Source organism: Mytilus californianus, unplaced genomic scaffold (genome assembly GCF_021869535.1).
Source record: "Mytilus californianus isolate M0D057914Y unplaced genomic scaffold, xbMytCali1.0.p SCAF_11, whole genome shotgun sequence".
NCBI classification, from domain to species: Eukaryota; Metazoa; Mollusca; class Bivalvia; order Mytilida; family Mytilidae; genus Mytilus; species Mytilus californianus.
The window spans coordinates 14,452,838-14,597,016 of record NW_026262593.1 but is presented as its reverse complement, the minus strand read 5'-3'; the positions used below and the strand labels follow the sequence as shown (position 1 = coordinate 14,597,016).

Sequence of the window (144,179 nt, the reverse complement as noted above, 5' to 3'; positions counted from 1 at the left end):
TCAAGTACATGTTTTAAGATTTTACTTGTTTGTCTGTTATTGATATAAAGCATTGTTTTACTGGTATAACATTCATTTTGATACACATGTGACATCATATTTTGCAACAATTTCATTGTAAAAGAGTTCCATGTATTACAGATCGTTCAAAATGTTTGTTTATTTAGTCGATATTGACAAATAAAATATTCTAAAAATACGTGTCTGTCTATTGTAGAGGACTGTCTCCTATTAGAAAAGTTTTAAAAAATAATAGTATGTCACGGTGTTTGGAAAACTTTCTGCATAAATTATACGGACACTGGTCACATACGAATAAGATTTTATCCAGAAACTTGCATTTGAAGTCTCAAAATCTGTGACAGTTTTAAAGGATGGGTGTTTGATAAAAAAACACAGTACTGGTTCTGCTTGGTCGGTGTCTACCTACTAGTATTCAGTCTTTAGTTAAAACAAAATCGCTCTTAAAAACAACACAAAAAATCCACTTCTACTTACTTCGATTGTCTTTTTCCTCGCTTCGATGCCTCAACCCCGTGACATTTATTACCAACACTCCGCATATGGTGTTCAACACGGTGTATATGAATCCAGCTTTCAACCCGGATCAAGTATAGAGTTGTTTGAATAATAGAAATACTGACAGTCATATTGGTAAAAAAATAAATGATAGTTTGAATCACGAATACAGTCGTGTTTGGCCTCAAATTAATAACTTATTGATAAAGAAAACTCGAGATAATTTAACGTGGTGTATTTTAGTATAGATATATCCGTTTCGTATTGTATTCAACAAAAGGAAGATATATCATTTGTTACGATTTTTCAGATTGGAAAATACGTGATACAAGCATTTATAAGAATTCGTATTCATGAGTTTAAACATCCCAGTGGTTTTATAAGATATTTATCTATAAATATACTGTTCAACATAGGGTACCAAACAAATTTAGTCTTTATTTTTATATTCGTTCAAAGGTTTACAATACAATAGTAAGTCGGTGAATATTTTTCAAGGTTATTTTTAGTTTCAAGGTTGATTCTAATAACTGCAATTTAACGTACACTTTGGGTCGTTGAACGTGTACTTTATAAAACAAGCCTCTGTTTCTGACAAGCTGTTCTAATTGTTTTTGCATAAATTTGTTTTTTGTGCGGACTTTACATTTTCCAACAACTATACACTGATCTAGTTATCAAAGTCTTATACCAAAGTATTGCTGCAGTAGAAAGGAAGCTTGAAGCATGAAACAATCGATGAATAAAGAAGGAGCGTTCGTTCGTTCGTCCGTTCGTCCGTCCGAAACAATTTCATAATATCCAAAATATGAATTTCTACGAAACTTTCATATAATCTTTATTGCGTTATGTAATTATACATCTCCTATTTTGCTATTTGATCAGAATGATTTCCTTTGGTGTCCATATCAAAACATGGACTTTGCTCTTTGATTTTATACTGGGTGACCATCCCCTATCCGCAGTTCATCCTGAACTAAAGAATGGATTTCGATCAAAATTTTTTGGATTCTTCTGGTGTTTTGAATTTCAAAAAAAATGGACTTATAAAAATAAGAAGATGTGGTATGATTGTCAATGAGACAACTCTCCACAAGACACCAAATGACACAGAAATAAACAACTATAGGTCACCGTACGTAATTAGCACTTTAATATTATAGAGGGATAAAAAAAGTATTATTTAAACCAAATTTTAACGGATTCCTCACGACATTATGCAATTGTGCACTTCCTATTTCATTTTTTGATCAGATGTATCTCGAGAGTTTCCCCTACAAAACATGGACTTGGTACTTATGATTTTGGTTGTCCCTTTGGTATTTTCTGCCTCTTTGTTTTCCTATCATAATTATTAAAAAACACTATCCACCACACCTATTAAATCAGTAAGTGTATTTCAATCAACATTTCACGGATTCTGAATGACATAATGCCATTGTGCACGTCCTATTAAAATTTGTATTCGAATGATGTCTGAGGTTTCCTATACAAAAGGATAGACTTTGCTTTTTCATATTATGATTAATAGATCCCCATCTGCAACTCATTATAGAAAAATGAAAGAATTTTAATCAAACTTTTACATTTTTTTCATTACAAAACGCCATTGTGTACCTCTATTTTCTTTTTCGTTTTGATGTTCTTGTCCGTCTTAGCTTCTGTTGTTTTTAAATGTGGTAAAATTACTTTATTTAAATGCATAAAGTATGTAAAAGGTTCATATTCTGTATCATCACGAGCTTTTCAAATCATTCATTGTTTTTCCCAATATATTTAAAATGGATGATATGTTATATGAAGATAATCATTCACATAAATTTTCCCTTCATTTATATTGTTTCCTGTCAAAAGTGTATTTTTTAAGACACGAACAATGTTTCAATTTAAAGTTTTAAAGATACAGTAATGTAATGTTTGGATTTGAATGTTCTTAGATATAGAATTTACGATTAAGGATATAGTACATTTCGTATATAAAATACGATTGAAAGATATGTTGGTATCATCTTAAAACAAATATAACTTTATAAATTGTATGCGACCGGGGTGGTTTTCCAGATTTACCTTCATCACGAAAGATCAAAGCCACATGATTAAAAGGCAAGGATGTATTGAAACACGTGACGATCTATATGACCATTTTTTAATTCATAAACTGACAATTGAAGAAAGTTTCGTTATAAATCCTATTAGTACCGAAGCACAGGCTATCTTACACTATCTAGACCTAAATGAATTTGGAAATTATTACTGAAGGTGCAACAGCATAACTTGATCGTACGTTTCGGATGAATGTACTATCACGCAGATTTATGATTTTAAACTTTAGAAACAAGATGTAAATGAGATAAGTATTTAGTAGAAGCCATATACATGATATCAAACATCCCAATTGTTTTAGCAATATATCTATTTATCATATATTTAGTACTAAATACAGCAATTTTGTATATCTAATAAAGGTTCTTCTTGCCAGTATATATCCCCTACCCTGTATCACATATCCCGTATCGCATAACTAAACCTGTATAGCATACCCCGTATCGCATAGCTAAACCCGTATCGCATACCTGGCGTGACGTCATATATCGAATGACGTCAAAGTTTGACATATGACGCGCAGTTGCTCTATTTCATGGCATAATACGAAATGTAACCTCATTTAGTTTGAATTTCTGAAAAAAACTTGCTTAAGAAAAATGGGTCATTTATGACACTGATTCAGACTTAAAAATTTTATTTTGGAAAATGATCCCAATAACCATTCTCTCTCCACTAGTTTTTTTGTGCTTAGAGGTACTTATATCATTACAATCGAAGGTGGGTCCACAAAAAGAGGAGTCTCATCATCCCAAATTGTAAAATTAGTGACATGATTTTTTTCATATATTATGAACGAAATTATAATTATCTAGGTGAAAAGGAAGAGGAACGTTCACTGCATATCCCTCAAAATAACAACTGATAATACTTCTTTCGGATTTTCTGTGATACCTTTGTAAATGAATACAAAAATGTATTTGAAACCAGAATATTTATTTTTCATGTCGGATAGCACAAGATTATTCATTTTTTATCTAAATATTCGACCTTCGGCCCTTGGGACTGATATTGGTTTCTCGTGGTGATACAGCATGCGATACGGATTGTGTCATGTATTATTCTATATATAGTCCATTTTTCAAAATTCGGTAACATATAGCTATCTTTCCTACCATACCTTATCATTTCTATGTAAATAAAAAAACATATACCTCACATTACAGAGTCAAAGTTTTTGTTCATGAAGTGTTTTGGGCCAATGTTGTGATTAATCTATTTTTATTAACATAAACTCATGGTCGTAGAACATGTTCTTAATGTAACATGCGATATGCAAGCTGTCTTATGTAAATACTGTTGTTTTGAATAAATCGGTGAACAACAAATGTTTTCAACAACTGCATAATGATTTGAATTCTCATATACAAAAGTATTGAAGGAATAGAAAGCAAACATGAAACATGCTGCATTTTTGTTTAGTCTTATGATAATGGGTAAGTTAATTAACATTAGGTTGAACCAAATATATTGAAAAAAAACACAACATCCTTATATTAAAAGCCTTTTTCTGAAGAAAAGATTGTCATATATATGAAATCTATGATGCTGTATAACTTTAGACGACAAAATTGCTATAACGTTTCATCAATTAAAACTAAATTGATCCAGACTTATATTGTGGTAGCAATCAGAGGGTTGAATGCAAATGTACATACCATCTTTGACAGTCACTTTAAATGTATTTAACGTTTAAACTGATTTATAACAAAACTTTCTAAAATTGTCCGTTTATAAATTTTAGCTAAATTAATCCAGACTTGTATTGTGTTAGCAATCAGAGGGTTGAATACAAATGTACATACCATCTTTGACAGTCATTTTAAATGTATTCAACGTAAATTATAAAGTAACTAAGGTTTCAACCCCAGGCAAAGTTGGCCTTAGATAGATTTGGCTATATTGTTTAGGCCGTTTTTGATTATATAACTCTACAACTGTTTTTCATATATCATTGGATTGCAAATATTAGCTTTGAGCGTTCCTGGTGGAGGTAAATCCAGAAAAGTGCTTCGGACGAATGAAATTTATAACGTGTTGTTTTCATTTTTTAAACTGGGTTCCATTAAAAGTACATTTTTCTACCATTGCGGACCGTTTTTGGCATCAATTTGATTTCTTATTATATTTTAGTTTGTTGGTGCTGTGTGTTGTTTTGTCATAGATAATCAAAATTTGATGTATCTAGATGAGACGTTTTTTAAACTTAGGTCGATTTACAGTTGATCATTTTGTTTAGACACTTGCTTTTTTCGAGGTCCGTTAAATGACCATGATATGTCTTGTAAATGTGTGTCCGTGGGTTGATATCGTATTGACATTTATCAAACTTCTCATTTTATTCATATGTTTAGAGCTCATTGCATCATCCATCGTTTTTCCCCAATACACTTAACTAAAGCACACGCGTTATACGAAGGTAAGCATTCGCATAGATTTTTTATTCATTTATATTCTTTCTGGTCAATTACAAGTTTTTAAGATATAGTTTCTTCTGTCTAGATAACAAAATAAATTTATCAAAAACAATTAGGATGTTTTATATCATGTATATGGCTTCTACTAAATACTTAAAATGGTTGGTGATTTGTGTGATTCTTAATCTAAACAAACATATAATGATGACTAGATATTTCTCGTGTTATTGTTGTCGTTGGGTTGCGGTCTCATAAACGTTCCCTACATCTCATTTCATAGATACTTAACCAATAATTTGAAAATACATTTGAATTTTCCGTTGTTTTTTTCTTATTGTGATTAAAGCAGCTTTTAATTTAATTTGACGCGTAAAGTCATATTGCAATAACTTTTTTCTAGTTTACATTTTCACTAGATCTACTATGTATATCAATATACTGTAATCTGTATATTAACTCAAAAGGAAATAAATTATTAGGCTGCAAAAAACGTTTGATAACAAAATTATTTAATCATTCTGTATATTTCTGACGGTTATTAAAAGATCAAATTTATAGAAGAAAAGGACTTATTTGTGTTTTGCTTGTGCGTTACATTTAGATAATAAACCTTGTAATTAAAAACATGAAAATAATTGTTTTACAGGCATAGCAGGCTACACGACATATTCACATTCTAAAACAAAAGAACATGGTAAGTCAAAAAGTTTAATCATTTTTAATATTCGTTTGTTAAAATTATTTACATCGTCAAATAAAAAGCATCGATTCAAAAGAATTATTTCCTTTTTATAGATAACTTTCAATTTAAAATGTACACTGGCCGAGACTATTTAATGCAACGTATTTGCGCTTTAATTTGCCTCACCAAAATAACTAAAAATGTTTGTCAGGTATTTCATTATGTATGAAATCTCTTGTTTGATGTAGCAGGAACACAGAGTCTAAAAGCCATACATCAAAACAAAATATTTATTCCAATTAACGTACTAGAGTGAAAATAATGAGTAACATGATTTCAAACTTTTTTATTTTCAATACGAATTTTACTATAATCGTTCAGACCCCCTGCTTACAATATCTTTTCAATTTTATCCATGTTATCCAATTTATCTTTGATGATATTTTACAACCACTGAGTCGATGCCACTGCTGGTGGATGATTCGTTTGCGAGGGTATAAACAGCCAAGTAGTCCATACTTTTGCATTGACATGACATTCCATTGATATGCTCATTTTCTGTACATGTACTGTTTACAAAATGTTTTTCTACCCTAAGGGTTTTTTTCTAGCCTAAGGGTTTTTCTCCCTAATGACTTTTCGGTTTTTAATGTTCTTCAATTTCGTATTTGATTTGGTCTTCCAAATTTTGATTCGAGCGTCACTGATGAGTCATATGCAGAAGAATAAAATTGAGAATGGAAATGGGGAATGTGTCAAAGAGACAACAACCCGACCATAGAACAGACAACAGCAGAAGGTCACCAACAGGTCTTCAATGCAGCGAGAAATTCCTGCACCCGGAGGCGTCCTTCAGCTGGCCCCTAAACAAATATATATACTAGTTCAGTGATAATGAACACCGTACTAAACTCCAAATTGTACACAAGAAACTAAAATTAAAAATAATACAAGACTAACAAAGGCTAGAGGCTCCTGACTTGGGACAGGCGCAAAAATGCGGCGGGGTTAAACATCTTTATGAGATCTCAACCCTCCCCCTATACCTCTAGCCAATGTAGAAAAGTAAACGCATAACAATACGCACATTAAAATTCAGTTCAAGAGAAGTCCGAGTCTGATGTCAGAAGATGTAACCAAAGAAAATAAACAAACTGACAATAATACATAAATAACAACAAACCTGCTTCGGGCGTACCAAATTATAAGCCTTGTATCTTTGATGAAGTTACTTTCCTGATCATTTACATAATTTCAACTAATTCAACTCATTCGACATATGTTGTCTGCTATGCATAACACATGAGCATATTCAAATCAACTAATTGAATAAACGCAATCCCGTTAAAGGCGTATTGACTAATTGAAAGTGAAATATCAAATTAATGAGGATAACAGACATTTCACGTTAAAACGTTTGATACGGTGCTTTTTGTCCGCAATTTCCTTTTTGTCCGCTTTTGCTTTTTGTCCGATAATTTAGCTTTTTGTCCGACACTTTTGCTTTTTGTCCGTTGCTTTTTGACCGTTTTGCTTTTTGTCCGATAATTTTGCTCTTTGTCCGACACTTTTGCTTTTTGTCCGTTGCTTTTTGTCCGTTTTGTTATTTGTCGGATAATTTTGCTTTTTGTCCGACACTTTTGCTTTTTGTCCGTTGCTTTTTTGTCCGGTTTGCTTTTTTAACTCACCTGGACCAGAGGGCTAAGTGAGCTTTTCTCATCACTTGGCATCCGTCGTCGTCGTTAACTTTTACAAAAATCTTCTCCTCTGAAACTCCTGGCAAAACTAAAGCGGATATGGCCAAAATCATCCTCAGGGTATCTAGTTTCAAAAAAAGTATCCGATGACCCCGCCCAATAATCAAGATGGTCCCCTTGTGTAAAAATAAAACATTGGGGTAAAATGTAGATTTTGACTTATATCTCTGAAACTAAAGCATTTAGAGTCAATCTGAAAGGGGGTAAAAATGTTCATTAGGTCAAGATCTATCTGCCCGAAATTTTTCAGACACATCAGACAACGCGTTTTTGGGTTGCTACCCCTGAATTGGTAATTGTAAGGAAAATTAGCAGTTTTTGGTTTTTATTTGATTGGAGTTTTATTTTTAAGTCGTTGTAACGACTAAGCTTACTTGTTATAACGACTTAGCTTACTTGTTATAACGACTTAGCTAACAACTTAGCTAACTTGTTTTAACGACTTAACTAACTCGTTTAAACAACTTCACTAACTTGTTTACTTAAAAACTACTTATTGTAAATACAGAAATCAATGCGTGCATTCTTCATTTAACGATAAGAATGAAACAGACACAATGTTTTTACCTGTCGTCCAAACAAATTCTGGGAAAAAAGGTTAATGAAGCAAAAAACCCCAGTCTTTTTGGTCAACTTTTGGACTGTCACCTAAAGGAGGTGTCGGAAAAATAGGCTGTTTGACAAATAGGGAAGTATGACTTGTGGACTGTCAGAATATAGCTACCCACCCTTCTCAGATCACAAATCTAACCAGCACGTTATTAGGTGGCAGATAGGGGATTTCTTATTTAAAATTATCCACCCTTTTTGGTGCCTTTATTTTCAGGGAAAAAACAAATAGCAAACTCTTATCTGCATTTGGTCCTGGTAACAATTTCCTAGACATCAAGTAAATCAATCCACTGCGCCCTCAAAGGATAAGGGCATTAGAGGACCTTTTTCGTCCCAGCATTTTACAAACATTTGAAGCGCATCTTTTCAAGGTGCTAGAGACATATTGACAGGGCTTAAACATAAATTATCACGAAAAGGACATATTTGTGTAGATGTCTTGAAGAACCAAGACTATAACTAAACATTTAAATGAAGGAATCAGATTAAAAGTCAATATTTGTCTGCTTTTACTTCATTGTTTGACATACCTTGATCCGGTAAACATCGAGCGCACAACAAATACAACTTCGTATTTAAAAGAAATGTATATTGTGGAATCATAACTAACTTATGATTCTTATGTTGTACTGTTACACCACTGTCCCAGGTTAGGGGGAGGGTTGAGATCCCGCTAACATGTTTAACCCCCCCACATTCTGTATGTATGTGCCTGTCCCAAGTCAGGAGCCTGTAATTCAGTGGTTGTCGTTTGTTTATGTGTTACATATTTGTTTTTCGTTCATTTTTGTACATAAATTAGGCCGTTAATTTTCTCGTTTGTATTGTTTTACATTGTCATTTCGGGGCTTTTTATAGCTGACTATGCGGTATGGGCTTTGCTCATTGTTGAAGGCCGTACGGTGACCTATAGTTGTCAATTTCTGTGTCATTTGGTCTCTTGTGGAGAGTTATCTCATTGGCAATCATACCACATCTTCTTTTTATAACATGTAAAAATATTTAGTTGTTGTGTGTCTGTGCTTTATACCCTGATAGTATGTTATATGTTTGGATCAAAATTAATCTCTATCGCCCCAACTACTTTACACAAATGAAGATTTATCGAGTCTCTGTTCAGGGGTTGCGCGTAATCATGTAATAACTCATTGTTGTGCTTTGGTTGTCATTAAACCATTTCCTTCAGTTATAAAATTATCACACCAATGAAACAACGCAGCCAATTATTCATTAGAAATAACACATTGTGATAAAATAATAAGCCTCAAAATGCCCTTGTAATCATGCAATCAAAAATCCTAACATAGTCCCGTATCGTTATAGACATACAGCAAAGAATTCCGTCTTAAACTTACATTGCGGTGAGACCGTTGAAAGCATCACTGATTTTGAGATGAAGAACAGCAATAAAACTGTTGTTCCGTTGCTTTGGGCTTTGTCAAGTGTATGTAGAAATTTTGTGTCATGAATTTATACACCATATTCATTGTTTCTTATTACCCAAACAATTTTTGACGACAGACCTACACATAAATACTATGATAAATCAAATATTTGCATCAGTATAGCCATTTGGGAAATATGTGTGCAAGATATAAAAGATGAGGGTAGTTTTTTTAATAATTTTTACACATAATGAATGTAATAGTTATATTTGTTTCTGGTACAAGTTAACTATAGGCTATGAATAAAAAGAGTCAATTATGACCAACATAAATAGAAAAAAAAAAAACGTTTTGATATGCAAACAAACATGTATTCATCAAGACTTCAATTTGGTAATTAAATAATGTCCATTACCAAAATAGAAAAGAAACAGTCAAATTCTGTACTAAATGAGGAATAATTTTCGTAGCTCTTTGTTACCTCCAAAAGTTTCCCACATGACCCAGACCATCTTGTGAAAGAAACTGAATGGAATATCTGCCTGTTCTTTCAACATTAAGTCAGACGCTGTACAAAAGCATAAAAACAATTTTAATTTGGCTTGGACTATTTCTTTGGTGCATTTTCTCAAGTGTTGCATGGCATCTCTATCAGTAGAAGAAAGGTTTTCAAGAAAGATAAGGCTTCCCAAAACGTTCTTAACAGTCGTTTGTTACGTATTGTAAAGCTGTTGATAATTCGTTGGATTGATCAAGGTTCCCAAGTCCGGACAATGCACTTTGGTTGCTGAACTAGTTCTTAATGAGGAATTTCCTTTATGATTCGGTTGAAATTGTCAGGTTTTCCCATTTTTTACAAGAGTGGCTATCAAGAAAATCTGCATGGTTTATTTTGTCAATCTCTGCAAAGTTTTCCAAAGCACGTAACACATCTTCAATCTCACATATGGAGTCCGGTACTAAAAAGATATCCATGATATCTGGTTTTACTTAACCAAATATTATTTCTTAAAACATAACTCAGTCTAGTTTAATTTAACCATGAAAGATTTAAAGTTGTGCGCACAAGTTTGAAAATTGTGCGTACAAGTTTAAAAAAGTTGTGCGCACAAGTTTAAAAAAGTTGTGTATACAAGTTTAAAAACGTTGTGCGCACAAGTTTAAAAACGTTGTGCGCACAAGTTTAAAAACGTTGTGCGCACAAGTTTAAAAAAGTTGTGCGCACAAGATTTAAAGTCGCGCGCACAAATGTTTCATCTTTGGCACTTAAGGGGCTCCGTAGATATTAAATAAAAATGTTTCTTTATCATTTTTCGGCTACAATGGGTATATGAAACATGCAATGTCGAATTATAAAAAACAGAGTCCTAACAAAGAATGTTTCTGTCATGTTGTGCAACGAAATCTCTACAGCACATGGTAGCGACAACACTACATGTTTAATAAGATCCCGCGAAAAGCCAGACTTTGGTCTGCGAAGGTAGCAAATTGTCTGTGTGACCATCGCTGACGGCTTTGGTACACATATGATGGTTTTTGGTTAACAGATATTTTTGTACGCCAGACGGCCATTAAAATATCACAAAGGAAAGGTCGCCGTGCTCTTTATTAATTTCTACGCAAACTGATATAGCTGCAAAGGTTTTACCATGAACACCAATGGATACTCGTGCCAATTAGAAATCCACGCGGAATCAATATCAGAGATGTTTAAGACAAATGCATCGGTCCTGCTGTGCGTTTGTTGCTTTATGTCTCCCTGGACATGGCCTATCATTAAAAGATCCCTTTTGCGGAATTTGTGGATAATTTGGTCTACTGTAGAGGGTAAATACAGTCTACGAGCAATTGCATCCTGAGAAAAGCCTCCTTAAATTACGCCCTAAATTGTTTGTCACTTGTTGTCAAAAAGACCTGGCATATAGTCTGCTGTTTATTGAAGTTTCTTTACAATAAGGGCGTTAAATTCATGACATAAGCTAAACTTTACATGTCGAAAGTAAAAGCAAGAAAGTCATACTTGAGTTAGAAAACGTTCGAACTCGAATTATGTCCGTTCAAATAACCCTGCACTCCACATCTGTTTTTTTCAAAAAATCTATCAAGCGAAAAGTATTCGACATTGGTTTTAAAAGTCATTTTTAACCAACTATACATAGTTCTAATAATACTAAACTAGAGGCTCTAAAGAACCTTTGTGATTACCTTGGTCTATGTGCATATTCAACAAAGGACACTCTCCAACATTGTAAACACGAATAGAACTCATGACAAAATCTGTTTTGTTGATTTTGTATTGCTGACCATGTGCTGTTTAGTTTTCTTCTATCTTCTTTAGTCTTGCTCAAAACACAAAAGAGGATAAAAATCCTCATTTAAAGGCAATAACTCCTATAAAGGGTCACAGTCTTCTTAACTATGTCGGCAAAATTTGACTTGTTAGTAGATCTTGACTTTCTGATCATTTTTGTGATTTAAAGTGTATCTTTATCTATTTTAACTTTCTATAATATATGACAAAACGCAAAAAAAAAGAGGTGAAAATCGTCTTTAAGGTTGTATGGGAGTATAGATTAAAAATTCGTAAGGGTTCCGCGGAACCCAGTGTCTCGCCTACTTTTGCTGTTAGTCGCAGGCTCAACAAAAATGGGGAAATAATTATTAAAAATATTCCTCTAGATACTATCTTTTGAATGTAAGAAGCTTCTGTTCAAGTTTGGTAAGTATCCAGGATGGTTTATGAATCTAATAAATGTTTTGAAAAATTTAACTGCAGATAGTATGTAATGTTAACTTGAAGAAAAACTAAGTCCATTTATAAGTAATATACGGAAAAACAGGAAATTTTATTTTACAAAATTTCCTTCTAGATACTAGCTTTTGATCATAAACAAGCTTCTGTCCAAATTTGGTACAAATCCAGGATAGTTTAAGAAAGTTATTAAAATTTTGAAATCTTTAACCACAGAGTGAATGTAATGTTAACTGGCAGAAAAACTAAGTCCATTTATAAGTAAAATACGGATAAACAGGATTTTTTTTTAACAAAACTTACTTTTGAATACTATCTTATGATCATAAACAAGCTTCTGTCCAAGTTTGGTACAAATCCAGGATAGTTTAAGAAAGTTATTAAAATTTGAAAAACTTTAATCACAGAGTGAATATTTGTGGACGCCGCCGCCGACGACGACGACGACGACGCCGACGGAATGTAGGATCGCTATGTCTCGCTTTTGCGACAAAAGTCGCAGGCTCGACAAAAATGACAGAATTTGTTCAGTCTTTGCCAAAACGTAGTATATATTGTGAAATGTTCAACCGGTCAATAGGTCACCGAGCATTTTCTCAAGCTACAGGTTGTGACAAAATGACACATTGTGTATGGATTATACGGAAAAAAAACAGCATTATTTGATCAGAAGCTAAACTAAATGATAGAATTGAAAACAAAATGCGAGAAGATAGCTTTTAGAAAATGCTTTGAGAATAACAATAGATAAGATAGGGTCACCGTGCGTTTTTTCCTGCTAAAATTTAAATTAGCAACAGTTTATGTAGACTCTTTCAGAAAATGCACTATTTCAGAGTTATCTCCCCTAAAAATGCAAATTTAAAAGCATTAAAGATAAAAAAAATAAAATCTACGCTTGTAAAAATATTAATATTTATATGTTCAAATCTCATAAATATGTTCTTTTAAATGAAATTCACATTAGTTATCTGCATTTCTGCATCAAATTTTGCTACATTGATTAAAAATTGGTTCTCTGTTATTTACAATCCAAGAATGCGATAGACGCTACTTTAAAGGACAATAACTACAATAAGAAGTCGCCTTAGTATTTTTTTTTATTGTAGATTTAAGATATAAGGCAAAAAATGCCAAACAAAATGGTCAAAATCATCATCAAAGGACATTAACTGTAATAAGGAGTCGATTAGCGATTTCGACCATGTTGTCTCATTTGTAGAATTGATCTTGCTGATCATCATAATGTTTTTTCTGTATCTATTATAATTTTCAAGATAGTAGGCAAAAAAAGAAAATAAATGGTAGAATTTTTCATTTAAGGGCAATAAATCCTATAATAAATGGGAAATGAGTCAATGGGACACAGATAATGCCCCCGCTTGCATAAAACTTTATAAAGGGACATAACTTAAGACGGCAAAAGTGACACTACCCAAGTTTGTATTTGATCTAACTTCTGTTGTAATAAGCATTGTGTATAAGTTTCATAACATTTGCTTGAGGCAAACTTAAGTTAGAAAACAAAAACGATAAAAGTCAGCATTTTCCCCATTTATAAAGGTGCATAACAGGAAAAGTGAGGCAACCAAAATTCACAGGTGACTTGTGTTTTGTGGTAATACACATTGCACATAAGTTTCATACCATTTTTTTTTAAGCAAACTAAAGTTAAAGAACAGGAATAAAAAATTCAGCACTTTTTCCATTTGCAAAGGGGCATAACTCTAGAACAGTAAAAGTGACGCCACCAAAATTCAAACTTGATCTGGGTTATGTTGTAATAAGCATTGTGTTTAAGTTTCATAACATTGGGTTGAGCCATACTATAGTTAGAGAATGGAAACCAATTTTGGGACGTCACCTGACAGTTTTGAAATGTAAGACAATTGGTAGAGCTCAACATGCTGCTGTTGTCAGATTTTCTCTCTTTTTAATGGTTTTCCAAATAATAGACAAAACTTTAATTTTACCCCGTATGTTCTATTTCAGCCATGTTAGCCGTCTTGGTTGGTAGGTGAGTTAATCAGACATATTTTTCAAAAATTGTATACCCTAATGATGATTGCTGCCTAGTTTGTTTAAATTTGTCCCAGCAGTTTTAGAGGAATTCTATTTTGTAAAAGTTTACGGACGACGACGACGACGGACGACTGACGACGGACGCCAAGTGATGAGAAAAACCTATTTGGTCAATAGGGCTAGGTCGAGCTGAAAATGAATCAGTATGTTTTTTGGAGAAAAAAAATAATAGCATTGCATTTTCTATGGCATTCAGTATATGTTATAGATTATGTTATATGCATAATTTGAAATTTCAGCTTTGAACTTGTTTTTACAAACTTCAACTATTAAATTGCAAATATAGAAACGCAAAATTTATTATAAATATGCACGATAAGACTAAACATTTCTGCCTATGTTGATAATATGCACAATCACTTCTGTATGTTTACTTTTGTAATGATAAAAAAATTGAAGAACGCTAATGCATAACATTGTACCATTATTTTATAGTACTTGATTTGTGAAAATTACTTCATTATTATGGGTCGATTTCAGTATGATTGGTACTACAAAAGTACAAGTACACTAAGAAGGAGGACTGACTCCCACTGTTATAATTCCTATAATCTAATAAGTTTTTCAAGAATGATATGGTTATTTCAGCTCATTTATTGCGTGAATTTGTTAAATTTAGGACTCATGCATTGATGTAGCAACAGCTTTTTCCACTCTTGTGTGAGAGCACTACATGATATAAGATACATGTATAGTGAAATACGTCACCGATATCAGCAGCATCATAAAGATGACACAACCTTTCATTTCAATCAGTCCAATTTGCCCCGAAAACCGGGACAGTATTACAACAGAACAACCACTGAACGAACTTTAAAAATCAGTGTAATAAGGGTTTGCCTCGTCAGTAAATAGCACAAAAAAATCAAAGAAGACATAAAGTATCAGTCTAAATTCTGCACGCATATACATGGTGTACTAACACAGAGTTTTAAGGTTTTTAAGAACTTCATATAATATACTGCTGAATAAAAAAAAAATCTGCAGTATGAATTTCATTTCAAACATAAAAAAATATATATGATAGAGAGAGACAGCTTTTGTCATTCGACAGTTATTGATTTATTTCTTTTGGCAGTTGCTTTAACATATTGTTTGTCATATATTATATCGTCATTACTTAACAGAAAACAAAATCTTTTTCATCTGCACAGTAATGATTACGTACAGTGAAGCAGCTTGGGCGTTGAATGAAACAAAAATAAATTTCATCTTCACCAGAATACTATCTAAGATAATTACCCCTCCCCTCAAATGTCGTAATTAAAGTCAGCAAGGGAATGACAACTGTTTTCCTTTTTTTTTACATTTTTGGGGAAGAAAATTTTAAAAATGGATGGATTTGTATGTCAGTAATGGAACATAAATAACTGAGCCCATCTTCATGTCAACATTAAGATAAATAGTCTGTCCTCCAAACTACAGGACAATTCAGGATTTAGTTATAAAATAGGATGAAAATTATCCAAACAACCACATCCCTTCTCGATAATCCTAAGGTCGTTTCTAATAATATTAACGGTACCAATTTTATTGCATCAGCCATTTTAGCAATTAATATCTCTTCAGTGATGTTGGAGACAAAAAAAAAAATCTAATAAAAATGTTGAATAGCTGAGCCATAAAGGACGTCAACTTGAGCTAAACCGACCAAGGTAGAAATGTATTCTTTTTAAATGCAAATTTCAATCAAACAAAATTTCCATTCCAGTACTGTCCTTGCTATTTCCGTCAAGTTTTTTGTTATCGTCTTGATAGTACGCTTTTTAAAACATTTTCGAAGTTTCTCTCTGACCATTTATGTTTTCAAGATTAGCAACAACAAAAAATCAAACAAAAAAAACCAAACAAAAATCAAAATAGTTTCAGTTATGGGAAATAGCTCTAATAATAAAGGAGTCGTCCGATAGTTTAAGTAAGACGTTCTTCACATTCTTAACACTTAATCTCTGTCAGGTATTCTTAATCAAAATTTCTAATTTTAAGGGTTTTAATATACAAATAACATGAATAAGTTTAAATTGTATTTTACGACTTTGTATTCTATGTTAACCATTGCAGTCATATTTGGCGACCGGTGAGTTCCAGATTCTCATTATTAAAGGATAATGTGGCCAAATTTAATATGATATTGGGCTGGTAGTTTCATTGGGATAATTGCAACGTTATATATATGGTGATCGATCATTTCATTTTCGGGTCGTGGTAGGTGGGTGTATGGGTCATGCGAATTTATTTTCGGATAGAATATTCATTGTTTTTTTTAGCAAGTTTTCCTTTTCAAGTTATTACCAGTTATTATATCATTCATTTTCAAATTCTCCTAGGCCCCCTTCCCTCCATTTATAAAGTGAGTATGGTCTGTATTTAACTCCGAAAAGGGCATGGTGTTCGAAGTTCAAAATGAAACCGGCAAAAAATATACACATTTTTATATCGGACATAAAGCAAAATCAGCGGACAAAAAGCAAAAGTGTCGGACAAATAGCAAAATTATCGGACAAAAAGCAAAACGGACAAAAAGCAACGGACAAAAAGCAAAAGTGTCGGACAAAAAGCAAAAGCGGACTAAAAGCAAATTGCGGACAAAAAGCATCGTATCAAACGTTAAACAATTATATTGTAGAGAAAGCGTGCAACAGTTCACCAAAAAAATATACGGAGTTGAATTGATTCACCATTATATACGTTATACCGTTTATCTACACAATTCAATGACTTGTTGATTTGTGGAATTTGCATGAATAAAACCCAAACAATTATAATTATTATAGTTTACTTTTCGTCCCTATATTATACAGAAAGAACAGTAAAACATTTCTTTTAACATGAAACTTCATTTGTCCGACTAAATTGCATTTGGTCTTATTGTGTACACTTCTTACTACGTGAACAACCACATTTATTCAAACAACAAATACACAGAATATGATATCATCAAAATGCTGCTTTTTTTGTATCGACAACATATTTGTTGAGTCTGCTTGATTGATATTTCAACAGATACTCAGTATTCCGATGGCTACTAATAGCATCCCTTATTGGTCGACTTGTTTTTAATTCAGAACCTTCTCAAATACAAACAAGTATCTTAGAAATAAAAAAAATAAGAAGATTTGGTATGATTGCCAATGAGACAACTCTCTACAAGATACCAAATGACATAGAGATTAACAACGTTTTACTCGTTTAAGTCTAATTCAACAAATTGGTTGACCTGTACGATATTAAAGGTCTCAAGTGTTTTTGAGGTGTAAGGTATATACATATATGCAAGAATAGTCGTCTGATCTGTAATTTAACCGATTGTGACTTTTTGACTGAGTGTAGAATTGCATGGTCGATGGTGTATGCATACCAGGAAAAACTAACCTTGTCGACAAACCCGGTTTCGCTACTTTCGGAATTCTTGAAATTCCCACAGTACCTTGTTTGTTACCTTGATTAGCATCATTTTGATGGATTTATAAGATTTTAATATAGATGAACTACTGTATGTTATATTTAAGTGCCAAAGGAAAATAAACTTGTATTACACGACAAGAAATGTAAAAATCTCTGGACAACAATTTTAGAGGGATAGATAGATAGGTAGATACTTTATTCTCTAAAAACGTTGAATACAAGTCTGAAGAAAAATCATGGGTGAAATTTTCAGTCGACTCAATATTGGAATTATTGCTCTTTAGTGGTGATTTTTACCATTTTTGGCGTTTTTTGCTTGGTTATCTTTAAACTATACTAGATAAATATAAACTTTAAAATGGAAAATGATCAGCAGGATAAGATCTATAAATACGTCGACATTACTTTGTCCGGTAGCTCCTTATAGAGTTATTCCCTTAAAATAATGATATTTACTGAAAAAAGAAAAAGTGGCCATTGTTGAAAATACAGGTGAACGACACAGGCTCTTTAGAGCCTCCAATTTTTTATCGTCAAAAATTAATTTTGAAAAACACTTTTGACAAACATTTCAACACGTCTTTTCAATTATCAAATTTAATATTTTGAGGCAAAACAGAATACGGGGAATCTTGCGATTCGAACTCAGACGCACATGGTAGGATATAATGTTTTTATTACAAAATCGACTAGCGTGCTTAATTGCAACCCTGGTATTAGTCCATAAGAATACCCTTTCAATTTGTTTTTTAAATATCTCAATTTTGAACAAAATCAATCATAATTGCAGTTTTGAGTCATCGTTCAGGTCAGTTATGTAGAAGTATGAATTAATTCTTGATGCATCTGTGTTTCTCCGAACATGAATTGAACTTTTTAGAAATGTTTCATTTCGGACACAATTAAGGGTTGATTAAATGTGAAAATCATTTAAGTTACTCAATTGACAAATGATAATCCGGTGTAAATGTTAGACAGAGACAAAGTGAAGTCGGCAGTATATGTTGCATAGAGCGAGCCTAGCCAGTTGTTCATATCATACAAAGTCTTGTCACCTGTTGATGTCGGATGGAGGATAGAGAAAAATGTATAATCATATGTATTTGTAACACAGAAATAAAATATAGTCACATGTAGATGTAACTTAAAAATGGTAGAGAAAAATCCTAGTCATATGTAGATTTAATGATGGAGATACATCCTAGTCACCTGTAGATGTATTAATAGAGATAAGTCTTAGTCACATGTAGATATAATGATAGAGATAGATTGTAGTCACATGTAAATGTAATGATGGAGAAACATCCTGGTCACCTGTAGATGTTACAAAGCGACATCGTCTAGTCAAATGTAGGAAGACAGAGACAAAGTCTAATGATCTGAAATGTTCGGACAGAGACAAAGTCTGATAAGCTGAAATGTTCGACAGAAACAAGGTCTTATTAGTTGAAATGTAAGATAGAAACAAAGTCTAATCAGCTGAAATTGTAAGACAGAGACAAAGTCTTAGCTAACTGAAATTTTAGACAGAGAAAGTCCTATTAACTGAAATGTTAGACGGAGACAAAGTCAAGTCTAATAAGCTGAAATGTTAGACAGAGACAAAGTCTTATAAGCTGAAATGTTCGACATGTTCATTAGCTTTCGACCTCTTATTTTTCTTAATACAACAATATCAGACATTAAATCACTTGAGCCTAATTACGTTTCTTGTAACAAATGGTTCTCATCTTATTGATGAAGGATATGAGTTATCCGAAATATTTAACATTTGTTCATGATTTTTTTTTTTTTTTTTTTTTGGGTGTTTTACCCTTTTAGACTTGCTTAATATATATTATATTTTGTAGTGTACTGTATCATAATTATATGATCTATAGTAAGATTTATCGTTGGCTATTATACAGACATTATATATATATTTTATTATAAAATGATCACCCGATGAAGTAAAATGGATCTTAAATATTAATTTAATATCAAACAGAAAACAAAAAACTTGCGGAAAAGATGGTATAGCGCAAACAGGTGCAAAAATTAGTACACCATATCCGGATTTCGACAATTAATGTCTCTTCGGTGATGTTAGGAATCGAAACGGTATTTGGAAGGTACATTTATACAAGTCTAAATTGAAAACAACGTTCAAACCTATGATTGCGTTGGATAAAAACCGCAATTTTTATACGTGTGCATGCAAAACAAATTTCTTTGTAGAGGGGTCTAAATACAGCACAAACAACATTTTCCAAAAGACCAAATGAGTGAAAAAGTATATTTTAACAAAACGCATTTGACTAGCAGGTCGAACAACTGATGTTCTTAAACCCTGCTGACTGTCATATATATATATATATATATATACAAGTCTAAATTGAAAACGACGTTCAAACCTATGATTGCGTTGGATAAAAACCGCAATTTTTATACGTGTGCATGCAAAACAAATTTCTTGGTAGAGGGGTCTAAATACAGCACAAACAACATTTTCCAAAAGACCAAAAAAGTGAAAAAGTATATTTTAACAAAACGCATTTGACTAACAGGTCGAACAACTGATGTTCTTAAACCCTGCTGACTGCCATTGGCGATTGCCAAATAAACGGATCACAAGATGTAACAAAATGGATCTTTAAAAATTAATATCTAATACCAAACAGAAAAGAATAAACTTGCGGAAAAGATGGTATACCGCAAACAAAAGGTGCAAAAATTAGTACACCATATCCGGATCTCGACAATTAATGTCTCTTCAGTGATGTTAGGGATCGAAACAGTGTTTGGAAGGCCATAAAATTTACCTCAATTTAGGATAGACTCTTGAATTTTAAAGAGTCGAAATAGGATGAACGGATCATATAAACCCGAAGGAAAATATAATACAAGCCCAAACGAAAAAATATAAACAAGTCTAAATTGAAAACGACGTTCAAACCTATGATTGCGTTGGATAAAAACCGCAATTTTTATACGTGTGCATGCAAAATAAATTTCTTGGTAGAGGGGTCTAAATACAGCACAAACAACATTTTCCAAAAGACCAAAAAAGTGAAAAAGTATATATATATATGAAAAAAACATTAAGGCTGAAAATGCACCAAATATTTATATTCATTATGAATATTCACATTTTGTCTATTACAACAACAAATTGTTCAAAAATGTTCTTCATAGTATCCGCATTGTTAGATCGTTTGGTGCACATTTTTAATATCGAGACAACACCGCATGCACTGTGTCCAGCGCTCTAGACCCCTCGGCCACCTAGACTGAACTAATTATTCAGCTTTCGGTGGACTAGTGTTACCTTTTTCTCGTCATTAGAATCTAGAATTGTAACACAGTACATGTAGTATTAGGCATGAAGATGGAATTGATTGCAGATTAGCTAAATATCTATCGTAGAGGATCGTAAGATACAGTCACAGAAATAATTATTTTGTTAAGTACGTCTAAACAAGTGACAACTCTACGACAGATCCATGCATTGGATCACCAGTGAAGGTGATACACGGCTGAAAACACATTTTATATTCATTATTACTCTAAATATCAGCACAACAATGTTAAATATTCAAATTTGCGGAGGCATATTTTTGTTCTTCCCTCGCCGGGATTCGAACTCATGCTATTTGGATATAGAGACAACACCGTTTGCATATATATATGAACCTAGTGAAGCATAGGTGGTCGAGTGGTCTAGCGCGTCGGATACAGTGCAGGCGATTTGGGATGACGATATCTCAGTAGCATGAATTCGAATCCCGGCGAGGGAAGAACAAAAAATTTGCGAAAGCAAATTTACAGATCTAACATTCTTGGGCTGATGTTTAGACGAGTTATATATATATATATATATATTTGCCTTCGGGTTTATATGATCCGTTCATCCTATTTTGACTCTTTCAAAATTCAAGAGTCTATCCTAAATTGAGGTAAATTATATGGCCTTCCAAATACCTTTTCGATTCCTAACATCACTGAAGAGACATTAATTGTCGAAATCCGGATATGGTGTACAAATTTTTGCACCTCATGTTTGCGGTATACCATCTTTTCCGCAAGTTTATTGTTTTCTGTTTGGTAATAATTTAATAAGATCTGTTTTGTCGTTTATTTGGCAATCGCCAATGGCAGTCAGCAGGGTTTTGACTCTTTCAAAATTCAAGAGTCTATCCTAAATTGAGGTAAATTATATGGCCTTCCAAATACCTTTTCGATTCCTAACATCACTGAAGAGACATTAATTGTCGAAATCCGGATATGGTGTACAAATTTTTGCACCTCATAGGTTTGAACGTTGGTTTCAATTTAGACTTGTATATATAAATTTGCATTTGAATTTTAAAGATTCGAAATAGGATGAACGGATCATATAAACCCGATGGAAAGTATAATACAAGCCCAAACGGAAAAATATAAACAAGTCTAAATTGAAAACAACGTTCAAACCTATGATTGCGTTGGATAAAAACCGCAATTTTTATACGTGTGCATGTAAAAAAAAAAAAAAGGTAGAGGGGTCTAAATACAGCACAAACAACATTTTACAAAAGACCAAATTAGTGAAAAAGTATATTTTAACAAAACGCATTTGACTAACAGGTCGAACAACGGATGTTCTTAAATATATATATATATATATATAGTTTTGACAACATATGAAAACACGTATACCTTCATCCATCGTAGAGCTAGCAAGGAAGGAACCCATTTGCAGTTCAAGTTTGGAATAAAAAAACTCATTTGTAAAAACTCATCAAAGATGCCGGGCCCGATTAGGTGGCGATACATCTTACAAAGAATATCCGAATCATTTTGCAAAGAATTCCGCTTAAACTGGTGCTAAAGGCCGTTTAAAACTTGCAGTGAGGTGAGATTTTTTTTTTTTTTTTTGGCTCCGTGTTGAAGGTATCATTGTTACTTTGAGATTAAGAACAGCAATAAAAGCGCTGTTTCTTTTCTTTTTGTGTTGTTGGTTTCTGCTGTGGATGTATTGAATTTGGGTAATGAATGGATACCCCATATCTTATGTTGTTTATTATACATTTTAAATGTTGTCATTGTGTTGTACTTAAAAAAACACGTTTCAATGCTAGGGTCTATGCAATTTAGTTTTAATGAAATTAATAATGATAATTGTTTTTACTGTTTGACTTGTTTTGCTATTTTAATTTGTAGAAACTCAGTTTCCTTGTAGATTTCCGTGCCCGTGGAGGGGCAAAACGTTTGATCTTTACCGCTTTGGTAACTCGTCATCCTTCGTTAATTGGACTATCAATCCAGATGGAAAATCATCGTCTTTTGATATAGCCTCATTTGAATGTTATCAAATGACGGGACGATTTCTTGTTATAAAGTAAGTTTAATTCGTGTAAATATACATCAGACGTATGTCTACAAAATGATACAGTATGTTTAAAGGTTTACATGTCACTAAAGGGACAGAACCTATCATGAGTAAAGAGAAAGCTAAAACTTCATTGAAAGAAAAGGGAAAGACACTAAAATACATATTTGTACGACGGTTAAAAATCAGACATAGTGTGATTAATCTATAAGATAATGTGTGTAGAATGTTGAACGTTGAAGAACATTTATACATTCTTGGCTTTATACTTTTGGGTAAGAACGTTCCTGATGAAGATAAATCCGCAAAACGTTTCGGGCGCACTAGTTTTATATAGTGTTATTTGAATTCTAAATCCTTGAGCTCAATCTCGATAGACATGTTTGCAACCATAATGTTTTTTCAATAAATAATAATTGAGTAGTTGTTTTATCGAATTAAAATATGAAACACATCAATAACAAACAAACATTAAAAAACATAGCACAGATTACAGACCTCGCCATAGATATAGGACAGTGTAACATACCACACCAATCATCGTTGAATTACTCATTAGGAAAAAAAGACGCGCCAACAAAATTAAGCAACACCAAACAACACAAGGTTCATTAAGGTATCGCTAGCCCAGTAGTCAGCATTTCTAGTCATAATCATAAAACTGTTTTTTTTTTCGAAATGCACAGGATTCACTCCCCCGGATATATATTGCCTCAACTGTATTTGGCGAGACCTTTCGAAATTTTGGGACCTAGATGATCTTCAAATTTGAACTTTAGTTGTCCTTTTTAACTGTTTTGATTCAAGCGTCTTTTTTAAACGAAACACACGTATCGTATACAAAATGTTGATCCCGGTATCTATGATGAGTTTATAAGTACGGGCACACAAAGTTGTGGGTTAAACTTGGTTTTATAGCTAGAACAACCTGCCAGTTGTTTAAAATTTCGTTATATTGATAAAATTGCAGTGTACGAAACCCTAATATAAAAACGTCTTCTCAATTGTATTAGCATATCAAAGTACACATCTATAACTCATCAGTATAACAAAGCGTTCATTGTAAATGACGTTGAATATTTTACACTGTTGGTATACTCGGTATAATAGAAGGTTTATGAAGGTAAATGAATAAAAAGGTTACAAAATGAACGTTAAGAATAACATACTTGCGAGGAAAACAGTTGCAAAGTCATGAGATTTCGATACAAAATTAAACATAGTAGCTACTAATATTTGTTATCATGTTCAATGTTTACACATTGTATTGTGCTGTTTTAGGGTTACAGAGTTCAATGACTTCTTTTGTCTGACTATTTCCTATGATCCTAAAGACAATCCAGTCAAGTTCTTCATATTTGATGGTGGTGAGTTTCATGTATTCGACTCACGTATTGAAAAGTTAATTGTGATTCATGCACTTTATGTATTCTTAAATATTATGTGGCTATTTCACATGATTATAAGCAATGGTTGTATATATATATATCTATATATACATGTATTGATAGCAATGTATTCAAATTCGGTAAAAAATAAGAACGAATCCAGACAAAATAGTATATTTGTAATCTGACTCATTTGGAAAAGGTTTATTTAAGATAGATCGGGTGTCTTTTTCTGAGCATTCTTTCCTTTGGGTTATCTAGTTATCATTCAATAACACTAGTATATGAATTTTGGCCTGAAACAGTCATATTGATCCTAACTGCAACTTAACGATAAATTATTCAGTTATCATTAGTCTTTCAGTCAATTTTCAGACTTATCCACTGCGGTAAATTCAGCTCTGTTCAAACAATAAGATTGCAGTCGATTCAGCAATGTTCAGTAGCTTTTCACATAAATCAGTATGATACTGATGTGTACAGGTTAATAATGACTAATGATCATTGGAACATACACTGACAAGATCTTGATTAACTCAAAGTCAATTGTCTGAACAGTACTGGTTTCTTTTTTTTTTATTCGTGTATTTTTCAGTAACTAGGTCGTCAATTTGATAGAATGGGAAAATACAGTTTTTTTAAAACGTATTTGCTGCGCATAAATCCAAGTGTTCTAATGTTCATTATACAAATTTCTGGATGTCGGATAATTTACTGCTGACATGTAAATCTTCTTGTAATTTTTGTCATGATTGGTCAATGTATTCTAAATTGCATCCGCTACATTTAAAATGATAAATTTTCTGATGCACATTTAAACGCGTTTTAAACATAAATTTACTTTCAACACGTTAGAAATGTCATTCATCTTTAAGTTTTGTTCTATCTCCTTATATATTTGTTATGGCATAAATCCAATGAAAGGGACATAAAAGTCCATTTAGACAAACATTTAACGTATGATTTTCAGTGTTTCAAATATTCCTAAACGCGGAGTTTTGAAATAATTATTCGCTATTAACAGACAGTTGTGTTAAATTTTGTAAAAAATAGGCTTTTGAACATCCCTGATATATAATTTTTGTCTTGCAACACAATAATTCAACCAGGTTGTGGGTTCTTATGCATACAACTTTTAATTTGCCCTTTTATTGGAGATATGTTGCGTATGTGCCAAGCATATCAAGTTATCAAAAGAAAAGAATGTCCAAATTGAAGAGTGAAACAAGGTAGCGAAACGGGCGAACCAGTCAGCCCACACAAATCATACTTATACAGATAAAACTATGATTTACATGATTTTGCTATATTTTATCTATAAAAATTTCAAAAACATTTGTTAAGTTGCACTCAATACTACTTAATACGCAGATATTGATGTACATGATGCTTGTATTACATGTATGTAAAATCTAAGATTTCAAGTACTATAGTACTTTGAAAAAAACAATTCATTCATTACTTCATATGTTACAGCGGTTAGGAATATTGAAAACAAAACTGATGCATTCAAAGATATATGTGAAATATGCGGATCCCCTGATGTAAAGTTACTTGGTGTAGGTAAGAAGATCAATATACAAGTACAAAAATGTATATTATTAATCGAATATTTTTAAGAATTTGTGATTCGTTAAAACTTGATCACATGTACATTTGTATTTACTCAGTTTGCACGCAAATAGCTTTTCGTAGGTCAAAAACAGCATATTGCAAAAGGCATAAAGCAAGTTACTAAATATACATTCTATAAATCCCCAATTTTACATTGATCATGCAATAGTTGTTGATTAATAACATAACAATTGTAGCCTTAGTCCTCAGTCAATATGCTTCTCTCAGGTCGATATAAACTCGTATCGACCTCATACAAAGGCTTTAATTGTATAATACAGGAAATCGATTTTCTATAGAATAGCAAGTTCTGAAAAAATGAAATAAAACATCAGGTAAAACCAACATTAAGGCATATAAAAAAATTATTCCAATAAAAATCAATGTATTTACAGTTGGGAAAGTTACGATATTTTAATTTGCTCTTCATGTTTTCAGAATAACATATTGTATTTTAAAAGTATATACCACCAACAACACATTCGACACAGTGATGTTGTGCTATTGTTTTACCTATTTTTAAGTATTGTTCCATTAATTCAGTTTGTTAGTTTGCAAAATGTTTATATTCAGTCTGATACATGTTATATTCTTATCAATCTATTCAAAATATTAGTTTTTGTCCTGAAAATGAAAAGCATGGATGATCGATTCAAGATAAAAGCCTTTCTTGAACTGTTATTTCTTAATTCTTCAGGTAAGTGTCAATGTATCATAATATTTGGACTCTAAAATTTTCGTTGGTGCTGCTTTATGTGTGTGTGTGCTTTTATTCGGTGCTGGTTTCATTGACTGGTTCTCCAAAATGGAGTCATATAAATATTCATGTACTTTAATTCAGCACATCCGAAATCTTTCTACCTGATCCGGTTCAACATCTATCTGTAGGAAATACCATTGATGCACACATAGTATTAGACAGGTTACTGAGTATTAAACATGTTAAGCCTACTGCTAAATATAGATCGTCTTTATGTAACTATGTTACTTAATCATATTTTACAATTGAAAAGTAATGTACATTATCTATAATCATATTTTGTACTCTTACAGAAGCCGGATTTCCACGTAAGTACGATTAACTTTATATAGTTTTTGTAAAATGAAAAAGAAATAGTGTGTAGATTAATACATTATTTCAGACAACTGATGCATTCCTTTCACCTCATAAAATGTAAATAATTTTAAAAATTTGTCCAGAACCTAATGAACGTGAATATATAAAAAAAACAAAGCTATAAGATAAAATTTTATGGCTGACTTTGACACTATACATATTAGCAAATAAATCTGCTGGTAATAACTTTAACAATGTGTGATGGTTTCCTTTAGAATTAATTTAGTATTTGACTACAAATGGTGATGATGAAGATGATGAGGATGATGATGAGGAGGAGGAGGGAGTGGATTATTATTATTATTATTATTATTATTATTATTATTATTATGTTTACGTCATGAAGACGGCGAATTGACGTATGTCAAGACGGGAAAAAATATGAGAATAAAAAACGATAAAAATTACATATCACAAAAATAAATATATTTTGCAGGTCCTGCTGACGAACCCTTTGAATGCAATTCACCACCTCAATGTGGATGCTGTCAAAACTGCACAGTTTGTTCCGAGTGTGACAAAGTAGGATCAATTCAACAGGCATGTCCAGGTAGTAAAAGACATCATTATCCTAGGCGTCAGTCGTATAGATTTCCTGGACGACAATCTTACCGATTTCCAAGGCGACAGGCGGCTTACCGGTTTCATAGATGACAGTCTCACCTACATCAATAAATGTTATTTTATTAACCGGTTTTCTTTTCTGTCATCATTTATTTGTCGGTTATTCAACATGATGTCTTAAGTTCGTATCATATATATTAAAAGTTTAAGTGAATATTGTTAATGAATATAGCACTTTATTAATTTCGTGCGCCCGAAGCGCGTTTTCGAATTACCTTCATCAGTTATCAGGAGCGTCTTAGTTACGTGTTATAGTAGTCTTTTTATTTGTCCTTGTACATTTTTAACCGTTACTGTTTATTCCATTTTTTAGTAATACTTTTGGCGTGGCTCGGTACTTATACATCCCGTGTTGTGTTTTTGTGCTATGGTCAATTTTCTATTCTTGTCTTTCATTTTTGCTTATGTACTTTGTCTATAGCGTGTCGATAAGCCAATGTGTTTTTCTTTGTTGAAATAGTTATTAGTTTTATATTGATTAAGATTATATTACACTGTTGACTGCTGTACCCCAATTTTTGACATTTTCACCTATTATGTCTGTTTGTTTTCCTCACACATTGTTGTCAATATAATGGAATTCTATGCAACTGTCCTACAAGTGAGAGTTCAGCTAGCGATAAAACCAAGTTTGATCCACCATTTTCTACATAGGGAAATGCCTGTATCAAGTCAAGAATATGATAGTTGTTTTCCATTCGTTTGATGTGTTTAAGCTTTTGGTTTTGCCATTTTATAAAGTACTTTCCATTTTGAATTTCAAATGGAGTTCGGGTTTGTTTTTTTATTGTTATTTTACTTTATGTAGATTTTTTAACTTCACAATGAAAATGAAACAATGTCATTAAATGTGACATCAAATAATTGTAGTTTCGGAACAAGCAAGGAACAGCAAATCATCAATGTGAGACAGCCTGCGATTAACTGCACTGTTTTTGTTCAATTAACACCAGTGTCATTTAATTAAAAAATCTTTATACAAATGACAAAGGCATTGTTTAAGATTTCTTTTGGAGTCGCTCGAAGTGGAAGATGTTCACCATATGTTATGGAAAAGTATTTTTATTTTATATTGCAGCTAAACGAATATCTGTTCTCTTTATTTCCTGTACATATATTGTAGCAAAAAGATTTGTTGTACAATGTTGATTTTATGTAAAATCGTTGAATCAAGGAGTTTTCATGGCTGTTTTGTCCAAATTGCTATTTTTGTCGAGTTCTTTTGGTCATGGTTTTGTCTGTTTGTATACGAATTTTTGATTGCTACCTCGATATCATCTCTTTCTTGTTTGTTTTCGAATGCGTTTTAATCTTTGGATTAATGTTTTGTTTTTCAAAATGTATTAGTTCAATGAACTATTGGTTGGTAACAAATACCATTAAAGAAACAACTATCTATGTTTTCGACTTTGTATAAGTTATCAGAGGAACCAGGAGATCTGATAGATAATTTTGCTTTATACATTTTAAAAATTGATTAAGTACATATTACACGAAATAAGTAGCAACACATCAAGAAATACCTTTACGATCTTTCTATTCATTGATTTATGTTGATGATAAAGAATAAGTAGATACGAATGATACACTGAAAACATGACACGAAATATGACAAATTTTTTTTAGAACAATCAAAACTCATTAGTCAAAGACAGAGTGACAAACCATGTCTAAAGCAAGGCGGAACTTTCCAGTGAACTGATTTATGAAGAAGGATATTGCCCAATTTGATTGCATTGATACTGTTGTGGGCAAATAAAGTTTAAGAAAGGACATTTTACCCTTTTCATCTTTAGCGATGGGAACCGGTCTGAAATTTCTGTGACTGGCAATATCCGAGATGATAGCTATAACTTTAAACTGGTTTGGATAGGGGTTTATAACAAATGTTACCAAATATAAGCTGTACAGAGAATGAAATTTTGACATGGGAGGTACATAAAGCTTCTTGCAAATGTGATAAATAACCAACGGCCTTTGTATACATGGCAGAAGATCATTATTTTTGGATTGGTCAAAACCCAGGTAAAAAATGCGTCTTACGTAAATAAACAGTTATATTTGTGAGGATATTAGTATACTAATTTATGCATATCCATATAAGGTAGAGTTCCCGACCTGCTATAATGCGTGGTAACATTTTGTGAAGGAATTCAATGTTTGCTATACCACGGTTCATGTCATCGCACTTTATGACAATACCACTATACCAATCAGAATGAAATTTTTTGCAGTGTTTTAAAAGATGATTTTACTTTGTATCCATGTATTATATGTGAAACATTAAATGTTATAAAAGGGCGATTTGTCTGTATAAAATCAATAACTATGTAGACTTTTGAAGACAAAACTTTTTAGTACCTTAAATACGCAAATGAAAGATCAGAAAACTATACCAATACTGAACATGTTTTTGAAATTATAGCAAAACTTTTGGTTGACAAATTTTTATTCGTTATTACAAAAAATGAACTTAAAATATCTGTCATTTTCTCCCTACCCAGTTTACCCCTATTACTTATTTTGATGTGGACCGATCATTGTTATTGAGTCTTAGGCAATTTGATTGGATTAAGTTATTATTAGTAAATAGATATAAGAAGATGTGGTATGAGTGCCAATGAGACAACTCTCCATCCAAGTCACAATTTGTAAAAGTAAACAATTATAGGTCAAAGTACGGCCTTCAACACAGAGCCTTCGCTCACACCGAACAGAAGCTATAAAGGGCCTAAAAAATGACTAGTGTAAAACCATTCAAACTGGAAAACCAACGGTCTAATCTATTATTAAAACGAGAAACGAGAAACACTAAAGAACCACATCATAACTGTTCCTGACTTAAGAGGTGCAAACAAATGCAGCGGGTTTAAACGTTTTGATAGGCGCCAACATTCACCCTAACCTGAAACAATTACTAGTGTCAAGCTATCCAGCAATTCTCATCCTGCAATTCTCTTTATAAAAAGCTATCCTGCAATTCGTCATCCTGCAATTGCGTTTGGAAAACTACTTGAGCGACAATTTTATTTTTCTTTAAAATCATAGTTTTTGACTTTTTTTGTTCGAAATTACAACGTGAGGGTAAATAATTTCTGGGGTAAGGCTTTTTAAAGGCCAAAAATTCTTTATCCTCACGTTGTAGTACTATCCAATAGCTATTCATTAAGGGCAGCGTCTATAATCCCTAGCCATAAAGAACAACCGAGACAATGGGTCGGAAAGTGGGTGTCCCCAACGCGTATTTAATCGAATTTGGCTTTATTTCTATGTTTCGAGATAATTTTCGGCCTTTAAGAATGCTTACCCCAGAAATTCTTTACCCTCCCGCTGTAGTTCTATCCATTAGCTATTTATTAGAGCAGAGTCTATAATCCCTAACCATACAGAACTGCCAAGGCAATAGGTTGGAAAATACCCAATGCGTATTTTATCAAATTTGACTTTTTTCCGTGTTACGGACGAAATTTTCGGCCTTTCAGAATGCTTACCCTAAAAATTCTTTATCCTCAAGTTGTAGTACTATCCAATAGCTATTCATTAGGGCAGCGTCTATAATCCCTAGCCATAATGAACAACCGAGACAATGGGTCGGAAAGTGGATGTCCCCAACGCGTATTTAATCGAATTTGGCTTTATTTCTATGTTTCCAGCGAAATTTTCGGCCTTTAAGAATGCTTACCCCAGAAATTCCTTACCCTCCCGCTGTAGTACTATCCAATAGCTATTCATTAGTGCAGTCTATAACCCCAAGCCACACATGACTTCCGAGGCAATGGGTTGGAAATTACCCAATGCGTATTTTATCAAATTTGACTTTTTTTCCGTGTTACGGACGAAATTTTTGGCCTTTAAGAATGCTTACCCGAGAGATTATTTACCCTCACGTTGTAGTACTATCCAATAGCTATTCATTAGGGCAGCGGCTATAATCCCTAGCCATAAAGAACAACCGAGACAATGGGTTGGATAGTGGGTGTCGCCAATGCGTATTTTATCGAATTAGGCTTTATTTCCATGTTTCGGACGAAATTTTCGGCCTCTAGGAATGCTTACCCCAGAAATTCTTTGCCCTCTCGTTGTATTACTATCCAATAGCTATTTATTAGAGCAGAGTCTATAATCCCTAGCCATACAGAACTGCCGAGGCAATGGGTCGGAAATTGGGTGACCCCAATGCGTATTTTATCAAATTTGACTTTTTTCCCCGTGTTACGGACGAAGTTTTCGGCCTTTAAGAATGCTTATCCAAGAAATTCTTTACCCTCCCGTTTTAGTACTATCCAATAGATATTCATTAGGGCAGCGTCTATAATCCCTAGCCATAAAGAACTGCCGAGGCAATGGTTTGGAAATTGCCCAATGCGTATTTTATCAAATTTGACTTTTTTTTCTGTGTTACGGACGAATTTTCGGCCTTTTAGACAGCTTACCCCAAAAATTTGTTGCCCTCACGTTGTAGTACTATCCAATAGCTATTCATTAGGGCAGCGTCTATAATCCCTAGCCATAAAGAACAACCAAGACAATGGGTCGGAAAGTGGGTGTCGCCAACGCGTATTTAATCGAATTTGGCTTTATTTCTATGTTTCGAGCGAAATTTTCGGCCTTTAAGAATGCTTACCCCAGAAATTCTTTACCCTCCCGCTGTATTTCTATCCATTAGCTATTTATTAGAGCAGAGTCTATAATCCCTAACCATACAGAACTGCCAAGGCAATAGGTTGGAAAATACCCAATGCGTATTTTATCAAATTTGACTTTTTTCCGTGTTACGGACGAAATTTTCGGCCTTTCAGAATGCTTACCCTAGAAATTCTTTATCCTCAAGTTGTAGTTCTATCCAATAGCTATTCATTAGGGCAGCGTCTATAATCCCTAGCCATAAAGAACAACCGAGACAATGGGTCGGAAAGTGGATGTCCCCAACGCGTATTTAATCGAATTTGGCTTTATTTCTATGTTTCGAGCGAAATGTTCGGCCTTTAAGAATGCTTACCCCAGAAATTCTTTACCCTCCCGCTGTAGTACTATCCAATAGCTATTTATTAGAGCAGAGTCTATAATCCCTAACCATACAGAACTGCCGAGGCAATAGGTTGGAAAGTGCCCAATGCGTATTTTATCAAATTTGACTTTTTTCCGTGTTACGGACGAAATTTTCGGCCTTTCAGAATGCTTACCCCAGAAATTCTTTATTCTCAAATTGTAGTTCTATCCAATACCTATTCATTAGGGCAGCGTCTATAATCCCTAACCATAATGAACAACCGAGACAATGGGTTGGAAAGTGGATGTCCCCAACGCGTATTTAATCGAATTTGGCTTTATTTCTATGTTTCGAGCGAAATTTTCGGCCTTTAAGAATGCTTACCCCAGAAATTCTTTACCCTCCCGCTGTAGTACTATCCAATAGCTATTCATTAGAGCAGAGTCTATAACCCCTAGCCATAAAGGAACTACCGAGGCAATGGGTTGGAAATTACCCAATGCGTATTTTATCAAATTTGACTTTTTTTCCGTGTTACGGACGAAATTTTTGGCCTTTAAGAATGCTTACCCGAGAGATTATTTCCCTCACGTTGTAGTACTATCCAATAGCTATTCATTAGGGCAGCGGCTATAAGCCCTAGCCATAAAGAACAACCGAGACAATGGGTTGGATAGTGGGTGTCGCCAATGCGTATTTTATCGAATTAGGCTTTATTTCCATGTTTCGGACGAAATTTTCGGCCTCTAGGAATGCTTACCCCAGAAATTCTTTGCCCTCTCGTTGTAGTACTATCCAATAGCTATTTATTAGAGCAGAGTCTATAATTCCTAGCCATACAGAACTGCCGAGGCAATGGGTCGGAAAGTGGGTGACCCCAATGCGTATTTTATCAAATTTGACTTTTTTCCCCGTGTTACGGACGAAGTTTTTGGCCTTTAAGAATGCTTATCCAAGAAATTCTTTACCCTCCCGTTTTAGTACTATCCAATAGATATTCATTAGGGCAGCGTCTATAATCCCTTGCCATAAAGAACTGCCGAGGCAATGGTTTGGAAATTGCCCAATGCGTATTTTATCAAATTTGACTTTTTTTTCTGTGTTACGGACGAATTTTCGGCCTTTTTGACAGCTTACCCCAAAAATTAGTTGCCCTCACGTTGTAGTACTATCCAATAGCTATTCATTAGGGCAGCGTCTATAATCCCTAGCCATAAAGAACAACCGAGACAATGGGTTGGAAAGTGGGTGTCGCCAATGCGTATTTAATTGAATTAGGCTTTATTTCCATGTTTCGAACGAAATTTTCGGCCTTTAAGAATGCTTACCCCAGAAATTCTTTACACTCTCGCTGTAGATCTATCCAATAGCTATTTATTAGAGCAGAGTCTATAACCCCGTAGCCATACAGAACTACCGAGGCAATGATTTGGAAAGTGCCCAATGCGTATTTTGTCAAATTTGACTTTTTTTTCTGTGTTACGGACGAAATTTTCGTCCTTTGAGAATGCTTACCCCAGAAATTATTTACCCTCACGTTGTAATACTATTCAATAGCTATTCATTAGGGCAGCGTCTATAATCCCTTATTATAAAGAACAACCGAGACAATAGGTTGGAAAGTGGGTGTCGCCAATGCGTACTTTATCGAAATAGGCTTTATTTTCATATTTCGGACGAAATTTTCGGCCTTTAAGAATGCTTAAGCCAGAAATTATTTACCCTCCCGCTGTAGTTCTATCCAATAGCTATTCATTAGAGCAGAGTCTATAACCCCTAGCCATACAGAACTGCCGAGGCAATGGGTTGGAAATTGCTCAATGCGTATTTTATCAAATTTGACTTTTTTCCGTGTTACGGACGAAATTTTCGGCCTTTAAGAATGCTTACCCCAGAAATTCTTTACCCTCACGTTGTAGTACTATCTAATAGCTATTGATTATGGCAGCGTCTATAATCCCTAGCTATAAAAAACAACCGAGACAATGGGTACGAAAGTGGGTGTCTCCAATGCGTACTTTATCGAATAAGGCTTTATTTCCATGTTTCGGACGAAGTTTTCGGCCTTTAAGAATGCTTAACCCAGAAATTCTTTACCCTCCCGCTGTAGTTCTATCCAATAGCTATTCATTAGAGCAGAGTCTATAACTCCTAGCCATACAGAACTGCCGAGGCAATGGGTTGGAAATTGCCCAATGCGTATTGTATCGAATTAGGCTTTATTTCCGTGTTACGGACGAAATTTTCGGCCTTTCAGAATGCCTTCCCCAGAAATTCTATACCATCACGTTGTAGTACTATCTAATAGCTATTGATTATGGCAGCGTCTATAATCCCTAGCCATAAAAAACAACCGAGACAATGGGTTGGAAAGTGGGTGTCGCCAATGCGTACTTTATCGAATTAGGCTTTATTTCCATGTTTCGGACGAAATTTTCGGCCTTTAAGAATGCTTAACCCAGAAATTCTTTACCCTCCCGCTGTAGTTCTATCCAATAGCTATTCATTAGAGCTGAGTCTATAACCCCTAGCCATACAGAACTGCCGAGGCAATGGGTTGGAAATTGCCCAATGTGTATTTTATCAAATTTGACTTTTTTCCGTGTTACGGACGAAATTTTCGTCCTTTAAGAATGCTGACCCCAGAAATTCTTTACCCTCACGTTGTAGTACTATCTAATAGCTATTGATTATGGCAGCCTCTATAATCACTAGCCATAAAGAACAACCGAGAAAATGGGTTGGAAAGTGGGTGTCGCCAATGCGTATTTTATCGAATTAGGTTTTATTTCCATGTTTCGGACGAAATTTTCGGCCTCTAGGAATGCTTACTCCAGAAATTCTTTGCCCTCTCGTTGAAGTACTATTCAATAGCTATTTATTAGAGCAGAGTCTATAAACCCTAGCCATACAGAACTGCCGAGGCAATGGATGGGAAAGTGAGTGACCCCAATGCGTATTTTATCAAATTGACTTTTTTCCCCGTGTTACGGACGAAGTTTCCGGCCTTAAAGAATGCTTATCCAAGAAATTCTTTACCCTCCCGTTTTAGTACTATCCAATAGATATTCATTAGGGCAGCGTCTATAATCCCTAGCCATAAAGAACTGCCGAGGCAATGGTTTGGAAATTGCCCAATGCGTATTTTATCAAATTTGACTTTTTTTTCTGTGTTACGGACGAATTTTCGGCCTTTTAGACAGCTTACCCCAAAAATTTGTTGCCCTCAAGTTGTAGTACTATCCAATAGCTATTCATTAGGGCAGCGTCTATAATCCCTAGCCATAAAGAACAACCGAGACAATGGGTTGGAAAGTGGGTGTCGCCAATGCGTATTTAATTGAATTAGTCTTTATTTCCATGTTTCGAACGAAATTTTCGGCCTTTAAGAATGCTTACCCCAGAAATTCTTTACACTCTCGCTGTAGATCTATCCAATAGCTATTTATTAGAGCAGAGTCTATAACCCCGTAGCCATACAGAACTACCGAGGCAATGATTTGGAAAGTGCCCAATGCGTATTTTGTCAAATTTGACTTTTTTTTCTGTGTTACGGACGAAATTTTCGGCCTTTGAGAATGCTTACCCCAGAAATTATTTACCCTCTTGTTGTAATACTATCCAATAGCTATTCATTAGGGCAGCGTCTATAATCCCTAATTATAAAGAACAACCGAGAAAATAGGTTGGAAAATGGGTGTCGCCAATGCGTACTTTATCGAAATAGGCTTTATTTCCATGTTTCGGACGAAATTTTCGGCCTTTAAGAATGCTTAACCCAGAAATTATTTACCCTCCCGCTGTAGTTCTATCCAATAGCTATTCATTAGAGCAGAGTCTATAACCCCTAGCCATACAGAACTGCCGAGGCAATGGGTTGGAAATTGCTCAATACGTATTTTATCAAATTTGACTTTTTTCCGTGTTACGGACGATTTTTTCGGCCTTTAAGAATGCTTACCCCAGAAATTCTTTACCCTCACGTTGTAGTACTATCTAATAGCTATTGATTATGGCAGCGTCTATAATCCCTAGCTATAAAAAACAACCGAGACAATGGGTACGAAAGTGGGTGTCTCCAATGCGTACTTTATCGAATAAGGCTTTATTTCCATGTTTCGGACGAAGTTTCCGGCCTTTAAGAATGCTTAACCCAGAAATTCTTTACCCTCCCGCTGTAGTTCTATCCAATAGCTATTCATTAGAGCAGAGTCTATAACCCCTAGCCATACAGAACTGCCGAGGCAATGGGTTGGAAATTGCCCAATGCGTATTGTATCGAAATAGGCTTTATTTCCGTGTTACGGACGAAATTTTCGGCCTTTAAGAATGCCTTCCCCAGAAATTCTATACCATCACGTTGTAGTTCTATCTAATAGCTATTGATTATGGCAGCGTCTATAATCCCTAGCCATAAAAAACAACCGAGACAATGGGTTGGAAAGTGGGTGTCGCCAATGCGTACTTTATCGAATTAGGCTTTATTTCCATGTTTCGGACGAAATTTTCGGCCTTTAAGAATGCTTAACCCAGAAATTCTTTACCCTCCCGCTGTAGTTCTATCCAATAGCTATTCATTAGAGCAGAGTCTTTAACCCCTAGCCATACAGAAATGCCGAGGCAATGGGTTGGAAATTGCCCAATGCGTATTTTATCAAATTTGACTTTTTTCCGTGTTACGGACGAAATTTTCGGCCTTTAAGAATGCTTACCCCAGAAAATTCTTTACCCTCACGTTGTAGTACTATCTAATAGCTATTGATTATGGCAGCCTCTATAATCACTAGCCATAAAGAACAACCGAGACAATGGGTTGGATAGTGGGTGTCGCCAATGCGTATTTTATCGAATTAGGTTTTTTTCCCCGTGTTGCGGACGAAGTTTCCGGCCTTTAAGAATGCTTAACCCAGAAATTCTTTACCGTCCCGCCGTATTACTATCCATTATCTATTCATTAGAGCAGAGTCTATAATCCCTAGCCATACAGAACTGCCGAGGCAATGGGTTGGAAAGTGGGTGATCCAGTTTCAAATAGAAGTTGTATTGTCGGTATACCATGAAAAATTTCATTTACATGAACATTCTATATTTTTAGTCGATCGTTAAGATGAGTTTTGAAAATCGCAAATATGGGTTTAACATGCGTTAATATGAATCACATCCTGGACCCAAACAGATAATACTTTGTTTGAATTGTCATCATGGTTTTTTTTTATTGTAAATACTAATTAGAAAACCGTAAATATTAGTTAGAAATCTGCAAACTAAAGTTAGAATTTTGTTAATGGGATATAAAAATCTTGTTTTCGAACAAAAAAGTCAAAAACTATGATTTTAAAGAAAAATGAAATTGTCGCTCAAGTAGTTTTCCAAACGAAATTGCAGGATGACGAATTGCAGGACAGCTTTTAATAAAAAGAATTGCTGGATAGCTTGACACTAGTGAAACAATTGTGTAGTTTACCTTCAAACTGTTTATTTTTTTCATACATGTATATTGATTAAATCAGAACTTACATGAATGTGTACAGTAACTTAAATGACCTTCAAACTGGACACTGGACGAGTCCGTATTATTTTTTATCAAATGAAACTAAAGGTATGAAAGGTAAGAATTGCCACTTCTTATATTTTAACAAAATTGTCCACATATAGAGAAGATAAAATATTTTTTAATATCTTATTCGCTAGAAAAAAGAGAAAGTTTACAAATCAGGCGTTTTATTCCATTAAACAAGTCATTTTTCGAAGAGAAATGCCGAAATACATTTTACGCCAGGTAAAGTTATTGTTTATCTTAACAACAAAAAATTACAATTAATCCTAAATAAAAGTAGTCAGTTAATACAGTCAAAATACGCCCAATATGCCTATGTTTGGACATCAAAATACAATAGGATCGTTTTAAGGTCAATTTCGTCTACCTCACAAAATCTTGTAAGGCACTATAAATCAATGGTTTTTTATAAAAAAAACATTTTGCTGATCAAAGTTTTAATACAAAATGTTTTTTGATTTCTCTGAAAATCTTAATGTCTTAACTGCTTACCACGAAAGTTCTCTTTACTGACTTCAATAGTTCTCTTTAGTTTGTCAGTTGGGCGAGATAATTAAGGAAATCAAATTTATTTTTGTTTTGTTTAGGAACACCGAACAAAATTATATTATCAGAAATTTGAATCAACTATAAAATACATTTTTAATGTTCATTGCACTTAGAAATGTCCCATTTGAAAATAAAGGTTACTGATATATATACGCAAATACTAGGTTGATTTGTTTTATTTCAAACAAACAACATAGATTGCAATCAGTCACGCTAAAAGACATATAATTATTGTTATACACTCTTATTTGTATTAGGGTCATTATAATTAAAATTACAAACCACGATTAGTTTAAAAAGTATATATATTTATAGGTCAGTTTTCTTTACTATCTCAGTTTGGCGTGATAATTAAGGAAAGCAATCTATCTGAGAGAAAGTTGAGCGTATTAATGGCTATCCTATCCTGGTAAGCAGTTTAGACATTTAGATTTTCAGAGAAATCAAAAAACATTTTGATTAGACCATTTGTCACTCCATTTTAATCAGCAGAACTCATGTAAACTATTATCAGTTTTGTTTTTACAGCAAATATCTATACAGGAGGGTTTCTTATATGCTCATCTAATGATCTATTATAGTGTAAGTTTCATAATCATAGAAATACAGTCGTAGAGATACTTAAGAATCACTACAAATGCATACACACATAAGTCAATTAATATCAAATGCTGCCGAAGTATATTCATAAATTTGAATGATACGTCACATATCTGCATGTTTATAAATAATGTTCATCACCATTAATATACATGCTTGATGTTGTTATTCCTTGTTTGTATGGTAGTTAGATTTCGGAGAAGCTGGTTTTTGTGATTGATATGGTCTAGTGTATTGTCCAGTATTTTAGATTTTTTTTTTCTTTTTTATCAATTATTTTCAAAGGATCAACCGGTTCTTGCTTTTGTTTGGGACATTTTATTCATTTGATATATCTTTATTATTCGTCAGAACAAAGTAATCCTTTCAATCCTTTTATAACTATATATTCAGACACGAGATTGATGCACAGGTTTTGTCTGTATGAAAACAAGACTTTAAAAGTTAAGAGATGTTTTTTAATGTAAAAGCATTCTTTTATCTAAACACCCATCGAGAGCAAAAGTTTACAAAATTGTTTTACTCACATAGCTTTCTAATCGCTACTGGTCATCTTCAGAGGATTGACTTTTATATTTAGTCTTAGATGCATGATTTTTTTTATTAGTTGTTAGTGGCTTAGAACTAGCTGTCAGTAATTGCGAGTACTCTCAGATCTGTACTTAGTGTCTTTTTGTTGTTTGGGTGTACAAGTACCCGGCCACGCCCACTTGTATTTGTAGTATTTGTATTTTTATCCATCTGATGAGTTAAGCCTCTTTCAACTGATTTTTATAGTTCGTTCTTATGTTGTACTGTTACACCACTGTCCCAGGTAAGGGGGAGGGTTGGGATCCCGCTAACATGTTTAACCCCGCCCCATTATGTATGTATGTGCCTGTCCCAAGTCAGGAGCCTGTAATTCAGTGGTTGTCGTTTGTTTATATGTTACATATTTGTTTTTCGTTCATTTTTTGTACATAAATAAGGCCGTTACTTTTCTCGTTTGAATTGTTTTACATTGTCATTTCGGGGCCTTTTATAGCTGACTGTGCGGTATGGGCTTTGTTGAAGGCCGTACGGTGACCTATAGTTGTTAATTTCTGTGTCATTTGGTCTCTTGTGGAGAGTTGTCTCATTGGCAATCATACCACATCTTCTTTTTTATTTTTACATTTGTTTTCCGTAAAAAGTGTTTTTGAACATTCGACACTTTCTAAAAAGAAGACTTTCTAAAAAGGATAGTTCTTATGTCTTTCTTATTGCCACTGGTCTTTTCCAGAGGATTGACACAAGTTTGAGTTATATTAAAAGATTGGTAAAAACATAACACCCATAAAATGTGTAATTTCAATGACAAATCATAAAGATATATTCTAAATACGTTTGTATTAGTTTAATTATTAAGACATACATATAATTAACCAAACTGGTGGTTTTTTTTTTTTTTACAGAATTCAAGAATCAAGGAAAAAGTTCATGAATTATTTAAGCATGTTGAGATATTTTTTCTTGAAACACCAAACAAATTCTATTATCGGGAATGTGGATCAGCTACAAAATGCATTGCTCATGTTAGTTGCACTTAAAAAGATCCCATGTCAAAAAGGACTACTGATCTATATATGTAACTATTAAAATTATTTTCATATGTAGTTATTAGGTTAACTTGTTTGGTTTCAAACAAACAACATAGATTTGTCACGCTGAAGGATATACACCCACCTTTGTATTTGGGTCATTACAATTAAAATAACTCATCACGATTATTTAAAAAACTTATATATTTATAGCTCAGTTCTCATTACTAACTTCAATAGTTCTCTTTACTGACTTCGATCTTCTCTTTACTTTGTCAGTTTGGCGATGTAATTAAGTCAAACAAACTATCTGAGAGACGTTGAACGTAGTAATGGTTCTCCTATCATGGTAAGCAGTTTCGACAATTGTCGCTCCCTTCAATCAGCACAACTCATGAAAACCGTTGATTTATTAGTTTTGGTTTGTTTACAGCACATATCTATACAGAAAACAAAGCACTGGAAAATAATAAGCAGACGTTTCAGTTGACTCCTCTATTATGTTGCTATAAGTAATTAATACTTATCAATATTTTTGCGTTCGACGAGTTTTCTGGACTAACATGTATCAGTAGCTTTCAAACCGAAAAAAGGTGAGAGTCAAGGGTGTATTATTGTTTAAATTCTTGAGAATATATTTGTTACAAAGGGAAAAATTGTTTGGTTCGTTATTGATAATCAAAAGTAAAGAGAATACCTAGAGACTGTTATTTAATGCATAATAACTTGCTTGGAAAGTATAAATCAAATGATATATACTAGTTACAAAAATTCCTAGTAATCTATTCATTGTTTCAAGTATTCTGACAAATGAATGCATGATCTTTAATCAAAATGATGTTTAATGTTTGATGGATAGTTATTACGATATAATATGATAGATTTCAGTCTAATAACCATATACAGTTATGAATTTGATCATTGTGAAATGACAAAAGGGTCTCCAAGTGTTCTAGGATATATCGTGTCAATCAGTTTACTAACATATTTTTTCACCGAGAATATAACGATGTCTTATTCAATACTCTATACCTTTGATCTTTATTTTAGCCTATTTAACTTTTTGCATTCGAACGTCACTGATGAGTCTTTAGTAGACAAATCGCGCGTCTGGCGTACAAAATTTTAATCCTGGTATCTTTGATTTATTATCAGACGAAATCAGTCAAAGTTTTATTAGTTTTGTTTTTTACATTGATAATTTACTCGCAAATGTATAGGTTTGTCTTTCAAAATATCTCACCTCTCTAGTCCAATTTCTTTTTTTTTAATTTGATAACTTTAAAATATGTTTTTGCATTTCAGATTTTAAAAAGCAATATGATTGTAAATGGATTGATGGCTCGAAACTTTTTCCGTGTGTTTTTAATGCTTTTAGTCTGGTGTGGTATTTTAACAACATTGAATATACTACTAATGTTTCGAGGTAAATTATATTTGTTTAACATATCCTTATATCAAAGAAAAGAATTCATTGATGTATATACCAATCAAAATTGTAACCGTCATTTTTACACATGAATTCCTTGCTAGTTTTTATTAAGTTGTAGGGTATGTTTATTTCTTAGTTGATTCAACCTTTCAACTCCCTCGGGTAAGTTGACCTTATATGAATTTGGCTATTGTGGTGCCTAATGGTATTATAGTTTCTCATGTTTTCAGTTATTCATACATCCAGACATTTCAAAACTTTGAGTTTAAGTGTTACTGATAAAGGTAAATTTAGAAATGAGCTTCGGACGCATGATATTGTTAAAAAGTAAAATATCAAAAATACTGTACTCCAAGGAAAATTCAAAACGGAAAGTCCCTTGTCAAATGGCAAAATCAAACGCTCAAAAACATTTGAACGATTGGAAAACAACTGTCATATTACTCTCTTGATACAGGCATTTCCTTATGTAGAAAATGGTGGATTAAATCTAGTTTTATAGCTAGCTAAACCTCTCACTTGTATGACAGTCGCATAAAATTCAATTGTATTGACAACAATGTGTGAGCAAACCAAACAGACATAATCGGTTGAAATGGTAAAAAATTGTGGTACAGCAGTCAACATTGTGTTATAATCTTAATCATTATAAAATGTTTTCTTCATTGTTGATAATCATTACGTGGTTTGTTAATGCTGAGACCTTTTATATGGGAAAATATTAGGAATTTCCACTTATCAGACATTATATTACCGAACGTTTGGGAAAAAAAGTTTCAACAGATACATCTCTATTTGAAGTGTAGAAGTAACTCGCTGCATTTTTATTTGAAAATATACGTATAAAAAATACTAACTGTTTTGGTATATTAGATGCCTCCGAAGCGTTTTTCTACCGACAGAGGGCACACACATGTCATAAATAAACCATAGAATATATGTTTTTGCTTGTGTGACTGCCGCGGCACTTTTTTATCTTTGCCAATCAAATTATCAAGGACATTTTACATGTTCAGCCTTAAACGAATAACGTAGTGAAGATTCAAACCTGCCGTATCAAATGATATATTTGGTCGAGCATGGTAAATATATAAAATGTCTTTACGCCTTCGATTTCGTGGCGTCATTGCCGTTGCTGAAAATGTCAATTTTCTAGTTGAAAAAAATCACATGACCAGAATAATAACATCGATACCATTATGAGACTTGCTCTCCGGTTGATAAAATGTAAATTGAAAATGAAAACTAAAGTTAAATAACAAGAACGATAAATAAGGAAAAGAAGGAAAAGAAGAAAAAGAAGAAAAACAAATCATAAGGAAAGGAAAATCATTGTCCACGAATATTGAAAAAAAAAACCCCTTAAAATACCACTAAAGGTAGTATATGAACTAAAATGTATTTATATGAAGTTCTACTGGTGATTTCCATTTCATCGAACAGAAGTTTCAAATTCTTATGTAAACCGCTCGATAAATTTGCTACATGCATTATGACACATTTCAGCTGTGGCAATTAAGAGAACAAGTGTGTTTGTTTATAAGCTAATGTTCCACTTTGAGATTTAGAATAACTGGAAATCACAAATTGAGTTCGGTATTTTTATTATACTTTTTTTTATTCTTCTAGATTTCCACTAAATAAATCATAAACGTTGCATACATTTTTACATCCTTTACTTTTTCTTGGTAATTAGTACTCCCGGTGACGGTAACTTCACATGCAATGTGCATCGAGCTTTATGGAATATATGGGTCATGGATCGATGTCCACGGATATGTTTCACTTTTGTTAACCACTATTCCGTCCTCTGTTTCTTGATCTTGACAAAACCGCTTCACTCGATTTATAAAATTACGAGTGTAGCAATCTCGACTTACACCAATAAATCGGTATAAATAATTGATGTAAACTCTTTTGAATGTTAGTAGATTCAGTTTGCGATTTACATTTCAACCTCTTAACAGTGCACATCAATGTTAGTTACCGCCTACGAAGAGAGCAAATTCAATCCTATAACGTTGTAATCCACGTTAAATCATAAACGTTGCATACATTTTTGCATCCTTTGCTTTTTCTTGGTAATTAGTACTCCCTGTGACGGTAACTTCACATGCAATGTGAAACGAATGCGACATTTTAACTTGCTATGAGTAAAACTGCGGAAACCACCAGAGGACAAGGAACTGCTTACCCCTCCACAGCACCCGCGTTTTCGCCGGTTATAGGTGAGTTTCGTATTGCTAACTCTTTACTTTTCTGTATAATGCTTCTATATTGTTAACATTCGTTTCCTCGGGGTTTTTTGCCTAGGTATTGTCTGTTTTGGTGGATTTGTATTGCACTCTTTGTATCTCCTCTCTTTTTAAGTTTCAATAGCTGCACGGAATATCGCTCTTAAACGTCCTTAAGTCTTAGAGTCCGAGGGTGCAATTGCACGACAATATAATGTCAAATGGAACACAATCTCGCTACTTTCGCAGTGGTCCCATAAATCTTAATCTGCAAGGGACAGGCAAAATACTGCTGGTTCACTCAACACAACGGCAGTCCAGGATTGATACATCAGGGTTTTCCAACTGCACAACAGACAATGTACTGCGACAAAACAGCATGAAATATGCATGATGTTTTTCAATTTTACACTAATTTGAAAGTTGAAAGGGATTTTTCAATAAACGTGGATTACAACGTTATAGGATTGAATTTGTTCTCTTCGTAGGCGGTAACTAACATTGATGTGCACTGTTAAGAGGTTGAAATGTAAATCGCAAACTGAATCTACTAACATTCAAAATAGTTTACATCAATTATTTATACCGATTTATTGGTGTAAGTCGAGATTGCTACACTCGTAATTTTGTAAATCGAGAGAACATTTGCCCGTAACAGCAATAGAATTTGACATAATAGGCAGAGGCAGGGTTATGCTAATAAGGGGCTTTTATTTCAAGTAAAACGAACACTTGATTCATATCTCAGACTCATTTACTACTTTATGGTATCGTGATGAAATTTAAATTTGTTTGCCAGGTATCAGTTCAGCATGAAAACGGCAATTTGCATACAGTAGAATATTAAAATAAAAACATTTTTTGCATTGTTTCTTAAAATATGCATTGTTCTAATTTAATGGAAAATTCAAATTTTCAAAGAACTTTACCACTTGTCACACAATTTGCTTTCTTAACTTGGCCTATAACATATGTTTTTTAATCTTTTTTAGGTGAACAAGGTGTGAAGGAGTATTTAACGTGGTATCACAATCATTCTAAATTCACCAAACACGACTCCTATCTCGTATTGAATTATCAACATCATACAACAGAGGTGAGGAGCACATAACTGAACATAGTAAATTTGCTGTAATCGTCTGATTTTGATTGAATGAGCACTAATGAAGTATGAATTAAAATATATATATTGACAATTAATGCACCCCCACCCAGTTAGTCACGGCTGATATGCTTAAAACTACTTAAGTTAAGATTTTTTTCCGAACGGACGGTTTTTTCTACATGTCCTACGATAAAAGAGAGGCGAAAGATACCAGAGGGACATTCAAACTCATAAGGCGAAAATAAACTGACAACGTCATGGCTAAAAAAGAAAAAGACCGACAAATAAACAATAGTACACAAAACAAAGCATAGACAACTAAAGACTGAGCAACACGAACCACTCCAAAAACTGGTGGAGATATCAGGTGCTCCCGAAGGGTAAGCAGATCCTGCTTCACATGTGGCACTCGTCGTGTTACTTATGTTAGTACAAACCCGGTAATAAGTCTAATTCGGTAGGTCACATTCGGAAAGAGGGAACGGAGCGGGATCGTAGTGACGACATTAGGAACATATCCGCTATCATTCGTGAAACGGATATACCATAACGGTCAACCAACTCGTGATGGTGTCCGTAAAACTTACGAAGGGATGATTTCAACTTCACCACTTGGAACTCTTGGTGTAATAGCTTCCTTGTGAGCAGCAACCCTCTATCGAGGAAATCATGATAGGAAATACAAGCCCTGGAATATCGTATCAACGGGGAGATATATACTCCGTATGCAGGCGCTACTGGAATGTTGCTACATAGAAATGGAAAGTTCACAATTGGGAAGCTGAAATCATCTATTTTGTTGTAAAGTTTTTATTTCAACCGACCCTCATTGTCAATTTCTAGATGTAAGTCAAGATATGAGGCAGACTTAACTGTATCTGTTGTATCCTTTATCTTAAGTTCAATGGGATAGATGCGTTCAACATAGTCACCAAATTTTGAATTATTTAGTGAAAGAACATCATCTATATAGCGGAAAGTAAAAAAAAAAGTTAAAGGATACTGCTAACTTCACATTGTAATACATTTATATGATAATGAAATGCTTGATTGACTGATAAGTATATATTTCACCACACTGTATGATAGATTCCGAAACATGCTTATTACTCAAAACGGGGAAAACAAAAAGCAAAATAAGGTTTTTTATATAAAAAAAATATTTGTATGGCAAAATAGTCCTTCTAGTCATTATAATATTCAATTTGGTAATAATATTATACTAGTATTCGACAACGCTCTCAAATAAAGGCAACAGTGGTATACTGCTGTTCAAAAGTCATAAATCGATTGAAAGAAAACGATCAAAGACTATTTTCATTTTCTTTTTAGACAGATATTACAAAGAGGTCTTGGAAAGATGGTTACCATTTCCCAAAAGATCTTTGCGATGCAGAAAGTCTTAATGAAACTAAAATGGATGCCGTTTTTAAGAACAGTATAATGCCTCTATTCAGCAAGCAACTTGCTTATTGTAGAGTTTATAAGGGAGGATCAACATTTTGGAAGCGCCTTCTCGCCTATTTACAAAGAAACATTAAATTATCCCCATTTCGTATAAAACCACAGGATGAACAGAGCAAATATCGTGTTTCGTGTGCAAAGCATAGTTTGAATGGAACGTATAACATATTAACAGAAACCAGAAGTTTCATGTTCACTAGAAATCCTTATTCACGAATTTTGTCAGCGTACATTGATAAATTATATTCACCTAATCCGTATTTTTGGAAAACACTAGGTGTCATAATTATGAAAACAGTTGGTAAAAACCCCTCGTGTGGTAGTGCTGTTACTTTCAGAGACCTTGTGGAATACATCATTCAAACCCCAATAGAAAAATTAGACGATCATTTTATACCCATCCATTCCATCTGTAGACCATGTCAAGTCAATTATCATTATATTGGCAAAATGGAAAATTTTCTAAATGATACAGTCAATATTTTTGCTAAATTTCAAATAAACTCAAGCCCTTACATTACACAAAATTTTAGCGATGAGTATAAATATGATGCCATTTATGATACAGTTCAAGCTTTTATTGCTTTTCGACACGAGTCTAAAAAATGCATGAATCCGTATACTGGTTTGCAACGAATTTGGAGGAAGCTACAGTATAGGGGGATAATTTCTGAGAATAAATCTATCCCCTTAAATAAGAAAGAATCGCAACACATATTGTTATCAAAATTACTAACTATTATTTCGACCACACACCAAATATCCAAAAAGGACAATCTTTCAGTACAAAGACGGAAACTTTTTATACAAGCGTATAACACTATTCCTCTTACTTTAATGTACAAGTTGCAGAATGTGTATCATAATGACTTCAAATTATTTGGATATGATCCTTTTCCAAAATCGTTATTCGGAAATAGATCCAACATAATGACTGATGTGTTTCTAGTATAATACCGAAAGTGCTCGGTTACTTTTCGGTTTAAAACTTTACTTTAGACTGCAAACCATGATCTTTTTATAAAAGTTGATTACATGTTAAGTTCAACGAATACAATGTATTTGATAATGTAATGCTTCATTACCGCACAAATATACGTCTGGGTAAAAAAGTTTAGCAACATCTATTAGATTTTAAATTGAATCTAAAGTTGAGGAAATAAATATATTATGTTGAATGAATATTATACCTTATGGTTTATTTTCGTTGTTACAATATTTATCAATTATTATTTTAAAAAGTAAATTTTGTTATTCAAACATAGAATCAAAAATTTGTGTTGCTAAACATTATTTACTCAGTATATAAAGTGCGGATGCATTTGTCGATTAAAAATTACTGGTATCCAGCAAAGTGTCCCAGTTCAATCTTAATTTTGAATATGGATTAAAGTATATACAAAAGTTTCTGTAAATTGATTTAACGTTGTTTTAATTTAGTTTCAGTGAAATCTTATATCATATACATGTGTGTACCAACAAAATCTCTGAATCAAGAGGTTGAATAAGTCAAATAGAAATTCTTCAAAAACAAATTGGTGCGTCCAAAGTACTTTTCTTGATCTACCTTTAATCAGGAATGTTCAAAGCCACATTACGAAAGCCAATGGTGTACAAGTACCTATAGATATAAGAAGATGTTGTATGAGTGCCAATGAGACAACTCTCCATCCAAGTCAAAATTTATAAAAGTAAATCATTATAGGTCACAGTACGGTCTTCAACACGGAGCCTTGGCTCACACCGAACATTAAGCTATAAAGGGCCTCAAAAAATTACTAGTGTAAAACCATTCAAACGGGAAAACCAACGGTCTAATCTATATAAAAAACGAGAAACGAGAAACACTTATGAACCACATCAACAAACGACAACTACTGAACATCAGATTCCTCATATACGTATTAAGCTAGTTGGCCAAAATTTACCTTAAATCTTTTTAAAACAAATACTAAAAACTTGTTCAAAATGACTTTTTTGTCAATTAAATTGACATTTTATGTTGTTGGCTTTTTTTTTAATTTAAAAATATTTCAAGAGATTTGATCAGCTTTTGTTTTTCTTAAATCCTTTAAATTCAAGTTTGGTTTTAGGAGTCATGATGAAAACAAATACCAAATGCAAAGCTTATACAAATGTCTTCCACTGCAAAATGTTACATTAGATGTTACTCACAAGATAGAAAAGATGCTAAACTTATTCATTGCATTCTCAGTATCATTATCAAATTTTTCACTGATATTCCGAAGTATCCACACTTTTTTCTTGCATTAAATTCATCGTTCAAAGATGCTTTCAAATTTTATTTTTATCTCAATCATTTAAATTTCAGTTTGGTCTTGGGAGTCTATGCATGATAAAATCAAATATGCAACATTTTTGAAGAATGATATCAGTCAAGGTAATTTTCAAGTGTTTCTTCTGAGAGTTGTCCTTCGTTGTTAATGTTTTGTTATTTCCTTAGGTATCTATTTAATTTTTCAATGTAAAACGGTTTCCATATTTACCAACAAAACAACGTAACAAAATTTCGATTTTTTAATGGTATCTACGCCTTTAGTCATGATGAAAACAAATACCAAATGCAAAGCTTATACAAATGTCTTCCACTGCAAAATGTTACATTAGATGTTACTCACAAGATAGAAAAGATGCTAAACTTATTCATTGCATTCTCAGTATCATTATCAAATTTTTCACTGATATTCCGAAGTATCCACACTTTTTTCTTGCATTAAATTCATCGTTCAAAGATGCTTTCAAATTTTATTTTTATCTCAATCATTTAAATTTCAGTTTGGTCTTGGGAGTCTATGCATGATAAAATCAAATATGCAACATTTTTGAAGAATGATATCAGTCAAGGTAATTTTCAAGTGTTTCTTCTGAGAGTTGTCCTTCGTTGTTAATGTTTTGTTATTTCCTTAGGTATCTATTTAATTTTTCAATGTAAAACGGTTTCCATATTTACCAACAAAACAACGTAACAAAATTTCGATTTTTTAATGGTATCTACGCCTTTAGGCACTCTGCAGAATCATCCCCTGCGTAAGTCATTATAAAAGTTCACTAATCTGACAACACAAGTCTGTGTCCACACTTGTTACTTAAAAATCAAATAAGTATTTCACATGATAGTTTTTTTTTATTGTTATGCTATTGCACCTTTGATTGAGAAATTCAAACCCTGCAACATTTATATGTTCATGTCCCAAATCAGTGCAGAAGATGTCATTTTGTTATGTCTGACAAACTTTTTTTTATATTAATAGTTAAATCATGTCTTCTATTTTGAATGATTAGAAAAACAAAGGACACGGGCCATCCATCCATGGCACAATTCAGTACACACACAGCAAAAAACACACAAAAAACAAAGGATTGTACATTTTGTAAACCGGAGTCTTTTGAACCTGTCCATACCATGCAAACGGTATTGAATTAGCATATTGTAGAAGGTCGAACATTGACCTTCAGTTGTTAACATTCTTGTCATTTTGGTATTTTATGGAGAGTTGTTGTATTGGCAAAGATAAGTAGAATCATAAAACAATTAAAAACACACATTACAGAATACTTATGAATATCGACAAATTATAATTTTATGATTATGAGGAATTTATAAATTCACATTTGATTGATATCATAATTAAGATATGTATTCTTCAAGATTAGATCCTTATGAATAAAAGACAATATTTTTCACCCAGAACCGCTTCAAACAAATAACATCACACTTTTTAATGAACATGCATTCATATACTCTATCTTGCTAGCTGTTTTGAAAGCAGAAACTATCCATTTGTTAATCAATACAAGGATTGAAACGCGTCTCATTAAGCATTTGTATCCAGGTACGAGTCGTTGCAGTGTAAACGCTTATAGAATGAATTAGAATACCAGAACCATATACATTATATATCTGAAACACATACAGCTTATGTTGTTCATATTACTTTTTAAATGATGTTGTGACAGCTTAAATATGCGAAAAATCAAAACGGTAGATACGTCAATGAGACAGAAAACTAACAACACAAATAGCCAATCGACATACCGTTCATAGGTAACCTACAATAGAGATAGTGCTATTATATAAATACTATGGATTATCTACCCTAGGAATAGAATACCTTAGCTGTAAAAGCTTTGCAAAATAAAGGCAACAGTAGTATACCGCTGTTCGAAATTCATAAATCGATTGAGAAAAAAACAAATCCGGGTTACAAACTAAAACTGAGGGAAACACATCAAATATAAGAGGAGAACTACGACACAACAGAAACACAACATTAAAATGTAACACACACAGAAACGGACTATAATATAACAATGGCCAGTTTCCTGACTTGGTACAGGAAATTTTATGACCTTTTGGACTTTTGGATCCCTAATTGCTGACTTGGTACAGGACATTTTAAAACCTATTGGACTTTTGGATCCTTAATTCTCGTCAACTTCGTACTTTATTTGGCATTTTAAACTTTATTCAAGCGTCACTGACGAATCTTTTGTAGACAAAACGCGCGTCTGGCGTACAAATTTTAATCCTGTATCTATGATGAGTTTATTGATATAGCAAGAGTGTTGTATGCAATGTTAAATACAACAGACCACATCAGTAATCTCCACTCGACTCATCTGAAAAAGACATACAAAAACCACAACGAGCACCACGTGGTCCAGATAGCCTAACTTGGTCTATAAAATAAAATTGAGAATGGAAATGGGGAATATGTCAAAGAGAAAACAACCCGGCCAAAGAGCAAATAACAGACGAAGGCCACCAATGGGTCTTCAACGCAGCGAGAAAATCCCGCACCCGGAGATGGTCCTCAGCTGGCCCCTAAATAAAAATGTGTACTAGTTCAGTGAAAACGGACGTCATACTAAACTCCAAAACATATAAATGAACTAAAATTAAAAAAAACATACAAGACTAGCAAAGGCCAGAGGCTCCTGACTTGGGAAAGGCGCAAAAATGCGGCGGGGTTAAACATGTTTTGTGAGATCTCAACCCTCCCCCTATACCTCTAGCCAATGTAGAATAAAAAAACACACAGCGATACACACAGTAAAAAGAAGTCCGAGTCCGATGTCAGAATAGGTAACAAAAGAAACGAAGCAAAATGACAATGATACATAAATTAACAAAGGACTACTAGCAGTTACTGACATTCCAGCTCCAGACCTCAATTAAACTGATTGAAAGATTATGTCTTCATCATATGAAAATCAAGTACAATCCCTCTTGTTAGGGGTTTAGTATCATACCATCATAAAATATATGAGAAGAACATAACCCATGTCAACAACTGGTTTTAGAATAAATGTGTTTATTTCCGATGCAAAAACCCTATGAGTGAATCAATGTCAATACCAAAATATGCAATCCTTAATGACTTGAGAACAGTATCGTAATTATATCCCTTCCGAATAAGTCTGTTTAAAAGTTTGATTAGCTTTTGAGGTGAATGCCGACATTTTTGTGCTGTGTAAAGAATATTACCATAAAAGATTGGATGTGAAATACCTGAACGTATAAGATGTCTGCATGTTAATTTATATTTACGAATGATGTCCTATGCATACAATTTGAGAGGGTTAAACCAGATTGACGTGCTTGCAAAACACCCCTTTTGCCTATCTAGATCTACATGTCGTAAAACTATGCAATACAGACATTGAGACACCTGGATAGTGCATTTACCAACTATTAAACATTAAAGTCAGCTTATTATAAGATACTGGTACTCCAGTAAATCGCACAAGTTGTTATGTATACACAGTAATAGGACCATCGTCGTCATTTAACGTTTGTGACTGTCAAGTTGAAATCATACCTTTTTCGTCTACTTCGTTTTTGATTTTTTAGAAATTGTAATATGTAAAAAAGTCAGTGATATTATTTATATTATATCTTGGTATTGAATAATATCTACATTACAGGTAACGATATATCCTGTTTTAATTGTCTTCATGGGAGAGATATTATACATTGTGTTAATTGACTGAGAAAAACTCATGCATAGCTCTGGTTCCTTGACCGGGTTTTACTATATTTTGTTCCTTTACCGGGTTTTACTATATTTTTGTTCCTTTTTTTTTTTTTTTTTTGTCATCTGTTGAACGTTTGTTTCAGGTTATGGATGTTCAAATATTTTTTAATCTCGAGCATTTAGAACATTTTGTTTTAACCTGATGATACGAATAGCTAAATAAAATGTTTAGATCTATATATTTTAGTATATCACAGAGAGTTTTCATATCATATTCATTTTCATGATTAATAACCTATTCAAACTATGAATAGTTTTGTTCTTGCACTCTCAGAAGAGGATTTCTCAGCAAGGAGCAAGGCATTTTCTTCCTTATTCGACACTCTCAAGCGAGTTTATATTGAAAAAGTCGAGCATGTTTTTTGTTTAATAGTGTGGTGGCCTCTATACTTAACTATGCGTCTGAAATTTGGGAATTTCATCGAGCCAATGACAAAGAACTCGTTCATAATCTATCGTTTTGTATTAAAACTTGGTAAAAATGTACCAATCGCCTTTTTATGTGGTGAACTTGGTCATTTACCTATGTTCATTTTAAGAAAACATAGACTTATAAAGTTTTGGTTGCATATAACATATAATAATCCTAATAAGATATTTATAAAAATGTACGTATTGATGCTTCAAATGGTAAGAGAAACTGGGTTTCAAATGTGCGCGATTTACTTTTCAGTTTAGGTCTAAACTTTGTATGAAATGACCAAGAGAACATTAATATTTCTTTTGAATATATAAAATGTCGAAAAACGATCAATACTACCAGAACTGGTTCGCTATTTTGAATGATTGTGAAAAACTGTGTTTACAGATGTATATAGAAAATTAAAAAATGATTTTTTTCTAGAGGATTACTTAAATTATGATTAATAGTAATTTACTCACTACACTACGTAGTGGAACATGAAAACTGAATATAGAAGTTGGTCGTTTTGACAATATTGCAAGAGAAAATCGTATATGTACATGTTGTTATATGAATTGTATAGAAAATGAGTATTATTTTGTATTGGTTTGTCCTGCCTATAGATCATTGAGGCTACAGTTTTTACCTAAGTATTATTGTTCGTGGCCAAATAATAGAATACTTGCATTTCTTTTGCAAGCTAGCTCATAGAATTCAACCAAAACAATTGTGTAAATTTCTTAATGCGGCATGGAAGCTAAGATCACAAATTATAATTGCATAACAGTTGTAGTTCTGTGCTTGCTTTGACTTTATTGTGTTATTCTCTGTTTACTGTCATCATTGTCATTTTATATTATGTTATTTTGCTATAGCATTATGTTTGCTTCTGCAATAAAATATTTATTCATTCATTCAATAAATAACATTTTTGCTGTTAATAAAATAATAATCAAATTCAAAACATGATCAAGGCAAAAGCCGGTTGTACACGACGTGAATTAAATCGAGGAATTTATTACCCTCGTCACTCAAGAGACAACATTAATTAACAGTTTAATTGGAAACCGTACGCGTTAATGCTACATGTGCATTTCACTTTCACTGCTCTTGCATTTGGTTCTTATTCTTTGCTTTATTTTCTGTAATGTGTTTTTGGGATATTTTTTAATTGCTCGTGTATTTTCTTTCGTAACTGATGGAGTCTAGTATCTTCTGTCCAGAGGAATCCTTCACATGTTTTTTTTTCGAATTTCACAAACGGCCATATTTGCAATAAAGTAAATTGAAATGTACCGCCATGGCTTAACGATAATGGTATGATAAAAGTAAGATGACAATCTTCTATGGTATCCGACCTTTTTAATGACCATGACTTACATTTGTTAGATTTTAACACGAGTATTATAACAGGTGTCATTGATGGAGCAGAAAATACAAAAACTATACATATCAAGTAATATGATAAGTGTAGTTAGTTGTAGTTGTGTCTTTTTGAAGTTGTCGCCTTTAATAAAAATAACTTTTCACAAATACATGCTATTTTCCCGTATATCACGTGATTAAATGTTTAAGTAAAGTAGTCTGATTTGTACTTAGTAGTAGATATACTCTGCTTTAATCTTATGCACAATTTGTTAATTTGCCATCGTGATTGTTTATATACAGTTGAGTGTCAATTTAATCGCTTTTCGTTTTGTTATTTCCAAAGTGGAGTTCGCAGAATATTCCTGACTTGACAGCTGTTAATCAAACGAAATTTGAAGCAGGGTACAAGGAAGACGGGTGCATGAGTTATTTACCACATGAAAAAAGGTTGTGTCGGAAAAGGAGGACATATCTTTGCAGCAGCCTTAGAAAGTGAAAATGTCATTTATGGAAAGGATCGTGAGTCTCTAATAAAAAAATATTAAAGAATCTTGATTTTATTTCCTCACATTATGAGATCAATGAGATATAACAGTATATTATAGGTTCCTAGTACCGCTTTATCCCGCAACGATGTGTTATATACCAAGAAAACATTACTATTCTGAATCAAGTAAACTCTAACACGAGCTTTTCGACAAACTAACCAATGTTACTTTACGGATCTTATTATCTGTGAAAGTTGTTAACGTCGCTTTACCTCATTCGCTCTCTGTAATTGTTCGGTTGAAATGTTTTACGTTGTTACCTTTGTGTAAAATTTTAAAAGTAACAATATACAGAAACACTTTCATATGCGGTTATTCATTTGACTTGTTCTTTTCAACGGAACGAATCTATTTCAATCAATCAAGCTTAAATACAAAACATTAACGATTTAATTACGTCTTTTTCACAAGTGTCGTTGAAATCGCTCAGATAACAAAACACATTTAGTTTTAAATAAATAATTACAAGATCAATTGTGTGTGTTTTCATGTTAAAATCAAGGTAAGCGAAGACAGTCATATTTAAGATTTCTTTTACATTGTCAATTAGCGATTTCTTCTTTTTTTAAATCTGAAAGGATGCAAAAGTAGTCATTTAATGATTCAACTGAAATGCTGCTTTTCAATAAATTTTTGGCCGCAAAAGTTCTGTTTTATCTTATTTTTTCTAATTTTTACAACTATTTTCATCTAAAATTGATACTTGACCAAACTATTAAAATGATGTTATTAGAATTACGAACAGAGTATCTGACAAGTTGCTGCCCAATGGTCAAACAGTTACCAATTATTTAGCTTGCTAATATTTTGATCATTAGACATAATGGACGACTTTGTGATTACTTAAGCAAAAATTCTGAAATTAAATGTCAGAGCTCGTATAATACATATACAATATAGACTGCAAAAATAAACTATGTATTTTTAAAATCTGATTTAAGAATATCATTTTTATGACTTAAAGAAATCAAACGAACTGTGCCGACAAGACTGTAACTTTCTTAATTGGTTTGATTATGAATATCAATATTTTTATCTTATTTGACAGAGTTCCAAATAAGGTAGATGTTCCCATCAACATGGCAACTGAAAACATGGAGCTTTTCTGTGGTCCATGCTCAATAAGTCGTAAAAAGTCTAAATCAACTAGATGGTGCTTAGAGTGTGAAGAAGGACTTTGTGATGATTGTGTTGACCACCACAAACGGATGAAAATGTCACGTGGTCATACAACAATAGACGCCAATCAGTATGAAAAACTTCCATCTTTCATTCACACGATCAACCCCGACTGTACCGAGCACAAACGGAAATTAGAACTATATTGCCCATCTCATAAGGTCCAATGTTGTATGCAGTGTGTCCTTACTGACCATCATAAATGTATCGATGTGACGCCGTTAGAAAGTGTGGCTGCTTCAGTCAAGTCGTCGTCTGCCTTTCATGAACTTGATAGAGATATCGAAGGTGTGCTAGGAGACTTAGAAAAGGTGGCAAGAAGTCGGTCTAATAATTTGAATAGAATCACAGAGGAAGAAGCACGAATTAAAAGTGAAATATTGACATTAAGAACACAGTTTAACGAACATTTAGACAAACTGGAGGACAAAATATCAAACGATTTACAAGTAATTGAATCTCTCGAGAACTCAAAGATTGATGCTGTTCTTCGAGAAGTAAACGAGAGGCGCGATAATTTGGTTTCACTACAAAAAGATCTGAAGGGCATAAAATTGCATGCCACTGATATACAAGCATTCAATGGCATTAGACATACAGAATCCCAGCTGGAATCAAGCAAAAGTTACTTGCAGTACTTGCAAACGAGTGATACGACCGTAGATGTGGATATTTCTTTTGAAACTTCCCCCAGTGTCAAACTCATCATGAGTAAAATTACATCGTTCGGTAAAATAAATGTAGTGACTGCGCATAAATCTGCTTTACATCCAGTGGTTCGATCTAGATCTCTTACAACACCAAGATCATCAAGAGAAATTACTTTAAAAAGCGGTAAAACATCACTAACTCAAATCCCTGAAGCAATTCGACACGAAATTGATGTAAGGAAAATCTCACTACTTTTTCATAGGAAAATATCAATTCCTGTTGGACAACTTGGTATAATTTCTAGTATTATTAGGTTAATCGACAAAAAAATAATGGTGGCCGAGTCGTCCTACAAAAATGGTCATCTCTATTTATTCAACGCTTTAGGGAAATATCTAAAAGAAATAAAAATAACTGGCGATCCATGGGACGTAACTCAGTTAGATGGAACAACCATCGCTGTCACATATCCCGACCAAAATGAAGTGAAACTTATTAACTGTATGAATGGGGATATTATAGACACGATTCCATTACAAAAGTCGGGATGGGGACTTTGTAGTGATGACTATGCTATTTTTGTTGGCATGAAAGGCAACGAGCTACTGGAATTAGATTACTTTGGAAACAGGATCAAGAGTACAACTATCAAGTCGAGGCTAGAAAACTTCCACATCGGTTCAGACAGCATTTACTACACAGACCCTAAGAAACATTTGTTGTATTGCGTTTCTGTAACGGGTACGTTGATGTGGACGTACCAAAATGAGTACATGAGAGGGCCTCAGACCGTAACAACGGACAAATATGGTAATATTTTCGTCGCGTGCAGTGATAATCATTGCATTGTAGTTATTTCTCCTGATAGAAATAAAATTCGGATACTACTTGGGAAAAGTGTTGGACTAGAACGTCCTCAAGCTATTTATATTGACAAAGAAAACTCCGTTCTACTGGTAAGCAATCGGAACGGAAAATTTGCCGCAATGTATAAAATTGTGTATCGATAATATTATTTATGTGCATTGGGAATAAATTTAAAGGATCTTATTTATTTGAAATCTCGCTAACATTTATTTTTGCAATGCAATATCTGGAGATGGTAAAAAATCCCGGTACACAGAGATCATGTTTAATTTGTAAATGTTTTAACTCTAGCTTTTATCATTAAATTCCAGCAAAAACATAAAATGAGAGATTTCATATATCCTTTAAGGTGGACTTGATTCGAATTCCCTAATTTGAATCAATATATACAAATATAGATATGCAAGTACTTAGGTGACACATCTATAGATTTTCACGCTTAAATGTCTTACAAACATAATCCATTGTATTCATTTTTCAAAGAAGTTCACTTTATTTTGACCAATGCCACATAGAGGATAATTATATGTCAATCTAAATGTGACGGAAAACGATTGAATACAAGATGAAAGTTGGGTACCAAGAGACTATATTTATATTATAAAAGAGTATCGTTTAAGTTAGTAAGTAAAAGGCCGTACGGTGATCTATAGTTGTTAATTTCTGTGTCATTTGGTCTCTTGTGGAGAGTTGTCTCATTGGCAATCATACCACATCTTCTTTTTTATATTTACATTGTATTTGAAATTTTTTTGAAAAGAAGTCATCAGGTAAATGAGCAGTGCAATACATTGTAGGCTGTACTTTTCACAATTATTATAATATCCATTATTGTTTCTTTCGGGACACATCAACGGAAACTGCAGAGCTTGCAGATTGAACATGTTTAACACGTGTATCGAAGTCGATTTAGCTATGAGCATTTTGTTGAGTGATAACGAATATGTCAAACTTAATCTTATTTTGAACACAAATCTTGTTGTGTTTGTTTGTTGGTATATAAACGCAAATTCAACCACTTTGGTTATATTATGACGGAAAGTTTTTATTGGAGGTGGTAGCCTGAATACTCGAAGAGAACCACCGACCTTAGACATGAAAAGGTATTCCTTGTCAATTAAGATCGGAGTCGAACACATTTCGCCGCGAACGGGATTAGGGCCCTTATGCATAAACCCACTTAAGTTAAGAACTAATTTATCGTAGGACATGTAGAAAAATCCGTCCATTCCAAATCTTAACTCAAGTAGCTTTATGCAAACGGGCCCTGAACTCGCAACCTTAGAGTTGAGTGTCTAGTGATCACTTTAGATGAACTATTTAGACCACTCCGCCCCGACGGATGGTCATTAATACCAGCAATCTAGTTAATTTGATGGTGATCTTTCAACTGTACTGTAAGTAGTGGTTAGTAATAGTAGTTATATGGCCGACCGCTCGATTGATTGATTTAAATACACAAACCACTGTTATTACCGTTACTATGGGTTTCAATAAATAAATTGTAAATGTATCATATATATTAAATAGCATGCCATGTTTTATTGCTTATAATAAACTGTTTTTATATCATTGCATGTCATTACTTAAATACATGTATCGTTGATATATTTGCAAGGTCAGTCATTTCCCTGGATCCAATGTGTTTTTATAACACTACTTAAAATATCAATTGTTAAATTTACATACACAATATCATCGTTTTATGTTCATGTTACCGCCATACTACTTTTAATGATAGCTTTAATGGCAACAAAAAGTTTTCATTCGTGAACTCGGTGTGACTTTTTCGACGTTCCACTGTCGACGGTTGATTATTTTTGAAAGTTGACAGAATTAGGGACCACATCAAAAGTTCAATGTAGGATAAAAACTTTAATTCACATAGATTTTTCCTGGACCCCACCCACCCCCTTGCAACTTGATTTGGAAAATATTGATTAACTGGTATAGGCATATGCCTGTAAAGAATGTTTTAATGCTGTTTAGCATGTAATATCATGAGTGTTGTTTTATCAACAATAATTGATTGTTAGTTGCTTAACATTCAGTGGCAAATATTTCATGCATGTTCATGACGAAAACAAATTAGCAATACATACAATAGGTAAGTCCTGTAAAAGGGATTGACCAGGATAAAAGACTTGAAATTTGGACCGCCTCTTTAGTCTTGCACAGGCCACGTACAGACCCCTCTAAAGTTGTTACAAGGGTTACTGGTGTGTATAGAGCATGACACTATCTAGATGGCTTTCAAATCTTGTGTTGATCTGTATTATGCTTCACTAAAATTCAAAACTACCATTTAATTATGGTTCCAATGACAAAGATACCATGAAACAGTTCACTTTTGAAATTTTCTGTTTGTAGTGTTCTTCAACTTAGTTTGAGTTAGCCTTCAAACTGTTTTGATTATAGTGCTACTGGTGCGTCTTATGCAGACGAAATGCGCATCTGGCGTTCCAAATTATAAGCCTGTTATTTTCGTTGAGTTTTTCTTGCAAAACTTGCAGCATGTTTGACATCCATCCCATCCCCAAACTATGTGAATTAAGTTTTTTAGTCTACATTGATTTGTCGATGTTGTCCCTAATGCTCTTGAAATTATTATTTCAGGACTTACCAAAACGATTTTTAGTTCTTTTAACTTATTTTTTGGCCAGAGAGCTTTAATAGGCTATAATTTGTTATCTGGTTTTCGCATTCATTTAACTTAAACAGACAACATAAAATTTGAAATTTTTGTAAAATGAAGTAAAGTTGAAATAAATATTTTCTATTGTTGAACTAATTTTCTGTGCATCCGCACTTCATACTGAAATTGTGCGCACGATGGAAGCATTAAATTCTTATAATTACATTTTAATCATTGTCTTCAACTATGAAATTTCGAGATATATCTCGAGTTTCGTTTGTTTTCCTATGCATCTTAGAAACGTTTTCATTGAAAGAACGTGCAGTCATGAATGTCGAATTTTATTGAGAAATACAATTTGATTTTTGAATTCCTCGCGATTGCTTTTAGCCAATCAAAAGTACGGATTCTTATGAAAAATACCAGTTATGTAATTATTATCGCTACCAATTCACGCTATCTATTGTCTATTGTCTCGGATGGTATGATTGGTGTGGTCTTTTGCACGGTCTTAAAATGCTTGATAATTAGTGCTATTCATTTTAAATCCCAGTGAACTTGATATTAATGATACTCCTAGAACTAGAAAGTTTGCTTCATATCGTGATCTTTTCCTCGATATTGACACAGATGGACGACTTTAAACTAGATTTTATGACAAACGTGATGATTTCAACTTTCCAAATGCCATCTTCTTATTTCTCAGCAGTAATTTACTCTGTTGATGCGTAAAGTTCGTCTACGTTCAAACAATACGGACTTCATTAGCAAGAATGTGCTGCTTACACAAAACCCGCTCAAACAAAGTTATGAGAAAGAACGACTGATATCGGCACTAAATAAGTCTTACTGTTACATTGAGTGAAAGTAAAGTAAAGATTGAGTAACAGGAAACTAAAGGTTGAATAATGGAGAACTTAAGATTGAGAAACAGGAAATTAAAGATTGATTAACAGGAAGCTTAACATTGAATAAAAGGAAACTAAACATTTAGTAATTAAGGATTGAGTAACAGGAAGCTTAACATTGAATAACAGGAAGCTTAACAGTGAGTAACAGGAAACTAAAGGTTGAGTAATGTAGAACTTAAGATTGAGAAACAGGAAACTAAACATTGGGTAACATGAAATAGAAAAACCCTGTTACACATACAGGAGTCAAATTGCACTTTGATAAGGTAAACAGTTCCACAGTTCGCGATCGAAGTGTAAGATCCTTGTAACTGTACGTATTTAAAAAAAATCTGTACGATACATGTAAAATTCCTAAAAATGTGTTCATACTAAGATGAATAACTCATGGAAAGTGTTTTCCTTACATATTTGGTACTTCTTGGTATTCTATCAGATATTTAGACAAACACGTCCATCCCAAATCCTTTCATTTCTTGCAATTACAGACATTTCAATTTATCTTTGACAATTCAATTATAGTTATATGCCTGGGTAATATATGAACATTTATTTGTTCAGTCTGTACGGACATACGTCTTCCAAAATTTTAAACATCCAAAAACTCGTATAATATCTCTTGTACCTTTTTGCCATTTAAGGTTGCTGTCTGTTGGAATTTTCCCAACATTTTCTTTCACAAATAACAATTGAAAGTGACTGTTGTAGATATGTGTATGTATCATGGATAACAATTTGTGATATGTTGTACATCAAAAACAAGACATAATTTTGACTGAACAGTTTTTATGCATTCAAATGCATACGTTAGTGGTAAATAAAATATTTGTGGTGAAGACCCTCATGATCAGATACAAATGAATAATTACATTGTCAAGTACGACATTTCACCCATAACTTTTCAATTCAAATTTATAAATTTAAAGCCATACATAAAACGTTTATTAAAATGTTTAAAAATAGTGATCTGTAATAAAACGTTAAGTTGGAGGATTTTACAACATGAAAGAGGTGCTAAAAGCGGGAACAGATAAAACTGTTTTTGTAAAATTTTGCATTATGTATAAAACAAATCCATAATTACATTCAATTAATGGACAACAATTAAGAAAAAGTTGATTACTATTTGAAATCGATAATTTCACACTTTATTGAATTTGCAATTTACATTTTATTAGCGTGTTAATTTCTGTATCCCTCTACGCAAAGGCCTCGGCATACTTTGTGCATAGTAATCAGCTCAGCAACGAATATTTCATTCATTTAATTCTGACTGTGTATCTACATTTATTTTTAAGTCCTTAAGATGGAGGTCAGATCGCAGCCGCTTCCGGACAATTTTTGTTTATTCGTAAGTATCATTTGATCACTTAATTTTACTATTTTCTTAGAAACTAGCATTTGTCTTTATTTAGAGACTAGCATTTGTCCTTTTTTTAAACAATAAACATCTATGAGTTGTGCTAGTATTTCAAATAAACAATTTATATCGATAAAACTTTAAAATTCCGTGTAACTATAAAAAAAAGGAGATATGAGACACAAGTCTCCAGCAGAGACCAAATGACACAGAAGTAAACAACTATAGATCACCGTACGGCCTTCAACAATGAGCAAAACCCATACCGCATAGACAGTTATAAAAGGCCATGATATGACAATTGTAAAACAATTCAAACGAGAAAATTATCGGCCTGATTTATGTACAAAACAATGAACGAAATACAAATATGATATACAGCAACAAGCGACAACCACTGAATTACAGGCACATACAGAATGTGGCAGGTGGGCGTCAAAACCCTTCCCCCTTACCTTGGAAGGTGTAACAGCACAACATATGAAAAACTATAAAAATCAGTTGAAAAGGTCTCAACTTAACAGATCGATACAGTGCAGAAAAGCAAGTTTTAAAAACGGAGACCAGACGTGGCCGGGTATTTATACATCCCAACAACAAAAAAGACCCTAAATACAGATCGGATAGTACTCGCAGTTACTGACAGCTAGTTCAAAGCCAATAACAACTGATAAAAAATCATGTATTTAAGACTAAAGTATCAATCAGTACACAATCAGAACATCCAGTGGATTTAGTGTAAAGACGTCAATAACAGTCGGAGAAAAACATGACCTTTTATTAAAAAAAACAATTTTTTTTAATCTCTGACAACATATCCAATTCTCATAACATGCGGATAACCGATTTTTAATCTCTTTGTTCTTTTTTTTTAAATCTATAAACCAATCTGCATGTATCTTACATGAATATTCATTACAAAATGTCTTATTTAAAATGGGTTGACCAGGATTTAGGTTAGAGGTATTGGTTTTGTTTATGGCACGACTAACTGATCACGGTCAAACAAATTAGCCATCCATATGTGGTTTTTTTTTCACTATTGACCAGAAATATCCGAAATATGGCTTATGGTAACGTTTCTCACTGTTCCAAATGTAAATTTGATGCATAAAATTTAATATATTAATACCTTAATTTACACAAAAAAAAAACTATATTTTAGACTGAGCCAGTATAACATCCTAAATCTTCCCTGAGCGCGAATTCTTTTAAATCTATTAAATTAGATATTTCCCCTGTATTGGTTTCACTCGCACAGTCAAAACAGAAAAGTTATGCAATTCCTCAGAATTTGAATATATACAAATTTTGAAAGGTTTGGAGATATACTTGAAAGACTTTTCAACAATTGTGCATGTACTTATAAAGTCGTAATGTTATTAATTTTGAAATATTGTTGTTGATTAATTGATTGTTAGTTGCTTAACGTCCAGTGGAGATGTTGTTGAATGAAATTTCGTAAAAATATGACATGCTTGTAATTTTTGTCGAGGGACATCCTTTACAGTACTGACTTAATTTGTATCATAGGTACTTGGGGACAGGACAATTGTTTGTGCCTTTCCCCTCTTTTCCAAAATCCGTTTTTTAAAAGTTCAATTATTTTCGTATATTTCTGTTTTAGACTTACATAAATATACTAGACTCAACATGTGTTTACTATTTACTATCAATTACTAGTTTACTATCCACAGCTGTCACTGATAATATGTAGAGAAACCAGTGACCTCAGTGGATAGTAAACTATCAGTTAATAGTAAATAGTAAATAACTAGGGTTGTTTTCTAGAATATTTATGAGAGTCTAAAACAGAAAAAACACAAAAAAATTTAAAATTAAAAGAAAAAAAATAAAGGATTTGGGAAAAATGGGACAGGGCAAAGCAAAATTGGCATGTACCCGAAGTGCTTGTACTTACGGTTTTCAGCTGTGCTCATTATATAACAATAATGATTTTTTATTGTTAGTTGCGACAGTATTTTTGCTGTAGACGAAAACGACAATGGAATCCAATCAACCAAAGGAAACCAAAAGTTCGACGAGAGAGGAGCCGTGTTGTAAGTGTAAATAATAAGGATAATTACATTAACTTAAGGACTTTATGACTTTTTAATCGTCAACGTCTAAATTTTTGTCAGAACTGGAGCTCTGTTGGTATGATGCAGAATAAGAGTTATGATTTTTTTAAGTCAAAATCCAGTGCTAAAGAAGTAGCTCTATCGCTGGAGACGTGCATATAAAAATAAGGAGATGTGGTATGAGTGCCAATGAGACAGCTATCCACCAAAGTTTAAATGAAGTGGATGTAAGAAATTATAGACAACCGTACGGCCTTCAACAATGAGAAAACCCTATACCGTATAGTCGGCTATAAAAGGCCCCGACATGAAAAATATGAAACAATTTAATTGAGAAAACAAACGGCCTTATTTGTACGAAAACAATTTGCGAAAAAACAAAAATGACAGACATGAACAACAGGCTCCCGACTTTGGACAGGCACACACAGAATGTGGCGGGGTTAAACATGTTTCAAGGCGCCAACCTTGAAGTTCCCCATAACCTGGGACAGTGGTGTAACGGCACAACACATGAACAAAATATGCAAAACAATAAACGAAAAACAAATGTGAGAAACATAAAAAAAAAACGACAACCACTTAATTCCAGGCTTATTTTTGGAAAATCGAATGCCCATAGAGAAACAATTGTTAGTTACCGAAAGGTTGTATTAATTTCTATGAACTAGTAGAGTCACTGCCTGTAATCTGCATTACATCTAAAAGGCTCGGATTTAAATCCCGAACATTGGAGTTTACATCTCTAACGCTGGACTATATATCTTTAGCGCTGAACTTTACATCTCGAGTACTGGATTTTTCGTCCATAGAGCAAGACTATGTCTTCAGTACAACTTAAGACTGTACATCTTCTGCGCTTGACGTTATACTAATATCTCAAGCGCGGGACTTTTACACCATCAGCGCTAAATAATTTAATATATCTACAAAGCTAGACTTTACATCAGAAGCGCTGGAGTTAAAAAGTTAACATTTATTGTGCAAGAGTTTATAAAAATAGCTAAATAAATAAACAAACTGTATTGCATTTCAAAAATCCGAAATTGCTTTTATTTTTTTATTTTTTTTCTTTCTTTCAAAAATAAAACTTGGTTTTTTTAGCAATTCTGCCAGGTTTTTTTTTATGTTTATTTTTGTGTTTGTATTCTTTCTTTTTTTTTTTGCCACCAGACATTTGCAGCAAAAGTAAACAAGGTGGAGCCACTATTTGTACACCAGGAGTCATTAGATGAAACATGTTCAGACGACAATAGCGATCACGGGCTCTCATACGACGACCGACTGAAGGCTAGTGAAGAAAAAGCTTCCGAAGAAAATTCTTCAACAACAGCCTTACTAGATGAACGGTTTTCAGATAGATCATCATCGGAATCGGAATACGAAGAAGGAGAGATTTTAACAGTTGAAGGTATAATAACAAATTCAAAAGCAAAAGGATATTAATTTGCACTGATTTTCGATCAAAAATTTCTTTTCTTTTATACATTATTTATTTGTAAGTACATTGTATACATTCTTCGAGTCCACTCAAATAAAACGATGACCACTATTTTCAGTGCTATGATTGCATTATTCGTTTACGTTAGATTCAGACTAGCATATTATTTGTAAACTTGTCAAATCATCCTATGGTTAAGGCAATAATTCCAATAGACAGTTTAGTGATAGCAGGCCCGTAGCTAGGGGGTTCGAGGGATTCGTACGTACGCCCTTTTGAAAACAAATAAGCACTATTAAATTCGACGTTCTGTTTGAATTGTGTCTACATGTATTAAAGTTGAGATTTTGTTTGGCGTGAGCCGATGTCACCCCCTACCCCCCGGTACGGGTCTGGATAGTTTCGGTCATACATATAACAATAAGAAGATGTGGTATGATTGCCAATGAGACAACTCTCCTCAAGTGAACAAATGACACAGATTTATTTATATATCTTGGCTAAACAATCAGTCTGCTATTATACAGTTTCAATCTATGATACACTCAAGTTTTCAAGATAATCAACACAAATGTTAAAATTGGTCTTAAAGATGATTCTGCTATAAAATGTCAATTGATCAATTGAGTTAAGCGTTTATGTAGACTTTTATTTTATTGCTTTTACATTTTATACTTCAAAGATAATAGGCAAAGGCCTTAGAATTAGAAACTAATTGTTAGTTAAGTGTATTCAATAGGGAAGAATGTACCAAGGGAACAATCAAAACTCGTGATCATAAGACGAAGAAAAACAGACACCATGGTCAAAAATTAAAATGTCGAAAAGACAAGCAACAATCTTCAAACAACTATACAGAAACCTAAAAATCGAGCTACACGAACTCCAACATATACTAGGGGTGATCTAAGTTCCTCAAGAAAGAAGGTGGGAACCCGTCGTGTTGTTCATGGCAAGTACAAATGCGGTGACATGTCGCATTTGATGATGACATTATAGAGGAAAAGAGTTGGAACACTCCATCGTCATTTGTAACACAGATATTCCATAACAGTCAACCAAATTGTTACGGCGTTCGTAAATATTTCGAAGCGATGACTTCACTTTACCAAAAAAAAACCATTGTAAGCAGCAAAGTTCTAACAAAGAAATTTTAATAGGAAACGCAGGCTTTGGAATATTGAATCATCTTGGAGATAAGTGATATACGCTTCAAATTGACGTATCTTTTGATCTTTTGATCTGTAATAGCTTATAATTCTTGCTGTGTGCAGTTCCACCTGTTTATCTATTTTAATAGTTTCAAGATGATGATAAAAAACGTTTAGATTAAAAAAAAAACAACAACAACACCAAATATCATTATAAGCCAATAATCCGTTTCCGCTGTGTGTAATAAATTTGGTAGAAATGTAATGGCGGTAGATGTTGACTTTCTGAGCACATATTCAACAATTCCATGCGTCTATTATGGTGTTCTAAGAGATAAGACATCAACTCCCATTAAACCCTTATACATTATACTTCATTTAAAGACAAAGCGGACATGGTGGTGTAAAGCGGGAACTCCAGGACCAAGTCGTTTTAGATAATTGTGGAAAGGTTTTAATTTCATTAGCAAGTTAGATTTAGTTCGGGAGAATTATTGTTTGCAAAATATTTAACGGACGCCAAATGAAAGTTAATTATAGAATGATGAATCTTGTGTTTGGTCAGGAAAGCTAAAAAGGCTCAGTTCTTTTTATTTTATTTTTTCTTTTATTATTTCATCTTTTATTGAAGAAATCAAATACCAATAAATTCCGGAATTCAAAATGGTGGCTTCATTTAGTTACAGACAGGTAAACCGTGGATTATATACTCCATCAAATAACATAGCGTTGTGCAGTTAAAATCGTTTTTATAAACTAACTGCATTACATTTTGTGATAAGTTTAAGGCGAAGCATATGTAATAGGTATTTCGGATTTTCATAAAATTGTGTGTGCATCTAGAAATCATATCGTTTGGGAGCTACCATTTGATTTTTATGGGGTGGGCTAGGATGAAATTTGAAAAAAATAGGCAGGACACTAGTTTTGAGTAAAAAAAAGGCAGGATGAAACACTTGCAAAAAAAAAAGTCAGGATGACAATTTAGGTAAAAAAAAGTCAGGATAAACTTTAAAAAAAAAAGGCAGGACCGAACAGAGTGAAAAATAAAAAGGCAGGACAGAGATTACAACTAAAAAAAAATGCAGGACAAATTTTTTCATCCTAGCCCCCCCCCCCCCCCCATAAAAATCAAATGGTAGCTCCCTTAGACCCCTTTAATCACACCTGTACTACTATTACGATATTTATGCAGGGCTAAAACACGAATAGCATTTACTTCGTCTGAAATTATGCCTAATGATGTTAGATCTGCGGGATCTCAGTTCTTGATATAAATGATTTACTCAATCTTTTATTTTGTATAGCTCAACTGTTGTCTTGGCGATAAAAATGTGGTCATTTGGACTGATAAAGATGGACATTCGTTTGGGTTTGCGTACTATATAGATACGTAACCACGTCTGGCCAGAATAGGGACGTTAAATCCGTTTCCTCGTGTTAAGATATTGCATCTTTTGTATAAACACAAGAAACTGGATGTTTGTTCAATGGCATAACATCATAGAATTTTATATCTTTCCCTTATCTATCATACTTCATTTCTTACATTTAAGCTTTTATAGAGAAGTACGTACAAGATACAATTCATGCAGCCCTGGACCAATGGAGAAAAGACTGTGAGCATATTAGTCAGACTGAGTAAGTTAGTTCACTTACAAAAAAAATCAGAATAATTCATTTTAAAACAAATGTAACGGATTTTAACGACAATATTTGCATCTTCAGATTACAATGTAAATAATATATAATTGAGTAAATAAAAATAAGGTGATGTTGTATATGATTGCCAATGAGACAACTATCAACCAGAGACCAAAAGACGAGGATGTAAACAAATGTAGGGTACTATATGGCCTACAGCAATGAGCAATACCCATACCGTATAGTAAGCTATGAAAGGCCACGGCATGGCCATGTGAAACAATTCAGAAGAGAAAAACAACAGCATGATTTATGCTTAAAGCAACCGAGAAACAAATAACGCAAACAGCAACCAAGACAACGGCTTAATTGGATTGCCAAATGTGATTACTTTTAATGAAAACCAAAGTACAACTTAACATGAGAGCAATGTAAAGCTCTTATTTTGCATATTAGCTTCATTTGTGTGATACGACACAAAGTTTTTTTTTTATTTTTTATATATATTGCATACTCTTTCTCACAAGACATGCATGCACTTTACTATTCCTTTCAGTTCATAAAATAAATATGTTGAAATCCTGCATGTATATTTCCCTTATACTGCTCTTTGATTATAGGCAGTTGCTATTTGTCCGGCTAGCCGGACGAATAGTACCAGGACTATTTGTCCGGCCAGTTCAATGCGCATGACTGTGAGTGCGAAATACTATCTTCTGCAGCACCAGGGTGTGGCAAATTATATATATGGACATCTATAAAGCAATGTTTTGCAATCTTAAATTGTAAGGCCCCAATTTTATTACTGGTAATTGAAATGGTTGTTTTCTTCAAATAAAATCCAATGCGGTCAATGTATATTAGAAAAAAATCATATATATTCAATGTTATATTTACATATATCTATTGCTTCACATTGCAAAAAGAGGGAGGAAATTACTTGTAAACCAAACTTGGGTCGTGATTGGCTCATGCATTTTAGATTAAGTTAAAGTAAGGATTTTCTTGTTGAAAAAGGTACAAAATTATCATGTCTGAGACTGTTAAACAGATCGAGTTATAGATCCCCTTAACATAAAGTTGTCCATATTTTGAGTTAGGGATGATGAAAGGGTTGGGGTAACACGTGGCGTTCCTTCGGTTTCCAAATCCCTCTTTTCTTTTTACCCAGATCCCACCTTTATTGTCCACTATATTTCATATCCCCACTTTTTATAATCCTATATCCCACATCCCCCACTTTTTTTTAAGTTATACTATCGTATTCCCTTGTCAAGTTCTGAAAACTGGAAAATTATCACAAATATTAATATCCACGTTTTCAGCCATGATCTCAAAATTGAAAATCAGTGATAGGATTACACGCCACCCTTGGTGCTGCTGAAGATAATATTACACTCACTGTCGTACGCACATAAAATGACATGCGCATTGCAATGGCCGGACAAATAGCCCTAGCACTATTCGTCCGGCTAGCCGGACAAATAGCCACTCCGTTGATTATATTACTAATAAATAGTCTTATACAATTATGATTTCCTTTCTTGTAGATTACGAGATATAGAGGAGGAGGAGGATCCAGAATAAATGCTGCGTTAAGGAAAAAATATATTGCTGCGTCAATGCAAAACAATATTATTATTTTTTATTATTTAAATTGTGATAAATTACATGTATTTATTTCAATATATTATAAGTATTTATTTTTATTCTCATAAATAATAAAGGTATCTAATTGCATTTTTAATGTGTCAGTAAAAATGACAATGAATTGAGTTTCCTCCTATGTTACATAGTAGTTTTCATTGACAAATACATAATTTACTACTACGAGAGATCTTTAGACTAAAAAATAGTTACAACGTTTAAATTTAATTGTAACTAACAACAAACTACAGTTTGAATTTAATTTCAATAAAAACTAAACACCAAAATAAAACCATTATGGATTGTCAAATATATATACAAATAACTAATAAATATGCATAAAATATATATCAACCAATTAATACATTAAATATTCAAAGCTATTAATTTGGTACAAAAGGTGTAGCACGTTTTTTTCGAATGCATCTAAAAGGTCGCGTACATCAATGCAAATTTTTGAAAATCCATAAGTTGTCTTTTCTGTTGGTCATTTGAATACTGTTTAGGCATTTTTCCTTTGGATTTGTGTCCTGTCTGTTGGTTCATCACCTCTGTAATGATTTTTCCCTTTGGAATGTAAAGAATAAGACACGTCTGAAATATAAAAAAAAATCCGAACTAATGGTTCACAATCTATTAAATCATATTGATAATATTTAATAAAAAAAAAGTATTGCATCAAAGAAAATGAATATATACACGTACTTCTTTTAAACAGAGTTTTACTGTGCATAATGCTGTGTGTTTATTTATTCTATATTGGCTAGTGGTAAAGGAGGAGGGTTGAGATCTCACAAAACATGTTTAACCAGGCCGCATTTTTTTCGCATTTCCCAAGTCAGGAACCTCTGGCCTTTGTTAGTCTTGTATGTTTTTAAATTTTGGTTCTTTTATATTTTTCGGAGTTAAGTGTGACATCCATTTTCGCTGAACTAGTATACATTATTGTTTCGCGGCCAGCTGAAGCCCGCCTCCGGGTGCGGGATTTTCTCGCTTTGTTGAAGATCCATTGGTGGCCTAGAGCTGTTTTCTGCTCTTTGGTCGGGTTGTTGTCTCTTTGTCACATTCCCCGTTTCAATTCTCAATTTTATGTAGATACATTATATAGACATGATTTTTTTTTCAAATAACAGAAATATAAAGTCTTCAGCGAGTTTTTTCTAATCAAGTAAAAATATTGGCGTATTCTACAAAAACATTAAATTCGCCATACTTTTAAACTAGACTAACTTTTCCATTTGCCTTTTTAAACTTTAAATCCAATCTTCTTTACGTGACTTTCCAAAATCCATTATCAGACATTAAGATAAAAAGAGTTATTTATATTTTTTTTATTTAAAGGAATATCTTGCCGAGTCCGAATAATTCCCAACTCGTATTCAATGGGAGGTAATAAGTAAATTTAGAACGACTTAATGGTTTCAAAATAAATACTTATACAATGTCCTTGTAGTAAAACTTCTTTTCAGAAAAATAACAAGTATGTTGTCCAATTCAAATAAACGATACAACGTAATTTCATTTTTATAAATTTTGGAAGTTAGGTGACATTTGGAGCGTGGTAACCTTTCTTTTTCTTAAATATCAATCTAACATAATACCTTCTACAGTCAGTCTTTTAAACAAGCCAAGAAACCCTGTTTACAGTAACTGAAATATAATTATATGTTGTGATGTTATCAATATGTATGCATGTTACAAAATGCAGTAGGAATTTTTGTACGTCTTCTCACCAGATTGAAACATGCTTTCTCGACTCTGTGTAGAAGTGGCGCTTAGTTGTATTAGTATAAGAGTGGAGAATCTTTACAAAAGTAGGTATATTTGTATTCAAACACTTTTTTTTAAATCGGATTTAAAACAGTTGGTTTATTTCGTGTTTTTTTCGCTTCGTCCAATCAAAATGACTGCCTTGCAAACTTGTCTTATACGTCCGCAACGAGAGCAGTCCTGCTCTATGCCCATTTCTACAAGTGGAAGCACTATGTTTTTTGTCAATGATGCACATCTCGCTATCGCTCAGCTCAAGATATTTATCAAAATAATGCCTATTCATGCTAAAATGAGCCTAGGTCATGACACGAAAAATTATTTAATAATTAGATATCGGCAAGTATCCTCTGTTTTAAAAAAATAAATAAAGTGCAATAACTTTGCTTATATGCGTTCTAAATTCGTTTTGATAGCATGTAATATTGTTTAACGATAGAGGACTTAAATTACAGAATATCTTTCACATAAAGAAATGTCCGGGAAATTACGTAATTTCAACCAATGGAATGATTATATACATATATATATCTTAGTAAAAGTGTATATATCTTTTTGTACACATGCTATAAGACGAAATATACTTACCAAGTCCTATTTCTAACTTTTATCTTTGCGCCATCTTCCATTAAATATTTCTCTAAATAGCAGTCGGTTTCTAAATGTCTGTTGGAATTTGGGTTAACTGTTGGAAACACTATAAAACATAGTCACTGATTATGCCTTTGTATTTCTAAAAAAATATCTTCGTTCCAGTTTTGGTAGAGGTAAGTTTTTGCTGATTGTTTAATTTATTATTAAAATGAAAGGTATGGGGTCTGTAAATGACAACGATGATCGATGAATGGTCAGTGGCAACTATTACATGTATATTCAGGGCGGAAAGATTATATTGTGATATAAATTAATATGAACCCTGCTTTTTTCTACACCGACTACGCTAAGTTACTTTTGAACCATGCAAGTTCATAATACAACAGTCCACATGACATTACTACGCGTTTACCATTTTTTCTCTTACTCCTTAATTTATAATGGTCCTGAACATGCATGAAAGACTTGCCACTGGACTTAAGGGAATCAACAATCAATCAATTAATCCTTAATTTATTTATCATCCGTATTTAATGGAGAAGCAGCAAATATTAAATTTCTTCAAGTCTTTGTTTGTCTTTGTGCATGTAATAGTTGTCATTGGACGTTAAATGTATATATGCTTCAAGTAAAGGGACGCATTTTACTGTATCCATATGAGATATCATTCTGCAATTAATACTTCATTGTGTAAGTTGAAAAGGGTGTATAATTTAATTTCCTGAATGTTAGTTCATGCCACCTCAATAGCGAGCATAATTTATAAAAGAATAAGACCAAAAAAATAGAGTGTTGAATATAAGACAAAAATACATAAATTTCCTGAAATATAGCTTCCTAAAAGAAAAGCACTGCAATGTTGTTCTTGTCTCTAAAGTTTTTGTATGTTGCTTATTAGCAGGAAGTAATCATTAGTGAGTTAATTATTGTTGCAATATGCATTCACGATTTGCAGTTGTGTTCATTGGCATGGTCATTGGAAATAACAAGTTAAGAAATTGTTCTTTAATTTATTGATTTTATGGACATCTGCTAGTCGCGTCAAAACAGACCCAGAGCCAACAATAACAGAAATCGTGCATGTAGCAAATGCAAACAGTTATCAAAATACATTACTGACCACAAGGAAACATTTAACGTTAACTAATGATCATTTGTAATGATGTTGAAGTCAGAATCAGGATGTACAGAGAATCATATATTTTTGAATTATGCATGGATTAAGACATGCTTGAAAGTGAGAGAATATAGCAATGCGCAATAACAAACATAAATCGGAGACAAGCAACACGTTGATAAAAAAAAACCAAATAAAACTATGACTATGATTTTTCATATTATTAACTGGTAATGTTTATAAACCATCAGAAGTTAATTTACCCATAATACATTGAAAATCAACATTTTGCAATAATCATATGTAGCTTCGATTTAGTAGCTAATATAGATTTATATATAAATTCACTCACCGTCTTTTTCAGGAATACAGTGACCTAAATTAGGTACGCCCTTTTTCGAATTTCCCAGCTTTTCCACGTGACAAATGTATCCTGTTGGGCATAAAAGAGGATCTTCATCTTCGTGATGTGTAGTACTGCATGGTTCTACTGGAATTTAAAACCAATTATTGTCTTTAAATCTCAGCTAGTAAAACATCTTTAAATTATGTTTGAAAAATCAAATACTTCTTTCTTTTTTTCACATCATCAAGTACATCATAAACATTTTGCAATTCCTCACACTTATTTTATTCAAATACAAGTGTTTACCAAGTACAACAAACCTTTCAAGATGTGGCTTTTTTTAATAATGACAAACTCAAACAATTTAAAGAAAAAAGAATAATTATTTGAAAGATTTTACAAATATATTTTAGGAGTGTTTTTTATTTCTTCCTTTACTTCCTTTTAGTTTTAGTTATATGTCATCTTATCATGTAATACACGAAGAATGATACATTCGTAAGAAATATGTAACAGAGTCACACATGTCCATCTCCAAAACATGTATATATCGCTCAATCATCATGATCATGCTCAATTTCATCCTGTCCCAAAATCTATATAAAAAATCGAGTGACATTTGTTCTCGCCAATCATTCTCCTATTATATTATATATGTAGATGTATCACAAAAACCACACTAACCAATTATCTTTTTTTACATAATTGCGAAAAAATTATATGATGCAATATCATGGTCTCCTGAGCAAGACGTTATTTATGAACACAGTGTTCCTTTGAACTTCAGCAGTACACATTTTTAAACTCGAATAAATAAATCAATGATACTCACATTCTTCCGCTAAATTTGGTCCCTTCATCAGCCATGAGATTCCTGTTAAAATTCAAATTGTAAAAAATGATATAAGGCTTTGCGCTACTTATGAATATCCCCCATATTGAAGTAGAAATGTTTATTTTATTCTTTTTGCATTCATTATTTCAGGTCTGCAATATTATTTAATCTTTATGTGCATTCGTTCGACATAATATATGAATTGAGATAATCTTTAAGATGTGGTTTAATTTAAAGAGGTATTAAATACCAAGGGTACAGCAAAGAACAAGTCAATAAAAACGGAGAACACAATGGCCAAAAAATAAAACAAAGAAAAGACAAACAGTCCACAAAACATAACAAAGGAAACTAAAGATCATTGATGAACACTAACCACACCAAAGCCAGAGATTAACTCAGGTACTCGGTTGTTACCAATAGTTCCAGCTCCATTAAAGAAACCCGTCATGTAAATACGTTGATGAGTCAATTGGTGATTAATTAACCATCACACATCAGCGGAAAGATCACTGTGTCGAATTTAACTCACTAAACATGACCAATTTCAAGATCAATGCTTTTTTGCGTCAAACAAGGAGACCAGTAGATGATTGAATAAGTTTTTATCGATATATTACAAAACTATAGAAAATATAAATTTGTATGACTATCTTACCATTTACTTGTTGTCGTCTTGGTTCACGAACCCAGTCAATATCTGAAATCATATATCAATATAAAGACTAGTAAGAAATCAGGACTAAGATAAAAAGGTCAATCATTTTTTGTTTATAAGAATTCTAATAATTCTTTGAGATTTTGAGTATCGTCGAAGCTATCATTCCTTTTAATTGTGTGCGGACTTCAGTTTTCAGTTTGGAAAACTATGTGTGACTGTGTGTGTGTTTTAAATCAGCTTGAATTTAACTGAATAAATTCTGATTACTACTATTGCGTTTGCAATACTAAAAAACTATTTACGGAGACAACAGAAGGTTGCTTGTCCCCCTCTTTATTTTGTTTTCAAACAAGGTATGTTCCAAGTTAGCATTTGGAATGCGATAGGGGCTAATAAAATTAAATGATACAAAATAGGAATAATTAAATACTGAATAATTTAATAGTACCCCAAGGGATAACTTAAATAATGGACAATTCAACAGTACCCCAGTGAACAAGTGCAAAGTCAAAACTCGGAAATAATATATTAATATTAAACCACCTCGGAATTCGAAAAAATGGGATCTGTATTGGCGTCTTGTTTTCAATGTTATGTCTTCAAAACTATAAAATAACTTATTACGTACATGTTGGTCCTATCGGGTATGAAAAACATGTAAACACACAGCCATTATCACAGCAACGACCTTCCGATTTTCCACAATCTGTATCCTTAAAGCAAGGTGTGGCCATGCAAGCAGACGATGACGGAACTTCCTGTAATGGCGGACATTTTTCATTGTCTTGAAGTACAAATCCTGCAACAGAATCCCCTAAATAATCCTTTGACGTTTCGTAATTCTGAAAATAAATTCCGTTAAGGCTTAAATAGCAATAATTTTATAGTTCAGTCGGTTTAATAACAAATCTTGCGTGCAACTTTCAATATGACAACCAGCTACGAATGTAAGTGGGACTTTTACGGTTACTTGCAATGAGCGTCTGTCCGTTCGATAAATTAAGTTCAGTGGCAAATAATCCATGTATATTCTGGACTAGAACCAGTTATGTTATGCGAAGTTGGTCGCCGGGGATCAGACCACGACTGAGAAAAGAATATATGTAGAAAAGAAGAAATTTGCTATGCAAAAATCCACCTATCATAAATCACCCTAATGGGTTCTTCAAAGTTTATAGCACGGATACTCATCTTTGATTTACATTTTGATATATAGTTAAATATCGAAGCCACCAAACAGTTAAATCTAAGCCATTGGTTATTTTCGGTTGCTGTAGGTAAACTTGTTTACCTGATGCTAAATGATACAGATTTTTATCAACGGAATTTGTGTCAAAAAGAATGACTGTTCTATTCCTTTGGTGGTGACTGTTTACCTTTTTGATGTTTTCTTTGGAATGTTCTTTCCAGATGTTTCCAAGATGAAGGTTTTAATCATTTTACAAGACCGTTGAATTGTTTGACCTTTATCTAATTTTATTGTTTTCCTGTTTTTGATATTTGATACGTTTAAACTGATATAGCAAAAAAATAAATAAAATGATGATTTGTTTCAGACATAATTAAAACAAAAACAATGCTAAATACTTAATAATATAGTTATAGTTCATAGTTTAACTTTTTCTTGATCCTCACACAAATATGTTTTATTGTCCCGATAAAAAGCCGGATTATTTCGTATCTATCTTGTTATATATCAGTATGTATGGTCGGATTATGTTTCTGTGTGTAAGAGAGAGTTGTTCCCCTTTTGCCAGTATTTTGTATTCTTGTTTGTGACGTCATCTTTGTCTGATTAAAATGTAGAAATGGAAGCAGATGTGTTTTTATCTGTCCGTATAAATAATCGCCTCCATCCTTGCTACCAGAGCTATTCCCCAAGTCTGTAACATGGTGGAGACCCTAAACGATCGATGGATAACGACGTATACATTTTTTTTGGAGTTTTAATTTTTATGGATTTTGGACATTTTTACCTATGAAGTTGACCGACCGTTCCTGATGGATCCTGATATGCCGCCATGATGCTGAACACTTTTAATTGTTTTTGAAAATTTATAGCTGAACGTTTATTATAATACCAAAATTTAAATGGATTTTTGGAATGAAGAACAGACCATGTCTCGTCTCGTGTACTGTCTTTGTGATTTATTATAATGAATGTCTACATGTATACCGTTTTCAACCAGAAAGCACGTGAGATTTATCTCATTGTATCATACATTATTTAATGTCCGTAACATTTGGATCCTGTTTACATATATGCTATTTTGATTTGACATTAGTCAATTTGCATCGGTGATAACTGTATCGCCATGCATTCTAAAGTTCCGATTTCATCAGAAGGGCCTTTTTTTTTACTGTATAACAATCTTTGTTTATCGATGATGACCCAGATTTATCCGCTGAACTACACGTGTGATCAGATGTATCTAATAATTGCGTTATGTTGACTGTATTGCTGTTGTGTTTCATTCCGCCGTAATATTTTGACTCTTATTAAACGTTATGGAATATTATGAGATTGAAGAATATCGCCATGGTTTTGAAGATTTCCAAGAAGACCTATTCATTTTAAAGAAAAGATGATAAATTTATTCTGTACGAGAACATTTTATTTCTAACTATGTTGATTTTATGAATCCAGATAATTTTCATGTTAATTTTGATCTACGTTATTTGTTTATTATGAAATTAAGCTGATGTGAATGTGTTTATCATTTAGCGGTGTGATATTTATCATAAATAAAACCTTTAATTTAAGAGTATATAAGGTCTCTGATGATACTATCAAATTTGTATTCAGCTATTTATAATGATATATCGGTTTGTCTAGTAGGAAATGCCATTAACATGTGTGTATCACTGTAAGTGTTGTGTGAAAGTAATGCGTGCATAAGGTCATCCGAGGGAGGAGTCCGGGATGCCAGACTTTCGGTTTTGCAGCGTTGATACGTTTGTTCTGAAATGGTTACTAGAGTGTCGAGAGATTAACTTTATTCATGTAAACTCTCAATTTTGGAAATAATTATAAATTGTATTTTTTTTTAAACACTTAAACATATTGACCATTGTAAAAAATTAGTATTTTTTTTGTTTTGTGGGCGGGATGTTATATATAAGTATGTATGGTCAGATTATGTTTCTGTGTGTAAGAGAGAGTTGTTCTCCTTTTGCCAGTATTTTGTATTCTTGTTTGTGACGTCATCTTTGTCTGATTAAAATGTAGAAATGGAAGCAGATGTGTTTTTATCTGTCCGTATAAATAATCGCCTCCATCCTTGCTACCAGAGCTATTCCCCAAGTCTGTAACAATCTATTCGAAAGAGTAATACTACATGACTCAAAATCTCATAATTACAGGTGGTATCATGAGAGGATTCTGACCGCGAGGAGACATGAGGGTTTTGCTGTACAAATCAAGTTTATATCAATAAAAGAAAATACAGACAGTCTGACCTTCTAGTATAAACAATTCATTCAGATAGTACGTGTTTTTATTAGGATCAACCAAACTTTTTTGTGAATATCAATAGAGAATCTTTCCAACAATAATATTTTTATGTCTTTATGAATTGAAACGGTTTCCTGACGTCTGGTTTTATATATTCTTCATACCGTTCAATGACGAAATGTAAAAGATTTTATGAGATAGTATTAATAGCTTTAGATCGTTATAACTGACTTGAAACAGGCACATACAGAGTGTTTACGCCCAACCCTTCCCCTATCCTGGGATAACTGACTTGGAACAGACACCTACAGAATGTTTACGCCCAACCCTTCCCCTATCCTGGGATAACTGACTTGGAACAGACACATACAGAATGTTTACGCCCAACCCTTCCCCTATCCTGGGATAACTGACTTGGAACAGACACATACAGAATGTTTACGCCCAACCCTTCCCCTATCCTGGGATAACTGACTTGGAACAGACACATTTACGCCCAACCCTTCCCCTATCCTGGGATAACTGACTTGGAACAGGCACATACAGAATGTTTACGCCCAACCCTTCCCCTATCCTGGGATAACTGACTTGGAACAGACACATACAGAATGTTTACGCCCAACCCTTCCCCTATCCTGGGATAACTGACTTGGAACAGGCACATACAGAATGTTTACGCCCAACCCTTCCCCTATCCTGGGATAACTGACTTGGGACAGGCACATACAGAATGTTTACGCCCAACCCTTCCCTTATCCTGGGATAACTGACTTGGAACAGGCACATACAGAATGTTTACGCCCAACCCTTCCCCTATCCTGGGATAACTGACTTGGAACAGACACATACAGAATGTTTACGCCCAACCCTTCCCCTATCCTGGGATAACTGACTTGGAACAGACACATTTACGCCCAACCCTTCCCCTATCCTGGGATAACTGACTTGGAACAGGCACATACAGAATGTTTACGCCCAACCCTTCCCCTATCCTGGGATAACTGACTTGGAACAGACACATACAGAATGTTTACGCCCAACCCTTCCCCTATCCTGGGATAACTGACTTGGAACAGGCACATACAGAATGTTTACGCCCAACCCTTCCCCTATCCTGGGATAACTGACTTGGGACAGGCACATACAGAATGTTTACGCCCAACCCTTCCCTTATCCTGGGATAACTGACTTGGAACAGGCACATACAGAATGTTTACGCCCAACCCTTCCCCTATCCTGGGATAACTGACATGGAACAGACACATACAGAATGTTTACGCCCAACCCTTCCCCTATCCTGGGGTAACTGACTTGGAACAGACACATACAGAATGTTTACGCCCAACCCTTCCCCTATCCTGGGATAACTGACTTGGAACAGGCACATACAGAATGTGTACGCCCATTCCTTCCCCTATCCTGGGGTAACTGACTTGGAACAGACACATACAGAATGTTTACGCCCAACCCTTCCCCTATCCTGGGATAACTGACTTAGAACAGGCACATACAGAATGTTTACGCCCAACCCTTCCCCTATCCTGGGATAACTGACTTGGAACAGACACTTACAGAATGTTTACGCCCAACCCTTCCCCTATCCTGGGATAACTGACTTGGAACAGGCACATACAGAATGTTTACGCCCAACCCTTCCCCTATCCTGGGATAACTGACTTGGAACAGACACATACAGAATGTTTACGCCCAACCCTTCCCCTATCCTGGGATAACTGACTTGAAACAGACACATACAGAATGTTTACGCCCAACCCTTCCCCTATCCTGGGATAACTGACTTGGAACAGACACATACAAAATGTTTACGCCCAACCTTTCCCCTATCCTGGGATAACTGACTTGGAACAGACACATACAGAATGTTTACGCCCAACCCTTCCCCTATCCTGGGACAGTGGTGTTACAGCAGTACAACATAAGAACAAACTAAAGGTTTAACGCATCCGCTCGATAAAAATAACAAAAAGAGTAAGTTTTGGTTTACTTTATGAATTAACATGCTGATAACGCTAGCTGGCTAGATATCATAGATCGAGAAAACAATTAAAAAAGATAATGTGAGATTGATAAATATATACATTTTTATAATTATCTCCTTGATATAAAGCCAGATTGAGTTTAAAATTTCTTTAACTGTGTAATGATATTGAAATCACACTTTCAAACACTAGTAATTTTTGGGGTCCTTTATTGCTTGCTGTTCGGTGTGAGCCAAGGCTCCGTGTTGAAGACCGTACTTTGACCTATAATGGTTTACTTTTATAAATTTTTACTTGGATGGAGAGTTGTATCATTGGCACTCATACCACATCTTCTTATATCTACTTATATGATCAGGACTATCTTCTTGTTATCCAAATATTTAGTGTTTTCGATGCAAAAGGAGTTTAGGTTCACGAAGGGTTAGAATTGGCCCCAAAATCTTAATATTGAATACGGGAAAATAAAATAAATATTACATATATAGTTGTTGTATTACTATTAATTTAAGAAACAGCTCTGTCATACTAATATAGTATGCTCTTTGCTTATTTTAATATGATTAAGCAATTTTTTGTCAGTACCTTCATACTAAGCGTAAACGAGGTGAAAAATGTTGACAAATATAATGCTTACCCATGTTAGGGAGCTACCATATGATTTTTATGGGGGGCTAGGATGAAATTTGAAAAAAATAGGCAGGACAGGAGTTTTGAGTAAAAAAAAGCAGTATGAGATTATTTGCAAAAAAAAAGGCAGGATGACAATTTATGTAAAAAAAAAGTCAGGATAAACTAAAAAAAAAAGGCAGGACCGAATAGAGTGAAAAATAAAAAGGCAGGACCGAATAGAGGGAAAAATAAAAAGGCAGGACAAAATTTTTCATCCTAGCCCCCCCCCATACAAATCAAATGGTAGCTCCCTTACAATGAGCATAGAGCATGACATGATAGAATGAATAAAATTCAGAACTTTTGTATGTCGAAGTGGACCTAGAAAAAACACATTCGAAAGGCAGCTATTTTGATCTCCGACGGTAGTCAAAATATAATTGACGGTTACCCGTTGTAATTTCAATTGTGTCGTCACACACGTGCACCCCATGTTCTATTGGAATTGTATCATTTATTTGATTGCAAAGCGAAAGAAGAGCGTCATATTAGAATACAAAATAACATCCTTTTTTGCATATAACATTATAAATACCTAAGTTATGATAATGACCCCTTAATTATGCATTATATGGGATGTAAAGTTTTGATTGGCGATTGCTTTACGACGCATCATCACGAAAAGGCTATATCTCGGCGAGGGGATGTAAAGTAATTTTTTGTTAAATTTTCCTTAATTTAAACAGTTTTTGGCATAATTTTCTTTGGCCGCAACCCCTGATCCAGATTTTGTTTGTATCAAGGAATTTAATATGCACCCTGGCACCTTTTGGTTACAGAATGTTTTAGATCGTACGTTACGACCAATGTTTCCCTTCAGCTTATGGGTCCGAAATTTTTGCCTTTTTTTATATTTTATGATTAAGATCAAATTCAATGCCAAATTCTTTCAAAAGTGAACATCCCGTTATCGTTCATCTGCTCTCTTATCTGCACGCTATGATAAAGTCGTTAAGAATTTCAGATTTTAAAATGATATAGGAGCTTTACGATTTCACTAATATTTTTATATATAAGTCGCGTACTTGTGATGATTACATGTAGGTAGACACATTTTTAAAAGGGTTCTTCCCTTTACTATTTAATGAGAGTAAAATGCAACTGCTCTCAAAATTAGAATGTAGATCGCACAGAATGTTAGATACTCTATCTACAATTTAACAGAAACTTATGTTTATATCTCCGTGATGATGCTTTAAAGGTTGAACGATATTAGTAGGAGGCAGATCATTAGAAAAGAAGTGAATTTAGTATCTTTGATGTTATCTACAAATGAAATGAAATGTTGAAATTAATCAGGAAAAATGTGTTTTGATTTATTTTTGTAGCACTCATTGTAAAATAATGATCTGCTCGCGCTGTGATATTATAAAAAGAATGATGCAACGACTGCATAAAAAGTGCTGACACGAGAAACGGATTTCTTTGAAGTTAATGCGTTATGTCATAGTTGAAAAGATACGAAAAATTTACCGAGAAACAAGAATTTTTGTGGTTTAAGAGGATCGGAACAAAACAGGTTTTTTCGAATAGAAGCAAACAATAAATCGACCATTCCTCTATTAGATTCTACAAAGTAGGTCGACCGGGATGAAGAATTGGAAATGATAAAACAGAGTTAATTGTTAGATAGGAGTAGGGAATATGTCCTTGCAACACACCACCTACGGATCCCTCAACATTTTTTGAGAGGGGTTTTTAGCGAAGCACATTCTATACACGAAGCATCGAATTTAATGTCCCATTCCGATAGGACGTGGTTGGGTATTTATGCATCCTGCACTTTTAAACGTAGGCCTCTCTTTAGAATTGATTTACTACAAAATCAAGTCCAGAAGACCATATTTTTGTACCTCAGTCAACTCTTGGGGCGTCGAATTAAATGAAATAAATGTATAAGTTAAGTTTTGTAATTCAACTCAAATATTCTTTGGGTCATCTGTTCGAGTTACATGTTGTAACAGTTGTTGGTTTTTTTTAAGGATGTTCTGGTGGTTTTGCAAAACAATTTGTAAACTAAATTAAATATTTTCAAATTGCAAGAATAGAAGAAAGTTTAGCCCAAATCAAAATGATGTATTGTTCTTCTGATTTTGTATGTTAACCATATTGATAATCTAACGTTATTACAATGTTATCCCTCTACTGAATTCACAAACAGTTATTTTTTTTTTTTAAAGTCTTAACATATACTGTGAAAACAATTATACCTTCAAAAGATGGGACACTAAGAAATAATAAGTTATCACTATGTTTATAATGGGATTAAGACGAAAAGACAAACAGCTGTTACAGTTTACACTACACAGACAGCTAAAGACTGGGTAACACGTCCCCACCAAAAAATAGGGTGATCCCAGGTGATAGAACGGTTAAGCAGGCCCTGCTCTACAAGTGAAACCCGTCGTGTTCTTCAAATAGTTTCTTCATTTGTATTTATCGAGTACATATTTATTTTGAATTCTAAAATTTGATAAATTGAACAGATATCTTTTTAAATTTGAATCATGAATATCTTGCTCGTAAGATTGATAAGTCAAGAAAATATTATACATTTGTTATAGCCTTATTTTCTTTAATATTTTACATACTTCAACAAGCACGATTACATAACTGAGAAGTTATGAAGATGATTATCTAAATCTAATTACCATTAAAACCAATTATGTTTTGTGCATTTAACCTTTTAACTACGAGTTATTTGTATAGTCTACGCCGTGTTTAAAGTAGTCTTTTAATATATTATGTCTATTGTATCTGTGCCAAACGGATGTCGAAATGCAAAAGATGGAATTATAAAATGTTATTGCAGACTTTCAATTATTCATTGGTAATTACCAACAAAAATAGACGAAAGCACAATCGTAAGAAAATGTCTTAATTTAATGTAACTTTTTCATGATTGTATTTTTCAAAATTCGGAGTCTTATTTATTTATGAATGCATAAGAACTTAACAACCTTCTTGTTGTATGACATTCAGAACATATATATTTAATTATTGTTTAAATAGCTTATCATATTTTCAAAGTTAGTGACATTAGTGCTGGTCGTTTTATTTGCAACAATTTGTTCGATGGTAAAATCCTTTTTCTAAAATAAACATTCATATCATAACTACAGTAATTTACATTCAATTATAATTGTAATAAAAAAAACTTTTTTAGTCAGGAACCTGATTTATAGAAATTGATCCTAGTTTCTCCATGTGAAAGACTAGCTCGAAATCCCTTAACAAAGAGCTTCCGTTTGGCTGTAGGGTGTATAATATATACGAAGCCACATGTAGACGCAAAGAAGACGCTTAATCAGATGCCTCGTGTAGGGAAAGTGCCAGACTCTTTGTGTGTTAATTGAAGAGCCCTTGATACAACTCTTTGAGGATTCCGTAGGTAGGCTTGTACAAGGCTGTTGCCTTAAACAGCAATTGGGTCGACTGGAATAAAGAGCGCTTAATTTAGACTGTCAATGAAAAAAGTGTATTGTGGATAGCGACAAAGGATTTGCTCTGCAACAGGCAATCAACACAGTGGCGGATCCAGAACTTTTCATAAAGGGGGAGGGGGGGGGGGGGCTGACTGACCTAAAAGGGGGGGCTCCAGTCAGGCTTCAGTGATTTCCTATATAATCTACCAGCCCCCCCCCCCCCCCCCCCCCCCCCCCCCTCCCTGGATCCGCCTATGCAACAGATCCTTCAAATAGTTATTGCAATAGTTCTTTGGGTGTAGAGAGCGTTCTTTACGGATTGAACGTCCCCATTGGGGTGATTTACATGACTGTCACAAATTTGGAACTACAAGGCATTAAACGATATCAATAGCAGATATTTTTGAACATGTAGTTGTGGTTCTAAGAACTTTTATGCAGTCAGTTTGTTTCAATATTTATCTCTTATTTTATTTCAGGTTCCGTTGTCCTGATTTCTCACAAATATGTCACGTACATTGCCTTGTACTGTCTATTTATAATGGTGAGTTTTGATTTTGCTGTATATTGCGAATTTCAGTTCATTGTTTAATATCTGTACCGGAAATTGCAATGATGAAGAACAACAACAGAAATGTAGTTCCTCTCAAGTGTTGACTACCTTCTTGTATTTCAAGTGTTGTCTAAACTGCATTCACTTCATATTTACTTCTGGTGGTGTATCTATTTAGAAGAACTATACACCATTTAAAATTAAATGATACATTTTTTTTTTACAAAATTCATTCTTACCTCATCGTCGGAGAGCCACTTTCCATCATCATCGTCAAAATCAACATCATAGATTACTTTTCCAACAGACATTCGGAATAAGAATACAGTGACTACATTGAATGTCAACATTTTGAAAATAGGAGCCATTCTCCTTCAACTGTTACAATGATCTATATGTCAGTATGCTCCAGACAGTAGTTAACTGAAAATAACTCTTTCTTCACAAGATACATCTTTCATCGCATAAATGTTTAATTGATGGGTCAATTCGTAAAGGGGGCGAAGCATACAGTTAATCAGCTTAAACTATTGGTATACATTCGATTTATTAATGTCAATATACAACTACCTGTTAACAAATCTTTTGATATTCTCTACACGTGCATTACACGTGGGAGATAATGAAATTCTCTAATTTGCCTGAACTATCTGTAATGGGTAATACATTGTAGAATTGAAACATTAATCAATCAAATATTTTATCTTTCTTTGATTTCGTTGATGTTTTTTAACGTGTTTTTGATTAAATGACAAAATTATCTGAAAACTGATATGTTCGTTTTGGTCGTTATTAGTTTCATGGGAAGAAACTTCACGAATTACAGATTGGAAGAACTGGAAATTAAAATGAATTGCATGCATTATTTATAAATTTCAGATTTTATAAATAATAGGATATTAAGTAACTTAGGTCTGGTAATCTTTGAATGGAACAAATAAATTAAAAACATAAAGTTAACGCACATTTGCAAATTAAAACACCTTCGGAAATAACTTAAACTTTGAAGCACATTTAAAAAATGAAATATAAGATATGTGTTGGTCCCCTCTCCCCAGGGAAATGCATTATATTGGTTAGCGTTGGTTGTTGTGTGTCATTTGCATTGTTGTTATAAATCATGCGGTTGGTTTTCTCTTTTGAATTATCTCACATTTTGTCACATGGGGGCCTGTTATTACTTACTATTCGTATACAGTATGTGTTTTGCTCGGTGAAGGCCGTACGTTGACATGCAAGACTTACACAATGCATTTATTTCATTATGACGTGGGTCATTTAAAAAAAATGTCGAATCTTGAAATTACAAAATTGAAAAAAAGTTACTAATTTAAACCATGCATCCTCTTCATAACCAAATCAAAACACACAATACTTATGGAGTAACATATTAAAAGATGCAATCTTGATAATGTCATACAAAAATATATTGAAACATTTTTTGATAGGTGGTGCAATATTGTTTCTCTCCTGTTACCATGTTCAAAAGACATTTTGGGTTATTTAGGAAAGATTTCAATAAAATTTTAAGCTTGTTTTTCATTGCCAATAAAATGGTTTTCAAGAGTAAAAACGTCCATATATTTTCATTCTGTGTAATGATAGGATTATTTGTCAATTTTCCATGCTGTACTGAAAAATATACTCTAAAAATTGGTTTTCAAAGGTTATAAAAATTACCACAAGCAAGTTTAAAATTACTTTTGTCGTTTTGTTTTTGGTTACAGGGACGTACGTTAAAGATATATCAGCATACTAAGTTCTAACTTGTTACCCTTTTTGGCTATCCTCTTACCGATAGCAGTATTGCATTTTGTATATGCTTAATTGCAAAGATTAAGACGTTGTCACCTTTTAATGAGTCCAAACAACCAAACGTTTAGTTATGTGTAAAATAATATGTAATTATGCAACAAACGTGCTGTGGCAATGTTTTAGGATGCTTTTGTGCTTTTGAAATCATCACAGAATAGTTCATATTCATAGGGAGAAACAATTTAACGGTTGATCTAGTAGCGGTAACAGCATAGACATGCATTTCATGTACGCCAATTGAACTTAGTTTGTAGAAAAAATGTTGCATAGAATTATAATGAAGCTATCATTTTTCGTTAGAGTTTTCATTGACATTCTGAAATAGTTCCTTTTGCAGATATCAAGGCAATCAGAAAATATGAAAAAATAAATATTTAAAATTTGTTATCCTGACACTATACGCACATAAATTGCAGTCTTCTTTTATACCAATCAGCTTTTATGACTAGGTATAATACCTACTGTAAAATTAATTCAAACCACTGCTCTACATAGACAACATCAATGAGCGCGTAGTCGCGCTCAGCATACCACCCTAGCAATTCAACATATCGGAAAACGGGAAGTATTTGAAACGCAAACACACACACACTTATATATTATACAAGTCATTACTGTAAACCTGCTGACCAAATATTAAGTCATTCTGTTCAATACTAATGAGAAAAATGTGACAAGAAATTGTAATTTATTCAACATTGGTGACCAAGTATGAATTTAAGTCATTCTACTCAGTAGTCTCTGAGAAAAGTGTGACGAAGATATGTGTTGGACGCACGGTCGTTCAGACAATGTGTGTGCAATATAGCTCCACTTTAGAGTGGGATATACAAAACAAAATAATTTCTTTTAATGAAAGGACAAAAATGAGGAGGATGATTCAATAATACTATTTCTTTTTCAAAAATGCTTTTTAATATAAAAAAATCTAAACAAGCAAAACTGCAATGTTCTTATTATTAAGTACGCATTGAATTTGAATTAAGTAATTTTAAGTTCTACAAGTTTCATTTCATCATAATTCTTCCTTCCTTTTTAATCGTTGTTGCTTTAATTTTTCAGCTAAATCAGGGTCAGCCATTTCAGATCTTAGATGATGCCTTGGACCTGCTGGTCTTTCCGATGGCAGGACTTTTTTCTGTGGAGCTACTGGTGGTTTCCAATAATGCTTTGCACTTTTGGCACATCTAAACCCTACGTTTTGTGCTGTGTAGCTCGGTTCAAGACCCATTCTGTAATGCAGATAATATCTATTTACTGTAGGTATAATATATTAAATAAAGAAATTCAATAATAATATACAAGATCAAAATTTCAACAAATAGTAAAAGTGTTTCATTAAATATTGCTACTACGTGTAAAATGAGAATCTCCTGTAGTGATTAATTTTTGTCGTTTGGTAGCTGTCTCGTTGATGTATGCCAAATAAAACCGTTTATTCCTGGTAGACTCGGGTGATTTAATATTGCCTTTTTGTGTGAAAACTTGGTCCTCCTAGACTTATCAAGAAAACAAAGACATTTTAGGGTGAAGTTGCATTTTAAAATTGCTTCATCCCTGGCTAAACTTTTCTACACAACTCTACAAAACTTTGTACTACATCAGCTAGAAGACATAGAAGCAAGAGCGCTTGTTCCGTGAAAACATATTCAATAAGAAAATATAACGTTCAAGGTTTTGATATCTGATTTTACCTTTGAGCAACTCTGACTATGCTGTTAGCTTTACCATCCCTGGTATCCACAAAGGAGCAACCTTTGACAACATACATCCGATCTTGTACGTGTCGAGGTACTACTCTTTCATAATATCTAGTGTCTGTCCATTCCCATACATTGCCTTGCATATCATATAATCCTGAAAAAAATAGGGCTAAATAATGTTTTCATCATGCAGAATATTAAATATAATTTATGTTTGCATCGTGAAATGAAAGTATCTCTTCTGGAGTTATGAATGGTACATTCTGCGATTTTGTGTAGTATTATCCTTCAATATTTTAGATTTAATTTTATAGATCATGAAAAACACACCTTGGCTAAAAACCTTCCGTCCAAGTTTTCTTGGCTTTATTGGAATCAAATAATTCTATATTTGGTCTGGATGTTGATAATATTGACTTGTGGCTTGTACCCGATTTTGACAACTGTCGTGCAGCCACTTCTAGTTTGTTGCCAGTTTGAAATTTTATAACTCTCATTGTGTACGGAAACATCGTTTATGTATCATCCAATTGAACATAGTTTTGGACATTTACTTCATCAGACATGCTTCAGTACACACATTAAATCAATTGCGTGCAGCGACGCAGGTCCAGACCCGATATTGGTCTTGTTTATTATTTGGAGAAAATAAGAATACAAGAACCCCATTTTCTTGTTATATTTTATTATTTTTATGTTGTTTTTTTTTATATTCAGTTTTGTTTTGTACGTGATTGGTCTTCTTATATTACGTAGGACATTAAATATTAAATATGACCATAAAAGTTGCATTATGCAATTTATAAAACTTTTAATAGGGAACAGTCCTCATGAAACTATAGGAGACTATTTTTCACTGTACCATCTTTTATCTTTCAACGATATGAAAAATAATAATATTTGTTTTTGTCATACATACAATATCGATTTTTATTTGATATAATGCTTTCTTTCCCTCTAATTTTCATTAGAAGTCAATATAAGAGGTCTATGAAGTTAACTTTGTCTTTTTTTTATACATACCAAAATCATTTTGAGCAGAAAATGCATGAACAGGACTCAATCCTTCCCACTTGTCTGCTTTTGTATTTCCATTTGGAAACTTTCCCTGCAACATTAAATCGATTTGTCTGGTCAAAAGACATTGTTCTTTATAGAGATTAGTAATTCAAAGTCAATGCTTTATTGTTAATGATATGCGACGGGTACAAAATACATGTGACATAGAAGGTCAAACATTACAGAATCATAATATAATTGATAATGCAAACATTGTTCGTAATTGAAAGTAAGTTAGTGCTTCGTATTTTCAAATCAAATTACATTTCTAATAAAAAGCAATGCATTGACTGTCTATTTTGATCCCTTGGGTGAAGGCGATTGATCGAAGATAAAGTTATCCTTTCTTTATATATCATAGTTTGCAATATACCGCTGAGAAGAATTAAGAAAAAAACTGTTTAAAGTAATAACAACAATTTAAATAATGTTCTTCTTGTTCTCTTTTGAGTTATCTCCCATTTCCTATCTCAAAAATTATTGTGCGATTTGGCAAAAAGAAATTGGAAAATATCTGGTATCGTTTAAATTATTAAAATAAGATGAGACCAAAATCAAAACTGAGAGCTTAATGATTTGATTAACTTTGATACGTGTTTTTCGAGCCACAGATGAGTTTAAGATATATTCTAGTTGTTGTAGCCACTATTCCTATTTGCTATCTTCGATAGTCACAGATGAGTTTTAGATATAGTCTAGTTGTTGTAGCCACTATTCCTATCTGCTATCTTCGATAGTCACGGATGAGTTTTAGATATATTCTAGTTGTTGTAGCCACTATTCCGATCTGCTATCTTCGTTCGTGATTCTATCATGACGGAAATATTTCTTGTCATCAGGTAGCATTTCCTGGCCCATAGGGATAATGATAGCCTTTTTAGAATTTTCACCACTTTCTAACACTGCACAAAAACCTTCATATACAGTTAACTGAAGTACTTTCATTGTAATATCCAGAAATGAATTTGAATATGTATGATGACCGTTTACTTTTTCTGCTATCTTTATAAACTAAGGCCACTAGTGTGTTTTATGTCTTTTGTCATGCAGTGAATACAAAATTTAAAAAAAAATCTCAAAACTTCATTTTCACCTGTATGTAAAATTATTTCATATTTTTCTACACCTGATTCATCCCTCAGCTTGGGAACGTATGTTCAGTAGATACTGTATTGTTTGTCCAATCAAAGTGTTCAGATACATTGACTTAAGTAGGGTACACAAAAGAGCAACCTAAATATACATAAATGTAAATATTACCGTGCCACCTTAAGTCAACAGGTAGAAATATTGGGATCCCTAGACTTCTCTCGTTCAGTAGTAAAACCCTTTATAGAGTAGGACGCCCGTTTGATGTTTGTTTCTTCGACTTATTATTTCAATGCCTATCTACATGATGTGTTAATATGAAATCTTATTTTACCTGCCATAAATTAGCTCTGTTCTTTTGATATCTGTCTCCCCAAGGATAATCTTTCGCTAAATAACAAAAACATAAAATATCACTGAGGTTCATTTGTCAGCTTTTCTCTCAAGCGATGAACATTGTTACGCGCTAAAGAGTTTACACAATTGACGATGTTTTAAAAATTTCTATCTAGAAGGTTTGCTTTTTAACGTTTGCAGTTATCATAAAGAGCTACATTTGATACAAGATTCAACTTCAACTAAGCGCTTCATCAAAAAGGTTAAAAACTATATTTATGAATCATTGAATAAAATAAATTGCGTTTTGCTTAGGAAACGATCATTTTAATCTGAGGGAGAAGTAATGGTGTTTTTCTAATCTTTCCTCAAACTTGCTCACTTAACATGTGAAATAAGTCTATAAAGATCCCTATAAATTTGCAAATTCAAACCCATCACCTTATAAGCATATGAACAGACCAGTGATAAAAGTTAAATATCAATGACAGAGAAGAATTGATTAAGTCTGCCACATAATTTTATAAATTATTTCATACATTAAACTAGTGCTTCAAAAAGTTGTAAAATATAAATGTCCAATAAAATTTAAGTCACCTATTATTATAAAATTTGTATATAGGGTTTATTATGGGATTTTTTTCAGCCGATATCGTATTTGATGTGTGTTGAAATTATGACGATTTTCCCTTTTTTGTCTAATTTTGTAAAATTTCCCGTGCATATTTACATGTGTGAAAGCAAATCCATCCACTATGAACTATGTAAAGGTTGTTTTTCTTTTGTATATGTGTGTCGTTTGGTTGCTGTTCATTGACGTATACCAACAGTTTTTAAGACGGGTCAGAACTGACCCCACTATTCATTTGTTTTTAATATCAAATATTTAATTTTCGAAAAAAAATCTTGGTATCTTCATGTTTCACAAGTGGGTCTTTACTTGTTACTCTAACACCTGAATAGTAAATAAGCGAATATGAATGTATACCATAATACCCTCCACGGGCTGCAAACTCCCATTCCACTTCCAATGGTATTCGTTTCTTATAATGTTCACAGAAAGCTTTTGCATCATGGTAACTAACATGTACAACAGGGTAATCCAGTCGATCTATGATGGTAGAATTAGGACCTTCTGGCTAGAAATGATAAAAAATGCTAACATACATAACTTGACCTATTTACTACTTTGTTTTTGATTAAATCGATCATCTTTACGTAATCAATGTATTTAACAACCAATATGTTTCGTTATTTGGTAGTTTCCTTAATAAAACACTTTATTGTTTGAAGCAATATACACGCTTGATACCAATTTCAGGGCGAATGGGGTCTATTGAAGTATAGTCTTCATTATCGTCATGATCGCTATAGAGCCAAATACATTTTAATAAGAGTTTGATTATCAAAATCAACAGGGCCTCTACTGCACAACTTAACCTGTGCAAGCTAACTTTTTAGTAAGTAAAAAAAGGTGAACATATTACTATGTGTATCAAAATTTTGTTATAATGGATAATGTGTAAGCTGCATCTTATGTATAAACATTTATAGCTTTAATATCTGTTAATTTTGTTTATGAATATACAGGATAGTAATCTAAACAACACAAAACATTGAATTGCTTGATCTCAATTTTATTTATCGTTAAATGTCTTACCTTATCCCACTGTGCGCCTTTGACCTCAACCCACGGCGCATCTCTGAATTGTGTTATGTCAGTTCCGTTTACAAAGGGTCGCAGTACATATGACCAGTTTTGAACTTCTGCATCAGTTTTGTATCCGGATCTTAATTGTTTAAACTTCCTGATTAAATAAAAATAGTAATGCTAGTTCACACAAAAAATACAAATACAAAAGTTATACAAAAAAAACAAGCAGAAATTAATGACAATAGTGAACAAGGCGGACAAAAACGACATTTCAGTTGGATAACATACGACAATGGAAGGCACAAAAACAAACCTCCATTCAAGGACCTAGAAATAACTTGATAACCAAATAAAAAGTAAAAAGATAAACTGGAATACATAATGACAATTCAAGCGAAAGAAGAAACAACGAAAATGAAAGACCAAGCATACATAAAGATATCGATAGATAAAACAAAATAGATAACTCTATAACAAGAAGACCTAGCAAAACAGATGACAAAAGCAATTTTACTTCCTTGTAGAAAGTAAAAATATACCTGGAACTAAGTTTGCATTAGCAAAGACAGGGTCAGTTATTTGAAGAAAAAAAACCAATTTGTTCACTATAATGATAATATAATCTTATCTTTTTATATTACAAATTGTCAATTGGCCTAATTTGGAACCAACATTTTATAAACATATCAATATTGAAAATTAAAAATTTAGATTTGTCAAAACTTATTTAACAATTTACCTCTTTAAACCAAGAATAATATATTACACTCTTATATCAAGCATCGAAATATTTTTTAAATGAAATGTTGTCACCAACGAACACTGTTTAATTCGAACATGATTGCTAGTGGTCTCCTTTAAATGTGTTCAAATCATGCTGAATACCTCTGAATATTTATGTTTTATATCTCTCTATGTATTGTAGCTGTTAATGTTGTTGGTTAAGATATCGTGTTGTTGGTTAGGATATCGAATTGTTATTTTGAAGATCGTGTTGTTTCTGATATCACGTTGTTGGTAAGGATATCACGGTGTTTGTTGGAATAGCATGTTGTTGGTTAGAATATCATTTTGTTTGTTAAGATACTATCTCATTAACACTTGACCACAAAATCTTCATTTAATATTTATATACAATGCAAAGGTAATAAAAGAACAGTGCTACATGTTTTAATAGCTTCTTAACAAGACAGAACATTTTTCACTGAAAAATGTTTCTGGAAAAAAGTTTCTGGTTATCACAAGTAAAAAAAATAAAATATTTAGCTAAGCTTTTTTTGGAGATACTCAAACCCACATGAAAATCAGGACAAAAACGACATTTCAGTTGGATAACATACGACAATGGAAGGCACAAAAACAAACTTCCATTCAAGGACCTAGAAATAACTTGATAACCAAATAAAAAGTAAAAAGATAAACTGGAATACATAATGACAATTCAAGCGAAAGAAGAAACAACGAAAATGAAAGACCAAGCATACATAAAGATATCGATAGATAAAACAAAATAGATAACTCTATAACAAGAAGACCTAGCAAAACAGATGACAAAAGCAATTTTACTTCCTTGTAGAAAGTAAAAATATACCTGGAACTAAGTTTGCATTAGCAAAGACAGGGTCAGTTATTTGAAGAAAAAAAACCAATTTGTTCACTATAATGATAATATAATCTTATCTTTTTATATTACAAATTGTCAATTGGCCTAATTTGGAACCAACATTTTATAAACATATCAATATTGAAAATTAAAAATTTAGATTTGTCAAAACTTATTTAACAATTTACCTCTTTAAACCAAGAATAATATATTACACTCTTATATCAAGCATCGAAATATTTTTTAAATGAAATGTTGTCACCAACGAACACTGTTTAATTTGAACATGATTGCTAGTGGTCTCCTTTAAATGTGTTCAAATCATGCTGAATACCTCTGAATATTTATGTTTTATATCTCTCTATGTATTGTAGCTGTTAATGTTGTTGGTTAAGATATCGTGTTGTTGGTTAGGATATCGAATTGTTATTTTGAAGATCGTGTTGTTGGTTTGTATATCGCGGTGTTGTTTCGGATATCACGTTGTTGGTAAGGATATCACGGTGTTTGTTGGAATAGCATGTTGTTGTTTAGAATATCATTTTGTTTGTTAAGATACTATCTCATTAACACTTGCCCACAAAATCTTCATTTAATATTTATATACAATGCAAAGGTAATAAAAGAACAGTGCTACATGTTTTAATAGCTTCTTAACAAGACAGAACATTTTTCACTGAAAAACGTTTCTGGAAAAAAGTTTCTGGTTATCACAAGTAAAAAAAATAAAATATTTAGCTAAGCTTTTTTTGGAGATACTCAAACCCACATGAAAATCCACACTTGTTCGAAAATAACATGACAGGGAATCTAAAAATCGAAATAATCATAGAATATTAGAATATACTATGTATACTACAAATCCCACACAACGATGCCACATTTTCATTAATCGTGTTACAAATGTAACAACTTACCAGAACTGTGCATTTGTAACCGGATATACGTCAATATAAAATGGCTTCACTTCTGCTACCTCTACCGGATATTCTCCCGTCTCCGATTTCGGATCATTTATTCCTTTAAGAAATTTACCCCCTTCTAAAACTTTCATTAAGTTGTATCTCTCATAATGATCAATAACTGAAAAGAAATAATTTAGTAAAAAAAAGGTAATTCTAAAGTGTAGATATACAAATTCACTTAAAAACATACCAACAGAAAACTCTTTGATGTGTCATTAGATGGTACAAATCGAGAAAAACTGTCTTATCATAAATTGGTACAATCAATTGCAGAGTGAAAATAAGTTAGGACGCCAAACCAAATACGAAGTTGGAGAGATAAACTTGGTGTTTCAAATAAATCAACATTTTATAAACAGTAAATTTTCAGAAAATTAACATATCAATGTCAACACGAAAGTGCTTACTACTGGGCTGGTGATACCGTCGGATGTCATTGGCATCGACCCAGCGGTTGTAAAAGCTAATAATTTTGTATGGCATACAGGCGGTTCGCCTGCACAAGACTCATCAGTGGCGCTCGAATCAAAACAATTGACTGAGACAATATATACCTTCGGGTAGGAAAAGCTTTTTTTTTTAATTAATTCGGTTGATTATTCTGCCTTGAGACATTGCTTCCACTGCTCATAAGAATAGAAAATATGACAAAATTTCCATAACGTTTTTTTAATGGTGTGAAAAAAAAATATTTGCTACCAAGCTTTGGGTCAAGCATTCAGAATTATGGTAAATGATCCTAAACATCTTCTAAAATAGCTTACGCTGCTATCAAAAATAGAACATTTGACAGAAAAGTAATTAATCCATGAAAGTAGCGTTTGATTGATTAACATGTTTAAAGACCACATTCTATTGTATATGTAATCACAGGTGTTCTCTGTATGTAATCAATCGTTATAATACCAAAAATATGTCGACTTCATGATCAATTAAATAAATATAATAAAGATGCAAATCTGTACTTAATTTAATTGTATAACAGCGAATCCCACTACTACAATGTACTTGTTTAATATTGTTAAACGTATTGAATTATTGACATAAAGATCACTGCATTTTACACAAACCTGGAATTGTTTAAGCTATTTTCGGCATAATTCATTTCAATGTCATCCAACTCATTTCAAAGTGAAAAACATGATAAAAGCAACATTCGTGTACATTATATCATTTCTTTTAAATCACTCCCCCCTGACCCCCCCCCCCCCCCCCCCCCGCCCAAAATTGGATAAAGGTGGAAAGCCGTCGCATTGCCGAATATGATTAATATATTGAAATAAAATGTAAGATTTTTATTGTAGAACATCATTGTTTTCCAAAACAAATTAAAATGTTAACCCTTTCACAATTTGATTCGTTGGTTTTATGTTATTATTTTGCATGAACACAAATGTAAAAACGTTGTCTTCACTTTGACTGGCGTGGGTGTAGAAATATATTCACTTTTCCATCCCGCAGTAAAACCAATGCGAAAAAGGGTCGTCCTTTTGGCTGTACATGATATATACATACGTATCTACATGAAATCATATTTGGACGTTAATGTTGATGCCGCGTATAGGGGGATACTATCACGCTGTCTTCACGTTAAAATGCCTTTGCCAAAAGCTCCTTTAGGGGTCACAAGAAGCCTCTTGCAAGGCAAAGTGTCTGTCCTAATATAACGTACCTCTTTCCTTATTAAAAGTCTAAATTCCCGCCATTAATCTCGATCGCCCAATTTGGCAGACACTGCTTTGTTTATTTTGTTCTCGTATTGAATATGCATGAAATATTTGCAACTGAAACGTTAAGCAAACAAGTTTCAATCTTCCCTTTTTCGCGTAATACATAGCTAGTTAATTCTTATCATTTAACTAAGTCAGGTCTCACGACACCAAACATATGACTTTAAGTCAGTTTATATTTATTACTTAAATAAATCTGAAGACCAACCTCGTATGCAAAAGCATTTCAACATTTGTAAATAATTTTGAAATTAGCTCTACACACCTTCACATTCACGGTTTAAATCCTGAGCATAGATAATCTATCGATGTAACCCAGAACATTAATCTAAGAATTTTGATGTAAAGCACCATTGTCATATAATACAGTGTTCACTTAAACCTTATATTATAAACCTGTGTAGTTTAACTCCCTTGCATATTTAGTTATGATTGTTTAGATATAAAGTCCCGTGTATTCTGTGTTTTCATGATGTATCCAAAGATGCACGTTTTTGCATTTTAGATTAAACTTTCCTTAAATAATCTCAGAAAGGGTACAATTAAATTACTATCAAATTCAAAATATAAATAGACAGCGCTGTAAATTGATGTTTCCTGTAACGCAGGCGCGGTACACTGCATTACAGAACCGTTAAACCTTCCTAATATATGCACCAGATACTCTAGTTGGTAGTGAATATGACGCTTAAGTTAATTTTCTTACGAACTTGAAAAATTGTGTACGATTGCAGTAAATAATGTAATAATTTCTAATCATGCTTATTATGTGAATCATGAAATATACACGTAATATAACAAATTTCGAATTGTTTTTCATGTGGATTGATTAACATCGGGAAAAAATCCTTAACTAGTTAGACTTACCGTTTTTTAAATCCAATGCAAATATTTCTAAAACATATAAAAGTAAGATAAAAACTAAATTAAAATAGATATTCGCCATGTTGGATGGGACGGAAAATATAATATGGTCAATGGTGACACCGGCTGTTACACATCACCTAACCACGTGGCCGTATAGACTACGGATAATAGTATTGACGTTCCTGTGTTATAAAAAGAGTTTACACGTTTCTTTATACATTCATTGATTCAGATATTTGATTTTTTAACATTGTCGATGAAATATTGTCAATAAAGTCTTCCTAAGTAATACACTGATCTGCTTGCAAATTGAAAGGAAAAAATCATGAAAATAAATTAAAAAAATGTACGAATTAATAATTGGTTTAAAAGAGTGGTTTAAAAGGTGATTACTCGATGTTTAAAACTACAGTAACTAATAACCAACTTTTCATTTTAGTCAGAAAATTTGATATACGATATATGGGTTTTTCATTGTTGAACGCCGTTTTTACATCCTTCATAATATCCTCCGGTCTTAGGTCAATAATTGTCTCATTGGCAACTACACTACTCCTGCGAGGGTCTTTAGCGACCTTGATTTACTGTATGGATCTTGCGTGGTTGAGAAGCAATCATACCACACCCAATATTTTTTTTTAATTAATCATATATAGAACGTTCGCTTTACACAAAATAGTATATATGGAAACCAAATTTTACATATTCTGAAGAATCATCTGCTTTTTAAAATAATCTGAATTTTAGTTTTTATCTTAGAATGATTGTTATGGACACTAGACTAAAATATGTTATATACCAATAACCATGCATTTCTGAATATTTCCCAAATTAAGACCTATTTTGAAATTACATTATTTACAGATAAACTATTTTTAAAATTAACGTTTAAAATTGATTTACTTGCGAATTAATATTACAACATATAGTACTTAGCTATTCCATACAGTTTGTCAAGAGATGTATATACCATCGGAAGATACCAAGATCTTGTTGAGAAATATTCCGTATCAACTTCACAAATAATACATGATAGTCTTGAAGTTTAGATTCTAGGTACTGACGTTTTCTATCATCTTAATTACGTGTTATAGTGTTCTTTTAGCGTCTGATGTTGTAAGACGCTAGTAATGGATGCACCACGATTTGATTAGTATCTTTGAAAAGTAAAATAACAAAAATACCGAACTTCAAGGAAAATTCAAAACGTAAAGTATCAAATGGCAAAATCAAAGCTCAAGCACATCGAACGAATGGATAACAACTGCCATATTTCTGACTTGGTACAGGCATTACCTTATGTAGAAAATGGTAGATTAAACCTGATTTATAGCTAGCTAAACCTCTCACCTGTATGACAGTCGCATAGAATTCCATTATATTGACAACAATGTGTGAGCAAAACAAACAGACATAATAGATAAAAATGTCAAAAATTGGGGAACAGCAGTCAACATTGTGTTATAATCTTAATCACTGTAAAAACTAATAATTATATCAACAAGGTAAAACAAAATGGCATATAGACACTCTATAGACAAAGTACATTGGCAAAAATGAAAGACAAGAATACAAAAATTACCATAGCACAATAACACATTGCGGATTGTATAAATACAGGTACCTCATTATGCAATAATAATATGATTTCCAATAATAGAATAAATAGATTCGTGTCATGCATAAAAATGTCATTTTCTAGCTCCTTTCTTCTGTTTTTCTATTGACAGTTTCTGCAGGGATACCAACAAATTCTTTTAAAATTAGTTTACCCTTTTTTACATTTATTTTTTTTACCCTTTTTTACATTTATTTTTATCATAAGGAAGTTGCTTGCGTTCGGCTATTTTTTTTTTTATCTTTAAGATGTATGGTAAACTGCCCTTTTGTTTTCTTAGCAATGTAAAAATACTATTCACAAAGTTTTTTTTATCATTTTGGTTTTCAACTTAATTTAGATTTTACACATCTGAGTATGAACGTTTGCCTTTCTTGTAGTTTGTTTGCCAACTATTGCTTTCGTGTCCTCATAATGAGATGTCAAGATTGTCAGGTATAAAAAGGTTTATTTTTATTCCTCTTTCTTTTGTTTGTCTATATTTTCCTCCTTTTTCATTTCTGTTCTTTCAGTTATTTAAACTGTCAGGATAATTTACATTTAGGAAGCTTGATTAGCAATCCATATATTATGCAATTTTGTGACGTTACAATTATCTTGAAAGTGACAGGTCATACTCATGTACAAGTACAGGCCGAAGAAAAGTTCTTATCAGTCTGCATTTTGTCTGATAATAGTTGTGTATATCAAGAGTAAGTAAAAGTTATTTATACAGTAAAATGAAAATTTAATAAGTATTTATGTAGTACGCTTGTACATACCTTTTTAATACCATGTTTAAACGGCCGATCAAATGAGCTATTTTCATAACGGATGTGGACATTCGTTGAGGACGAATCGTTACGGAGTTAATAGCCGTATTCTTTTTGAATTTTTACACTTAAAGCGAAAATATGAAGTTAAAATCACAATATAGAATACACACTTAAACAATTGAAAAAGCGTATTGGGTCGCTAGCTTTCAAACCTGCTATGGTTAACGTCTTGTACATTGGCTAGCAACGTAAATGTGGGAAAGTGTTTTTGAAATGTCGAGGAAGTGAGTGAAATATACGTGTACAGTATCGCCAATAACTAATTCACGCTCTCCCAATACATTAGAAGTATCATACTTTTATTTGCTGTTTTTGTAAATACTATATAGAATAAGTTTCATACAAAATATTATCAATCCATCTGTAGTTAGGAGTACCAGACGTAAATGATATACTTTATTTCTTCTTTACACGAAACTTTTTCTAATCGAGGTAAATATATTGTATATGTATATTTTTAGATTAATCTACCGAAATGTTGTTGAAAGCATCTGATTCAGTTGTGTTATTAACCTTGGTGTAAGTATATGAATTTTTGTGTATAACTATAACAGTGAAACATTGGAGGGCATAGGTGATTGCGCAACTTATTGCTTTGTTAAGTAAGATATATTAAGTAAATAAAAGTTTTAAAAAGAATTATTTTTTTCATTATATAATGTAACATTTCAATATCATTATATGATATAATTCATATAATCTTTACAATAATTATGTATTACGTACATTGGGGGACATATACTTGCCTCCCCATGCCACTAAAGTTATATTTGCTTAAGAGCAACAAAAACATCTATTTCCATAGCACGTTTATTTCAAAGAGACCGATAACATCACATCAAATATGCATCATCATCATACAAAGGGACACAACTCTCACGACTTAACTACAAAACACATACGACCATACAATACATATACATGTATATAACATATGGAATTCAGAAACTCACATTTTCAAAATTTTATAAAACGCTAATTATTACAGACTTGTATCTTTGGTGAGTTTTTATAGCAAAGTTTTCTCAATTACATAATTGAATAATTCTTTCACGACTTACCAATATAATATACAACTTCGCCGACTGTTTGTTTCAGCTATATTTACAGGTTTTTGTTCACTGGAGAAACATGAACCATTGTTATATTTGAATATTGAAACCTTAACTTTGTGACGATAAATTATAATTTTTTATACTTCTTACTTGACCCGCTCAGAGTCCCAACGTCCGGAGTTTAATCGTTTCGAACAAACTTTCTGTTTAAATTACAGTTCTTCAACATCAGTATCCTTTCTCTCTTGTCTTTCTCCCAAATCATTGTCTTATTATTTTCAGAAATTTTTTTCGTTGTTTAATTTCAAATTTTGATTTGATTATTAGTTCGTGACCACGCTTTTCTGTCTGACGAGTAAGCCATTTACCCGATACATTGACATTGTACACTATATTAACCTCCTTTACTAGTATAGAAGCGTTTGACCTTATTTTTTATCAACCAATCTAAGTGACCTCAGATCAATTTAGGTAGCACCTTATGTGGCAAAAAAGATTTGAAAATATTGTTTAAAGTAATGTCATGATTTGTTCGAGATGATCTTTGACGTATTAGGATAAAGCCTTGACGATACCAGGACAGATTGGTTTAAAAAAGCAACGCATTCTTATTGTTTAGATACATTAAGCTATGTTTGACCAACATTGGTCAACAGTTGACTTTAACTTGAAAGTAATGATATTGATGCTTATCGCATTTCTTGCGACAAATATCACATAAGATGGACTATTTCCTTTGTCATATCTGTAAATACAGTTTTGTTTTTCTGTTCATAGCATACCAATGGTGTTTCATGAAGACTGACGTTGTAATAATTTTGCAGAACATGTTTGAAACACTGGCTTTCTTTGGAAATTATGTTTTGATATAGTCCAAATAATGTAGTTTCATGATACCTTCTCGACATTTGGAATCTAATGTTTCATGCCATAAAAATTAGCATCTGTTAAAAATGTTTATTTACTATTGGGTGTTGATACAGTTACTACCTGTTTTGGTCATTGAATGATCCGTCATGAAATGCAACTCAGATTTAGTTTTAGTTCGTTCATGTTTATATATACACGTCATTACATCCTGTCTCTATATATTGTAGACATCCGAAACAAAGTTACTTGTAAATGGTCTTACAAAAACCATGCATTATTGTGCAATATATGCCTATTAGACATTTTCGAAAACTGTTTTAAACTTCTATGTTTACATTAATGATGACATTTACAGATAATGCTATAGGGGCCATCTCAAAGTGTACAATGTTGACAAATTGAAAAGCAAATAACGCAAACTATGTATTTTTATTTAAATCAACGAAACAAGTCGTGAAACCTGCATACATGTTCAAAAGCAGCACAGATATTTGCAAATTGTCAGAGTTTTCTCCTGGGATGTCTCCAAAGACTTCCCTGAACTCCATAATTCTTCAATTCTCCAATTGAATGTTCAAAGCAACTCTGTATTCTGTGATGAATTAATTATCCAAAAAAAAAGTAATTTTTCCACACCTCCCTTTTGAATTGTCCGGTTTTATCTGTATTTGTTGGCGTGTATAGGGTGTCATAAGAGGATATCTAATAGGATATATTTTATCAGCCAGTAAAAACTATTGATTCGGGAAAGTCAAGCTCAGCATTTCACCCTATTGGCCTAATCATTGCAAACTGTTGCGCGTCATTTTGATGTTCCAAAACCACAGAATTTTGCATGAATTATCGATAACAATTTGCAATGAAAATGAGGATATCCTGAAAAATAAAGCTCACGAGGCTCAATCAGTGACCTGTAAATTTTTTTGGCCTGCCAGTTTTACGTCGAAAAATATCATTTGCAATTTGTCTCAATATGTCTAAAACGGTTTAGGGTGTTTCTCCACTTTTTAATAAGAGAAGTATCTATGACGTGAAAACATTTGAAAAACATAGATTCCTTCCCAAGTGTCGACGAAAACATGCTTAAAATCAGTCTGATGACATACGAGAAAATCTCATGTTGGAAATGTCATCTGGGAATGGAAAATAATAACAAACAAAAACGTGCTGCAGTGGAAGAGGAGGGAGAACAATGCATACGTCTTGCAGTGAAAGGGGAGGGCGGGCAAAAAACAAACGTCCTGCAGTGGAAGAGGAGGACGGGCAACTATCTGACGAACGGCAGCCCGGACATAGTGATCTAAAGGAAAGGAAAGCTGAGCCAAAAACAGCATAATTTATGCAGCTTGTTAAAAAGAATCATCTGAACTATGAGTAATACATGGAGAAGATGATTCCTAAAATATTGAAAGCCTTGGGAATTAGACGATTACTAACAGTATCAAATACTGTTAACAAATAGCTGATTTCATTTTGAAATTAAAATCATTTCACTCATTGTTTCCGTTTGTTAATTATGTAACCACTTCTATCGAGACATTGTGTATTTTGAGATGACCTAAGGGTTTGTTTACCTGTAATTATCATCGTCAACTTAAAAGTCATGTGAATTTTAGATTCCGAAAATGTCCAATATCTACATTTCCCACTATATCTTTCATTTCAACCCACGTTAAATTATTCATAAAGCTGACCCTTACTTTTAACATGTTGCAACTAATTTCTCCATTGATTCCATTTAACTTTCAGAATCTTATGCTGAATTCATAGGTTTTGTTTTACTTATCAATTTCTGCATATATTCTATTTGCTAATGTACCAATCGACAGTGTCACTCGAATCAAAAGAGTTGGAAGGCCAAATAAAATTCGAAGTTGAAAAGCATTTAGAACCGCATAATCCCGAAAAGTTTTGCCAAATACAACAAAGGCAATGTATGCCTGGGGAAGAGAAATCTTAGTGTATCAAATACAACAAAGGTAATGTATGCCTGGGGAAGAGAAATCTTAGTGTATCAAATACAACAAAAGTAATGTATGCCTGGGGAAGAGAAATCTTAGTGTATCGAATAATTTAACAACTTATGGTTTGTCTTTTCGTCGTTTTTATTTTTTTTGCCATGGCATTTTCAGTTTTTTTCGATTCATGAGTTTTAATATTCCTTTCGTATCTTTCGCCTCTCTTTTATAAACAGTACTTTTATAGAAAATGAACATATCAATGTAATCAACACAATGGTGCTGACTACTGGACTGGTGATACCCTCGGAGACGAAGCTTCAGTCACCAGTAACATCGACTCAGTGATTGTAAACACGTAGCAAACAGTAGGACAAAAACGGATGCTATATCATCTTTCGGTAATATGTTTTTTTTATATTTTAGTATCCACTTACAACTTGCTACACCTAAAAACTTAGACAAATACAACCTTGAAGATGCAGCGAGGAAAGCCGAAGTAGAGGAAGTAGATTTAGATAATCTGATCGAAACCAATGAAGGGTTCCATAATCTAACAAACCTTGGAGTACCTAAAAAGCGAGGTTTGTATATTTTCCCTATCACAATATAATTCCAGAATTAAAATCGCTGCCACGTCCTGTCGGAATGTTCGATGTCTCGTTTATGGTGAGTCCCAGGCTCTATGTAACAAACTTTACAACATCTATCTCGGAAAGGGGAGGGGGGTCCGTAGGTGGCAATTCAAAGGGTAACATTTTTGTCCTTTTCCAACATGCACTCTATTTTCATATTTTTTTATCCAATTATTCCTCCCTTTCTCCCAGGCGTCTAACCTTGCAGAACCTACTTTTTATGTTTATATTACCCTAAATATAAGCAAGCAACAATTAATCAATCTCCTCATTTGTATACAAATCAATTTCAGGTAACCGTGACTTACAATTTTATACATATACACTGAAAACCAATTCATCGTCGCGAGCGATTTATTTTCGCGGGTAGAAAAAAAACACTAATATAATTTATATCAAACCTATGTCCTCTATTTAATATATAAATACACCAACAATCTAAAAAAAAATTGCGAGAAGGGCCTATTTCGAAACAAAGATTCCGACAAAAATTAAGTTGGTTTACAGTATCTGTTTGAGTTTTAAAAATCTTTAAAAAAAATCAAGCATTCAAATTTAAAAGGGATTATTTTCTCCTTTATTTGTTACAGTTGAATGAATTTAGAGTCAATGATCAAAATGTGGCCAATCAGGCCTCTGCAGTGTATATTATTTCAAAACTATACAATATACTTATTAATTTAGTACGCTGCCTTACAGCATCCAGCTGTCGAAAGCGGCACATATTGATGACTATTGCGTCATCATCGTCCGCTACACCCGCAATAGCAGGCAAGAATTCAACAAAATTTGCGTATGTTCATTTATTGGCCATGAAGTTATGCACCTTACCAGTTCCTTTAACGATCAATTAATTCACTACATGACATCTGCGTGGGGTATATAAATTCGCGGTCACATCCAGTAAGAATGATGACGTTAAACCCGATGCCTCGTGTAGATCTAGAGATTGAGTCACTTTCTCTGCATCTTTAGAACCCTTGCAGCAACTACTTGAGGGTCCGTAGGTGAACTGTTGCACAGCCTAATTGTGTACCTATCCAATGTACCCTCATTTTCCAGTGGCTTTCCAGTTTTCCTGCCCATAATTTCGGTTATCCCATATTGCAGGTTGTACATATTGTATTTGTATTTGTTCTCGATCTAAAATGCAGCCAATATTTGCCACTGAACAATAAGCGAACAATTTTCAATCAATCTTGTAACAGTAAATTTTATTCAACGCAAAGAAATTAACATGATGATTAGGGAACGACCATTTTACGTCAAAGGGAGGGGGGGGGGATATTCTGATCCCCAATTTGATAAAAAAAAAATTGTGGTCAAGCAGATGACAAAAGAAATATTCTGAATCCAGATTTTCCCCATACCTTATAGTTTTAAATTTTGAAAAAAATTATTTGATTGATAGCGTCGAAAAACTAAAAAAAACATGTCTGACTCAGACAAAAAACCATAACCCCCCTTGAAGTTAACTTAACCATTCAAACAGATACAGTAGCATTAGTTGAAATACAACTGGAATATAAATCCATTATAATCTATATATGTAAATTGATGTTAAGTTGCATTGTATTGTTTTCTTCTTAGTTGTCGGTATTATCTCTGCTGTTACGGCTGGATTTAGTATACTTAAGGCTGTTGCTTCACAGATTGATGTTTCAAGAGTATGTGCTATTGGATTGTCAAATCATGGAAATCGGAAGTTGGTTGAACCAACTTGGTATCTTGAAAGTGGAATTATCAAAGATCCCCTACCAAGAGAAATTTTACCTGGTGACGCCGGTATATTTACATTTGAGAAGACAAATTGTGAGTACTGGCATATTACATTACATTTAAAATATCTAAAAAATCAGTGGCTGAAACAGAATTTCATATACAAACCCAAGTAAGAAAAATGTTTTGGAAACCTTTCGTTAGAGAAAGTTTGCATGTGCACGTGCCCACTACATTCAAATTTCATCAACTTTTGAACCTGAACGTCATTTTCGCTCATCAAAATGAGCTTGCAAAATATACCTTCTTGTGACGGTCACTAAATAGAACCATAGAAGCATACTTACTAATTGCTATTCTAGTCTTGGAAAAAGTAGTTTATTCATTAATATTGAAATTGGTGGTTGCTGTCTGTTATATTTGTTTGTTCACTTTTTTGGCTTTTTGGGTTTGTTTTTTTGATGGGTTTTATTCTGTATTTTCTCTTGTTTGGTTCACAACTTTCCATACTTATTTTTAAGAATACGATCTCTGATTTTGGCCGATCTGACATATTGTTTGAAGCCACCTTAGACTTTTCATCAGACAAAAATAACGACATTTACTATGATCTTCTGAAAAACATTGAATTTTCTGTACAGTTTGATTTCATTTAACAGAATTCTGTTCTTGAAAATAAAAAAAATCACATAAAGTTTGTAATGTTATTAACGTTGATCTCCGCTAGCAGCCATTGTTAATTTCAAATCGGCACCACGGTAGGAACACTTGCTTTCAGATTCAATCCATCATTTTCTACATAAGAAAATGCCTGTACCAAGTCAGGAATATGACAGTTGTTGTCCATTCGTTTGATGTGTTTGCGCTTTTGATTTTGCCATTTGATTAGGGACTTTCCGTTTTGAATTTTCCTCGGAGTTCAGTATTTTTGTGATTTAACTTTTTGCTAATAATTTTATATGAAATATATCTGAGCATATATAAAGGCCTTATAGTTGTTTACATCCAGGTCCTTTGGTCTATGGTGGATGGTTGTCTCGTTTGCAATCATACCACGTATCTCTATTTTTTTATTTAGCACGATGCCTGTTATAGAAGCTGTCAACACCAGTTAAAGACTTACATTGGTAAGGATTTTTTTTTATTCTGTTAATATAAATCGTTTATATCTTTTAACAGATGCTACATACGGAACAGCTGGAACTCTGACGTACACTGTTGACGGCACAGAAACACAAATAGAGGTCATGTGGTCAGTTCCTATGGTATATGGTATATACTCTAATAGGTTTAACGTAAAGGTAATTTAAAATATCAAAAATATTTGTACATATTGTTATATTGCGGACGAACGTCGACAGCTAAGATGATCAGCAAGTGCTTTAAATGATAAAAACTAAGAACGAACTGATCTTATTTTAGTGCCTTTAGTACCAATGTTACAAAAGTATTGGTTCGAAGTAAAAATGAGCTTCCAATCAAAGTTGCCCTTTTCTCTGTTGCGTTTACAATACGATGAAATCAATAAAAAATTACCTTACCGCAAATTTACGGCACTTGAAATAATAACAGTGAAGTATAAACGACAATGCCATAGCAAAAAACAAATAACGATCAAAAGACAAACAACAGTATACAAAACACAACAAAGAAAACCAAAGACTTGGCAACACATGCGAAATACCCTAAATGTGATCATTATCGAACAACAAATACGACTCTTAGGCAAATTATGCGTATGACAATTCAATGTTAAATACATGTTTATATGTCAACAATAAATGCTAATAACAGATTAAACATTAATCACATAGGGAATACTGTTTTGTTTTTGCGTTTTTGCGGTTTTTCTTTAATTTGCAAGGATTCAGTAATATAGATACAATGAATAAGCGTTGATTCTTGAAAAAGAAACCATGAGCCCGCAGGGCGAATGGTTTGTTTTTCATGAATCAATGCTTATCCATTGTATCTATAACTTATAAACTATTGTGTTAATGTCTTTTCAAAATTAAAGCATTTTCTTAATTAGAAGGTATTGTAAGTGAGTTTAAATAACCATATTATCATGTTCAACGATGCATTAACTAATAAAATTGAGAATGGATATGGGAATGTATCAAAGAGACAACAACCTGACCAAAGAGCATATATAAAGTATATATAATAAGTATGTTACCGAAATTTCTAGCAAGAAGCCTAATTCTAGACATACCACGATTTACTAGCATAGCAATTTGCGAATAAACATTTGTAAAATTATGTAGTAAAACAGATGAAATCTATCTATATTTATAAAACAAAAATGGACAAATTGAATGTAATCATTTTCGTTTCAAATATGTGAAATAGACAACAATAAACGGTAAAACTCGCTATTATTACAAAAATATCCACAATTACATACAAAATAAAAAAAAAACAACAGAAAAACTACAGAATAGGGACAACAAAGAGAATTCGAACCTAAACCGACAAGTTCCTAACTTTAAATTGACTCTTTAACTCATTGTTTTGAACCATGCTAACCTCGCGGCTACGAACTTATATTATACGATTGCCTATTATGTATATATAAAGGTACAAGCCCTGTGTGTCCGTTGCACCGATGTTTATTATATGTTCATATATATATATATAAAATAGACATTTAAATTGTAACCCATTAGTAGCCGAGAGGTTTCGTCGATATGTTGATGTGAGTCACACATAACAAATTTCAAGGACGGGTTCGATTCCCAGTTAAGGCATATAAAAATTACAAAAATTGAAGGTAAGTTTTTAAATTAATTCCATTAGTGAACAGAAATCAGTAAATTAGCCAATTCAAACTTAATGAAATTAGGCACACAAAGGAAACAATTGAATATAATTTGGTGAATCCATGTATATGTAAGAGAATGATAATCCCTTTCTTCATGAATAAGTACGAGCGTTAGCGAGTACTTATCATGAAGTAAGGGATTATCATTCTCTTACAAACTTAGAATATTGTGAAGTGCTCAAGGCTCAAATGATCTATCAATTAGTTTCATTGTCAGTGCACTGTTTATAATTGATGCATGACTTCCCTTTTCGGCATGTCATTTATGGATTAGTTTTAGTGATGTGAGGACTTTCTTATCATTTGGGAAATATTTTTTTTAAAAAATGCGTTATAGATATTAGGTGACACAACAGTAGAAAGAAAAGGTAGGAATTGTATGCTTCCTGATTGTAAGTATGAATGTAAATCATGTAATATCTTAGTGAGGAATTATCCTTTTTTTATTTACAGTTTAAATCAATTTATACATTTGAGTTACAACTAAATTTTATTTCACAGCCAATAATTTGGTCCGGCTTTTTACATCAAATACTGTTGCATTATGTCAGGGAAATGTTCAAAAATAATGCACTTAATAGTTTTTAAATTTACTAAACTAAATTCCTGTTTTTTTTTTATCGAATACATGTATTGGAAATAACTATTCTCCACAACCGCTGATCAAGTAATCAAAGTTTTGGAAAGCTAAAGATTTAGGTTATTTTTTATCTGAAAGATTTTTTTCCTTTTTTTTTTTTGCATTTGCTTTGGTATTGTTTAATTTTATAGTAATTTGAAGTTATTAATATTTTCATAATAACATTCACGGTACCAATTTTACTGCACCAGTAAACTTCAACTTATTTTGAGATTTTTGTGTGTTTCACAATTCAACTGTTAGTCAGTTTCAATCACTCTGTGATAAATCCTTTCAATCTGATAAATGTGCTTCGGGGCAGTTGTAACTCATTTATAGAAACTGTTTGTTTTGAACTGTAAATAGACCCAAATAATAGGATAATCCCTTACTAAGAACATGATTTACATTCATTCTTCACAATTAAGAGGCATCCAATCCTACAATTTCATTGGTCGAGAGTACTTTGCTATATTCTAATTCAGCGACAGATTTAAGAAGCGTTGATTCTAGAAAAAGAATCCACGGTAAATGAATAGGCTGACGTCACGACAATGGTTTAAATATTTTGATACATATTTACATATTATTAGATTGAAGAGAATCAGGTTGCATCATCAATGTTGCATAAGTATCTGTACAAAAACCAATCTCAAGAGGTATCGAATGGTGGTCACTGGATGCATCGTGACCATAACAACATAAAGGTTCATGCAGCTATGACCAACAACGCCAAGGCATCTCTATTAGTGGAAATATTTTACAACTTAACAACACCAATGAAAGAAGTATTTGGAAAATAAGAACTATTAAAGTATCAAATAAGTGTGGGTGATTCAATTATTCAAACTGAATATCCTCACAAAGTGTATGTTATCATTTTAATGCTGAGTCTATATGGATGTTCAATTGTGTTTCATGAAAAAGATTGGCTAAGAATAATTTGTGTAAACGACTTTATGTTATGTTAACCCACGAGTAGACTAGGGTATAGAGGTATGGTCACTTCGATGTTCCCTCCTGGCAAAGTCACGTCGAAGTGCCACGCTAGTTTCACGTTAAAAATCGTTTCAAAAACTCTATAAATGTTTCGTAGGTGGCCAGCTGCTAGACAAGTTCTTGCACTTTTCAAAGATACCACATACCCTCTTCTCCAAGTTAAAACCCGGTCGAACCACTTTGCATAACCTATCAGATGTTTTTATTCTGATTTGTTCTTGTAAAATGATGCATGAAACATTTCCTACTGAAAGTAATGTAAACGGTTTTCAATCAAATACCGGTAATGCCTTTGTGAGTACATTTTATAGACTGTCGACATTCCAATAGAAACCAACTGTGCTTCCTCTGACAACACAACCGCCTTGTTCCTTTGTTTATATGAGGCAGACATCATGCAAGCGTTTCTTAAAAAGAATAATTGAAAAACTAGCATGCATGTTTACTTTAACTCCACAGTACGCTGGAAAGATTTTCTTTATTATATGATTCAACATTTGGTGGCTATAGTAATTTTAACGATTTCATGAAACTTTAAATAAATAATAGGAGCAGATATTTTCTCTCACAAATAGTTGTAGTAAAGATCCTTTAAAAGAGGGACGAAAGATACCAGAGGGACAGTCAAACTCATAGATCGAAAACAAACTGTCAACGCCATGGCCAAAAATAAAAAGACAAACAGACAAATAATAGTACAGATGACACAACACAGAACACTAAATAAAATTGAGAATGGAAATGGGGAATGTGTCAAAGAGACAACAACCCGACCATAGAACAGACAACAGCAGAAGGTCACCAACAGGTCTTCAATGCAGCGAGAAATTCCCGCACCCGGAGGCGTCCTTCAGCTACTAAACAACACGAACCCCACCAAAAACTGGGGGTGATCTCAGGTGCTCCGGAAGGGTAAGCAGATCCTGCTCCACATGTGGCACCCGTCGTGTTGCTTATGTTATTACAAATCCGGTAAATAGTCTAATTCGGTAGGTCACATTCGTGAAAAGGATTTAACGTGCAGAACGCCTGACACTTCATACACGAGGCGTCTCATGTGATGTTCCTAGTCTGATGGGGAGAGCTGGGATTGAGCATCTATACATCCCACCTTGCCAAACATTTGCCTCTCCTTATCATTCAAATAGTTCACAGACCCCAATATATTAATTCCAATAAAAACATTTCCATTTTTATCCTTTATTTGTATAAATGAACAACAGATTTCCATTTAAGTGTACAGATTACAATGATTTACATTTTCAGCACATATTAAATCACAAGTCAACACTTAAGGTCACCTAAATATAACTATAAAATATGTCTATGTATTCGTGGAATACAACAGACATTTGAAAAATCTTCATGACATGGTTGTTGTGTATTTTTTGTCTGTAGACCTGACCACCAACTAATGAGAAATACAATCATTTCAGAAGTACTTCACTGTTTCTGCTGTTTACTTACACCTGCAAAGTTAGACATTCCTTAGATAAAATCGTAGAATTTCCTTATTTTTCCAAAACAGTTGATGACCCGTTATAATTTCAGAGACAGAGTTAATCATTGAATATCTTAATGTACATGTTTATTGTATATAACGAAAATTATATTTACTAGACGTATAGTATCTGCGACTGTCTTCGAGAAATCTTAAAAGCGACATATGATGGCGAGTTGTCTCGTTGGCACTCATACCACATCCTCTTGTTTGTATATGAATACTTTAATTTCTCCTAACCAAATTTCCTCAAGCAAGGCATTTTTCCTCTTATAATGTATCCTGCTTTGTGATGTTAAACCAGTTTTAAACGTGTAAATTCTAGTTCCTTGTAAATTCGATGAAGGAAAATGAAAATTATGATTTCTAACAGAATGAATATTTCTAATGTCAGAATCGAACTGGCGAATGCCAAATTGAATAATGAAAACGGAAATTAATATAAATTGTAATTTTTGAATATGGAAAGAAATATCATAATGGTATTGTCCGTCATGTGTAATGGACTTTTTAGTTTGTTTTTCTTTTAATTTGAGTGTTGAAAAATGAAACAAATTGTGTCTGATTGCATATACTTCCCAGCAACGTTTTGAATAGACACTTTTCCAAATGTTTCCGGATTTGTTTTTCTTATATCTTTGACATTTGGTTTAAATGTTTTATACTTCCTTTAAGTATACGTTTCAAATGTTTTCCTCAACTAAAAAGCTGCTAATTACATGTATATACTTTTAATCTATTGCGCATTCGTTAGGCTCTGTGTTGTATGTTACTATGGTAGTCATTGTTGTTTTGTTGTTATATTTGTCTTACATGTCCAATGTCTTGATTGATTGTTGTAAAGAATTGTGAAAGTGATATAAAAATATGCAAAGAAATTATTATTTATATGTAATTATTTAATCAGTTTCAATAAAGGCTTTTAACATCGTCTGTTATACATTTTAGGTAATACATGCAGTTGGTATAGTCTTATACGATTCAAGTTTTTCCTAACCAACTCTCCAATTAGGAGTAGAACTAAAAGTATCTTAGCTATCAAAGATATTTTTCACAAACAATATATTAATGGACACATGTAAATGTGGAAATCCATATCATCATAAGTGACCCTGTCAGTTGGTTTTTATGTGTTTGCAAAAATTCATTTAAAAACTCTTTCTAAAATTTTCTACTCATTGTTCGATTTATTCCTTGACTTATGGTAAATATATGTGTCTGTTGTGAAGACCGTTAGTAGCAGCCTATAGATATATCTTTTCTGGTTTTATATATGTGTCTTTTGTGAAGACCGTAAGTAGCAGCCTATAGATATGTCTTTTCTGGTTTTATATATGTGTCTGTTGTGACGACCGTAAGTAGCAGCCTATAGATATGTCTTTTCTGGTTTTATATATGTGTCTGTTGTGAAGACCGTAAGTAGCAGCCTATAGATATATCTTTTCTGGTTATATATATGTGTCTGTTGTGAAGACCGTAAGTAGCAGCCTAAAGATTTGTCTTTTCTGGTTTTATATATGTGTCTGTTGTGAAGACCGTAAGTAGCAGCCTAAAGATTAGTCTTTTCTGGTTTTATATATGTGTCTGTTGTGAAGACCGTAAGTAGCAGCCTATAGATATGTCCTTTCTGGTTTTATATATGTGTCTGTTGTGAAGACCTTAACTTTTCTGGTTTTATATATGTGTCTGTTGTGGAGACCGTAAGTAGCAGCCTATAGATATGTCTTTTCTGGTTTTATATATGTGTCTGTTGTGAAGACCTTAACTTTTCGGGTTTTATATATGTGTCTGTTGTGGAGACCGTAAGTAGCAGCCTATAGATATGTCTTTTCTGGTTTTTTTATATGTGCCTGTTGTGAAGACCGTAAGTAGCAGCCTATAGATATGTCCTTTTTGGTTTTATATATGTGTCTGTTGTGAAGACCGTAAGTAGCAGCCTATAGATATGTCTTTTCTGGTTTTATATATGTGTCTGTTGTGAAGACCGTAAGTAGCAGCCTATAGATATATCTATTCTGGTTTTATATATGTGTCTGTTGTGAAGACCGTAAGTAGCAGCCTAAAAATTTGTCTTTTCTGGTTTTATATATGTGTCTGTTGTGACGACCGTAAGTAGCAGCCTATAGATATGTCTTTTCTGATTTTATTGTGTTTAACGGCTACGTATATTTTATTCATGAAAATAATAATTTTAGCGTACTAGAATACATTTCTTTCTATAAGTGGAATTCTTTATTGTTAAACATGTTTGTTGTTGTGACATGTTTCTATCATACCTTCTAGCATATACCACACATTCTTGGGCATTCCTGGGGAACATTGTAGTAAGTACGACAATGAGATTTCGGCCACCATTTGCAATGGACTGCATCCTGGGCAGGACATTTTGCTGGAATTAGAAAATTTAAAAACAGTTTTTTTGCGTGTTTGTTTAAGCTTTTATTTTTGCATAAACTCACGGATTAGCAAAAATAACTTATCTTCAATACACTCAATGTGTTTATTCTTGCTTTAAATGGATTAAATGGGTCTCTGTTGTAATGTGTTACATACCTGTCGACGATTCTTTTTGAATTATTCGAAATACTAAGGTGTATCTACCCACAGACATAGGAGGACGTAGCCGTATTTGGCGCAACTTTTCGAAATGTTTGTCTTCGGATGCTCTTAAACTTTGTGCTTGATATGGCCTTCCATCTTTTTTTATTCGAATGCCACTGTTGGGTCTTATGTAGACAAAACATGCGTCTGACGTAAAAAATTATAAGCCTGGTTTCAATGATGTGGTTTGTTTCATCTGTCATCATTAGTGTAAGGCACAAAGACTTTTAGGATTAACTCTATTCGAGTACACTATTTGTACATTTCTAGACATATTATTAAGTGGAAGAAAGTAAACTATTTAAATTTAAGTTTTACTGAAGTCATCGTAATATTATTTGTTTCTTTGCATAGAAGACCATTGATAGATATCATTTGTTAAAGTCCGATACTGTCACCCTTTCCGCGTTTCTGGCATCATCGCATATAACGCTAAATGAGTCACAATGTGTGCTATTAGTGTAGCAGAAACATCTACTGCATTACCTTTTGCGCATGTAGATCCACTGTAGGGAGGCACACATGTACATGTGCATGTGGCTGTATTCAGACTCCCGCCATTTTGACACATCTTTCCACCACATGGAGCTAAACGAATATGAACATATGGACTTCGAAGAAAGATATATTAGACACATTATAATCAATAACATTTTTATGTATTTGTTCTTGTTTGAGGAACCATTTTAAAGACCATCTCGTGTGTTCATGTCTTAATTATCAGCGAATAATGTTTAATACATTCCTCAATGTACTTTTTCATTATTATTATCAATAATTCTTTGCACAACTTGTTGTATTTTTCTAATTTCATTTATCTATAAAACTTGGCATTGCACTGGTGTGCTTATAAACTATCACTTTACTATGTAGTGGCTCTTTCGAACCTGTTTAATCGACTAGCATGGAGTTTATTTCTGCCATTGTACAAAATATTACAAAAAAAAACTACAATCAATATCACTTTGAAAGGTTGCATTCTTATACATACCATCACATAATCCACACATTACTGGACACATGTCACGTTTGACATTATAGTAGGTAGCACAATCACTGCATCCTACATTACCCCCTTGCGTCGCACAGTTTTGGATGTCTTGACCGTGGTCGCCATATTTTGAGCATTCCGCTAAATAAAATAAACCGAAATGAACAAACAACCTCACAAATTTATATTTTACAAAACTTAATCATTTTTTATTGCTTATCATAAAATTGGTGTCGATCATAGTGCATATCTATGAAAATCATCACGGAAAACAATTTATGTTTCAAAAAAAGGTTTTGTTTTAAACCAAACAATAGTTTGCAAATAAGATTAATTCATTTGATTGTTAATGTAATAAAATATCTTTCCACTTAACAAGTTATATATAACATTTTAATCTATAAAATCGTATATTTTTTTTTACGTTTTTTTTTAATTATAGAAAAACAGTTTTCCACGTTTCAATGACATCTCTGTCAAGAAAGACAGAATACAGTGAATGTAATGTAATCTAATAGATTGAGTACAATAATTATATTCTTACTGTGACTCGCCCTTCGTCCTTTGAAAGTACATCCGAAAGCTGAGGTGTAAGTCGTTGGTGGTTTGAGTGCACTTGTTGACCCTCCTAAAAGGAAATTACAGGAGGTAAATAAATATAGTTCATACTAATAATCAAATAACTGAATGAAAATTTTGAACTGACCAATTAGAGGAGGTAAATGATTATTGAACACTTTTGTTTTTAATAAAACAACTGTATTTCTATGTATGACCTTATTAACTAAAAAGAAACACAACAAGCAATCATGCAACTGATCATTTGAGTAACGTTAATGTACATTAAAATTTAAGCAGGTAGTCAACGATCACTCCCAGTTCAACAGTTTTGAAAATGCTTCCCGGAACATTGAAAAGTAGATATAGATTTTATTCTGAAATCTTAACTATTTAATCACATTAGTGTTAAACAGTTATATCAGGATTAAGCGATATAAACCCTTATTTATCTCATTGAAGAAATTAAGTGACCTAGCTGGAAAATTAAGCAAGTTCAGTGTATAAGGTATAACAACTGCAAATTTCTTATGAATTGGTGCTAACAAAATTCATGTAGGACATGATTTTTTCAACGCTTTTGGCTTATTGCATGCTTGAAAGGATTTATTACAAAAACATATATTCCTGCACATTGAATTTTATACTTTTTTCTGAAACTATTTAATGTATACCTCCATCATATATAAACCGTGGTAATACCGACCTTTGCATCTTCCACACATGTAAGGGCATTCATCTGGGACATTGTAGAATCTTTCACAGTATGACTGAGGCCAATCTCTGCCACAAACAAAGGCGTCCTCTGCTGGGCAATTCACTGTAACAAATGATAAAAAAAACGCTATTCATTATCTGGTTATTATTTTCAAATTCCCCTTTAAAAATCTCTAGTAGGTAATAGAAACGGAACCATATAGAGTAAGACGATGTGATATGTTTGTCAATGAGACAATTATCCAACAGAGATTGATAAATGACACAATAACAATATAGCTTTCGTACTAAGTAATAGAAAAGTTATAAAGCTAAACAATTGTGAATTTTAATTTTGCTACTTCTAAAGCCAGTCTTTCTTTAACCACAACAGTCAATAATTTATTGTCATATTAATCAATATAAAACATATAACGTAATGTAATAAACATAAAAATAAACAACAACATAACAGTACATGTAATTAAATTAAAAGTAATACATCAAATAATACAGAGATCGGTTAAAAAATTGTGGTATTTTATAAACAATATTTCCACTGTTTGTCCCTCACTAGGTAATATGAGACATAATGTTAATTTCTAGTAAACAGATTTGCACAAAAAGCAATAAAACGATGGTAAATGTGTAGGCGATTCAGTTTTATTCTTTACAATCTATGGGTAAAGGACTTTGACACAAGTATAAAAGGATACCAAAGGGACGTTCAAACTCATAAGTCGAAAATAAACCGACAACGCCATGGCTAAAAAAGAAAAAGACAAGCAGACAAACAACAGTACACAAAACACAACTTAGAAAACTAAAGACTGAGCAACACGAACCCCTCCAAACTGGAGGTGATCTCAGGTGCTCCGGAAGGGTAAGCAGATCCTGCTCCACATGAGGCACCCGTCGTGTTGCTCATGTAAGGTTATAAAGGAACCGATCGTTACGCATATAATATATACAATATACCTATTTAACAAAAAAGAGGTGGACGATACAAAGGGGCATTCAAAACTCATAACTCGAGAGAAACTGACAACGCAATGACAAAATACCTACTAAGACAAACAAGTTCACAAATCACTACATTAAAAACTAAAGACTCAGCAACACGAACCCTATCGAAATATTAGGATAATATTAAGTGCTCCGGAAGGGTAAGCATATCCTGCTCAACCAAATCGATCTTTAATTGCGGGCAAGTTTAGTTGAAAGCCGAAGAATACTTTTTGTCTTATGGGATATCTTAATGTTTTTTTGTGTTGATTGCAAACCTGTTATAAATACAATGTTTCTTTTAAATCAATTCACAACTTTGTCCATTCGGGGCGATTAAGAGATTGACATATTGTATAATGAGACGTATCATCGACACTCATAGCTTGTAGAAATACGCGGCGGCATGTCCGGTATGAATGGGGACGTTTAAGGAATGCATAGGTCTGTCCTATGGGAAGAGTGTCACGCTCCCAATACGTAAAATAAGACTTCGGACAACTTTTAATGGAATCAGTAGATGACATTTGGACGGCAAAATATCTGCTTCTATCCAACAAACTCTCTTTTGCTAAGGTGCTGTCCAAATTTTCCGCCCTCCACCCGCATGACCCACTTTGCAGAATCTACATATTGAATGTTCTGTTAATTTTTGCCTTAACAAAATTGTTACTCCAAGTAGGTTACGAGGTATCAAAACTGAAATAATCATTTCAAAAGAATTGTGGTCTCCATAACAATCTGGGAGAAGACTACAAGGTCTTACCTAACTAAAGACATGTTAACTCTGTTAAATGGCTTACTCTCGAAGTTTTTTCCAGTACAAATGCATTACATCTAATATAAAGTCTATTTTTTCCGAAGTTCATAAACCAAAAAGAACACCGTTGTCCTAAATATACATGTTTCATTACTTACATTCCTCGCACGTTCTTCCTTTGTATACTTTGGTACATTGACACTGGCAACTATCTGGGTCTAGTTTCCCGCCATTATAACACACTATCCCTTTGCAGTCTAAATATTAAATACAAAAATCAATATTGAATTATACCATCACGTGTTGACATAGATGCAGAACCGGTTTGTTTTTCTAATAGTTGTGTATCTCGGTATACTACGATCATATAAATCGGTCTTACTTTAGTCCTTCCTGAAATAGGCGCTATATACTAGTAGTTCACCTAAATTAAAAATTCAGTTTCATATGAATTACAATTTGACATCACTCATATTGACTTATAATTTATAAATCAAAGTACTGAAGTACTGAACATCGGATGACCACAAGTTCTTGAGGATGGTCAAAAGCACTTGTCTCAGAAAAAAACAACATATCTCTTTACCTGAAACTGAGGTTAATGTACAGAGATATATTTTTTTCTGAGACAAGTTCGTGCGTGGATGATGAATAAATGACAGGAAATTCAACTTCACCATAATAACTATTATATTGTAGTGATACAAATCAGTATACATGGTGGACACTTTTCTGTAAAAATTCGATTTTTCTAAGATTGGATACGAGTAGGCATTCATATTTTCCCGCAAAAACAATTACAGAGTTACCGGTCCTCGCAAAAAGTTCTCTGAGATATTCTTCCGCATGCTTTAACACAATTTTTCGGTACGTCTGCATTGATATTATCAATGATTTTTTACTTATATATATATATCGAACTACAAAACATTTTCATATTATTAATTTATGTTGTAAACAAAAATATTTTTATCAGTATTCATTGAAGAGATGTATTTATATCAAACGATAAGGAATGTTATTTTGCATTCGTTTATGTGCGCATATTTATCATGTTTATAGATCGGTTACAAACCCAAAACTAATTTACATAATGGAAATCTGGGCGATAGCAATACATCTGAATGACCCCAAGGTCATCGCGATGTAAAAATGAAATGAAATAATTATCTCCCTTGATTTTTACCGAATTTGTCAAACAGCACCAACAATATGTATCTTTTCATCTGCTTGGTTTTGGTGGGTTGGAGAACGAATAATTGAGTTTTACAATTATTACACGCATGTACATTACACTTACCGCACTGTCCATTCGAACAAGAATGGGGACATTTGGAACATCGAGGACCACTTGTGTATGGAATTGCCAAGTTAGACTGTCTAAAAACACAATTGACAAATAAGCATTAAGAAATTACAGTTACCATACACCTTAAGTGTTTACAGACACAAAATGTACAATGATGTGAATTATTTATATTGTCAGGACAAGATTCCAGTACAATCCATTACACTATCGCCTGCAATAAGTTAAAACTAAACAAATTTGAACCCAATGGGGATTTGATGATCTTGATATAAAATAAGGTGATGTGGTATGATTTCCAACTAGACAACTATTTACCAGAGTCTGAGTGACGTGAAAGTAAGCAACTATAAAGCATTGTACCGCCTTCAACAATGACCAAACCCCATATCGTATAGTCAGCTTTAAAAGGCAACGACATGACAAAATGTGAACACTTCAAGCGAGAAAACCAATCACCTGATGTATGACAAAACAATAAACGAAAGAAATATGACATACAGCAACCAACGACAACCATAGACCTTATCGCTATTTGGGAATCTGTGACACTTGAACTATTGACTTCATACAACAACCACTTTTCGTTTGTGGCGTCAGACATTTTCTATTGTGACGTCAAAATTTGTCGGAAACCTTTATATTTTCCAGTATAAATGGCGGACAAATAGAGATTATGTGTATTGAAGTACATGGTCCTGACTTGGACAGGCACATATACAGAATGTGGTGGGGTTAAACATATTTGTGAGCGAGGAATCCTCCCTTTATCTGGAACCAATCATGTGATCATTGAAGGAGAAACAATGTTAGAATATAAATTATTTAACAAGACATTTCTTTAATTTGCCTGATGTAATACAAAAATCCAGTTTCCTTTTTTGTTTTTATTTTTTGTTGGTGTTGTTCTTGCATAAATGGTTAAACAAAACACTTAATGGACCAAAATAATAATTTGGTATCGTTTCCCCACCGTTAACAAGGTTCTAAATGTTCGTTTTCGTTTGAATTTAAATAACTAAAAACAAAAAATACAAAAAGACGTTTCTTGCGTGTTGCCAAACATGTGACTTTAATTTGTTTTATTTTATTATTTTTTTGCATTACAGAAAGACAATAAAACAATTGCGATCACTACTACCTCAACAATTGCGATCACTACTACCTCAACAATTGCGATCACTACTACCTCAACAACTGCGATCACTACTACCTCAACAACTGCGATCACTACTACCTCAACAATTGCGATCACTACTACCTCAACAACTGCGATCACTACTACCTCAACAACTGCGATCACTACTACCTCAACAACTGCGATCACTACTACCTCAACAATTGCGATCACTACTACCTCAACAATTGCGATCACTACTACCTCAACAATTGCGATCACTACTACCTCAACAACTGCGATCACTACTACCTCAACAATTGCGATCACTACTACCTCAACAACTGCGATCACTACTACCTCAACCCATTATTTATGTGAAATTGTTTAGGACACACATTCAAAGCATATCAAATATAAAATTATATTAAGTGAGTTGAGTTTATCTAAAGGTGATAACTGTTCGTTGGTAATTATTTCACTTTTTTTATCCAAGTGACTGATACAGGAAGAATATGAGAAACTGACCAATGCCGACCAATTTAGCCATAAGATCCAGATTTGGGATAATCATTTCGTCATCTGCAAATAATGGGATATACAGAAAACTTGGCATATTCTATATACGACCCGAAATTGTCAGAAATTAGGCGTTACATATTATTGTCTGACTACATATCGAGATTTATGTACCCGTATCTCCTACTCGAAGGACTTTAAGAACAGCAGTGTTTGTCGAGGACCTTAAACGTGTTAGCAGTTTACGGTAAACAAATGAAAACTGGAACTTTACAGTTATATGTAATGTATTACGTTACTATTTTGTCATTGCATGTATAACAGTATGCATATCCATGAACTACTAATCATCAAATGAGTACATTGCTGCATGATCAAATACAGATACTAGTACATTGCTGCATGATCAAATACAGATACTAGTACATTGCTGCATGATCAAATACAGATACTAGTACATTGCTGCATGATCAAATACAGATACTAGTACATTGCTGCATGATCAAATACAGATACTAGTACCGTGCAAAGAAAAAAGTTTTTAAACCAGTATAAAGCTTCCAGGGTACATTTTGATATTAAATTTTGATGTAAATAAGGCATTAAAACTGATTAAACTTTATCAGAGCAGTTAGCTATGAATTTGTTGTTCTAATTTATTGAGAAAGGTGTTAAAAAGTGTGTAAACTTTAAATATTTATGTTGTTTTTAATTTATCATAAGACTACAAAACGTTATGTGTTGCATAAAATCAAACCAGGTAAGTTGCACTGTTATGTCTGCAGAAATATATTCAAGTGAACAATTTGGATAATTTAATTACATTTAGTCCTTAATTACTTTACATATCAAATGTAATGTGATGTGAGCAAGTACTTGTGCCTTGTGAGAGCTACTTTTAACGTGTAGTTTGGAAATAAAAGTATGATTACCCAGGCCAGTCAGGCCCGTGAAGACCGAAAGTCTTTACAAATAAGTAAAGTCAGATGTAATTTGAGCGTTGAATTCTAAATGTGTACGTTAAGGAAGCAATACCAATCAAGTTAATGTTAAAAAATAAATGTCCTCACCCTGCAGCGTAGTCACAGACGTAGTAACGCTTGTACATAGAATTCTTACACACTGCATATCCACAACCAACTAAGTATGTACCATTCTGTACCATCTGAAATTGAATAATAATCTTCTACATGTAGCTCATAAAGACAAGAGGAAATCGACGCCAATTATGTGATATATTGTAGAACATTATTTTAAATGAAGTGAAGCAAATTGTTTTGTTTTGTAGTAGTCTACAACTGGTCTCATCCATTTGAATACATGCACTAACTTCTTTCTCTGTTGACTTTGTATTCAAAATGCATCATAAAAACCCCGTCCGTACAGAAAAAGAGAGGCGAAGGATACCAAAGGGACATTCAAACTCATAAGTCGAAAAAAAACTAACAACGCCATGACTAAAAAGGAAAAAGACAAAGAGACAAACAACAATACACAAAACAACTTAGAAAACCAAAGACTGAGCAACACGAACCCAACCAAAAATCGGAGGTGATATCACGTGCTCCAGAGGGGTAAGCAGATCCTGCTCCACATGTGGCACCCGTCGTGTTGCTCATGTAAGTACAAAATCGGTGATATAACTAGCGCACCAAACAATATTAACAATCTTCCTTCTGATATACTTAAACTAAAATAATGAAGTCTTGTCGTATTTTATCTATTGCAAAACTCACATACCTGTGTGAAATGTCCAATTTTCTTCCATCCTTTGTGACCGAGATAAGAATCTGGTTCGATCCCGTACTTCCACATCGTAATCTCGTCATACCACATCTGCACTGCTTTCTTCCACGAACGATAACCACCGGCCACATTCTGCCCAATAGTCATTCCTATTGCTGAAAGACAATATTAACGTTTGAACATATATTTTTGTCAGTTTTTTTTTTAGAAATGATAAAAAAATGAATATTGAATGCAATTTTGAGTCGTACGCCAAAAAATTCTTATCGTTTCTCGCGTTTTAATTTTTGATGTATTTGTTTCCACTTGTGCACATATGGTGGCGGTTTTTCGTGGACATATAGTTAAGAAAAAAAATATGGAAAAAAAAAGAAAACAAATGCATTGGGTAACAAACAAACATAGAGGCCGTACGGTTGCTTAAATCTACGGCCTTAACGGACTTTGGTGGGTAGTTATCTCATTGGCAATCATATCACACCTTCTTATCTTATTTTTAAAAAACGTAGCGGTTAGAAAAAAATTTTATTCACTATTCACAAATTCCCCCCTGAATAAACTTTTTTATTCGCATTGGTACTAGTCTATTACGACAATAAGCGATGTCATAACACGGATCGAGTTTTCTCTTCATTTCAAGAACTGTACAAGGTGAAGTTACTGAATTTACAATCTTCTAGACTAAGTTGACTTCAGTTCCATCAATAGACATATAAACGTTTATTAGTTTTTGTAATATCTTGTTTTCCTTACAGCATTCCATTTGAAAGAAATAAGTACGTCTTTCATTTTTCTTATCATTTGAATAATTACTCGAAATCTCTATTCGTGTAATTTAATCTTCAAAATGCCTTTACATCCATGGTAATTTCAAAGTTTGCGCAATATAAAGATATCAGCCTTGGTCTGAAACATTTTTTTTTTGAAATTATTCTAATGCGTATCGATGTTTGAGATAAATCAGCAATTGTCTTTAACCGACAAATTGAAGTGCGTCTAAAATGTCTTCACTTACAATTTTTATCGAAGAAAGCATTGAATCGGTGAATACTAAATGTGATTTTGCCGCCATAGCTTTTTAAAAAGACACTGATAAACAACCTAGTCAATTCCGTCGGATTATCTTCCCACACAGTGGAAATGAGAACTACTTTATCAAATGTATCTTCTCGTTTGTCTTTATGTTCTTCAATATGCAGACATCAGTTACGATCGAAGATAATATACCAAAGTATTTTTTTTTTAAAAACATTGATTTGATAATATGTCTCTTTCAGTGATGCTCGAGGCCATAACATTTGAAAACCAAAACCTAATAGAATTATGTATTTCTACCGTTTTTATTTGAATTTTGTCGTATAAAAAGGGGTTGGGGTACAATCATAATGAGATTTCCTTTGAATCCATATTATTAGTTCCATGGTGTGTCAGTGACCTAATACGATATGTATGGGGTCAGTAAATTCCATATGGGGTGAGAGCGAAGCTCCAATGCCCATATGGAATTTACTGATCCCATATATATCGTACTAGGTCTATAGCACACCGTGTAACGGATTTATCTTACCGACTATCTTCACATGTGGTATTTAGACTAGCGGCCTAGCAAAGTGATTAAGTCTTCAATACTTAGTATTAAGAACCTACTTTCATTTGTCTATTCAAAATACAAATGCCAACAATAACAACTTGTTAGCTTTAAATTTGTTTTATGGATTTATTTAAATCGTTCATTATCAATTTCTTCGTCTGTTGAAACCTTTCAGATTTCTTTTTTTGTTTTGAAAGGGAAGTTACTCCTTACTAACCCCATATGGTAACTAACCCCATATTTTTTAGGACACCCTATATCAAATATATGTAGTCACCACGTGTAGTCCTTTAACAAATGATAACAGGTATTTCAGGGGAAGGTTCATTGAATGTATACTGGTATGATAGTGACATCTCATATGTATGCTGTAACCTGTTTATTTAACACTGAAAAAAGAGGACTAGCGTAAAGCCAACAAACAGTAATACCAACGTTGTGTGTTGTCTTATCCCAATGTTGAATGTAGTGGCCATCAAAACACATAATTGTATATATCCTGCGTCATTGCCTCACCAATATGGGTATCTACGCAGTTGAACTAGTTCTGCAAGTGTTGTTGAAATTCTTTATCTGGACATAGTTGTTAGTGCAACGCTATGGAATTATAAGTTAAGAAGGTTATTTTTACATAAAGTTGTCACATATTTATATTTGATGTGACTGCATGGTCAGTAAAATTATCATCCTTTACGACAGACAAAAACAGCTGATCTGCAGGTATAACATCTACTTGCCACTATACATCAAATACTGTGTTACAACTCTAGATATATACAACGAGGGAAGGCATTACTCGATTAACGAAAGCTATATTATATGGACTAGTTGGTCGAGTGAAGTTGGACGCTGGACATATTGCAGGAGGTGTTGCGATGTTTCAGATGTAGGGGTTCGAATTCTGCTGAGGGAAGAACAAACACTGTTGAGCTAAATTTGAGACGAAGTATATGTAAATTATGGTGTAAGCCCTGTATAACCACAGCTTATCCGATGGAGAAGGTCTGTCGTAAAGTTGTCACATATCTAGACGTGTATACATATAAATGCTCCTACAAATAGCCTTTGTTACTACAATAGACAGAATTAAAAGTACACCTACAAGGAATATTTCTTTCTTTGTCATGTCCTGCTTCACACTGGTTTGCCCATTTTTGTGCTACGACTGCTAGTCTATCGTCCCATTTCTACAGATAGAAAAATGTGATAGTCATAAAAAGCCGCTGAAATATATCTATAAATAAGAAGATGTGGTATGATTGCTAATGCGTTAACTATTCAGCAGAGACCAAATGACGTAAGCAATTATATATATCTATGTCAATGTACCGCCTATAACAATTAGCAAAACCCACACCGTATAGTAAGCTATACATGTAAAGGGCTCAAAAATAATCAAATCAAATGTAAAACAAATCAAACAAAAAAAAACAAACGGCCAGATGTTTGTTCAAAACATGTTCAAAACAATGAACGAAGGCAAATACCAAAGTATGAAAGACAACAACAACTGGATTAAAGGCTTCTGACGTGGGATAGGCACATGCAGGACATGGCGGGGTTAAACCTGTTAGCGTGCGCTCAACCCTTCCCTAACCTAAATTGTAAGAAAATTGAGTAACAGCACAAATAAGAACAAACTTTAAAGTCAGACGGAATAACTTGACTCATCATAAATTTTAATCAACATTTTGCTGTAACGTTTAAATGTACTCAATTGTTATTTTACTAGAACAAAGAGTATTCGCAAACCTAAATTGAAATAATAGTTTGCTCTTTAATTTACTTCGTCTATCTTCTCAGCTTTTAAAGTACGTCTTCCAAAACAAAACCATTATTCTATATCATTGATCGCAAAACTTTCTGTCACCACTTGAATTAGTTTAATGAAATTCTTAAAAACTTGCTCCAATAAAAATGAAGAGACCTTTGTCAGAATTTATATACATCTTTCTCAATCTTCACAAATGTCAGATTGGTATCATATATATTTTATCTAAAGTTCATTAAAGTTATTCATATTGTTCATTTTGAGGATAAGTTCTTTGGATAATAAAAAAAGTTTTCGACACAAGTAAATTAGGTTTCCTTGTACGAAATTTATGTAGATTATAAATTTTCTCATAAAAATAATACAATTTCGTATTAAATAAACAGAAAAATAGACATGCAATAAAAATGTGACGTATTTTGTGTTTCTTTTTTCAATTTATGACTTTATTTATTACTTTCGATATGTTCTACTTGTACATGACACCTGTTTCTGAAATTGACGACGTAACATCAATAGCATCCTGTTTTAAAGTACAATACAATGATAAAGATTTATGAATAAAAAGCATGCCATTTCTCACTTTTTATTCTAAATTTTTTTGTTTTGACATGTCTTCAAATTCATAGTTTAACAATTCGTACTTTAACTACCGTATGTATCTTGAATAATACGTACACAATTCGTGCTTTAACTACCGTATGTATCCTGAATAATACGTACACAACGATCCTCATTTTAGATCTTTTATCTATACAGACATAAATTATTGTCCTCTTTTCAGGCGGTAACGATATCTTTCAATATCATAAAATTGAATGCTGTTTTTATACGAAATGAAAGCAAGTGACCTTCACATTTTGCATGAAGTGCTTCAATACTTTATTCTCTGAAACTAATTGAAAAGGGTACAGAGAAGGAAACAATACATTTTAAAACATATAATTCTTTAGTTTGTTAGGTGGTAGATGGATAAAATACTAAAATATTTTCGTCACTTGCTTACATTTCGCATAAATTTTCAAAAACACGGCATTCAATTTAAATTTTTACATATCTTCCAAATGAAAAACAACATGTCAGTAACATTTTTAAATCTGGAACTGACAATTTAAATACAAAACTTCGAATTTGGCTACTGAGATGAAAGCAGAATCAATCTACGTGAAATAGAGCAAAAATTAGCATTATGAAGTCGATAGCTCGTAAAATATTATAAAAAAAAATGTCAATAATGATTTAAAATGTATATCGACGGATAATGATTTATTTTTACAGATTTATTTCAATGAAAATAAAATTTTACAGGTAAAATAAAAGGTAAAAAATATGACTATAATTCAGAAATAAACTATAATTGTTAAAACAACAAATCCCCCTATGTTTACATATGCATGTAATTAAAAGTGGGCAAACCAGGATGACACCATGTTTACAATATATATAATGTCAATTTTTTTTTAAATTGATAAAATTTGCTAACAGTTTGCACGAAGTACACGAACAATGTGTAGAAATAATGCTGATTTATTAGGTATAGGCAGAGCTAATAATTCTATAACGTTATATTGTTTTCATACAGTTAAGTTGTCTTCATACAAATTGGTATCGTATGACAGAATTAAACAATTCGTCTTTCAATCAATAAAAGATCAGCATTTGTATGAATTGAACACCTACTGTAAATATAAACGTTGTTATATCGATTTCAGAGCGCATGTCACAATCTTTTAAATAACTTTCTTCAGATAAGCGCTCTAGACTAAAAGTGTGTGAAAAAAATACATAAAACATAAGAAATTATAAGAACATGAAAAGGCCAAAGGGAAAACCTAGATTGTTCTATATAGTCAATTTTAATGATATGAAAGCTAGATCGTCGCACTTTCGGGGACTTACAGTTCACCAGCAGCGCCACCTATCAAATGGTAGCATAACCTTTTTTTACGTTATCAGGTGTGCACTTTAACCTATATATAGTTGATTGATTGATTGATTGATTGATTGATTGATTGATCGGTGCTTGCTTTACGCCGCCTTAGCGCAAAAAGGCTATATCGCGGCGAGAGCTTATTCAAATATTTTTACATATATATATATATATATATATATATAGTAGATAAACTCACTAATTTTACAAGGTCGGTAGCTGGAGGCTGAACTTGACCACGTAATCTATTATGATGTCTCAAAACAAGTACTTTGTCCAACTCAGAGATTCCACTTTCTGCTACATTTGGATTATCATTCATACACATAGTGTGACCGGGAAGGGCAGCATATTCCTTCGAACATGTAAACTGAAATTCAGAATACTACATAAGCGGTTAAGATAAGGAATCCCTGATTGAAAATATCAGTGACTTGCATATAATAAGATTATATTTATTGATGTTGAAAAAGAAAATATTGGACAAACATATACACAATAAAGGCAGAGCCAGGCGTTGTAAAGATCTTTATTGTAATTTTTAGGAGGATAAGCGATAAACCTCCGTTATTTCAAAGTTAGCTGGTACAAATCTACACACAGACATAAGTTTTTTCTTTAATCAAATGTTAAAACCGAGACAAGACTAGTGCTTTAAGGTCAAGTGTGTATGTGTCAATAAATGGCTTGATTTTTCTTCTTCTCAGAAATATTTTATCCTCCTGGCGGATAATAAAATCTGATTTTTTTTAGATGTCCTTTTTTCATCATTGTAAGATATTATAAATGTACCTGTGATGTGTGTCCTCTCTTTGTAGCTAGTATCATCTTTTGAGGCTCCCGTTGTATCAGCATATCAGGTGAAAGAGTAGGCCCATGTCCAAAGTCAACATAGTTTGGTTCTGTGGGTGGATAATCTTGCGATGGCATATCATATAAAGCCGGTGGGGTTGGCTTCATGATGGTCTTTGTAAGCAAACCATTCTTTCCGAATAGATCAATACCAGAAGTTTTTGTAACACCATCAATAGATCGTCGTGTTGTGTCGGAAATTAAATTCCAAAGACTATTAAAACCTGTAAATGCAATTTATATAAGTTAGACAAAAACATAATAAATGCACATGGTTCCAGTTTATATCGAATATAAATTATGGTTTTGGGATAGATACTTTAAGGCAAACAATATCTGAACTGCAGGTTTGAACCATCTTTTAGAATTCGAACTTTGATTAAATCATCAGAGAAGCGACATTATGCTGCCATTATAGAAACCAAAATATAATCCTGAAATAGTGAAATAATTTACAGTGGAAACAATACATCTTAAAAAGATGTATTTTGCTAAATGTTATCTCTAGAAAAAATACCCTACACTTGACCATTGGAATTTGATACTCATAGTTAAATAAACTCCTTAAAGTCTACTTTTTCGTCAACATTTTGGAATATTTGAATTTTTTCTTCGTTTCCCTTTGTTTTTCGTTTTATACTTTTTTTTTCTAACACATGATTATTGCATTTATTCTGCACAAATCTAGAATCATACAGCCAGCGACATATGCAATGACAATATGCAATGATGGCACGTCAAAAATCACCTTCAGTTAATATTTTTAGCGCAATTCATTTGTTAACACTTTAAATTCAATAAAGCTAATAAGTCGATGGATTTGGCGATTTGACATTCACACATTTTTTATTGCACGTTGTTATGTCATTAAACCGGTAAAGTAATCAAAAATGGTAATTTTTCAGTAAACTTGAATTACTATAAAGACTAAGGATCATGTTATATTATTTACAAAACGTTTCATTTTTTGCAAAAAATTGCAATTAACACCTTGTTTAATGATTGACATAATTGATTTGGTTTTAATATACGCTTTGAAATTAGAAAACGGCTTCATTTTGTTGATTTATCGATGCTTAGATGCCAATATATGATGCTTATCTTTCGATCTATGTATTTGCAAAGAAATGATGTCAAGTGAAATGAGCATCGTTACTTGGAAATTATACATTCGGAACAGATGGTCACGATATAATGTTCCTACTATCTGATATGTCGAGGATCATTTGTCCTTCAGTTAATTATTGAAGGTCAATAACGTCATCTCAAGCAGTTCATTCGTCTACAATATAACACTTATTTATTCAGGAACAGTGCTACGTATTCTTATTAAACACCATTGACAATAATTATTGCTAAGAAAGAAAAAAAAAGAGAGAAACTGCAATATTCAATCCTAACTAATGTCAGCTAATTGGCGCCCCAATTCAGCATAAGAAATAGAACAAAATTTTTTAACTTCAAATATTCGAGCATATGACCGATTTTTTATTCACCATGGAAAATATGATTAATATAAGGCGCGTTGACATGGAGCTACGAGTACAGGCATGCGTATACAGAGTTCCATATCCGAATATGAAGTAAATCCTTGACAACTTAACTGCCATAAAACCTATAAATATGTCAGGTACTCCGGAAGGGAAAGCATAACCTGCACAGAACAATCATAGGTTATATTGTACTTATATAAAGGCGAGTGACATGAAGCATTCGATAGTTATGTAAATGAAAATATTCAATTCTCGAGTTATTTTGGGGAAATGAATCCAATAATTGGAAGGAAAAGTGTAAAATGAAAGTTATACTTCATAAAACTGCCGAGTCCGTTACTAGATTTACCTTCAGCAGGAACACTCAGACTTAAAAATGATTAAAATGGTAATTATGAGCCTGACAAATCCACAATTAATACACCCTCATTTTTTCTCTTGTAGGATGACTTTATTATATGACTAATGTGACCTACCAAATCGTAAAGTACAATGTTTGACTTGGAATTTTAACAATGATTTCAATAGTCACTTGAAGTGACATTTATTTGACGAATGCTATGAAAGAATTAAGGAAGGAAGTGTTTATCACTTAATGTTAGGATTATGAAACAGCGTGTGTCAGTATAATTTAGTACTTTAGCGTGTATCACTTGGTCTTTTGACCTATTTGATTCGAGCGTCACTGGTGAGTCGTTTGTATGCGAAACGCGCGTCTGGCGTACAATATTATAAGCCTGGTATCTTTGATGCGTTTTTGCTTACTCAAATTTTCTTTGGAGGAGGGGGGTCTTTAGTTTTCTATGATGTGTTTTGTGTACTGTTGTTTGTCTTTTCGTTGTTTTTCTCCATGGAATTGCCAATTTGTTTCGACTCAAGAGTTTAAATATCCATTTCATATCTTTCGCCTCTCTTTTAAATACTCTTATAAAATGATTTTATATTTTAAAGAGGAATTTATGCCAATTGTTATGTTGTTTTTGTAATCAGGTCTTTAACTAATTATTATCTCCTAGCTATGAAATTTGAACATTACTTCGATATGTTAAAGAACTGTTCCACTAAAACAACGTGCCCATTGATGAAATGACGAAGTTGAAATCTCAATACTTTCACTTTTCTTTATAATATAAACAATCAAAATGTCAAATGACAAATGACAAATTTTGTGAAATAAAATAGTTGCTTAATAATACACACTTTTTGTGTCTTTCCTTTTATCATCAAAACCCATCCTAAAAACCACAGTAATTACCAATAGATGATCTGTAGTCTTATGGCAAACTGGACACATCATCGTTATGTTAATCATATACTTACAAAAACATAAAATGTGACGACATATCATAAAATATGTCTATATGCATATTATAGGGACTAGCAAGTTAAACGTATGAACGTTGAACTGTAAAAGGACATAATAATTATATGCCTAATGTTTGTATTGTTATAGAAATGTATAAAATTAGGTCTGGGATCAACGTCAATGACACTGCAACCCAAACTGGAATCCGCTTGTATGTACGCTACGCTCAAAGTGTAGTAGTCAGTCGAGAACCAGCTTAACAACAACCCAAAACAGTCTCAATAATGACTGTCTAATAATTGGAATGGGATTTTCTATGTTAACTTTAATTTTAAAAATCTGGAAAAATATACAAGGTTATGGCTCAAACTGCATGTTTATGACGTCTTTACTATTTACACTGAAGCCATTGGATGTGTACTGATTGATATTTTAGTAGTGGAAAACATGGACAATGTATTAGTTGGAATGGCTTTGACCTATCTTTCAGTTAATTGTTATCACTGTAATTTTCAAAAAAATGTCGAATTTTCAGTAAACCTATGCTATTTTTTTTAATTTTTAATGGAAAATGCAGTTGTAAGTGTTTAAAAGACAGGTTGTAGGATTTCTGAATGGAACATCAATAATAAATACTATTTAGATTTTTACGTGATTTATGTGCGTACAGTGTCAGGGTAAACATTTGAAATGATTTTTTTTCTATTTTCTGATTGCCTTGATATCTGCAAAATGAACTATTTTAGAAAGTTAATGATTACTCTAACGAAAAATCACAGCTTCTTCATTATTCTATGTAACATTTTTTCCACAAACTAAATTCAATCGGCGTACATGAAAACATGTCTATCCTGTTTCCGATACTAGATCAACCGTTAAATTGTTTCTCCCTGTGAATATGGAACTATTCAGTGGTGATTTCAAAAGTACAAAACATCCTAAAAATTTAACACAGCACGTTTCTTGCATATCAGTGTAGAGAAGAAAAAAAATCAAGACATTTAGTGTAAAAAAAATTAGTGGTACCCTTTTATAATGTCTATGCTGTTACCAACAAATTCAGTAATTACAACAATATTATACTTGTAAAAAGTGCAATTACGTAGATATAAGAAGATGTGGTATGAGTGCCAATGAGACAACTCTCCATCCAAGCATAATTTATAAAAGTAAACCATTATAGTGTTGGAAACCAAAATCACAACAGAAAGACATTATCACTGCATCAAAGGGAGTAGTTATTTCACAACAGCATTCATAAATGAAGAAATTTGTCTATCCTGTTATGTCTATCCTGTTACTATGGTTACAGTAACAGGATACCTGTTACTATGGTTACAGTAACAGGATAGAAAACAGTTGACAAACAAAATTTTTAACCCCGCCACATTTGTCATGTGCCTCTCCAGAATCAGTAGCCTGTAATTCATTGTTGTCTTTGGTTGCTGTCTACCTTATTTGTTTATAGGTTTTAGCTTTTATCATTAATCTCTTTGGTTTTCTCTTTGGAATTATCATTTTGTTATGCTGGGCTCTTTTACAGCCTTCTATACGGTATGAATTTTAGTTATTGTTGAAGGCCGTATACAGTGCACTATACGTGTTTACATCATCGTCCTTGGTCTCAGGTAGATAATTTCTCATTGACAAGCATACCACATCTTCTTTTTATTTGTATGTGTAAACATGAAACACAAGTTCCTTTTGTATTACCAACCGATTTGTAGATTTTGCTTCCTATCTCTTCTTGTAACACCATCATCAAATATTTAAGAGTAAAACATTTGGAATGATTGAAAATTCTAAGATTATAACTTCGACGAAATTAACTACAAACTGAAGTATTTTTTTTTCATAAAGAGTCCTATTCTTTCGGCATTTTTCTTCTGACATTCTGAAGTTAACTTGTTTCGCATTCTGTTTCTTTGGCAAGGACAGCGTGTACAGGGTAACTACTTTATACACAGAAGAAAATAGAATATGGATGCGGATTTGCTACTTTGTTTTAGAGGTGCCTACTTTTATTATCTACACGAACAAATTTTCGGAATTTCGTTTTTAAAATTCTGACGTTTTTACTTACTATTTATTTCTAATCAATTTATTTGCTTTATACAAAACAAAAGAAGATGTGGTATGATTTCCAATGAGGCAACTATCCACAAAAGTTCAAATGATGTGGAAGTAAGCCATTATAGGTCACCGTACGGCCTTCCACATTGTGAAAACCCGTACCGTATAGTCAGTTATGAAAGGCGCCGACATGTAAAATGCAACGAAATTCAAATGAGAAAGCCAACTGCCTAATTCACAACGTTTCAATTTACGAAAAAACGAATATGACGGACATAAACCAATGACAACCACTGAATTATAGGTTCCTGACTTGGGACCGGCACATAAACCCTTCCCCTAACACAGTGGTGTAACAGCGCAAAGTAAGACCAAACAGTAAAAATCAGTTGCAAACGGTTCAACTTAATATATTGGTACGGAGGTGAAAAAACAACAAACATAAAAATAATAGACCCAAATCACCGATATAAGAATACTCACAGTAACTGAAAGCTAATTCAAAATTAATTACAATTCTACTAAAAATAAATTATGTTCCGTCCCATACTAAAGTACTTCTTTATTCCATATTTCTATATTTTTCTTTATCAGTTTAAGGGGTCTGCCCCCAAATCCATACCTCAGTACAAGGATAATACGCATGATACTTACTTAAATTATCCAATATGCTGTTATAAATGCATGACACAGAACTAATTTAATATTTCTATTTACTCTAAGCTCATCAAAGACAGGGAACCACTTACTTTCTGATTTTGTTGATTCAAACCGGATAATAAAAAAACTATCTCAAAATAACAAAGGACAGTTATATTTGGCAATAAATGATAACTGACAAGATTTAATGCACAGTTCGGATGACAAATATTCTTCTTTTATGAGGTACAGTATATTGCATAGTAAACAAAACAGAAAATCTTACCGGTCATCCAACTGGAGGATTTCTGTGCAGTTGCAGATCCGACCAAACAGAGAGTCAGCACATACAGTATATTCAAAAGTTTCATGATTGATATCTTAGTCAAACTGTCTAAAGTCTACTTTCAAATTTTCTATGAAAATTCGTAGAAATTTTCACACCTCAAAGTCCTAGTTCCCAAACATTTTGATTTCTTAGTTCGTCAATTTTCCAGATACCTGTTAGTCTTTTTGAAGTGAAATTCCAAACATGTATTTTATCCTGACTTTTGTATTTAAATATCCATTTTTGGTAATATCTAATGAGAAAGTACCACCGCCTTTTCCTCAAAACTCCTCTCGCCCAATACTAAGTGAAATGAGACATTTGATTGACAAGGGTTGTGTATAACATAGAGGAGTATCGAACAGGATAATAATTGTTTGACACTGTTATTAATTATTAGGACATGCTTGAAGGCGTTGTATTGTAGAAAAATGACATAAAAACATCGATTTTTTTACCATTTGCTTGCCATAAACTGTTGATCTGGTCTTGTTTCACATTGATGTACAGTAATTCGGAAATCTTATTAAATAAACAAATAAGAATTAATAATAAAAAACAAATAAATCATAAAATAACATTTGTTCTATACATTAATGTATCATATGTTTTTTATGTTTGCTTCAATGTTATGAATTAACAATGAAATGAATTTATTTCATAAAAAAATAGATAAAAGAAAGTATTCAGCTTTTTAAGTTGGAGCGTTCCTGATAAATAAAAAGTAATTCAGGAAAACGCTTCGGACGCATGAAATAGTTATAAAGAGTAATTATTCATTTATTATCAATGTGTCCATACCAATAATGTTAGTCCCTTAAGGTATCATCAACGCAGTAGTCAGTGCTGCCGTACTGACATGATATAAAACATATTTTTCTAATCCCTCCTTGATTAATGAAGAAACTAAGGTTCCAACTCCTTCATGCACAGTTGACCTGGACTGAATTTGTCACTTCTTTGTATGTCCCTTTTGATCATACAGCTCCTAACGTGTCCAGGTATTCGTTTTACATCCCTGGCTTTCACAGGTTTTGGTTTTGGCGTTCTTCTTAGTTTTTAAATTGAATCGTCTTCTTTCTATATATTAGTTTTTATCTGTCTTTGCTTGTATAATTATGAAATCCAAATTCGGCAATTTCTGCTTTTTATGCTGTTGCTTCTTTACTTTCATAGGGAAACAAGCAACTCGGAAAGCGAAAATATTTAAGCTCGAAATCTGATTCATCGCTTTTACTCTTGATTTTTTTACTTTTTTATTTGTTTTGCTTTTCAAAGTAAAGATGATTTCGCAAAATCTGATGCATTCCGATTTTGTTAAAGATTCCTTCAATCAAACTGTTCTCATGAGCTTCTTCGTGTAAGACGTACTTTAATATTGATGAAGTTAGCACACAAATTAGTTGATTAGGTGTAACGCTATAATTTCAAATTTTGATTTGTGTCAAACATTCTATCAGTGTTACATAACTTTGAAAATAAGGTTTATTCAACCTTTGCCAACATTTTAAAATTAAGGTATAAAAATGTATAATAAACTATGCTGACATAGGTTGAATGTTACACATATAGATTAAGTTTTATGAATAGCAAGTATTAGGAAGTTTATCAATTTTCAACCAGTTTAAACTTAGCATTGTGTTAAATTGACGTGTTTTCATATTACAAATTATTTTGTCCTGTGTAACCACGTGAGTATAACAGTGCACATGGAGATGATATTGTATGTGTAGCTGATCTCATCTTACTAAATATAAAAGAAAAAAACAGTGGGAATTTTAAAAAAGAAATTTTATTATTTTAGCGATAGAAATAGTCATCTCCCCTTAACCCGCAAGAGTACATTTGATATAAAAACGCAAACACATCGATCTTTTACAATATTTAAAATTGCCGAACGGAAGCGGAAATCTTACTTGAAAAGTTTACACACAGCACCGAGGATGTCGTCCCTCCTCTGATAGTAATGTATGAAATATATTCGTGAGCAATAAAATTTGAGAATCGTATGATATATACAATATATGGGGGAACATTTGATAAAAATGTAAGGTTAAATCCTGTAACTACAAAAAACTGAATATGACCTTTACAAATTTAAATCTGTTGTATGTACATTGTATATGAAGCAAAAAATTCTCAAAAGATTTACAAAAATTACAAAACGGTTAAACCAACTTAACTACACCTGTAGACTTAATTATGTACGGTATGTATGTCAACCAAAATGGTGTATACATGTCAGTCTGCCTCCGCCTAGTCTCACCAACATTTATTTATTTTTATTAATTTTCTGAAATTACTGGTGTTAAATTATCTTCTCACTCTAGTTTTTCATGTTATGTGGGAAATGAAGAATAATAGTTATATTGATTACCCGCCAAGAAAACATAATCTTGATGAAGAAACATGTATAACTGTAACAAAATAACACTTAAAACAGAAGCATTTAAACATATGATACAATATAATACATAATACACGTGTAATAGCAGATGAATTTTAGTCTTAAACGGTCATTTTGATCGTAATATCATCTGAAAAGTCTGAACAATAAATAATTCAGTCATGTTCAGTTTTTCGGTCAATTTTCAAGCTTATCCATTGCGGTTAATTCAGTTCAGTTCAGACCATTCGCATTCAGTAAATTAGGTACTGTTCAGACATCTCACTTGCAGTCAATTCAGTACTGTTCAGACATCTCGCTTGCAGTCAATTCAGTACTGTTCCGACAGCTCACTTGCAGTCAATTCAGTACTGTTCACACATCTCGCTTGCAGTCAATTCAGTACTGTTCAGACATCTCGCTTGCAGTCAATTCAGTACTGTTCCGACAGCTCACTTGCAGTCAATTTAGTACTATTCAGACATCTCGCTTGCAGTAAATTCAGTACTGTTCAATGACACGCATAATCACCGATTTTCCTGAAACTTAGTCTGACGATATGATTAGGTGAAAAGGTAAGAAAAAAGCCTCCCAAAGTGCTTCTAGGCCACGGTTGCCAAGTCAATGAGTTTTCCTGTACATTTTGGGGTATTTAAGCATGCATTCTAAAACAAAACCAGATTTTATTTTATGATATTTGTTAATATTTTTCAGAAGCATGATTCTTAACAATCATAACAGCAATGTCATATACAAATAATATTTTGGCTGAATATTGTCACCGCAGGAGCAGAGGTAATTTTTCATTGCATTTGTGAAGGCAAATTATACACATTTAGCATGAACAAAAAATACAGTTATGCATCCACCTCCATTTAAGTTGAGGTAATACATATAAAGTATCAATGTTTCTAGTCGATAATTTACAACAAAATATTTGGGATTCAGGGTGCTAGGATGGTTGCAATGGAAACCAAAATGTGTCAATTTTGGATTTTCTTCAGAAATTCAACCATGTTATCAAGATTACCCGGAAACAATTATTACAATTGAATGACTATGATGTGGAAACTATTGAGCATTAAATGACCTTCAATTTAACCCGAGGTCAAAGATCATAGATGACCTTGACCTTTGACCTTGCGTACATGAATTGAATTTTGTACGAAAAATATAATAGAAAAAAGCAAACAATACGTGAGGAAAATGTTCAGGATGATTAAAGCCACTGTTTTGTTTACAGGTCAACAGTAAGAAGTCAAGGTCTTGTCAAAAGTGCTTATCAACCACCCTTATTTAATACAGGACTGTATGGATTACTACATAGACCAAGGTCAGGGGTGAATGTTATCACACTATTCCTCAGCAACCATTCATTTATAGTGCAAAAGTGCCTAGCAACCATTTATTTATAGTGGAAAGTTGCCATACAACCATTTATTTATATTAGAAAAGTGCTTGGCAACAATATATTTTCGGTTTCATTGAGACAAAAATCAGAAAAAATTTGATATCAAACATGCAGATTTCTTTAAATTAGTAATGCCTTTGAAGAACACACATTGTATGTACCGACTTGTTGAATTACACTGACTCGATTGAACACAACCAATCTATTTGTTTGGTTAGGGTTGGGCTTTTGAGCAAGAGCTTTTGTGTGGACAGAATGATCATTTTCTCGTAATTACGAGAAAACTATCGCGTAATTACGAGAAAATCATTTTTTATCTCGTAATTACGTAATTACGAGAAAATTATCTCGTAATTACGAGAAAATTATCTCGTAATTACGAGAAAACTATTTCGTAATTACGAGAAAACTATCTCGTAATTACGAGATAAAATTACATATATATATATATATATATATATAGATATACAGATCATGATTACCCTTCCGGGGCACCTGATAAAACGCCCGTTTTTATTAGCTCAACTAACCCAAAGGGTCAAGTGATCTTTTCCCATCACATGGCGTCCGTCGTCCGTCGTCGTCCGTTAACTTTTACAAAAATCTTCACCTCTGAAACCACTTGGCCAAATTGAACCAAACTTGGCCTTAATCATCCTTAGGGTTTCTAGTTTTAAAAAATGTATCCAAAGACCCCGTCCACCAACCAAGATAGCCACCATGGCTAAAAATCGAACATGGGCGGGGGGGGGGGGGGGGGGGGGGGTAAATGTAGTTTATGGTTTATATCTTTGAAACTAAAGCATTTAGAGCAAATATGACAGGGTAAAAATTTTCAGACGAATCAGACTTCCCGTTGTTGGGATGCTGCCCCTGAATTGGTAATTCTAATGATTATTTTTCAGTTTTTGGTTATTATCTTGAATATCATAATAGAAAGATATAAACTGTATGAGCAAAAATGTTTAGCCAAGTAAGATCTACAAATAAGTCAAATGACCAAAATTGTCAATTGATCCCTTAAGGAGTTATTGCCCTTTAAAGTCATTTCTGCAATTAAGTAAATTTTTTTTTATTTTTAACAAAAACCTTTCTCCTCTTAATCTACTTGGCCAAATGAATTTTTATCTCGTAATAACGAGATAGTTTTCTCGTAATTACGCGATATTTATCTCGTAATTACGCGATAGTTATCTCGTATTTACGCGAAAATTATCTCGTAATTACGCGATAGTTATCTCGTAATTACGCGATAATTATCTCGTAATTACGAGATTAAAAACTTCTTATCTCGTAATTACGCGATAGTTTTCTCGTAATTACGCGATAATTATCTCGTAATTACGCGATAATTATCTCGTAATTACAAGATAATTATCTCGTAATTACGAGATAAAACTATGATTATCTCGTAATTACGAGATAAAACAATGATTATCTCGTAATTACGCGATAATTATCGCGTAATAACGAGATAATTATCACGTATTTACGCGATAGTTTTTTCGTAATTACGAGATAAAAATATTTTTTTTGTGACCCTAATAGGCTTTCGTAAGTATGTAATATAAATATGTATAAAATATAAACTATAAAATTAACTTATGTTGATAATTGCAATTGTTGGTAAATGAATGTGTATGCTAAACAACTCGGAGTAATATTTAACCGGCTCTGATTGTATTGAATCAATGTCATTTTATATTTGCCGTCCGAGCATTTTATACGATTCCATATTTCTGTTTTTTCTAAATTAAAGAAATATTGTTATTTTAAATGAGAACAAAAACTTCAATAATGAGTCGATTCTGATTAATATGACAATTAATATAAAGATCTTTATTCTTATAAAAATACAGAGATGTGGTATGATTGCCAATGAGAAAACTATCCACCAAAGATTAATTGAAGTGGATATAAGCAATTATAGGCAGCAGTACGGCCTTCAACAACGAGAAAAAACCCATACCGTATAGTCGGCTTTAAAAGGCCCCGACATGAAAAATATGAAACAATTCAATAGAGAAAACTAACGGCCTAATGTATAACAAAACAATTTACCAAAAACAAATATGACAGACATGAACCAACGACAACCACTGAACTACAGGCTCCTGACTTGGGACAGGCACATAAAGAATGTGGCGGGGTTAAACATGTTTGTGAGCGCTCAACCCTCCCCTAACGTGGGACAGTGGTGTAACAGCACAACATAAGAACAAACTATAAAAATCAGTAGAAAATGGCTTATCTCATCATATCGATACAAAGCAGAAAAAACTTCGAACAAAAACACAGACCGGACGTGGCAGGGTATTTATCCATCCCTCATCTCTAACAACAAAAAAGACACTAAGTATAGATATGTGAGTACTCGCAGTTACTGGCAGCTAGTTCAAAGCCAATAACAACTAAAAAAAATCATGTATCTAAGACTAAATATCAATCAGTACATATCCAACATCCAATGGATTTAGTGTAAAAACGTTATTAACAATCAGAGAAAAACATGACCTTGTGCAATGCCAAAATATAGGTATCTGCCTATTCTTACTTGTTATAGTTACTCGTTTACTAAAACATTTTTTAATAACTGACTTTGAATGGAAATATGTGTCGATTGTCAATTGACTTATTTGTAGATCTTATTTTGTTGAACATTGTTGCTTATTACAATTTACTCTATCTAATATTGCTTTCGTTAAAACACTTAATCTGTGTTTTATAGTTTTCCAACATCTTGTGTTTGCTGCTTGTTTTAGCTGTGTACAGTTTCTTTTTATCGACCACGAGTTTTAGCACAAAGGCTACAACAATCATTAGAAGGGGGGAATTGGCTGAAGATTCATGCCAGATTTGACTTTCTTGTAGATCTTGTCTGGCTAAAGTCTTTCTCGATTTATTGCAGTTTCAAGAACTTATATACGCTAAATTACTTTCTATCCGAGGCCCCAAGGATGCTGTATGATTCACCTGGTATGTTTGCGTAAAATTGAT

At 33.1% G+C, this 144,179-nt stretch overlaps 7 protein-coding genes across 8 annotated transcripts; 4 read left to right on the top strand and 3 right to left on the bottom strand.

The window, feature by feature from the left end:
- Positions 1–39,217: 39,217 nt before the first annotated feature.
- LOC127719631 (carbohydrate sulfotransferase 12-like) lies at positions 39,218–48,716 on the top strand. 2 transcript variants are annotated; one of them, XM_052225852.1, is made up of 5 exons: positions 39,218–39,312; positions 41,496–41,655; positions 42,368–42,488; positions 45,721–45,824; positions 47,166–48,716. In XM_052225852.1, exons 3-5 carry the CDS (start codon positions 42,383–42,385, stop codon positions 48,249–48,251), a joined length of 1,296 nt encoding a protein of 431 aa, XP_052081812.1. In that variant the 5' UTR covers positions 39,218–39,312; positions 41,496–41,655; positions 42,368–42,382; the 3' UTR covers positions 48,252–48,716. The 2 variants fall into 2 exon arrangements, with proteins under 2 accessions (XP_052081812.1, XP_052081811.1); XM_052225851.1 differs by lacking the exon at positions 39,218–39,312 and adding an exon at positions 41,291–41,411.
- An 8,011-nt stretch (positions 48,717–56,727) lies between these two features.
- On the top strand, positions 56,728–59,944 carry LOC127719629 (uncharacterized). Its single transcript, XM_052225850.1, has one exon. The coding sequence runs from the start codon at positions 56,755–56,757 to the stop codon at positions 58,513–58,515; it is 1,761 nt and encodes a 586-aa protein (XP_052081810.1). The 5' UTR covers positions 56,728–56,754; the 3' UTR covers positions 58,516–59,944.
- A 3,203-nt stretch (positions 59,945–63,147) lies between these two features.
- Positions 63,148–71,440, top strand: LOC127719628 (uncharacterized). The gene is made up of 5 exons (XM_052225849.1): positions 63,148–63,269; positions 65,249–65,338; positions 66,533–66,770; positions 69,508–69,592; positions 71,146–71,440. The coding sequence occupies exons 1-5, from the start codon at positions 63,225–63,227 to the stop codon at positions 71,180–71,182; spliced, it is 495 nt and encodes a 164-aa protein (XP_052081809.1). The 5' UTR covers positions 63,148–63,224; the 3' UTR covers positions 71,183–71,440.
- A 97-nt stretch (positions 71,441–71,537) lies between these two features.
- On the bottom strand, positions 71,538–87,217 carry LOC127719627 (WAP four-disulfide core domain protein 1-like). Its single transcript, XM_052225848.1, has 8 exons — positions 86,909–87,217; positions 77,194–77,407; positions 76,563–76,604; positions 75,902–75,943; positions 75,076–75,213; positions 73,601–73,709; positions 72,844–72,892; positions 71,538–71,836 (listed from the first exon to the last, which is right to left on the bottom strand). Exons 1-7 carry the CDS (start codon positions 87,035–87,037, stop codon positions 72,853–72,855), a joined length of 714 nt encoding a protein of 237 aa, XP_052081808.1. The 5' UTR covers positions 87,038–87,217; the 3' UTR covers positions 71,538–71,836; positions 72,844–72,852.
- Positions 87,218–89,376: 2,159 nt separating this feature from the next.
- Positions 89,377–99,634, bottom strand: LOC127719626 (inactive C-alpha-formylglycine-generating enzyme 2-like). Its single transcript, XM_052225847.1, has 8 exons — positions 99,491–99,634; positions 96,846–97,011; positions 94,332–94,479; positions 93,660–93,810; positions 92,670–92,725; positions 91,211–91,295; positions 90,179–90,341; positions 89,377–89,716 (listed from the first exon to the last, which is right to left on the bottom strand). The coding sequence occupies exons 1-8, from the start codon at positions 99,567–99,569 to the stop codon at positions 89,500–89,502; spliced, it is 1,065 nt and encodes a 354-aa protein (XP_052081807.1). The 5' UTR covers positions 99,570–99,634; the 3' UTR covers positions 89,377–89,499.
- A 6,146-nt stretch (positions 99,635–105,780) lies between these two features.
- On the top strand, positions 105,781–112,621 carry LOC127720798 (uncharacterized). The gene is made up of 5 exons (XM_052227550.1): positions 105,781–105,827; positions 106,233–106,390; positions 108,032–108,253; positions 109,340–109,461; positions 112,197–112,621. The coding sequence occupies exons 1-5, from the start codon at positions 105,781–105,783 to the stop codon at positions 112,404–112,406; spliced, it is 759 nt and encodes a 252-aa protein (XP_052083510.1). The 3' UTR covers positions 112,407–112,621.
- A 1,165-nt stretch (positions 112,622–113,786) lies between these two features.
- LOC127719625 (cysteine-rich venom protein-like) lies at positions 113,787–137,693 on the bottom strand. The gene is made up of 14 exons (XM_052225846.1): positions 137,344–137,693; positions 131,487–131,770; positions 130,894–131,064; positions 128,096–128,180; positions 125,397–125,557; positions 124,727–124,821; positions 122,015–122,094; positions 120,873–120,971; positions 118,960–119,073; positions 118,240–118,323; positions 117,696–117,836; positions 117,191–117,292; positions 116,380–116,492; positions 113,787–114,071 (listed from the first exon to the last, which is right to left on the bottom strand). Exons 1-13 carry the CDS (start codon positions 137,426–137,428, stop codon positions 116,383–116,385), a joined length of 1,611 nt encoding a protein of 536 aa, XP_052081806.1. The 5' UTR covers positions 137,429–137,693; the 3' UTR covers positions 113,787–114,071; positions 116,380–116,382.
- Between the last annotated feature and the right edge of the window lie 6,486 nt (positions 137,694–144,179).

Excerpts from the sequence above, each read along its gene's own strand:
- LOC127719631 (XM_052225852.1), top strand. The coding sequence starts at position 42,383 with ATGATTGTAAATGGATTGATGGCTCGAAACTTTTTCCGTGTGTTTTTA. Across the intron at positions 42,489-45,720 it reads TATACTACTAATGTTTCGAG|GTGAACAAGGTGTGAAGGAG; the intron begins GTAAATTATATT and ends AATCTTTTTTAG. Across the intron at positions 45,825-47,165 it reads ATCAACATCATACAACAGAG|ACAGATATTACAAAGAGGTC; the intron begins GTGAGGAGCACA and ends TTTTCTTTTTAG.
- LOC127719629 (XM_052225850.1), top strand. The coding sequence starts at position 56,755 with ATGGCAACTGAAAACATGGAGCTTTTCTGTGGTCCATGCTCAATAAGT.
- LOC127719628 (XM_052225849.1), top strand. The coding sequence starts at position 63,225 with ATGGAGGTCAGATCGCAGCCGCTTCCGGACAATTTTTGTTTATTC. Across the intron at positions 63,270-65,248 it reads CGGACAATTTTTGTTTATTC|TTGCGACAGTATTTTTGCTG; the intron begins GTAAGTATCATT and ends TTTTATTGTTAG. Across the intron at positions 66,771-69,507 it reads AGAGATTTTAACAGTTGAAG|CTTTTATAGAGAAGTACGTA; the intron begins GTATAATAACAA and ends CTTACATTTAAG.
- LOC127719627 (XM_052225848.1), bottom strand. The coding sequence starts at position 87,037 with ATGGCTCCTATTTTCAAAATGTTGACATTCAATGTAGTCACTGTATTC. Across the intron at positions 75,214-75,901 it reads ACCAAATTTAGCGGAAGAAT|TAGAACCATGCAGTACTACA; the intron begins GTGAGTATCATT and ends TTTAAATTCCAG. Across the intron at positions 73,710-75,075 it reads CTGTATTCCTGAAAAAGACG|TGTTTCCAACAGTTAACCCA; the intron begins GTGAGTGAATTT and ends TATGTTTTATAG.
- LOC127719626 (XM_052225847.1), bottom strand. The coding sequence starts at position 99,569 with ATGGCGAATATCTATTTTAATTTAGTTTTTATCTTACTTTTATATGTT. Across the intron at positions 94,480-96,845 it reads GTTACAAATGCACAGTTCTG|GAAGTTTAAACAATTAAGAT; the intron begins GTAAGTTGTTAC and ends TTATTTAATCAG. Across the intron at positions 92,726-93,659 it reads AGCCCGTGGAGGGTATTATG|CGAAAGATTATCCTTGGGGA; the intron begins GTATACATTCAT and ends TTTGTTATTTAG.
- LOC127720798 (XM_052227550.1), top strand. The coding sequence starts at position 105,781 with ATGTATGCCTGGGGAAGAGAAATCTTAGTGTATCAAATACAACAAAG. Across the intron at positions 106,391-108,031 it reads TGGAGTACCTAAAAAGCGAG|TTGTCGGTATTATCTCTGCT; the intron begins GTTTGTATATTT and ends TTTTCTTCTTAG. Across the intron at positions 109,462-112,196 it reads CTAATAGGTTTAACGTAAAG|ATTGAAGAGAATCAGGTTGC; the intron begins GTAATTTAAAAT and ends ACATATTATTAG.
- LOC127719625 (XM_052225846.1), bottom strand. The coding sequence starts at position 137,428 with ATGAAACTTTTGAATATACTGTATGTGCTGACTCTCTGTTTGGTCGGA. Across the intron at positions 131,771-137,343 it reads ATCCTCCAGTTGGATGACCG|GTTTTAATAGTCTTTGGAAT; the intron begins GTAAGATTTTCT and ends TTGCATTTACAG. Across the intron at positions 120,972-122,014 it reads TTGTTCGAATGGACAGTGCG|ACTGCAAAGGGATAGTGTGT; the intron begins GTAAGTGTAATG and ends TTTAATATTTAG.